This window comes from Eulemur rufifrons, chromosome 23 (genome assembly GCF_041146395.1).
Source record: "Eulemur rufifrons isolate Redbay chromosome 23, OSU_ERuf_1, whole genome shotgun sequence".
Classification (NCBI taxonomy): domain Eukaryota; kingdom Metazoa; phylum Chordata; class Mammalia; order Primates; family Lemuridae; genus Eulemur; species Eulemur rufifrons.
The window spans coordinates 4,025,555-4,164,724 of NC_091005.1; the positions used below are offsets into that span (position 1 = coordinate 4,025,555).

The 139,170-nt window shown below is 54.3% G+C and overlaps 3 protein-coding genes across 4 annotated transcripts; 2 read left to right on the forward strand and 1 right to left on the reverse strand.

Annotated features, from left to right (window-relative positions):
- The first annotated feature begins 3,547 nt into the window (after nucleotides 1–3,547).
- NLRC5 (NLR family CARD domain containing 5) lies at nucleotides 3,548–56,442 on the forward strand. Its single transcript, XM_069497830.1, has 48 exons — nucleotides 3,548–3,578; nucleotides 4,791–5,104; nucleotides 5,966–6,015; nucleotides 7,422–7,490; nucleotides 8,642–10,316; nucleotides 11,333–11,416; nucleotides 11,561–11,644; nucleotides 12,990–13,073; nucleotides 13,211–13,300; nucleotides 13,940–13,999; nucleotides 15,430–15,495; nucleotides 15,942–16,025; nucleotides 17,478–17,561; nucleotides 18,553–18,642; nucleotides 20,325–20,393; nucleotides 21,176–21,244; nucleotides 21,940–22,038; nucleotides 22,426–22,509; nucleotides 23,920–24,009; nucleotides 24,781–24,825; nucleotides 25,796–25,885; nucleotides 26,818–26,901; nucleotides 28,875–28,958; nucleotides 31,338–31,427; nucleotides 31,619–31,681; nucleotides 31,978–32,061; nucleotides 33,861–33,944; nucleotides 34,716–34,805; nucleotides 35,165–35,230; nucleotides 36,316–36,399; nucleotides 36,486–36,569; nucleotides 38,706–38,792; nucleotides 39,725–39,805; nucleotides 40,564–40,647; nucleotides 40,904–40,996; nucleotides 42,799–42,882; nucleotides 43,263–43,346; nucleotides 48,655–48,738; nucleotides 50,207–50,290; nucleotides 50,678–50,761; nucleotides 51,094–51,177; nucleotides 51,298–51,375; nucleotides 52,101–52,184; nucleotides 52,271–52,342; nucleotides 52,624–52,707; nucleotides 53,955–54,038; nucleotides 54,312–54,395; nucleotides 55,244–56,442. The coding sequence occupies exons 2-48, from the start codon at nucleotides 4,800–4,802 to the stop codon at nucleotides 55,344–55,346; spliced, it is 5,622 nt and encodes a 1,873-aa protein (XP_069353931.1). The 5' UTR covers nucleotides 3,548–3,578; nucleotides 4,791–4,799; the 3' UTR covers nucleotides 55,347–56,442.
- A 6,947-nt stretch (nucleotides 56,443–63,389) lies between these two features.
- CPNE2 (copine 2) lies at nucleotides 63,390–107,045 on the forward strand. Of its 2 annotated transcripts, XM_069497789.1 has the most exons (16): nucleotides 63,390–63,506; nucleotides 78,148–78,359; nucleotides 81,084–81,263; nucleotides 82,934–83,008; nucleotides 84,992–85,063; nucleotides 86,159–86,242; nucleotides 86,521–86,610; nucleotides 87,525–87,623; nucleotides 88,053–88,139; nucleotides 89,561–89,620; nucleotides 90,792–90,925; nucleotides 92,827–92,881; nucleotides 96,754–96,805; nucleotides 98,081–98,214; nucleotides 104,730–104,966; nucleotides 106,282–107,045. In XM_069497789.1, exons 2-16 carry the CDS (start codon nucleotides 78,180–78,182, stop codon nucleotides 106,387–106,389), a joined length of 1,647 nt encoding a protein of 548 aa, XP_069353890.1. In that variant the 5' UTR covers nucleotides 63,390–63,506; nucleotides 78,148–78,179; the 3' UTR covers nucleotides 106,390–107,045. The 2 variants fall into 2 exon arrangements, with proteins under 2 accessions (XP_069353890.1, XP_069353891.1); XM_069497790.1 differs by lacking the exons at nucleotides 96,754–96,805; nucleotides 98,081–98,214 and having other exon boundaries at nucleotides 106,282–106,664.
- A 4,689-nt stretch (nucleotides 107,046–111,734) lies between these two features.
- PSME3IP1 (proteasome activator subunit 3 interacting protein 1) lies at nucleotides 111,735–131,292 on the reverse strand. The gene is made up of 7 exons (XM_069456283.1): nucleotides 131,208–131,292; nucleotides 130,811–130,948; nucleotides 129,971–130,069; nucleotides 129,454–129,575; nucleotides 125,042–125,175; nucleotides 121,259–121,323; nucleotides 111,735–112,641 (listed from the first exon to the last, which is right to left on the reverse strand). The coding sequence occupies exons 1-7, from the start codon at nucleotides 131,287–131,289 to the stop codon at nucleotides 112,424–112,426; spliced, it is 858 nt and encodes a 285-aa protein (XP_069312384.1). The 5' UTR covers nucleotides 131,290–131,292; the 3' UTR covers nucleotides 111,735–112,423.
- Between the last annotated feature and the right edge of the window lie 7,878 nt (nucleotides 131,293–139,170).

The following is a 139,170-nucleotide window of genomic DNA, read 5'->3' on the forward strand; positions in this document are numbered from 1 at the left end:
CTGCCTCAGCCTCCCGAGTAGCTGGGACTACAGGCATGCGCCACCATGCCCGGCTGTTCAATATTTTTTCTATTTTTGGTAGAGACGGGGGGCTCTCACTCTTGCTCAGGCTGGTCTCCAACTCCTGACCTCAAGCGATCCTCCAGCCTCGTCCTCCCAGAGTGCTAGGATTATAGGAGTGAGTCACCACGCCCGGCCTCCTGTTAGAATTTGATATTGCTTCTGAAAACAATCGTTAGTATCACAGGACCTCTTCAAAGGACCCCTTTTTTCTTTGCTTATTTCTAACCACAGTACTTACCTCTGCTGTGTTCGAATGTGCCCTATGTATACGGATTTTTCTAAAGCGAAGGAACTTTGTAGTTACGTTCCTCATGTGTGTCCTCAAAGATCAGAGCACACACTGATCTTTAACCTCTCTTCCTTTCTTCCATGTACTTTTTTGCCACTTGTATTCTTGTCTGTTCCATGTTCTTAAGCGAGATCTGTGTGTGTTGCACAGCAATTTGTGCCGGAGCATCTTTGGATCATGCCCTTTGTAACGCAGCGACCCGTGCCTCGGGGTTTTCTCTTGAAGCAGAATGTTTACTCATGACTGTTTAAAAACTACTTTATAATGTAATGGGAAAGAAGATTGCAAATCTCAACCTTTGGGGAGTTTTATACTTGGGGGGAAAAGGTTGTCATCCGCAGTGAGGATCATTCCATTTCCATCTGAGTAGATTATCCGTAATAAGTTTGCTGGATTTGCCGTGTACTAGGTGATGCCACAGGCCGTTGTATAGGAAATGTCCGAATTGGAGGAGGAAAAGGGGCATCCTTGGGGGCGGGGGTGGCAGGAGGTGACACTGGGGAGGGTCAGGCTTTGCAAACTGCAGGTACACAAAGGGTTGTGGTGGCGAAGAAAGATCTGTGCCTGAAGTTGAGGGGACTGTTTCTGGGTCGAGTGTGCTGAGGTGTCTCTGGCAGGCAGGGACAAGGGCTGGTGCTCCCTCTCCAGTGCTCCTCTTGGAGTTTGGAGTACCAGGGAGAACTCCCTGTCTTCTCTCTCCTTAGGGGTCTGCACTGTGGGCACAACCTGTAAATGAAGCTCAGGGCACAGGACGCAGCCCAGACACCGAGGAGAGCCTCTCCATGGGGACCCTAGAGCACCCATGATGAACCAGGAAGCCAAGTAGGTGATTTTCTCTCCCCTTCTCCTCTGCTTTCTCCCTCCCATGCATCCTTCGCTCTCCTGCTACCACTGACACTACTCCCTGCCCCCGTGGGCTGCCCCCGGCACAGCAAACCTTCAGCTTGAGAACGAACCTCACCAGACACAGAAAATCAGGAAGGGCCTCGAGGCAGCATCTAATCTGCCCAATTTATAGATGGCACGACCGAGGCCCCGACAGGGAAGAGACTTGGTTGAGGTCATACTGTGAGTGTGTCAGCTAGGACAGGCTAAGTTTCGCTCCAGTAACAAACAACCTCCAAAATCCCAGGGGCTCCTGATAACAAAAGTCTATTTCCTGCTCTTGCTTCTCGTGTGTTGCGAATTGAATAGCAGCTCTACTCCACGTTGTCCTCTCTCCGGAACCCGGGCTAAAGGAGCAGCCACAGTGTGGAATGCTGCTGGCCCCTGCAGTAGAGCAAAAAAGAGAGCACAGGGGATCACACATTGGCTCTTAAAACATCTGCACAGATGGGACATGTGTCACTTTTTAGTGTGATTCATTGGCGAAAGTAGGTTTCATGGCCATGGTCAATTTCAAGGAGGTGGGGCAGTACGATCCTACCAAGGGCCTAGAAAGAGGAGAAAGTGGCTGTGAGCAGCCTGGTGCCTGCAGCAGAGGGACAGGAACAGAGCTGGGACGGGAACCCTCGCTCTTGACTCTGGGCCCAAGGATCTTGCAACAGTCGTCCTCCCCAAGGCTGTTTCCCACAGAAGTCTCGATGACTAATAATGATATCATGTGCTTTTTTTCTCCCAAGGATGTTTATCTTTAAAAAGCTTCATGTCTTTTTTTTTTTTTAACTTTATAATTTTTATTTTATTTTTTATTTCAGAATGTTATGGGGGTACAAATATTTTGGTTGCATATAATGCCTTTGCCTCGCCCAAGCCAGGGCTGTAAGCGTGCCCTTCCCCCACACATTCTCCGCATCCATTAGTTGTGAGCCTACCCAGCCCCACCCCCACTTCACCTCTTATTCTAAGGGGATAGAACACAAATGGTGGAAACAAAGATATTGTGTTAGGCTGATTGGAGGAGAAATTTGAGGATGAGGAACATCCCCAGAAATCACACCATCCAGGCACCGCTCCCTTCCACCTGGCACCATGCTGCCCTGGGTGATCTCTTTATAGGAAATATGGACTCTGGACACCATGGCCTGGAGGAGAAGTTACGCCCATGGCCACGTCCTTTGACCAAGATCACACGAAGACCAGGAGCTTTGCCTTATCTGCAGCCATCTAGGGCTCCAAGGCCTTGGAAATTTACTGGCTTGGGGAGCAAGAAATCTCAGTTCTGATGCTGGCTCTGCCGTGGACTTGCTGTATGAACTTGAGCACATCCTTTATCAGCCTTGGCTGCAGTGTTCCATCTGCCAGTGCAGATGGCCATGCCTGCTGAGGATCACGGATGTGAGCGTGTTTCATGAATTCTAAATCTCTGTGCCTGAGCAAGGACCCATTGCTGCTGGTCTAGTTGAGGAGGGTGACCTCTGGGGACTGAGGTCACATGCCCAGCAGGCCCCTGCTGGGTGTCTAGGGAGCAGCTGGGGTCTAAACCCAGGACCCATAGTCTTGTGTCCCAGCCTCTGGGTGCTGACGAGGCTGGCTGCTGGGGAGCCTCCCACTCTTTTCAGAGTTAGAGGTGGAATCTCTGGAGTTATAAGGATAATATAAGATATATATAAAGTGCTTACAACAGTGCCTAACACATGGTAAGTGCTTTCCAAGTGTTTGCTACGATTATTAAGGAAAGACGAGATGTGTCTGGAAAGTATACAGCCATGGACTATGAAAAATAGAGACATTTATTAAAGAAGATACAAGAAACATTGTACTTAGGACAATGACACCTCAGTCCCCTTCAAAGTTGGGACTTCACACAGTTCTCCCAATGTCTCTTACCCTAACCCGTACTCGTTCAATGTTCTCAGGTGTTCTGCTTGTTGCAGGCCTTCCAGAACGTGGATCACTTGCAACAGATTCTCAACCATCTTTGAAGCCTCTTGTGCCACACTTTCATCTGCGCTGCGCTCATTGCATTGCTCCTGAAAGCCTTCCGAACCATCCGAATAGTTTCTGCGGAGGAAAGTTCAAGCCTAAAGCAACATTTGAAGCAGACTCGTTGCTCTACTCGCTCAGCTATTTGAATGCGACAGCCACGCAGCACACACGCTCACTCTACGGCGTCTAGTGCCCCACGGGCTAGGACAGTAATAGCGTCATTGTGCACGCATGCGCGTCCCAGTCCATTCTCCTTGGCTGCCGGGTTACATCGATGTTGTGCAAACAATTCTCGTTATATTAGCAATGACTGGATACTTTCCGGACGGACCTCGTGCATCTGTGATTCTTTCCTAAGGTTAGAGTAATAGGAAGGAGTTGCTGGATCGAAGGTGCTATTCATTGTTTAGGCTTTTGCTATGTAAGTGCCCCTGGCCCTCTGTTGGCACTCCCACCAGCAATTCATGTGACAGTTCCAGTTTAGAAAGGGGAGAATTTTCTTAGAGAGAGGAGATGGTTTATATTAGCTAGGATTAGAGTTCACTGTGAGTGGCATGAAATCCTAAACAACAGTGGTTTAAATAGAAGTGTATTTCCCTGTCATATAATGGAAGTCCAAAGTCAGAGAGTCCAGGGCAGGTGGACAGCTTGAGTCTCCACTGGCTTCCACCTCATGATTCAACATGGCTACCCAAGGTCCAGCCATCACACCCACATTCCAGCCAACAGCAAGAAGCAAGAAGGATAGACAATACTTCCGCTTACATCCCACTGGCCAAAACGTAATTACATGGCTACATATAACTGCAAGGAAGACTGGGAAATATAGTGTATTCTAGATGACCAGGGAATGTTCAGGAGTTGTAGTACTAAGGAAGAAAGGAAGAACAGATTTGGGGGGACAACTAGTTGTCTCTGCCAAGAAGTTAGCTCAGACTGAGATTAGCACAAATTGTCCACAGGGGAGCATGCACAGGGGATGAACTAGACCATTCTGGAGAGCCAGGATACAGGTACAGATGGGGTTGGGGGGGGCGAGAAGAAGCAGACTAATGTCTGAAACTGATCCCAGGGCAGAGGCATGACTCCATGGAGGCCGGGCGCAGTGGCTCACGCCTGTAATCCTAGCACTCTGAAAGCCTGAGGTGGGAGGATCGTTTGAGGTCAGGAGCTCAAGACCAGCTTGAGCAAGAGCGAGACCCCGTCTCTACTAAAAATAGAAAAAATTAGCCAGGCATGGTGACATCCACCTGTAGTCCCAGCTACTCGGGAGCTGAGGCAGGAGGATCACTTGAGCCCAGGAGTTTGAGGTTGCTGTGAGCTAGGCTGATGCCACAGCACTCTAGCCCGGGCAACAGAGCAAGACTTAAAAAAAAAAAAAAAAAAAAAGACTCCATGGAGAGGCCAGTTATCTGCCTATTTTCTGTTGCTCAGTGTGGCTTCTTGACTACATGGGTTCTCCCCAGCTCATCTGTTGGCGAATTCACCTGTCCCCCAGCTCATCTGTCCCCCAGCTCACCTGTCCCCCAGCTCACCTTCCCCAGCTCACCTGCCTACCCTGTCCCTCTAGGCAGCTCCCATGGACCCCGTCGGCATCCAGCTGGGCACCGGGAACCTGTGGAGCTGCCTTGTGAGTCTGCTCAGCAAAGACCCAAAATGGCTGAGCGACAAGATGAGCTTCTTCTTCCCCAACATGGACCTGGGTTCCCAGAACGAGATCTCAGACCCCGAACAGAGGGTCATCCTACAACTGAGAGAATTGCACAGCCAAGGTCTGGACACCTGGAAGTCGTTCATCTACTCTGTGTGCATGGAGCTGGACGTGCCCCTGGACCTGGAGGTGCCACTGCTGAGTATTTGGGGCAGTGAAGACGGAAAGGGTAGGTGTGAGAGATGCAAAGCAGCCAGCCCAGCCCCCGCGTCAGGGGCAGTGGGCCCAGAGAGGCACAGGAACCCACCTGAGTCACAGAGAGAGGGCGCAGCTGAGCCAGGAACAAAATTCTGTGTTTCAGGGTCATTCCCAAGCAAATTCCCTAATGCCACAAAATCAGCTGGGGCCTGGAGGACCCCTCCATCCACCTGGCTTCACCCCTGTTGCTCAGGGAGGTAGGATGCAGGGAGAGCAAGGACCAAATGACTCCTTCCAGTCATAAAATTCCAATTAGCCCATAATGCCCAAGAAGTGTCTTTTTGCAATGTGGTCAGAAGCTATCACAGGGAGAGACTTCTGACCTCTACTGATAGGCAGGTTTAACTCTGTTCAGTTCAGTGGGCATTTATTGGGCACCTTCTGTTTATACACTGCGCTGAGGGGAAACAGGACACTGAGGAGCAACAGCATCCTCGGAGAGCAAGTAGGAACTCACTCAAGGACTCTACCACAAGGCAGATGTGGCAAATGCAGAGGGTTGGGGACACATACACACATGTGCACACACACAGGGCACGCATATGGGAAAACATGTATACATACGCACGCAAGCGGGCACACATGCAAACCTGTGCATGCACACACACAAACATGCATGCACAGGCATGTACAGACCTTTCTGCCCACCACTGCCTTCAAGGCTCACCGTCGGCTTTGCCCTGCAACAGATAACTGCTCGTTTTATCTTTCCTTTGTGGGGTGCCCACCCTGCGGGACGAGCCCTGAGCCAGACACCAGGCCACAGCCGGTCCCCGGGCATCCCGCTACATCCTTGTGGTCCATTATGCTCTCTTCTCTCTCGCAGGGTCCCCCAGCCAGCTGGGAGACGGTGAAGAAAGCCAACCTGAATCTCAGCTCCACCATGGTGAGGCCCGGGGCTGGGGAGCAGGAAGGGGACCGTGAGCACTGCGAAGTCCCCACCTCCAAGCTGGAGGAGGCTGGTGGGGGCTGGTCACAGCCGTTTCCCATAGACCATCCTCCTCATCTGTCCCCAGTCCGTGTGCATGTGTGCCACGCCCCTCACTGTGTCTCTCAGCCCCACCTTCTCCCACTCCGTGACTTCCAAGGCTGTCCTCTTGTGGGTTCCCAGGGGTCTAACCTGGAGCCCCTGTTCTCACTTTCCTGTCCCCAGCCCTCAGGGCCTGGTCTCCCAGCCCCAGAGAGTCAGGCTTCACCAGGGAGCCATAACCACCTCCTCCCCATTTTCACACCTCGGGCTTGACACCCACAACTGCTGTCTGCACCCGGGGGTCTCAGGGGGTCCGTGATCAAATGGTGGCCACCTACTGATTCCTGGGTCGCACTCGAGTCTCAGGATCTTTACTTCTATAGAAGTTATCGCCGTGCACGGCAGTAATGTTAACAGAAAACACCCGCCCTGCAATCCCAGCTCCCCAGCGAAGCACAGCTGTTTGTCCAGTCCTTGGTCCGTGCCGGCCCTCACCCCTGAGCTGGCGTGGCTGTCCCATGGCCATGACCAGGTCTGGCTGGTGCTTGGCCAGTGAGTCCCTTGTTGGTATAGGCCGTGGCTAAATACTGACGTACTCTCAGACGGGTTCCAGCCCGTCTCTGCGATTCAGCAACTAACAGGTCAACACCTGGCAGGTCGAGGCCCGCCCCCCCCCCCCCACTGCTCCAGGGGCTGTTCTGATTGGTCACCAGTGCCTGCAGTAGGAGTTTCCTACTTTGCTTCTTAAAATTCTTTCCTGGGTCCTCTTCCCTCCTCCCACCCGCCCCCCCTTTTCTCTCCCTGTTCCTTCTTGTTTTCCTTCTTCCTTTCCCAAACTCTTCCAGAATGGCATCAAAGTGACTCTTGGAAATCCAAGCAATGAGACAAGACTCATGAAATCATTAAGGGAAGTGAGGAAACATGGGTGATAAGAAATTTGGGTGATAAAACACACTAGCGCAGGAGGGAGGTCGCAGGCCTGGCCAAGCCCACTGGAAGCTTTGCCATGGCCAGCGGTGGCCGCCACAGAGCTCGGTCCTGCCCTGCTGGGGAGACAGCCATTTAGTGCTTGGGGCTGAATGTCCAGGGGCTGCTGGCCGGGGGCCCTGCTCCCTGCATGTTGGGCTGGGAGACCCCCCAGGCCCAGAGGCTCCAGCCCTCCTCCTGGGGCCTGGAAGCCCCATCTGCAAACTGAAGCTGGTGTTGGTGCAGCCTCTGTCTGCCACCCGCCTGCGGCATGGAGGTCCCCCAAGGTGCTGGGTAGCCCCTTGGCCCGTGTCCCCAGGCCCCACCCCTCCACCCCTGCCTCTGCTCTTTTTCAGGCCTCAAGCGCCCTCATCAGAGCTATGGGTCCTCCCCTCACCGGAAGCAGAGCAAGAAGCAGCAACTAGGTGGGTACCAGGGTCGGGGGGACCTGAACGTAGGGACGGGGTTGTCTCGGAGCCAGGACGCAGACTCTGGATGCTGCCCCTGCTAACAGGCCTCCAGGGTCCCAGGGACTCTCCCAAGCTTCCAGGAGAGAAGGGTTGGAGGTCTGGCGATCAGAGGGGAGGGCTGGGCTTACGGGGAAGGGCGTCCCCTGTCAGGCTGCAAGGGGCTTCTCCAATGACGGCTCTGCGGGAGGAACGACGGGGACAGCAGGCTCTTCCAGGGACACCCTATGTCCTCAGGGTTGAGGGAGCCCCAGGGAGGGGACTGGCATGACCAGTTTGGGGGGTGAGCAGGGAGAGAGAGTGATGCGGATGCCTGGGCGAACCCCCAAGCAGAGGCCTTGGGGGCCCAGAGGGGGACACGTGGTCGCAAAGGGCTAGCCATGTCAGGGGCTGGGGGGAGAGAGAACTTCTCTCGTTCTTGCCCAGTCATCCGGAATGTTCCTTGTTCTCGGCTGGTTGTCCCACTAACTGGAATCCTCCCCACCCCCACCGCTGCCAACCATGGGCGTAACCAGAGGAGTCACACAAAATAGGCCACTACCTCAGCCACCCTCCTCAGTCTCCCCTAACGGTTGGCCCCAGCCCTTCCCCTGGGCCACCTGAGACCTCCCAGTGACCTGGGAATTAAAAGGTTAACACCGGGCACTGTAGGGCCCAGCTCCTACGGTTCCAACTGGTCAGTGCCAAGGCCCACGGACTGTCAGCCTGGGCATTGCACTGCAGAACTGAAATATTGGGGAGGGACACAGGGGACTCAGATGTCACAGGAAGAGGCTGTTCCAATAAGATGTTGCAAAGTGCCCCATTTCCCTCCCCCCACGTTACTGAAGACCTTACACTACGTATACTGTTGCAGAACACACGGAGCCGTGACCCGCCCTTCTGCATTCCACCTCCCTGCCTAAGTGCCTGCCAGAGCCTGTGCTTCTGGGAATCTGGGTGGCACAAAACCCCCTATTGTGCTCTTCACACCTCCACCCTGCCCCCCCCCCCCCCCCCCCCCCCGCCGCCGTGCATACATTGCTGGGGCTAGAGGCTCAGTCAGGGGCGGGGGATGTGGCAGAGGGCCAGGGGCTCCTGTCCTCATGCCATCTCCCTGCCCCCTGCAGAGTTGGCCAAGAAGTACCTGCAGCTCCTGAGGACCTCTGCCCGGCAGCGCTATGGTGACAGACTCTCGGGGTCAGGGCAGTCTCTTGCCTCCCACCAGCCCTACATCCCCCCAGTCCTGCAGTGGACGCGAGCCACGGTGCCCTTGGACACTCAGCAGGGGGCCGTTATGGGAGACATCAAGGCAGAAGATGGCACTGACGTGAACATCTGGGACCTTTTCAATCCCAGGACCAAAAAGGGCCCAAGGGTGACAGTGCTCTTGGGGACGGCTGGCATGGGCAAGACCATGCTGGCCCACCGGCTCTGCCAGAAGTGGGCCGAGGGCCAGCTGGACCACTTCCAGGCCCTGTTCCTTTTTGAATTCCGCCAGCTCAACCTGCTGACAGGCTTCCTGACGCTGCCCCAGCTCCTTTTTGATCTGTACCTGAGCCCCGAGTCGGGCCCCGACGCTGTCTTCCAGTACCTCACGGACAATGCCGAGCGAGTCCTGCTGGTCTTTGACGGGCTGGACGAGGCCCTCCAGCCCAGCTCTGGCGGGGACGCGGGGGGCCTTGAGGGGCTGGGCCCAGCCCTCTCCCTCTTCTCGGGTCTCTGCGACGGGACCCTCCTGCCCGGCTGCTGGGTGATGGCCACCTCCCGTCCCGGGAAGCTGCCCCCCTGCCTGCCCGCGGAGGCGGCCACGGTCCAGATGTGGGGCTTTGACAGTCCGCGGGTGGAGGAGTACGTGAGCCACTTCTTTAGTGCCCAGCCCTCCCGGGAGGGCGCCCTGGCAGAGCTGCGGCTGAACCGACGTCTCCGGAGCATGTGTGCGGTGCCGGCGCTGTGCCGAATCGCCTGCCTCTGCCTCCGCCATCTGCTCCCTGCCAGTGCCCAGGGCCAGTCTGTGGCCCTCCTGCCCACCGTGACGCAGCTCTACATGCAGATGGTGCTGGCCCTCAGCCCCCACGGGTGCCTGCCCGCCACGACCCTGCTGGGCCTGGGGGAGGTGGCCCTGAGGGGCCTGGAGACCGGGAAGGTCGTCTTCTATGCAACAGACATCCCTCCGTCCGTGATGGCCTTCGGGGCCACCCACAGCCTGCTCTCCTCCTTCTGCGTCTACACTGGCCCCGGGCACCTGCAGACCGGCTACGCTTTCACCCACCTCAGCCTGCAGGAGTTTTTTGCCGCCCTCTTCCTGATGGCCAGCCCTGAGGTGGACAAAGACAACCTCACCCACCATGTCACACTCAATTCCCGCTGGGTGCTGCGGACCAAAGCCCGAGTGGGCCTCTCAGACCACCTCCCCACCTTCTTGGCGGGCCTGGCATCCCGCGCCTGCCTCCCCTTCCTCGGCCAGCTGGCAGAGCGCGGCGAGGCGTGGGTGGGCGCCAGGCAGGCTGCTGTCGTGCAGGTGCTGAGGAGGCTGGCCACCCGCAAGCTCACGGGGCCCAAGGTCATAGAGCTGTGTCGCTGCGTGGACGAGACGCAGGAGCCTGAGCTGGTCCGTCTCGCTGCCCAAAGCCTCCGCTATGAACTCTCCTTCCACAACTTCCCCCTGACCCGCGCCGACCTGAGCAGCCTGACCAATGTCCTGCAGCGCAGGGAGGCCCCCATCCACCTGGACTTCGAGGGCTGCCCCCTGGAGCCCCACTGCCCCGAGGCTCTGGTGGGCTGTGGGCAGGTGGAGCATCTCAGGTGAGTGAGGGTGGGGGAGGACCAGGGAGGGAACTGGGCTTTGGGGAGAGTACCAAGGAGACTGGATAAGAATCTGGAATATCGGAACAGATGGCCCTGGCTGCCCCTGGCCTGGGGTGTCAGTGAGGAAGCTCCTGGCCCCGCAGCACCTCTGCATCCGGTCAAATCCGTCCCGGTCTGGTTTCTGAACGTTCAGCCTCTCCCCATCTGTCCCGGGCTGAGCCTCTGTCCAAGCTGTGCTGCTGGAGGCTGTTTGACTTTAGGCAGATCATGTCCCCTCTCTGGGCCAGAGTTTCCTCGTCCCTAAAATGAATTCGTAGCAATTAAGACCTAATTCCTACGGCAGTTGTGAGAATGTGATGGGAGAATGCATGAAAAATTCTTAGACCAGAGCCTGGCAAAGCCTCCATAGACGTTTTAGCCAGAGAAAAGGCTACGCTGCAGTTACAAAGAGACCTCCCAAATACAGCAGCTTAAATCATGTAGAATTTTATTTCTCTGTCATGGAGGAGCCAGTGGTGAGTGGTCTGGGTCGGTGGAATGGCTCAGCTCCATGTGGTCACGCAGGGACCCAGGTCCCTTCCATTGCTGCTCCGCCATCCCCTTGGCCACCCTGTCTGCACAAAGCCGGGTCCTGGACATGTCTGTGCTCTGGCGTGGGGAAAGGGGAAAGCACAGAGGAAACACGCCAATGTGTTAACGCTCAGTCCTGGAACTAGATCACGTCCCTTCCACTCACACTCCATTGGTGAGAACATAGTCATGTGGCCACACGCAGCTGCAAGGGAGGCTGGGAAATGTCATCTGTGGCTGGGAAACCAGGTTCCCAGGTATAGGTCTACTGCTACAGATGGAGTAGAGAGTGGATTTTGGTGGGCAATGAGCAGTCTCTGCCATAATGTGTTTGTTACTGCTGCTGCTACTATAACAGACCCCATCTGTCAGGAGGGGGTGGCGAGGACCTCTAAGCCAGGCCCAGCGCTGATCCTCTACCGCTTTGCTTCTTCCCGTGGCAGCTTTAAGAGCAGGAAGTGTGGGGACGCCTTTGCAGAAGCCCTCTCCAGGAGCTTGCAAACGATGGGGAGGCTGCAGAAGCTGGGGTGAGCCGGGGCTTGGAAGGGAGAAGGGTCTTCATCCGGTGACGCCTGGCACTCTTCTCCCCTCCCCCATCCTACACGGGGCCGATCCCCAGCCTACCCCCCGCCCCATCCCAATCCTCCCCACCATCTCTGCTCACCCTGTAGGCTGGCAGGAAGTAAGATCACTGCCCAAGGCATCAGACATCTGGTGAAAGCTTTGCCCTTCTGTCCGCAGCTGGAAGAGGTCAGGTGAGTGATCTCCAGGAGGGCTCTCTGCCTGGGGACAGGAGTCACTGCCCGGGGCTCCCTTGGGGCAGGGCTGGGTCCTGCATATCCCATCAGAGTCTGACCAGCAGTTCTTCAGTGAGACCCAGAAAGGGGAGACATCAGTCCAAGAAAGGGGTGGGGCTGAATCCAAACACAAGGTCCCCAAGGACCACAGAGCAGGATTTCTCTTTTCTAATATTTTTGGCCATCTTGGAGGAACATGAGTTTTGGGGCTCAATTCCCTTCTTTCAGCGACCTTGGGAGCAGAGAGAGCAGTGTGGAGGCAGGAGGCAGGCGCTGTGGGTCCACGCCCCTTCATGTCAGTGCACACGTGTATGTGCTTGCACAGAAGTGCGTGCTTATCTACACAGGCATAGGCCCCACACACATGCTCATCATAGGTGTGCACACGTGCACGCTTAGATGCGTGTGCACACCTAGACGCACACACACACACATACTAAGCTCATATGCACGAACACATTCCTGCCCTGCATCTGGGGCTGAGTACCGTGGGGAGGGGGAGGGCCAGGCACCCTCCCCAACAGCTCACGGGCAGGACTACTGCTAGTTTGTATGGCACCTTTATGAGATTTAGAAAAGGCACCCTTCATCCGGGCAAATGCAGCCTGGCACTAGGTTGTGGCACTCGTTGAGTGGAGCATAAGCTGGACCACAGTCCCGTCGTCCCCTTGGCTGAGTGTCTTTGTACAGTCATCACTCTGGTCAGGACAAAGGTTTGAAAATATTGAACTTGTTGACACTTTTCTTTCCTGATTATTGAGAGTGACTTTAATCGTTTCTCCTGTCACCCACCGTTGCTGTCAATCACCCTCACTCATCTGTCCCCATAGCTGGGAACCCAGGCGAGGCTGGGTTGTGTACTCCATTTGACAGATGGGGGAAGTAGAGTCAGAGAGGAACATGCTTGGCCAAGGGCTCTGGGGGAGTCTAGACTTTGCTCGTCACCTGGGGGCCAAGAGGCCCTGATGAACTTGGGCCTTGGGCAGTTCCCAGACATAAGCCCTGGGAGGAGGGTGCTGGGTCTCGTTATTCCACCTCATGAGGACTTCAGACTGTCATCTGGATCCCTTGGGCCACCAGGCAGAAACTGTCCCATAGGGGATGAATAGGGACAGATGCGAGACCAGCAGAGGGTCTTTCCTCCCAGCTGTGCCTGCTGGGTGCCAGGGAGGAGGTCACCAACTCTTTCTGGGCCCCTGTATTATGTCTCCCACACGAGAGTGCCCGTCCTGTCACCTGCCAGCTGGGGCTTCCCAGTACCCCAGCCCCAGGGCTGAGAGACTGGGCCTTGGTCTCCTTGCAGTTTCCAGGACAACCAGCTCAAGGACCAGGAGGTGCTGAACGTCGCGGAGGTACTCCCTTGCTTGCCACGGCTCCGGAGGCTGGAGTAAGTGGTCTTCCCACTCCCCTCGCAGCCCAGCCCCTCTCCCTGCCTGAGTCACCCCCCTCCCTTGCAAGGCAAGGAAGGTCTGGGGCCCCTGGGCTGGGGGATTCGCTCCTGACACCTTTGCCACACTCATGCAGCCTAAGTGGCAACAACATCTCTGTGTCGACCCTACTCTGCTTGGCCAAAGTGGCGGTCTCGTGCCCTACCGTCCGGACGCTGCAGGTCAGGTGAGCAGAAGGAATGGGATCCTGGCCTTGCGGACTTTGCGAAAAGGGGAGGGGTTGTGGGGAATGGGAAAAGGAGAAGGCCCCAAATCTGAACGATAGATCTGCATGTGTGTGCCCGAGTCTGTTTTACTCGTGGCTGTATCTTCAGAGCCTCGCTCAGCCCTGGCACCTGGTGTTCAATAAGTAGCGAGTGGATGGATGGGTGCATGATTGCATGGAGGCCTGGCGGGCGGACGAAGGGATGAATGCAGGAAACACAGGCGTGGCCTTGTCGCTCTCCATGGTGCTGAACCAGCGCTGCCAGTTCAAATCATAGGGTAGGCTGGGCGTCATGCTTCTTAATCCTAAAACACTCGCAACTTCTGTGTTTTAAAAACTCTCAGCTTTCCTAATTTTTCTTATATTTCTTATAAAAAATTGTTTTCTTGACTTTTTGAAACACTCTTTCAGGCTTCATCAAGCAATGACACAGTCAGGATTTTGCATGCCTGATGTGGAGCACTTTTGCCAGTTCTGTTTCTCAGTCAGTCATGAAGTCAGCTTTCTCTGGCTGTTTGGGGCAGGAAGTGGTTTGCAGGTGGCGGGTGATGTGCTGGTTCCCAGCCCGGGGGGTTCATGGCTCGGTATCTGATCCTGCAGTGAGGCGGACCTCATCTTCCTGCTTTCCCCACGCGCAGAGACAGCTGTAGAGCTACAAAGGTAAGAAACCAGGAGGCCACGGGTCTTGGCCCACGCTGAGAAGTGGGCTGGGCCCAGGCGAGTGAGGGGCAGGGTGGCTAAGAGAGCCCAGGAAGAGCTGGAGAGTGGAGGTGCTTCCTGCTACTGCAGCGCTGAGGAATGAATTGCTGCTCAGAGTTGGCAAAGGGCGTTAACTTCCCCTAGCGTGTCTGGACCACATCTGGCTCTGGTGGGAGGCAGCAGCCTCAGAAGTCTCGGAGGGAGCCAGACCCTCAGGGAGCACATAAGATACCGTGAGACTGGCAGCACGTGTGTGGGAAACTCTTCCCACTGAAGAGAAAGGGGGAGCCCCTGTGGCACCTACATCTTAGGGTTGTTCTGAGAATTAAAACGGTGAAGACATTTATAGCACAGTCGGCACGGACACTGGCTGTTCCAGCTGTGCCCAGAGTCCAGCTCCGTCAGTCTTGGATGGGAGAAGACAGGGAAGCTGCTTTCCCCTGGAAGAACTTTCCAGCTGTGCCCCCCACACTCCTCCCAGGCTGAGCCTCAGAGACAGGTGATCTGTGTCCTCGAGCATTCTCTCTCCCTGCTCGGACCCTCAATTTCCTCGCCTGTGTAATGACCTGCTAGGACCAATGTCGCTTTCCTCTCCAACCATCTAGAGCTGTGATGCCCAATATGAGTCACTTAGCGCCATGTGGCTATTTCAATTTAAATTAATTAAAATGGAGGAAAATGAACTTTGCAGTTAATTTGCCACACTTCAAGTGCTCAGAGGCCACGGGTGGCTGGTGGCTCCCCCAGTGGACGGTGCAGACGCAGAACGTTTCCGTCACTGAAGAAAGTGCTTGGCACCAATCTAGAAGTCTGTGGAACTGGGCTCGTAACCCCTGAGCTTCCCTGAATCCCTGCCTGCCCTGGCCCAGTGGGAGAGAGTCTGGAAGCTCTGTGTTTTCCCACAGCCTGGCCCCTCTAACATACGGCTCATGCTCCCCAACCACAGACGGTACATCTGTCACACGAATGGAGACCGTCACATCATAGACGGTAGCAGCTTCTGTTTACTAAGCTTCCGTTCGGTGCCCGTGCTGTGCACTCGAACACACAGTGTCTCATTCCATCCTTCAGGTGCTCTGTGTGTTAGATGTTGTCACCCCATTTTAGAAAACGGAAGAGGGAGGATCAGATAGGTGACGTGACTTGCCCAAGGCCACGCAGCTACACAGGACAGAGCCAGAATTTGAATAAAGCTTCCATTTCATCTCAAACCTTTTGTTCCTGCTGCTCTTCTGAACAGTACCTGAGCGCTTTCAAGCAATCGTCTCTGTTCCTGATTCACTGTGGGTTGTGCTGGGGAGTCTTTAGCCCCTGGAAGCCAAGGAAAGAGGCGTGGTCTACCAGGCCCTGGACTCCTGAGCCCAGGCCAATGCTTGGTTTGTTCTTGCCAGAGCTCCAGACCTGCAGGAAAACGACAGCCAGAGGAAAGGGGCTCAGAGCAGAAGCCTGACACTCAGGTACCTCAGGGGGATCTGTTGCCTTAAGGAGTGGGATGTGGGGAAAGTCCCGGGGGAGGGATGGCTGGGGCAGGGAGGACAAGGGGAAAAGCAGAAGGGGGTAGGGAAAGGCTCAGAATAACCCATCCTGGCTTGAATAAGAAGCATCTGTCCTGAGAACAACACTAGCAACAACTTAAAGGACCGTTGCTACATATATGCTGGGCACTGTGCTAAATGTTTTATGTCCACTGCCTGATTGTAATGCTTTTAAAATCTCCACACATTATTATTCCCATTTGATAGAGGAGCAAACTGAGTCTCAGACAGGTTAAGTGCCTTGCCCAAGATCACCCAGCTACTAAGAGGCGTGGCCAGGACTAGACCCTAAGTCTGTCCCTCGAGGCTGGAGGCGGAATGGTGTAGCTTTTTGCGCTAAGCTCCTGCGTCCCCCACCCCTACCCCAGGCTCCAGAAGTGTCAGCTCCAGGTCCATGATGTGGAAGCCCTCATAGCCCTGCTCCTGGAAGGCCCCCACCTGGAAGAAGTCGAGTGAGTATCACGGGAAGCCTGTGGCCGGAGCCAGGAGGAGAGGGTGGGGCAGAGTGGGCGGGGCCTCGCCTTTGGGTGGGTGATGGGGGGGAGGGGTGTGCTGGCTCACGTGCTGGAGGAATGAAGTCCTCACAACAGCTGCCACTATTAGCCTATTTGGCGCTTGTCCTGCGTTGGGTGCTGGGCTAGGGGCTTTGAGTACCTCCTGTCATTCATCCCATGTGTCTGTGATGTAAGTACTGTTGCTATCTATGTCTTATAGAGGAGGAAATTAAGCCCCAGAAAGGTAAATTTGCTCTGGGTCACACGGGCGGGAAGAGTCTAGGCCAGCGTTCAAGCCCCAGGCAGTCTGGCTCCCAGCCGCATCCTCACCGGACTGCCATCTCTGTCATCCAGGTCCACGGTGACACCACACCTGGGTCTGTTTTCCAGACCACAGCCCCTCAGGGTCCCTGCCTGCCCCGCCACCCTCTGTCTTTCTCCCAGAGTAGAGTGGGATGACCTCCTCTGTTCAGGATAGAGAGATTTCCACGATGTCCAGTTCTTGGGCAGAGCCAGTGAGAGTAGGGTTTGGGGATGGGTGGAGGTCCTGCCGCGTCACTAGGAGGGGTTCCCTCCCAGGATTCTGCAAACGGGCATGGAGGTGGAGCAATGGAATGCGCTGATGGGTTTTGAGCTGAGTGGCCCCACCAGAGGGTGAGGTGGATGGGGCGAGGGCTGCCTTGGTGATCCACTCTTGATCCTTGACCTTGTCCTACTGGGAGAACCAGGACAGGATTAGAAGGTGGCATTTACCAGGCTCCACTACTTCCAGCCACCTCCCCACCACTGAGCCTGCCCCGCCCCCAGCTCTGTCACCTGCAGAAACAGCCCCATGGCCCACATGGTTACACACACCAGACACCGCACAGCTCTCGTGCCTTCCCCTCATAGCCAGTCCACCCTGGGTCCGCTTACCTCCTCAGTGGCTCTCAAACCATCCTTGTCATCCACCTCCCTCACCCACACCACCCTCATCTCTCCCCTGGATGACCCCCTCGGCCTCCTTGCTGGCTTCCCTGCTGCCACCCTGGCACCTGCGCCTGGCAGAGTGATCTGCGTTTCACTGATGCCTGCCCGCTTTACTCCTGCCCACTGCTCAGGGTAAAGCCCAGATCCTAAAGTCCTGGGCAGTGCAGAGCCCCGCCCCCCCAGCCCCATGTGCCCCCACCCTCCCACTCAAGCTCCAGTTCAGACACACGGGCTCCCTTTCGGGGATGAAATATGCCATTAGTTGTAGAAGCACCTGGGGCGTTGCCAGGCATCTAGCGTGCGGTCTGTCCACTTTAGTTATTATTAAGGTTCCTTCATGGGACTGATGCTTTGCCTGAAGTCACAAAGGACCGTGCGCGCGCTGGGGCTGGGGAGAGACTCCAGCCCGGCGGTCCAGGACAGCAGGCCCCTCTGTCTCAGCCTCTCAGGGAACCAGCTGGAAGACGAAGGCTGCCGCCTGATGGCAGAGGCTGCTCTCCAGCTGCGCATCACCGGGAAGCTGGAGTGAGTTGCCCGCCCCACTCCTGGGTAACAAAGGGGACCCAGAGAGCTCCGGATGGTCCCTGCCACCCCGGTCCCGTGCCCACAGTCAGCAGCAACAGTGCTGACCCACTGCCACCCCACTTCCTCCCACCTCCTGCCAAGTTAGGATGCTTCGACCGCACCTTGCCTTTGCCTCTGGCACGGGCTGGTGGCTTAGATCCAGTCATTTGACCCCCCACGTGTGTCAAGCGTGTTCGTTGTACAGTCTAGGTCGTCCTTGCAGCAGCCCCAGCGTGGCCTGGGCCGGGGTGTGGCACTGGGGCAGCACTGGGGTGTGGGTGCCTGGGTGCTCGGGTGTTGGGGTAGGAAGTGGTGTGTCCGGGTGCGGTACAATGTTGGGGGAGGGGCAGGTTGTGAGGGTGGCGGGATGGAAAGCAAGGACATTGGGCTGCCAGCTGCGCTGTGGTGCTACGTGTATGGGGTGGGCGGTGTTGGGGGAGTGGGTAGGGGCCTTAGGGTCGTGTGGGTTGGGCTGGGGGAGTGTTGAGGTTGGGTAGCAGTGGTCTGGGGCTTTGGCTCTGGATTTAAAGCCTGGCTCTGTCACTTAGTAGCTGTGTGACCCTCGGAAAGTAACTGAACTTCTCCAGGCCTCAGTTTCCCCATTTGTAAAATGGGATGACATGAAGCCATATATGTGCAGAGCCCTTGGTATGGAGCCTGGTACAGGCAGTGCTCTAAAGTGGTGGCCATTTTACAGATGAAGAAACTGAGGCTCCCAGAGGTGAAGACACCACGTCAGTTCTTGTCACTCGGGCGGGAGAGCTTTATTCTCTGAGTGGGGCAGCGGGTCATGCATCACCCCCATGGATCCTTTGAAAGCCCCCGGTCAGGGACTCGGGACATCCCATGGGTGACAGCCAGCAAGCTGCTGAGCCACAAGGAGGGGGTTGGAGCTGTCTGGGCTGGGGACCTCAGCCACCTGCTGACGGCTGCCGCCCCCTCCTCTCCACAGCCTCAGCGACAACGGGCTCTCGGTGGCCGGGCTGCGCTGCGTGCTGAGCACAGTGGGCACGTGCAGGACGCTGGCAGAGCTGCACATCAGGTGGGAGCCCCGCTGGAGGTACCTGCGCCCCTGCAGCCCGGGGCATGCGCTCTAAAGCCCCTGGAATTCGGTCCAGACCCAGACCTTTGGGACTGATAGAAGATGCTACGGGTGCCCTGCCCAGACCCCGTGACAGCCGGTGCCCCTGCTCCCGGCTGCTGCAGGCATTGGCTGCCCACAGCTCACACGGCCTCTGGGGGTCTGCCCTTGGCTGATGGGGCCAGAGATGCCTGGGAGGTGGCACCCACCCCACCCCCCAACCAGGAGTGGCCAGTGAGAGGCAGAGGCTAAAAGTCTCCAGCCCCCCTGTCTCTGTGGGGGGGACAAACTGTGGTGCCCTTCATGCTCCAGAGCTCCTTGGGGCGCCAGGCTGAGGACTTGCCTTGTTCGGCTTCCTGGGTCCCGTATCTGTTTCTCCCGAGAGCTGTCCCTCAGCTCATGATGTGCCTGTCCCGCTCACAGGCCAGGCTCTGCCTCCGGGGAACCGACCTCAGACGGGGCTCAGTCTCATTCCTGAGGGTCTCGCTGTGCAGACTGGGGGACTGAGGACAAATGCTGATGAATGTCAACACAGCTCCCACTCAGAGGGAGGCCCCGTTCTTGGCTCTCAGCTGTAAACAGCCATCGAGGGAGGAGAGGGTAGATTAGGGGACCTTGGCTCACTTTACACGTTAACTCAATAAAGTGTCCCCAGTGCATTCCAAATGACACTCTGTCCCATCTAGGAGCCCAGACTAAAGCAATCATGGCTGTGCAAAGACGTGTAGTTGTAGCGATGTTCACTTCGGTATTAGTTATAATAGGAAAATAATGGAAATAACTTGAGTGTTTAACAGTTGGATATTAAACTAAGTTACTTCCAGAGAGAACTCAATGGAACCATGAAAAAAGGATAATATAATTACAGTTTAAATATGGAAGAATGACTATGGTTTAGGAAGTAAACGTAAACATTTTAATTCATCATCTTAAAGCTTTTCAACATGCTGAATGGTAGAAAGAATGGGATAGTCCATGCTGATCGATAATGAGCAATTACTAACAATTATAATTATTTGTCACCCTTGCTTTTTTTTATTTTTATGTTTACTTTTCTCACAGCAGTTAGAAACCATGAAAACCCTTGCTTCTTCTCTGCCTTAAAAAACTAAGCTTTAAAAGAGAATCTATGATTTAATCTTTACTTTTTTAAGCAAAAAAATTATTGCATTATCGAAAGCTTTGAAGGACCCACTGGGAAAGGCTGAGAGTGGCGATCAGTCGGCTGAGCGCGGGAGGACGCCACACCCACCTCGGGGGAGCAGGGACGCTGCTCAGCAGAGGGGGAGGGGTGCAGCCTGGGGCAGAGAGAGAGAGAGAGAGAGAGAGGGCGAGCGCCCAGAAGTGAAGTTTTCTTTCAAGGGCTTGCCCAGGAAAGGAGGGCTGCTTAGGCAACAGATGAGTTTGTGCAATCTCTGTGCAGAAAGAGTTCAGGCCTCGAAAGATCAGAGGAAGTCAGAGGAAGTGGCTGCAAATGGAGGCGGAGGGGTGGGGTGGGGTGCGGTGGGGTGGGGGTGGGGGGGTGATGGGGGGGGTCGGTGGCAACTGGCACCCGAGAGGCCCCTCCAGGCCGAGGGTTAGAAATGACACAGAGCATCGGGGACCCAGTAGCCCCTGACTTCCTCCCTTCTCCGTCTCTGCAGCCTGTTGCACAAGGCTGTGGTCCTCACGTTTGCCCCAAACACGGAGGAGCAGGAGGGACCCCGGAAGAGGTAGGCCCCGGCCCCACCGCGGCCACACTCCAGCTCAGGGCCGTCCCCTCTCCAACCTCCACGCCACGGTGCCAGCCCACTGCCCAGGAGACCGGGCTGAGTCCACAAAGGAGTAGGAAGGGAGCGGGCTTGGCAGAGGATGCGGCCCTGAGGGGGGGAGTCAAAAGGCAGAACGCCTCCATCGTTCATGGTGCCCAGAGACAGCCCTGAGGGGTAGGATGCAGACAACACACTGGGCAGGCACGGGGTGCCTGAGAGTGATGTTCTGGAGACTGAGGCCCTTCAGCCTAAACCCAGAGGATTTTCTGGCCTGTGGCTCTGATCTTGGTCGGAACATCTGGCTCCCTTTAGCACAAGGACACCTGTCGGGGATGTCTGCCTCCTCCAGGGTGCCTTCCTGGATTGCCCCAGCCAAGCACATGGGCAGAGACTCAGTGCTGTGCTCCTCAAGTGCACCCACGATCTTTTCAGTGGGGTCTGAACTGTTGAAGGCTTGATTAGGGCTGGGGCTGACAGCTTTGGAGCACTGATGAGGAGGATGAGCTTAATGATAATGGAGCCGAGGTTAGCTGAGCATTTACTGTCAAAGCACCAAGCACCGGACTCGGGAATTCACAATTCTCCAGCGAGAGGTTAAGTCCAGGGTCACACAACCAGGAGGTGGAGAAGCCAAATTGGAACCAAGGTCTGACCGACTCCGGGCGGAGTGCGGTGACGGAATGGGGAAGGCCAGGCTGAGGATCGGGCCACTGCTCAGCCTGGCTTGGCGTGTGTCCCTCCAGCGCTGCATTTCTTGACAGCCTCGTGTCCCAGATGCCCTCTGAGCTGCCCCCGAGCTCCCACAGGATCAGGTACAGTGATGGCCTCTGCGCCCCGGGTGTCATTCCAGCCCCTTCCCTTCCTCTGCTCAGAGCCTGTCCCCAGGCCCCACATACTCCCACAGCAGGGGACACTGTGACTTGCTGTGTCCGGGGGTTGTGGCCTGGCTTCCCTACCTCCCGCCTCCCCGGCCAGCCCACCCCAGTCACCTTCTGCAGCCCAGGGGGCCCCACTCCTCTTAGCTCCCCTGAACCCCGCAGCTGAGGGGCCGTGGGAACTCTGGCCGGAGAGCGTGGGGAGCACCGACCCCTTCTCTCCCGAGCCTGGGGACGAGGCCAGGGCTCAGCTCAGCCCCCGGAGGGCTCCCACCAGTACCACCCAGGCTTCTCACCTTCTCTCTTGTTCTGTGTCTGTCTGATCCCCCTGTCTGTCTGTCTGTCTCTTCCTCTCGTTCCTTGTCTCGCTCATAGTCTCTCTTTTTCTACCACCCCCAGTCCTGTCCTCCTTTGGGGTGCTCGTGCTTTCTCTCTCTCATCTCTGGGTCCCTCTCCATCTCTGCGCCCCTCTCTCTGCCTCCTCCCTGCCCGTGTGTGATGTCCTGTGGTCCCTCTTTGTCTGCGTGGCCAGGTGCTAAATGTGCCCCGTCCCTCCTCCTGCAAGCCTTGCTCTCTGCCTGCGTCTCGGGGTGGGGCAGGCGCCGCAGGGCTGTGGTTTTGCCCCTCTGCAGGCTGACACGCTGCGGCTTCCAAGCCAGGCACCTACAGCAGCTCTGCAAGGCGCTGGAAGGAAGCTGCCACCTCGGTCATCTCCGTCACCTCCAGCTCGAGTGAGTGGTTTGTTTGTTGCATGGCAAGTGGGAGGGGCCGTTAGAGTTAGCGGGTGCCACCGCGTTGGCGTCTTGTTTTACTTTTTAAGATTTAGATCCGTCATTCTTTCCCTGATGAAGTCAGGAGCCCCTTAGAGAATCTGGTGAAAGTTGTGACTCTTTCTCCCAAAATACAGGTCCCCCACATTTGACTCCAGGGGTCCATGAACCTTGGGATCAGAACCTGGGGGAGACCCCGGCAGTGAGATCCCCCACGTGAGATCTGGCCTGGCAGCCCAGGGCTGTGTCCCCAGTTTCAGGGAGTCACATGGCTGCAGGGGAGGGACAGTGCTGCTGGCCACCCACTCCCACCTCCACTAACGTCTTCTGTCCCTTCCCTGTCCCCAGCTTCTCAGGCAACGCTCTAGGGGACGAAGGTGCAGCGCTGTTGGCTCGGCTGCTCCCAGGGCTGGGCGCTCTGCAGTCCTTGGAGTGAGTATCCACTGAGGCAAAGGCTCTAGGCTTGTCCCCAGCAGCAGGGGGGCGTGGGGCTGTTCTGTGCTCGGTCTGCCTCCTTCCTGGGGTTATTGTAAGGATTAAATCAGGAAATGCGTGTAAGTCACGCGACACGCGTGGTAACGGTAATAAACGGCTAGCTGGTACCGTGATTCTTATTCAAACAGAGATCTGCCTGTGGGACTCTCCAGCGCTGAGTCAAAGTTTCACTTCTCGGTGGCCCTGCACCTGGGGCCGGGCAGCACGGTGGGAAGTAGTAACATTACTAATCAACGGTCGCCAGCCATTCTGGCCCCGGGTGCAGGGAGGGGCTGTTTGATAGGGTTAGGACAGGGAAGGCAGGGAGGGTTTGTACCCCAGAGGACACCCTAGCGGGGTGCCCAGGGCTGCGGGCGGGTGCTGAGTCCCCGGTAGAGAGAGGGTGTCGGGGGAGGCCAGGAAGCCCTAAACTTTGCCTGCAACAGACCAGAGCTCCTGGGCCCTAAACAGCCCTGGTGGCCTTGGCCCACGCAGCCTCTCCTCCTCCCAAGCGCTCCTGGGCCAAAGCTAGAGGAGCCCTGGGAAGTCATACACAGGGCCTGTATTCCAGGCTGGTTCTGCCACCTGCTCTGCTGTGTGACTTTGGGCAAGTTACCTCACCTCTCTGAGCCCCTGGTTCCCAGTCAGTAAACACATAAACTGCAAGTGTGGCCACTGCTTATAGCTACAACCTCTGGAGTGAGTGCTGTGGCCTGAGGGTGCTTCCTGCCCAGGCAGTCTTTCTCCGGGATGCTGGCAGGGAAAGTGTCCTCTGTTCCTGTCCCAGCCTCACAGTCGCAGGCGAATTATGTGCAGAGAGGAGCTTTCAGGCACGTCCCCATGTGACCTCTCAGTAATGCAGACGCCTGGACGACCTGGTCCTTGTCAGAGTCCCCACTCACCCGAGCAGTGTCCCCATGCCAGAGGAACGCGGCATTAAACGGCAAATAAAAAACACTATCACCAGTTGGCAGGGAGACCATGAAAGGAAAACGCAGCTATTTCCCTGCTTTCTGAACAAGAGGTCCCGTGTTTTCATTTTGCACTCGGCACCACCCCCCCTGTAGCAGGCGGGGAAACTGAGGCCCGGCTCTAGCCCGAGAGCACTCCTCAGATCCGTCACAGCCCAGGGGAACCACCGGGTTCTCAGCTCTGTCGCCGACATGTCGCCAACCCTGGGCAAGGCCCTGCCCGTCTGTGGGCCTCGGTTTCCCCACTTGTACGATGAGCAGTTGAAAGGGCGCTCTCTTGACCATCTGGGGTTCGGTGTCCGGACTGGGGGACAGCCCTCGCCTGCCCTGTGCTCTGACCACACGGGGGTGTGTTGAGTCTGGGGGACGCCCATCGTGTCCCTCCTGTGCTCTGCAGCCTCAGTGGGAACGGCTTCTCCCTGGACGCTGTGCTGGCTCTGGCCCGGTGCTTCTCTGCGCTGCAGTGGCTCTTCCGCCTGGACGTCAGGTGAGCGAGGGCCTCTCCCCCTGGCTCCCCCTCCTCCCACGGCTCCCACGTGGGCCCCTCGTCTGTCGTGTCCGTGATGTCTCATCCTCAGGGCCTTGGTGATACCAGGTCCCGTGAGCACGTGGTGAGTGTCTGCTGAATGAATGAATGAGTGTGGCCCTGGGACACTCTAATTCCTTGAAATTCATCATGGGACAGTCCATTCTCCCTTACTCACTCTCTGAGCGTCTGCAGAGACTTTTAAGAAAACTGGGAGCTCCCTGGGGGCCACTGGGTGCACAGGGACCTGCCTTAACTGTGGGCCGCTGGAGCTGAGGAGGGCGTAGAAGGGACAGTCCCAGCCACCCAAGTGGCCCCAGGCCATTCAGGGCATGGCGACCATGGCCTCGGGGGGGTCTGCCTCCCCTCTCCTTCCCCGAGGATCCCAAAGAATGGGAGGTGCCATCGCAGACGGACCAGGCTTGGTTGCTGAGCTGCTGTGCAGCTTGGAGCAGGTCCCTGGGCCTCCCTGCCTCAGTTTCCTCATCTGTAAAATGGAGATAATAATAAGTCCTCCCCTCATGGTTTTATTGCGAGAATCGAATGAGATAACGTGGGTGGTGTGCTTCGTACGAGCCTCGGTGGATGCAGTTGCGGATTAATCTACTTATTATCGTGTTTGCTGAGGGGGCGACCACCCCGGGCCCCCCGGACCTGGCTGGTCTGCTCTCTGGCTGCTGCCTGGGGAGGGGCCCTCTGCCCTGTCTCAGACTGCCGCTCCTCTGCTTCCAGCCTGGAGAGCCAGCGCGTCCTCCTGACAGGTGCCAGGAGAGGCAGGTGAGGAGGGGCGCTCTGGGGAGGGGTGGGCTCCCCATTTGCTCTGGCGCCCCCACCCCCAGACCCGTGCTGACCACCCTCGGCCCTGGGGTAAGCCACCCCGGTCTGGCGCACTAGAACCCATCACTTCTGCAACCCCGCCCGGTGTAACGTGCCCGCAGTCAGCTGCCGGGTTTCTGTCCTGGAAGACGGCAGCCGCGGGGCGGGCAGCGGGGCGGGCAGCGGGGCGTGCCCGGGCGCCTGGAGCCGAGCAGGTGCCAGCAGAGGGCCGCTGCAGGGGAGCCCGCGGGGAGGCAGTCATGTCTCTGTCTCTCGGGGACTTCTGCAGACTTGTGACTCCATGAGTCACTGCCCTTTCATACTCTGAGTATCGAGTTTGAGAAGCCAAGAACTGTTGGTGCTCTGGAAAAAAAAAACAGTCCACATCTTAGCAGTACATAGGCAGTGCTGGTTTTAGCTCTTCATGGGTGCTCCTGGCTGTCCCCTAGCGGGGCTGGGCCTCCTGGCGTCACTCGGGAGCGGTGGCAGCTGGCCCCTGGGCACAGGGAATCCACAGCTAAGGTGTCCGGGGAAAGCGTGGGCTTTTCAGACAGGTGGGCTGTCTGAAGCCAGGGTGTGGCCCAAGTCCGGGTGGTCTTGCGTCCCAGCCTAGGCTCTCTGTTTCTGGGGACCCTCTGGGTTCTTGAAGCTAAAGGAACTGAGGTACAGGGAGGTAGAAGTCACGTGAATGCCAAGTCCTGTATCCCCCTGCCTGGTCAGGGGCTGCCCACCTGGACAGGTGTAAGCTGCTGACTTTTCTCTCTCTGGCTTCCCTTCCCCGGGCCTCAGTTTCCCCATCTGAACAATGAGGGTCTGGACTAGGATCTAGTGGCTTGATTGTCTCCACGGCCCCTTCCAGCCCTGACTTCTGAGCTGGGAGTCCAGTATGGATGACTGGAACTTTCTTTCCAAACGGTTTCCCCGCTCCTAGGGACATACGGGCTGGTGAATTTTTGCCGGCGATGCCAGCTGGAGCCGAGTTCTCGGGGTTCGGTCAGCGCTGCGCCCCCAGGAGCTTCTGGTACCGTCTCACCCACTTCTTGTCTGGGGGTAACCGGAGTGTGGGTGAGGGGTCAGGGAGGGGGCAGGGCTGGGGGCCTAGGGCTGCGGATTGGGACGGAGGGAAGAGAGTTTGAGAAAAGGGGAAATAAAGAGGGCGAGTGTGAGGGCTGGTGGCGGGTGGGGAGCTGCCGGCCCCTTAGGGAGAACATTCTCCTTAGAGAGAAGATTCCACATTTCTCTGAAGCAAAGAGAGCAGCCCAGCCCCCCCACCCCCCGCCTTGGGTTGCCATCGGCTGTGGGGGCCAGCCTGTCCCCAAATGCACACGCATCGCCATGAGGGGCTGCGAGACCCCCGCTGGGGCTCTCCCCTCTCAGGCCCTGATTTCCTCACCTCAGAGAGAGCGAGAAACTTAAGCTGAGGCCCCCACAGTTATCCAGAGAGGAAAGCGGGTAGGCAAAGCCCGGGGGAGCGGAAGCTGGGCTCCCAGGAAGCGTATCGGTGTGGCTGGAGCACAGACGGGGGGAGTGAGGCTGTGGGAAAGGCATTTGCCTTTAGCCTCAGGGTAATAGGGAGCCACAGAATGTTTTAAGCAGTGGAGGGGTCTGGTCAGATTCACAGTGGTAACAAATGAGGCACTTTCGGGGTGGAGAGGGGTTGTGGGGAGGCGAGAGTAGATGCCAGGAGGGTGCCAAATGGTCCAGGGGAGTGAGGATGGTGGCCTGGGCTCAGGCAGGGGTGGCAGGAAGGACTTGGAGAGTCACTGGTGAGGGCAGCTGGGCACTCAGGGTCCTGTACTGTCACTGTCAGTTGTGGGGGGGACAGGGGCTGTTGGGGAGACTTTTTGAGAGAGGAGAGAGTGCCCCGCAGCGTGTAGCTTGGGGTGAGGACTATTGGGAGAAGGAAAGAGCCCCTGGGTCCCCTCTCATCCCCTGCCCGCTGCCCCTTTTCAGCCTCAGGGAGTGTCAGCTGGAGCCGCTGAGCCTCACCCGCCTCTGTGCGACTCTGGAGCAGTGCCCGGGGCCGCTGGAAGTCCAGTAAGTACCCAAGACACTGCCCCAGGGCACAATGTGGCATCTGTCTAGTGACCCAGGAGGGGGCTTCCTGGTTAGAGGCCAGATGGGCCTTTCGAGTCCCTTTCCCGCAGACCCCCTAGCCCAGCCCCACGGGGGTGCCCTGACCTATTGGTGAAAGGTGGGCTGTCTCCCAGCAGCCCCCAGCCTCAGGCACCTCACCCCGCCGGCTGGGAGGGGCTGTACTGGGCCTGGGGATGCTGTCACCTGCCCCGTCCTCTCAGCTCAGGGCACGTCCTGAGCCCCACCCGGCACTCACTCGGGCCTGCCTCATGGCTGGAGCTCATCCCCAGGACACCTCCTCCGCCCCCGGGGTTGCCACCTTGCCCACCCCAGAACACCTGGGTCTGAGACCAGAGACGGGGCTTGGCATCGGCCACCTGCAGTCTGGGTGACTTTGGACAAATGGCTTTAACTCCCTGGACTTTGACATTGTTTGACAGGCAACTAGTGTTTGTCTCATAACTGCACAACTTGGCTTTCCCTGAGTGTCAAGACACAGGGATCCAATCCATTTGTTAGTAAGCAATTTTAGAATGGTTTTAGATTTGCTTTATGGTAAACTGCAAAGAGAGTTTAGAGCGTTCCCTCGCTCAGTTTCCCTTGTTATTAACATCTTACATCACCATGGTACCTTTGTCACCATCTTGTGGCCAGACTTGGTGGCATGCACCTGTGATCGCAGCTACTAAGGACCCCATGCCATCCCTGGGACAGAAAATGTGCGGCTTGGGCCCTGCAGAGGTTCCACAGGAGGCTTCTGGCTGCAGAACCACGGGCTGCTCCCCGACCCACTCCCCCACCCAGGTTTCCCCCACCACCCAGAGATAAAGCGGGGGAGGTGGGCAGGCCCCTGGAGGCCCCAGCGAGGGGAGGGCGAGGCCTGCAGGGGGCAAAGGAACTGGGTGGGAGGGAAGAGCAGGCGGCAGAGGCAGAATACAGTCCACAGGCCTCTGGGGGTCGGAGGGGGCGGCTCCAGGCCCCAAGGGGAGGGGCCGTATGTGATCCCAGGACACACACAGACTCTAGCTGTCCCCGTCCTCCAACCAGAGCAAAGACGGAAGGGGGACTATCTGGAGTTTCTGCTAAGTGTGTTGGGTTCTGATAAATTACTTAGACAAGTGCTGAGCTGGTGGGTCTGGATTTGATGGGCAGGCAGAGACCAGAGCCAGCCCACACCCCTCCTTCGCTGCCCTGTTGACGCTGAATTTCTAGTACCGTATTCACTACTTTGGCTTAAGGCAGCATTCTCTTCTCAACAAATGTGTTCCGCAGAACACTAACCTTCACGGCCCTCAAATAGCAACCCTGCTAGGCCACTTGGTTTGGAAAAAAGTCTACCATAGCCCCTTGGTGGCCGGGCGCAGTGGCTCATGCCTGTAATCCTAGCACTCTGGGAGGCCGAGGTGGGAGGATCGCTCGAGGTCAGGAGTTCGAGACCAGCCTGAGCAAGAGCAATGACCCTATCTCTACTAAAAATAGAAAAAATTAGCCGGGCATGGTGGCGCATGCCTGTAGTCCCAGCTACCTGGGAGGCTGAGGCAGTAGGATCGCTTAAGCCCAGGAGTTTGAGGTTGCTGTGAGCTAGGCTGACGCCACGGCACTCACTCTAGCCCAGGCAACAGAGTGAGACTCTGCCTCAAAAACAAACAAACAAAAAACATAGCCCCTTGGAAAGTCATAATGCGCAGCAGCACATTAAAGGCTCAGATAAGTCCTGCGGTCAAGAAAACTAATTTGGTTTAACCCAGTATTTTACAAACCTGCAAGATTGTCCTCTTCTTCCAGCTCCAGGGGTAACTCAAGGACCCAGTGTTGGGAGGGAATGTCTTGGGCAACACGGGGTAGGTCCCGTGTCCAGAAGGCTGTGGCTGTGAGGCCAGGCTCCCTGCTTTCCTGGCAGTTTCCCCGCCTGACACAGACGCTTTGCTTCACAGACTGTCCTGTGCGGTCCTGAGTGACCAGAGCCTGGAGACCCTGCTGCACTGCCTGCCCCGACTCCGCCACCTGAGCCTGCTGCAGTAAGACCCCCATTCCCTGCGAGGCGGCCCTGAGGCTCGTGCATTGCAAAACCGTCCCTCGCTTCCCCCTTCTTCTTTCCCTGGGGCGCTTTCATCATTTTATCTGGCACAACTGGGGACTCAAATCTGCTTCCAGCTCTACCCCAACACTTTGTCAACCTGGGGAGGGGGGTGACGTTATTTGTCCCCTCTGGGTCTCAGTTTCTTCATCTGACAAATGGGGCTAATATTCCCCAACCCCTCCCCTCCCCTTGGGACTCAAACGAGGTCCCCTAAAAGCACCTTAAAGATTGGAAGGCCCGTGACAAGTGGAATATCCTACTTCTCCCCGTCCACAGAAAGGCCACCCACCCCTAGAAGGAACTGTACAGCTGTCACTCACAGCTTTTCAAAGGTCACCATCTCACTCTGCAAAAGGGAAATTGAAACTGCTTCCCCCAAAGTATTTAAAAACTCTATTTTCTGATTTCAGCTCAGACTGGTTAGAATTTAAAAAGGATTTACTTGCACTATCCTTTTAGCAGTGGGGAAAAGCAGCTGTGGCTGAGATGAAGGAATACGACCGGAAATTAAATGATAATGTAATATTAATAACAGTGACGTAAGGGCTAAGGCTGAGGCTCTCCGGGATGCCTAAGGCGGCTCACATCACCTCCGGAATCTCGGAATCTCTCTTGGCCGGTCCAGGAGGGAGGGAGGGAGGAGACCTGTGACAACAATGCAGGGGTAGCAAGGGCTGTCCTGCTCACAGGCCCCTCTGTGGTCCCGCCTTGCCCGGAGAGAATGGCTCAGGAGGGGCTCCTTTGGACATAACAGGTGGCAGGTTAAAATGAACAGGTGGGAAACTGAAGACCAGAGATGGACTTCTCTATGCCTAAGTCACACAGCATCACCCCCAACTCATCTGACCCTGCAATGGGTGGCTAGCCCGGTCCTTGCCAGGGCTTACACGTTGTACTGCTCAGCCAATACACTGTGCGCCTGCTCTGGGCCAGGCAGTTTGGGGTGCTGGAGGGCACAGCAGAGGAAAAAGTGACCAGGTCCTTGTCTTCTTGGTGCTCACCTTGCAGTGGTGGGCGCTGAGCCATAACCTAAGTAAAATCACTTTTTCCGGGGCTGTAAAAAGTGGCTGGAGAGGTGATTTCAATGACAGCAGACGTGGTCAGGGAATGTTTCTGAGAAGGGTCACTGAGGTGTGACCTGAAGGAGGAGAGGGAGCCAGTCCTATCCAGAGCAGGGAACTGCATTCCAGGCAGCGGGAACAGCATGTGTGAGGCCCTGAGGCAGGATTGAGCTTGGTGGGCTCCAGGAACAGCCTGGAGGAGGCCAATGGGGCCAGAGCACAGTGGCTGGCAGGAGAGGAGGTGGGGAGAGATGGGCCGGGGTTGGGTCGTGTGGGGCCTGTTGGCCATCATGAGGAGTCTGGATTTTTGTGCAAGGCAACTTGAGGGGCAGAGGAGTGATTTGCGTTTTCAAAAGCTCAGTTTGAATGCCGGGTAGAGAAGGGGTTGGGGACAGAAGCAGAAACCAGAGCAGGGAGGAGCTGTGCACAGCCAGGCAGAGAGGTGACGGAGCTGATCGGTGGAAGGGAGGGGACAGGGGGTGGACTCAGGGTGGACCCTGCAAGCAGAGCTGATGAGACAAGCTGAGGCCGGGTTTACTGGGTCGGGAACTGGAGGTGCCGAGGCTGCCTCGGAGGGCAAGGTGGACCCGTCTCGCTTTCGCTAAAGCAGTGGCTCTCAACTGGGAGTGACTTCGCCCCTCAGGGCACATTTGGCAATGGCTGAAGGTATTTTTGGCCGCCCTAACTGCGGGTGAGGGGTGCTCCTGCTGGCACCTAATGAGTGGAGATCTGGGTGCTGCTAAACGTCCTACAGGGCGCAGGACAGCCCCCACAACAAAGAATTATCGGGTCCCAGATCCCAATAGTGCTGAGGTTAGAAAGCTCTGTCGGAAGGGCCTGCAGCTTCCCGCCCTCTGTGGGCGAGGACTCACCGGTTAAATCTGCTTGCAGGGACAGCAGCGTAATGGCCCCCGCAAGCAGGAGTGTCACGCCAGGCAGTGCACCAGCTTGTTGTAACTAATTCCTCGAACACACCAGGAGGACTAGCATGACGGGTCCTGTTTTCCAGATAAGGAAACTGAGGCTCAGAGAAGTTGAGTGACTTGTCCAAGGTCACTTGGCCAGTAAGCAGCACTGGGACTCAAACTTAAACCTGCCTGAGCCCAAGCCCCTGTTTGTCCCCCCTGAGCCCCCCGCCTGCTTTCTTAGCACCCCGCTGAGCAGCCAGCCTTCCCCATCCTCCCTTTCCTCACCCTTCAGCTTGTCCAGGGGCCTCGTGGGCTGATTTTGCTTGGCCCCGCCCCTCCCCTTCCCAGGCTGAGCGACACGGGACTGTCCGCAGGAAGCCCTTTCCTGCTGGCCGACGTCTTCAGCCTGTGCCCGTGGGTTCAAAAGGTGGATGTCAGGTGCGTGGCCCCGGGACGACGAGGACTGGTCTTGGAGGGTTGTGCCCGCGGTCTGGTGGGTACAAGGGGGTCGGATGAAAGCAGTGGGACCCAAGTCAGAGGCTGGGCTTTGGGGGGAAGGACTGCCGGCCCCTGGGGGACATCCTGAGGCTACGGCCAAGGGCGGCTGACCCAGGTGCTGTCTGCCCTAGGTCCCTGCGTCACGCAACCCTGCACTTCACATCTAGCCGGGAGCGGGAAGGCGTGTGCTGCGGGTAAGTCCTCAAAAACCATGCCCAGGCAGCCAGTGGATGTTGGGGACCCATGGACCTGCCTCCTGGGTGGCCAGAGCAGGGTGTAGAGTGCCCACCACAAACATCCCCCGGAAGACCCAACATGGAGAAACGGAGGCGCAGCGTCTGCTGTGGGGCGGGAGCAGTGGGTGTGGACACTTCCAGAGGGTCTGAGCTTGGGTGGGGTCCCACCTGGGGCTCCGCGGCTGCACCCAGACTAGCCAGGGGAGGGGTGGTCTGAGCGGCCAGACACGCCATCCCCTCCCTCCACCCTGCAGGTTCACGGGCTGCAGCCTCAGCCGGGAGCACGTGGCGTCCCTGTGCCGGCTGCTGGGCAAGTGTGAAGACCTCAGCCAGCTGGAGTGAGTGGGGGGGAGGAGGAGGAGGAGGAGGAGACGTGGGACCCACCCTGGGTGGCTCTGGAGCAGGGCATGAGTGACCGTGTGCGCCTGCATTCCCAGGTGCCCACCTACCCCTCTCGGGATCAGCCGTCAGGGGATACCTGGGACTTCGGGTCATGTCCCTAGGGCTTCCGTGTACCCATTTCCTCCCTCCTGACACGCTCCTGCTGAGGTGGAGCTGGTTCCATGTGTCCCCCTAACTTGGACAGAGCCGCCAGTGCGTGCGAGCTCTGCTGGCAGGTGGGGGCTGAAACGAAGGATCCACTGCTGGCCCGGCGGGTGTTAAAGTAGCAAAAGGGCTCAGCCTGAGAAGGGACCCAGAGCTGGCCAGGGTGGGGTCTCTCGGGCTCTTGTGTTGTTGAGATGGGGTGTTCGTGCACCCCAGTGGTGCTGCCCCCATGTGGCTGGGAATATAATAATAGCTAACCCCTACCGAGCCCTGCTCCGCTACGCTAAGTACTTCCACGCTGTCTTTGTCCTTCCCGTAACCCTAGGACTGTTACTGTTCACAGTTTACAGATGAGGAAACTGAGGCACAGGGAGTTTGGGAACTTGCCCAAGGTCGCACGTTAGCGCAATGCCGGGTCATTGCTCACAGTCGGTAGGAGGCCGGCCCTGGACCAGCGGGAAATAAAAAAAGCTCGTCTGCCAAAAATCCCAAACAAATTAAATTTCTGTTGTGATATGACATGGCCAAGAAGATAAATGTGGCTGATGAAAATCAAGTATTTTTTTAATTTTAATTTTAATTTTAATTTTTTAAATAGAGACAGGATCTTACTCTGTCACCCAGGCTGGAGTGCAGTGGTGCAATCGTACCCCACTGTAACCTCGAACTCCTGGCCTCAAGCGATCCTCCCACCTCAGCCTCCTGAGTAGCCGAGACTACAGGTGTATGCCACCATGCCAGGCTAATTTTTTAATTTTTTGTAGAGATGGTGTCTCACTATGTTGCCAAGGCTGGTCTCAAACTCCTGGCCTCAAGCAATCCTCCCATCTCAGCCTCCCAAAGTGCTGGGATTACAGGCATGAGCCCCCGTGCCCAGCCTGAAAAATCACATATTTTAAAGAAAGATGAATAAGCAGTATGTCTTTGAGTTTTTCTGTTTGTCATTGTAGAGGGAGATTTTTCTTAAAAGATGATTTTTCTTTAAAGATGATTTTATTAAGTGGCTTCATGAGACAAACCAATTTTTAAATGAATTTTCTCAGCAAAAAATAAAATAAGCATCAAATGCGTCAAAGACATAGGAGGAAAATCAGATATTCCTGGGCACGCTGGTTATATTGTTTCTGAAACTGTAGCTAAATGAATGCTCTGTGAAGCAAAGCAAGGAGGTATTTAGGGGTTTCCGATAATGCCTTCCCAAACTGAAAGAAGAAATCTATGGGGTCAATGCATCCCTCGTTTTTCTTTTTCCTGAATTTCCTCTTGTTGAAAAATTGTGGCTCCCAACGGATGCAGGCCCAGGGCGTGGTAAAGCTAATTGGTTTTTCTCTGACCCCCGAAAGCCTGCAGGAGGCACACGGGCCCTGGGAGTGGTCGCCAGCTATGGGAGGGGACGCTGAGGACTGGTTACTGTGGTGCTGGTGAGGGGGTGGCAGGGACACAGGAGTCGGTGGTGATTCTAGTGGTGACGGAAACGGTGGTGATGGTGGTGCCGATGGTGGTGCTGGTGGCCGGATGGGGCCGTAGCTGTGGGGCGCAGACACAGGGGAGGGGGCACGTCTGACCACCAGCCACTTCTTACGTCTTGCAGCCTCTCAGCAAACCTGCTGGGTGACGACGGGCTCAGGTGCCTTCTGGAATGTCTGCCGCAGGTGCCCATCTCCGGTTCACTTGAGTGAGTGGGGGCAGGAGGAAGACTCCCTGGGCCAAGAGCATGAAAGTATGAATGGGCTTCTTCCGGGGACATCCCTAGGGACCCCCAGAGGACAAGAGCTGGGGAGGGAAAAGGGGTGATTCTTACCTTGACCCACGGCTTGGGTTCTTTCTTCCATCCCGCGTGCCCACCGTGGGCGGACCCCCCACCAGACACCCAAGAGAGGCTACGACTCATGAACCTGCCCCTCAGCCTGCCCCTTCAGCCAAGCTGACCCCAGGGCAGGGAAGTGACATCCATCCCTAACCAGCTGATGTGGGACTTCAGCCACCCCGGCTCCTGGTCCACCCTGTCCCTCATGTTCCTCTGACCTGACTGACAGGACACAAATCTGGAGGTGTCCCCGCAGCAGGGGAAAGTCCTTAGGAAGACATCCACATGCTTGCCCAATCTCCCCAGGGGCGTGGGAGACTGACAGCCAGAGCCAGGATATGACCTGTTGCTAGGCAACTGACCTTTGGGCCCTGGGAGTCCCGGACCCACATGGGGCTGGACCACACAGGCGGCCCGCGCAGTGAGTGCAGCTCGGAGGACTCGGGCTGGGGCCAGTTCTGCCTGTGTGGTCTCCCTTCCGGGCCTGGTTCTGGGCCTCAGCATCTCCATCTGGAGAATGGACGCTTAGACACTGAGGCCTCTCTTCCGCAGAGACGACAGCCGGAGGGGCTGGGGGGCTGGACAGGGCTCCATGGAGGTCCTGTCCCCACCCCATCCCGAGCCTCATTTCCCTTCCAGTCTGAGTCACAATGGCATCTCTCAGGAAAGTGTCCTGCACCTGCTGGAGACTCTGCCCGCCTGCCCGCGCATCCGGGAGGCCTCGGTGAAGTAAGAAGCCAGTGCCACTGGCTGACGGTGGGGAAGCTGGACTCCCACACTCGCGCCCCTCCGCTGTGTGACCTGGGGCGACCTCCGCCTCTCTCTGAGTCGGAGTTCCCTGAACGTGGGCCCGTGGTGCCCAGGTGCCACGGGGACCAGAGATTGTGGGAGTGGGGCAGGCCAGGTGTCACCGTCCTCACAGGATGAGTTGGGGGTCTCTGCTGGTCAGCCAGGGCTTGCCTTCTGTGGTTTTCACCCTCCCTTGTTCCTGCGGGCACAGCCCCTGTCCCTTTCTGTGTCCCCAGGCGCCCTGGTGCCCAGGGTGCTGGCACGCCTGGGCGTCACGCTTCCTCACCCTCTCTCTGCAGCCTGGGCTCCGAGCAGAGCTTCCGGATTCACTTCTGCAAACAGGACGAGGCTGGGAAGACACTGAGGTAATCCTGGGGACGTGGCAGGGACAGGGGAGAAGGCGGGAGAGGAGGCTGGCCCTGTGGTGGCCTCCATGCCTCCTCCCTCCCTGGGCCCTCTCCTCCTTCAGAGAGCCTGCGTCCAGCTCACCTGCCCCCGCGTCCTTCCCCGCCCACCTGGCCGCACGCCCCACGCACACCCGCACACACGCCACACCCTGTGCACGTATACACATATACGATCCGCATATACGCCACACCCCACGCCACACACCGCACACACACACCACCTGTCATACACACCCTGCATAACACACACCACATACACAGCACACAACACGTCTACACACCCTACACCCCACAGTACACACACACACCACATAACAGCACACACATCCCTTATACACATACCGTGTGCACACAGCACAGTCCCCACACATGCCACACACACGCCATAGACGCACAACACATACATACAACACACGCGCGTGCGCACACACACACACACACACACACGCTTGAGCCACAAGGGGACTTCGCTGTGTGTCACTAAGCGTGCTCTGTCCGAGGGAGCGGCCCGGCCTCTGCTCACACGGGCACTGGTCTGACGTTGCCTTCCTGGCCCTTTCTGAGATAAAATTCTCCAAATCCTCTGAGATTAAGGAGGCCCACGGAGGGCAGGGCTGTCGCCAGGGTCCCAGGCGCACCCCGCTCCCGAGGGAGCTCGGACGGAGCGGGCTGGAGGGTAAGGGAGTGGCCAAGGGCTTGGGGTCCACAGTCAGACCTGGATCGAAACCCGGTTCTGCCCACGCCTCCCGCCAGCTTTGTCTGGGCTCGGGCAGTTTCCCCCACTGCCAGCGCCGCCCTGAGGGTGGCTGAGACTGCGGTCCGGGGCTCCGTGAGTCCCTCGCTCCCAGCACTTTCTTGGCGGGTGGGTTCTGCCCAAAGAGACAGGAAGCTCCCAAGGCAGGGGCCACATCTCGGCCTTTCTCAGACCCTGCCCCAGGCCCTTGTCCCCAGGGGCTCCCCCAGTGGCCCTCGGGGAGGCCGGGAGGAAGCAGATGCGGCCCCCACCGGCCTCACCCCGGCTCCCCCGGCCCCTCTGCCCTCAGGCTGAGCGAGTGCAGCTTCGGCCCAGAGCACGTGCCCAGACTGGCCACCGGCCTGAGCCAGTCCCTGCAGCTGACGGAGCTCACGTGAGTGACCAGCCCAGCCCGTGGGGACAGTTGAGGGGTGGGGGTGCTCTGCCAGAGCCACCCCAGTGACTGGCCTCTGTCCCCAGACTGACCCGGTGCTGCCTGGACCAGAAGCAGCTGATGGTTCTTCTGAGCCTGGTGAGGCGGCCAGCTGGGCAGCTGTGCCTCAGGTACGCTCTTCCTCCCGCCCCTGGGAGCCCCCGTGGCATGAGTGGGGGCAGGGAGTATGGGCCCCCCAGGGATTATGGCCGTGGCCATTTCCTGCACCTAGAACCCTGCCCCCTGGACGCAGAGTAGACCCTGCCCATCCGTCCCTGAGACAACTCCCAAGGCACCCAGAGAAGCTGTCCCTCGCCGGGGTGGGGACTGTGCTTTGGGATTTAAGGGGGAAAAAAAAACTCCAAAGGCTACCCAACAGATGACAAAAATAACATAAAACAAATATCATGTTTGTCTGTTCACCATGGTAATTTTAAAACATTCAGAATAAAAAGATAACCAAAACATAGAGAGAATAATTTTTAAAAACCCCTATTGCTATGACCTGGGTTTGACAATTGTTCGTATTTGTCCATACTTGCTTTCGTATTTTAGTTTTGATGCTGAAGTGTTTTAAAGTAAATTGTCAATCTTATAAAATATCACTCCTAAATATTTTACTACAAATCTCTGGAAAAAGAAGGACATTTCCTACATAATCACAGCTCAGTCAGGACACCTGAGAAACTCAGTGGCCGTCCTTAGCGTCCGGTGTTGCCTGGTCGGATCTAAAATTTCCCCGGTGTCCCCCAGATAGGGCAGCTGGCTTGTTGGGTCCAGGATCCAGATGGGGTCCACATTTGCACGGGGCAGTGACAGTCTTATGATTCTTCTCATCTGAATCACCCCACAGCGTCCTCTCCCATGTCCCTGTCAGTTGACAAAACCAGCCACCATGCAGTTGACTGTGCCCCTTCTGGCTCTGTCTGGTTGCTGCCCCGTGATGTCATGGGGTTTCTTCCTCTAACCTCTGCCTTTGCTATAAACTGGAAGTTAGATCGACAGGCTCAATGACATTCAGTTTACATATTTGTGCCCAAAAAAACTTACTTCACAGACAGTGCTGTGCACTTCTCACTGCAGCCTGTGACGAGGCACATGGGACCCGGTTGTTCCCCAAAATGACTTTTTAAAAAATTGTGATCTTAATACATATAAAATTTACCATCTTAATCATTTTTTTAAGCGTCGAAGTCTCACTCTGTCACCCAGGCCGGAGTACAGTTGCACAATCACAGCTCACTGCAGCCTCCAACTCCTGGACTCAAGCAGTCCTCCTGCCTCAGCCTCCCGGGTAGCTAGGACTACAGGCGCGTGCCTCCGCATCCTGCTATTTTTTTGTTTTATGTAGAGATAGGGTCTTGCTATGTTGCCCAGGCTGGTCTCAAACGTCTGGGCTCAAGCGATCCTCCTGCCTCGGCTTCCCAAAGTGCTGGGGTTACAGGCATGAGCCACTGCACCTGGCCCATCTTAATCATTTTTTAAGTGTACAGTTCAGTAGTGTTGGGTACATTCATGTTTTTACACAACTAATCTCCAGAACTCTTTGCAGCTTCTAAAACGGAATTTCTGTCCCCATGAAAGAACAATACCCTGTTTCCCCTCCCCCCAGGTCGTGCCAACCACCCTTCTGCTCTCTGTCTCTGTGAGTTTGACTACTCTAGATGCCTCATATAAGTGGAATCATACAGTATTTGTCTTTTTGTGACTGGCTTATTTCACTTAGCATAATGTCCTCGATGTTCACCCATGTCGTAGCATGTGTCAGATGTCCTGCCTTTTGAAGGCTGAGTAACATTCCACGGCGTGGCTAGACCACATTGTCATCTACTCGCCAGGATTGCTGCCACCTTGTGGCTATCGTGAATAATGCTTCTATGAACACGGGTGTGCAAATATCTTTTTGAGTCCCCGCTTTTAATTATTTTGGTTATATCTCCAGAATTGCTAGATTACCCAAAATAACATTTTAAAATAAAACTTTCCTTATTCTAAAAATAATATGAACTCATTGTAGAAATTTGTAGAAAATCCAGAACATAACATTTTCTGCTTTGATCGTTGCAATAATGATTGTTGGAATAAGGGTGATGTTAATTTCCTTTCTTATGCTGATGCCTAGCTGTATAATTTTTATAGTTTTGAAATAAGCACAAAACCAAAAAGCCTCTAGGCCCCCTCCGGCACTCCTCCCCTTCCCGCCTCCAAATGTGCCAATAGGCTGTTACTAACCTGCGGGGGCCCCACCTGTTCCCTCTCTGTGACAGGGTGGAAGAGCCGTGGGTGGGCAGAGCCGGGGTGCTGGCCCTGCTAGAAGTCTGCACCCAGGCCTTGGGCAACATCACTGAAATAAGGTGAGTCCAGGGAGGAGGAATTCTTGGGATTCTTCTTCTTTTCATGGCATAGGGACCTTCCCTCCTCTCGTCCTGTGGGGTAATTGCTGTGTCGCCAGTGAGGTCTCTGTGTCCCCAAGATGGCAGGAGCTCCTCGGGCATACTTGTGGTGCTACACATGTTTGTTAGGACCTGTGCAGTAGTCAAGCCGCAGTGTCAGAGCAAAGCTTCCCCAGGGTGGAGATGAAGGGCTGCTGGGTCCAGGCAGCCGTGGCCGGGAGTCCACACTGGTTGCTGGGCAGTGGTCCCTGGATGTAGTAACACACTTCATGGCTCTGCACCCAGAGATGACAGGATGACATGGAGCAGCTAAGAGCAAAGGCTTCGGCATCCCACTCTGCTAGTTCAGATCCCAGCTCAGCCACTCTGGCCTCGACCCCCTGCTGCTCTAAATAAGGGGTATGATGACACCCTCATGGGAGCAGGTAAAGATATGCAGCATGCTGTCACCAGCCACACAGCCGCCCCCTGCTGCTTCCTCCTGTCCTCCAGGAGTGACCAAGGAGACCCTTGGGGGACTTTAACATGCCCCTCAGCCCTCAAGTAAAGGCAGAACTCAGAGTGCAAATCCAGCCTCCAGACACACCCCCACCCCTTCCACCACCCTGTGGCCTTGATCCCCTCCCTCAGGAAACCTTGGTGCTCTCCTTGGACCTCTCTGGTGGCTTTTTGTCGTGGTCTGAAAAGCCTCCTCGACTTACTAACTTACAGTTGTTGAAAAGGCGCCACTTTGAGTGTATGTGACTCAGGGAAGCAACTGCTTTGCCATCCTAAGCTGGTCCCTGGAGGGCAGGAGGGGACCCAGGCAAAGGGTCTGGGAGTCAGAGGCCAGGTGGCCCTGGTGCCAGGGACAGCCACCTGGGGCCTCACGCCGGCTGCCCCTCCCTCCTCAGCATCTCCGAGACCCAGCGGCAGCTCCTTGTCCAGCTGGAATTTCCTCACCAGGAAGAGAACCCGGAGGCTGTGGCCCTCAGGTGGGACCAGCGCCTGGGGCTTCAGGGGGGCAGTCTGCGTTGGGAGGGGCCTGGCTGCTTCTCACCTGTGTTCCTCACGCCCAGGCCTTTGATGTCCAAAGTCTTTGCTCGACCTGTGAGGTCTGGCCCGGCCACTCACTCTGCATTCCAGCCTCGCCCCACCCCTGTTCTCAGCTCCTGTCATCCCCACCAGCTTTTAGTTCCCTGCACACCGCCTTGCTGTCTTTGACCTCAGGACCTTTGCACAGGGTGTTCCCTCTGCCCAGAATGTTCTCTTCTCACCCACCCTCTTCCTCCTCCTTCACCTGGATAACTCATCCTCATCCTTCAGGTCCCAGCTTAAACACCACCACCTCAGGGAGGCCCCCTGAACCCCATGATTTAGTCAGATGCTCCTGTCTCATAGATGCCTGGACAGAGTACCTCTCATCCATACAGCACAGTTTGGGAAACTAAATTGCCACCTCTTTTGAGCAAATGCAGCCCTCCACGTGTACATCCTGGGGAATAGAGCATGATCTCAGCCCCAACTCACCTCCTTGGCTGGGTGCTGTTGTGCAGTGAACAGCCTGCACAGCCATACCGGCTGCCGCATTGGGACCCCTCCTTCCTGGCACATCTCATAGTTGAATAGCAAATGATGGGACTTTGATCAGCATTGATTTTCCCCTATACCATAAGCTGCTTGCAGGCAGGGACTGAATTGCCCATACTGGAGCTGGTATTCAGAAACGGCCCCCCTCCCTGTCTCCCTCCAGGTTGGCTCACTGTGACCTTGGGACCCACCACAGCCTTCTTGTCAGGCAGCTGACGGAGACGTGTGCCCGGCTGCGGCAGCTCAGGTCAGCACCCGGAAACACCTGGCGCCCTGAGTTCTCTGGTTGGCCCCAGCGCCTGCTCTAGGCCACGTGTGACGTTGGCATTGTCATTTTGCTATGCTGGAGAGAATCACATTTGGCCAGTGAGGGGAGAGCCCAGGGTGGCAACGAGGAGCTCTTGGGGGGTCCTTTCCCCGCCCTTGGCTGCCCCATCTGTATGTGACAAGCCCTGAGTTGTGTCCAGTCTGAAATTTTCTGGAATATACTTGGTCCTTTTCAGCTTGTCCCAGGTTAACCTCTGTGATGACGATGATGCCAGCGTCCTGCTGCTGCAAAGCCTCCTGCTGTCCCTCTCTGAGCTGAAGAAATTCCGGTACGCAGATAAGACGCTCACCCAGGCCCCCTTGCCGCCCTGCCCTGCCCCGACCCCGCCCGTTAGCCCCCAGCCCGAGGCTCAGAGGACCCTGTGTCCCACCCTGTGGACAAGAACCACAGGTCGTTCTGAGATGATGTGAGGGGTGCACAGTGACGCCATGACCTTAGCAACACTGAGCCACATGGCAAGAAAGTTATTCCCTTTCCAATGCTCTTTCTTTGTTTTCTCTTGAAATACTTGCAAACTAATAAAAAAGCTGCAAGAAGACTGAGAAGAACTTCCACGTACCATTTGCCCAAATTCACCCTTTGTCAATATTTTTCACGTTTGCTCATTTCCTCCCTCCCTCCTTCTGCCCCCTCCCCTCCGTCCTCCCTGTTTCTGAACCATTTGAAAGTTAAGTGGCATAATCATGCCCCTTTACCCCTTAATATGTTAGTGAATTTCCTAAAAACAAGGACATTCTCTTCCATAACCCAGCAGAATTATAAAACTCAGGACATTTAACAGTGATACACTACTAGGACCTAAACCACAGTTTATACTCCCAGTTGTACCAGTTGTCCCAATAATGTTTATTGCACTTTTTTCCCGGTCTTGGATCTACTCCAGGATCACACACCACATTTAGTGTCACCCCCTTTAGTCTGCTTCAGCCTGGAACACTTTCTCAGCTCTTCCTTGTCCTGCATGCTGTTGTCTCTGACATGTACGGGCCAGTAGTTTTATAAAACTTCCTGCAACCTGGGCTTGTTGATGTGTCCTAGTGCTTAGATGTGGCACCTGCATTTGGGGCAGGAATGTCACACAAGCGACACCGTGTTCTCAGCACCTCGCAGCAGGGGCACATGCTGTCTCTGTGTCCTCTTGCCAGTGACGTTAACTGTGATCACCTGTAAAGGTGGTGTCTGCCGGGTTCCTTCCCCTGCACAGTTACTGCTCCTCCCTTAGTCATGAGCGTGCGTGGTGTGGGGAGCTACGTCGACTACGGAACTATCCTGTTCTTCCTCCAACTTTCCCCCACGAGTTCTAGCATCCATCCATGATTCTAACCTGAATCAATTGTCAGCATGATGCTTGTAGAAGGGAGTTTTCCCAACTTGCAGTTTTCTTTCTTCTTTTTTTCTGAGACAGAATCTCACTCTGTCACCCCAGCTAGAGTGCAGTGGCATCATAGCTCACAGCAACCTCAAACTCCTGGGCTCAAGCGATCCTCCTGCCTCAGCCTCTCGAGTAGCTGGGACTACAGGTGCCCGCCGCCACGCCCGGCTAATTTTTTCTATTTTTGGTAGAGACTGGGTGTCGCTCTTGCTCAGGCTGGTCTCCAACTCCTGAGCTCAAGCGATCCTCCCTCCTCGGCCTCCCAGAGTGCTAGGATTACAGCAGTGAGCCACCGCGCCTGGCCCTTCAGTTTTCTTTGGATCCAACTGATTACATCAAGAAGAAACTCTCTGGGACTGACAGATCTTTGACACCTCTCCAGTACTTCTTTAAAGACGCAGAGCTTGTGGTAAACACAGTAGCGAGCTAGACTTTACAATGATACTAAGATACAGCATAAGTTGTGAGGTTGCTACCTGAATGACTGTGGTTTACGGAATACTCAGCTAGCCCACGCTCCTGCCTGCAAGCTCTGTCTTGGCCTCATGAGTCCTCGGTGGAAGAGATTTATGCAGGGAAGGGCCTCCACCCACTGCCCCCAGGAACCACATCACACCGTTGCCCTCTGCCACCACCATTCACAGCTCTGAAGACCCAGGGCTTCTGCCTGACCTGTTGTCCTTTGACCTCCCCCCCAGGCTGACCTCCAGCTGTGTGAGCACCAAGGGCCTCACCCACCTGGCCTCCGGTCTGAGCCACTGCCACCACCTGGAGGAGCTGGAGTGAGTCGCAGGGTGGAAGGGTCTGGGAAGGGACGGCCCAGCTGAGGGCAAGGGGTGGAGAAGACAGCCGGGCCTTAGGCGAGGTGGACAGTGGGGCCTCAGCGGGTGACCTTTCTCCCAGACGAAGGCCAGCAATTCCGGGTGTTGCCCAGGAATGACTGAGCACCGTGTTCTTGGTCTCAGCCCCACCTGTGGGACTCCAGAGCCTGACCCCTGGGGCGGGGCAGGAACGCCCCTTGGCGTCTGGACCGCAAGGATGGGCTAGGACCTGCAGACCCAGCGGCAGCATCCTGGGGACTGAGGGGTGAGGGACTTTCACAGCTCAGCTCCCGGGCCCGAGCACGCTCCTCTAACCCTCACCCCACGCTTGGTCCCTCCAGCTTGTCTAACAATCAGTTCTTCGAGGAGGGCACCAAGGCGCTGCTGCAGGCCCTGGAGGGGAAATGCAATCTGAGGACGCTCGAGTGAGTGGTGGTGGTTAATGGGGAAGGGGGTGAGTGGTGGTGGTTAATGGGGAAGGGGGTGAGTGAGTGGTGGTGGTTAATGGGGAAGGGGGTGAGTGAGTGGTGGTGGTTAATGGGGAAGGGGGGTGGGTGAGTGGTGGTGGTTAATGGGGAAGGGGGTGAGTGAGTGAGTGGTGGTTAATGGGGAAGGGGGTGAGTGAGTGAGTGGTGGTTAATGGGGAAGGGGGTGAGTGAGTGGTGGTGGTTAATGGGGAAGGGAGTGAGTGGTGGTGGTTAATGGGGAAGGGGGTGGGTGAGTGGTGGTTAATGGGGAAGGGGGTGAGTGGTGGTGGTTAATGGGGAAGGGGGTGAGTGGTGGTGGTTAATGGGGAAGGGGGTGAGTGGTGGTGGTTAATGGGGAAGGGGGTGAGTGGTGGTGGTTAATGGGGAAGGGGGTGAGTGAGTGGTGGTGGTTAATGGGGAAGGGGGTGGGTGAGTGGTGGTGGTTAATGGGGAAGGGGGTGAGTGAGTGAGTGGTGGTTAATGGGGAAGGGGGTGAGTGAGTGGTGGTGGTTAATGGGGAAGGGGGTGAGTGGTGGTGGTTAATGGGGAAGGGGGTGAGTGAGTGGTGGTTAATGGGGAAGGGGGTGAGTGAGTGGTGGTGGTTAATGGGGAAGGGGGTGAGTGAGTGGTGGTGGTTAATGGGGAAGGGGGTGAGTGAGTGGTGGTGGTTAATGGGGAAGGGGGGTGAGTGAGTGGTGGTGGTTAATGGGGAAGGGGGTGAGTGAGTGGTGGTGGTTAATGGGGAAGGGGGTGAGTGAGTGGTGGTGGTTAATGGGGAAGGGGGTGAGTGAGTGGTGGTGGTTAATGGGGAAGTCGGGTGAGTGAGTGGTGGTGGTTAATGGGGAAGGGGGGTGGGTGAGTGGTGGTTAATGGGGAAGGGGGTGAGTGGTGGTGGTTAATGGGGAAGGGGGTGAGTGGTGGTGGTTAATGGGGAAGGGGGTGAGTGGTGGTGGTTGATGGGGAAGGGGGTGAGTGGTGGTGGTTAATGGGGAAGGGGGTGAGTGAGTGGTGGTGGTTAATGGGGAAGGGGGTGAGTGAGTGGTGGTGGTTAATGGGGAAGGGGGGTGGGTGAGTGGTGGTGGTTAATGGGGAAGGGAGTGAGTGGTGGTGGTTAATGGGGAAGGGGGTGAGTGAGTGGTGGTGGTTAATGGGGAAGGGGGTGAGTGAGTGAGTGGTGGTTAATGGGGAAGGGGGTGAGTGAGTGGTGGTGGTTAATGGGGAAGGGAGTGAGTGGTGGTGGTTAATGGGGAAGGGGGGTGGGTGAGTGGTGGTGGTTAATGGGGAAGGGGGTGAGTGAGTGAGTGGTGGTTAATGGGGAAGGGGGTGAGTGAGTGGTGGTGGTTAATGGGGAAGGGAGTGAGTGGTGGTGGTTAATGGGGAAGGGGGTGGGTGAGTGGTGGTTAATGGGGAAGGGGGTGAGTGGTGGTGGTTAATGGGGAAGGGAGTGAGTGGTGGTGGTTAATGGGGAAGGGGGTGGGTGAGTGGTGGTTAATGGGGAAGGGGGTGAGTGGTGGTGGTTAATGGGGAAGGGAGTGAGTGGTGGTGGTTAATGGGGAAGGGGGGTGGGTGAGTGGTGGTGGTTAATGGGGAAGGGGGTGAGTGAGTGAGTGGTGGTTAATGGGGAAGGGGGTGAGTGAGTGGTGGTGGTTAATGGGGAAGGGAGTGAGTGAGTGAGTGGTGGTTAATGGGGAAGGGGGGTGGGTGAGTGGTGGTGGTTAATGGGGAAGGGGGTGAGTGAGTGAGTGGTGGTTAATGGGGAAGGGGGTGGGTGAGTGGTGGTGGTTAATGGGGAAGGGGGTGAGTGAGTGGTGGTTGTTAATGGGGAAGGGGGTGAGTGGTGGTGGTTAATGGGGAAGGGGGTGGGTGAGTGGTGGTGGTTAATGGGGAAGGGGGTGAGTGAGTGGTGGTGGTTAATGGGGAAGGGGGTGGGTGAGTGGTGGTGGTTAATGGGGAAGGGGGTGAGTGGTGGTGGTTAATGGGGAAGGGGGTGAGTGAGTGGTGGTGGTTAATGGGGAAGGGGGTGAGTGAGTGGTGGTGGTTAATGGGGAAGGGGGTGAGTGAGTGGTGGTGGTTAATGGGGAAGGGGGTGAGTGGTGGTGGTTAATGGGGAAGGGGGTGAGTGAGTGGTGGTGGTTAATGGGGAAGGGGGTGAGTGAGTGGTGGTGGTTAATGGGGAAGGGGGTGAGTGAGTGGTGGTGGTTAATGGGGAAGGGGGTGAGTGAGTGGTGGTGGTTAATGGGGAAGGGAGTGAGTGGTGGTGGTTAATGGGGAAGGGGGTGGGTGAGTGGTGGTGGTTAATGGGGAAGGGGGTGGGTGAGTGGTGGTGGTTAATGGGGAAGGGGGTGAGTGAGTGAGTGGTGGTTAATGGGGAAGGGGGTGAGTGAGTGGTGGTGGTTAATGGGGAAGGGGGTGAGTGGTGGTGGTTAATGGGGAAGGGGGTGAGTGAGTGGTGGTGGTTAATGGGGAAGGGGGTGGGTGAGTGGTGGTGGTTAATGGGGAAGGGGGTGGGTGAGTGGTGGTGGTTAATGGGGAAGGGGGTGAGTGAGTGAGTGGTGGTTAATGGGGAAGGGGGTGAGTGAGTGGTGGTGGTTAATGGGGAAGGGGGTGGGTGAGTGGTGGTGGTTAATGGGGAAGGGGGTGAGTGAGTGGTGGTGGTTAATGGGGAAGGGGGTGAGTGAGTGGTGGTGGTTAATGGGGAAGGGGGTGGGTGAGTGGTGGTGGTTAATGGGGAAGGGGGTGGGTGAGTGGTGGTGGTTAATGGGGAAGGGGGGTGGGTGAGTGGTGGTGGTTAATGGGGAAGGGGGGTGGGTGAGTGGTGGTGGTTAATGGGGAAGAGGGTGAGTGAGTGGTGGTTAATGGGGAAGGGGGTGAGTGAGTGGTGGTGGTTAATGGGGAAGGGGGTGAGTGGTGGTGGTTAATGGGGAAGGGGGTGAGTGAGTGGTGGTGGTGGTTAATGTGGTGCGGGGCGTGGGGAGCATGCTTAGGCATCTTTGCACCTCTTGTGAACACAAACTATCAAGTCTCTGAGCTTTATGTTCTCCCAAGAACTGTTACTTCCTCACTGGGCTCTGAGCACCATCAAGATGCTTGGTCACAGGAAACAGAATGCATAACTCAAACCAACCCAAGACAGAAATGTATTGGCTTATGTCTTGGAAGATTACAAGGCAGCTGACTTCAGGCATGGCTGGATCCAGGGGTCATATATTCGTCAGGTTTCTCACTCGCTCGTGCTTTCTCTGTCCACCGTGGCGTCTTTCCCAGGCAGGCTGTCCCTGCAGCTGCAGGCCTGCTGTCCGCCTGCTGATTGGAGGGGAAGCACCATTCTCCCTGTATGTGCCACAGAGGGCCCTAGATCGAGTCCCACCGGACTTGCATGGGTCACGTGCCCACCCCATCATCTGGACTCAGGGGTGGTATTTCAGGGTGCTGTTAACAGAAGAAGGGGAAACAAACTCTGGGCAGAAGGAATCCACAGATGTCCACTGCCATTTGTCGACAGTTGTTTCCTTAGTAACTGGCAACTCTTACTCTCCCCTATAATTTAAAGGTACCAAATTCTTAGAAATGCCTGAAAGAGCCTCAGTCTAAAAGACAGGTTCCCATCCTGCAGAGATTCCTTTTTAAATAGTAGCTAGATAGAAAATTGAACGGGATATTTTCTACTTCTAATCCCTAAGTTTTTCTGATGACCAAAAATACACACTGGCTATAAAAAGTTCTGTCATTATAGAAATATGTGACAAAGAACATGAAATCCCCTGGAGATGACACCCCCTGAGAAAACTTCTGTGAACGAAAAGTTTGTGAATTTTTCTCCAGAGCCTTTTGACTTTTTGCCTCTTAGCAATAAAATTCTTCCACTTTGGCCCGCTTTGCTTGTCCTGGGAGAGGGTCAGGTGGTGGGGGGAGGAGCGGGGTTTGAACTTTGACCATGGGGCTCTGCTGTCCTCCCACCAATCTGGGTTTTTGCCCCCCCCCCCCATGTGCCTGTACCTCTGCTGAGCTTTCTGGAAGCTTTTATTTGGGTGCTTGGGGGCCCAGTGGGGTCACTCATTGGCTCATTCGTACATTCAACAAATACGTATCGACCTGGGCACCTGGTCCAGGGCGAGTAGCCGGTGGTACTTTGGAGGACAGGACAGATAGATCCGTGCCCCCACAAGCACTCACAGTCTGGCGGGGGCCTTGCCTTTTCTTCTGATTCCCCAGGTACTTCTTCCTGCTCCTTAGCTCTTGCTGCCTCAGTTTACCCTACCTACAAAGTGAGCATAATGGTGTCTTTCCTGTCTGAGGGAAGGGGATGGCTCCTTGGTATCCAGAGGCCTCTTCCAGTTTCAGATCCGTCATTTCCAAGTGTCTCCCCCTACAGGAAGTTCCCCTCAAATGCAGCCAGCTGCTTCCGGCTGTCTACCTGTGATGCATTAGGTAGGGCCGTGGACCCTGCGTGGGAACCTCACTGCCTGGGTTCACCTGTTGATAGAATAACCCGCTGTCCTAGCTTGCCTGTGGCTGTCCCAGTTTTAGCACCAAAAGTCCAGCATCCAGATAACCCTTCAGTTCCGGGCCACCCAGGACAGTTAATTGTCTCTTGGTTCCACCTCTCAATGTGTGAGCTTGTGCAAATCCCTTAACCTCTCTGTGCTCTGGTCTCCTCATCTCTGGCATAAGAGCTGTCCCTACCTCCTAGGGTTGTTGTGAGATTAAATGAGATAATACATGTTAAGTTTTTACGACAGAGCCTGGCGCAGAGTTCGTGCTCTGAGGGGGCCATGAGGAGTGTGCTCCCGTGGTTGCAGCCCGGGAACGGGACTCCTCCAGCCCTGGGTCCTGTTGCTGAAGCTGCCACTTTCTGTGTATGACCTTGAGCGAGTTCTCTAACTCTCTGAGCCTCTGTTTCTCATCTGTAAAAGAGGGATGATAAGAGACCCACCTTCCCAGATGGCCCCAAGCCCTGTGTGTTGGCTAAATATTTGATCACCATTGGTACTGGTCAATCATCTGAGTCCAGTGTGATTCAGAACACAGAACTTCTTTCTGCATGACCTCGATAATTCATGCAGAGAAACAGCGTTTGAATCTCCCAGTGCAGTTTGTTTTGTATAATTTTACAAACCATTATACCATGTGGATGTAAGTGGCTGTCTTGAGGTCCCTGGGCATGCTAAGCACAGAGGCCTCAGACCCCCAGACTGGACAGGGACTCAGTCTGCACCTGGGACCCCACTCCCGTGATGCCACCTTCATCGGGCCTCCTCTCCCACAGCCTCAGTCATCTGCCGCTGGGCGGCTCCAGCCTGGCCACGCTCACCCAAGGACTAAGCCACATGACCCTCCTGCAGAGCCTCCGGTGAGTGAGCGAGTGACCCCATGGCAATGAGTGGGCGGACACGCCTGGCCCTGTGGGAACCACCACCCAGGGAGCACCGGGGGACACCTCCCTGGGGACCCCCCGGCCCCCTGCCCCCCACAGCCCCATGCCTTCCCAGGTCGGCGCCCCCTGCTTTTGCCTTCCTTCTTATGCCACCAGCTTCCTCCTGGTTCCAAAAGTGACCTGAAGGGCTTAGGCCCAAATCCTAGAACAATCCTTCATGTGTACACAGCTCACCTTGGGTTCTTGCTAAAATGCTAGTTCTGATCCCACAGGTCTAGAATTCTGCCTAGATTTTGCTTTATTTATTTTTATTTTTTATTTTTTTGAAATGAGGTCTCGCTATGTTGCCCAGGCTGGAGAGCAGTGGCTACTCATAGGCATGATCGTAGCTCACTGTAGCCTCAAACTCCTGGCCTCAAGGGATCCTCCGGCCTCTGCCTCCCAAGTAGCTGGGACCATAGGCCTGAGCCACCAGGCCCGGATTCTGCATTTCTAACAGGTTCCCACGTGATACCAGCTCTGGGGGCCACAGACCACCCTTTCAGTCGTGACGGTCTAGACTCAGATCTAGTGGCTTTCGTATAATCCCTCTGTGATTTCACTCTCTGCCCGCTAGGATAAACACATATCACACTTGCTTTTAATGTGATTCTCAAAATATGAAATACTGTGACTAAGGACAAACCCCAGCAGTGACACAAAGCATGCTTTATTTTTATCCAAGTCCCCACCACCACACACCCCTCCCCGCCTCTGGCAGAGTAGAGTGGGGAGGAAATGAGGTTAGAGAGTTTGGGAGGGCATATCACGTAGCGCCATTGCACCCAAAATTAATTTACGGAAAGGCAGTTCACTAAAATTTAATTTGCAAAACAAAAGAAAGCAAAAGCAACCCTCAGATAAGTTCTTAGCAAGGGGCTAAGACCGACCGTTTGCCTCTGTTTTCCCCACGTGCTGAGGCTGGGCAAGGTTAGGGCGCAGAAAAGACGGTCATCTGGTTTAGGAGAAGCCTACCATTTGCACAAACGAGAACCCGATACGCCCCGGAGAACTGATTTGCCTGAGTCGTGGAACCCGAGTGAACTTGGCATTCAGCGGGGCTGGCCTGCAGTTCCCTGACGTGGAGGCTGAGGCAAGACCTGGCAAAGCCAAAAACTGTAGCGACTGCTCCCAGGCCAGGAGCTCTGGGTGTCACCTGCGCCCAGCCTGCAAGTCACTGCGAGTCACTGTCGTGCACAGCTCAGCCCTGGGCCTCAGTTTTCCCACCTGGACACTGGAACAGTCTTCCCACCCTGCTCACCACTGCCCCAGCCCCAGACGTTTGGTGACTGGCACATGAGTTCCTGGGTGTGTAAAGGCTTTGCAGACTGTAGAGTTCTTAGCACAGCTCCTGCAAAGACCTCTAAGCTCCTAAAGCCTCTTGGTCCGTTCCCTGCTTTTCCAGACTGAGCAGGAACAGCATCGGTGATCTCGGTTGCTGCCACCTTTCTGAGGCTCTCAGAACTGCCACCAGCTTAGAGGAGCTGGGGTGAGTTGCCTGTCCTTCCCCCAGACCCAAGACAACTTTGGCAGGGAAGGACAGCCAGTGCGAGAGGCCACTTGAGCATACTCAGGACTTCTGAGTCTCTTCCCCATCATCCACTTCCCCCCTGTGTAACCAACCCCGGGCCTAGGACCTCGGGAGACCCAAAGATAGGATAGGGGAGTGTCCACTGCAGCAAGCGGGATTTGGGTCAGACAACAGGGAGAACATCTAAACAAAAGCCAAGAGTTGGGAGCCCTCACCCAACATGGGGTGATGGGGTTCTCAGAGTGAGCTGAAGCCCTCCTTGGGACTTCAGCCCCCTCTTCAGTTCTGGGGGGGTGTGGACAAGGGGAGATGGTGGAAGTCTGAGGAAGCTGTTCTCTCCCCAAGATTGAGCCACAACCAGATCGGAGACACAGGTGCCCAGCACTTAGCTGCCATCCTGCCGGGACTGCCTGAGCTCAGGAAGATAGAGTGAGTGGCCAGCCCTGCTGAGGGGCCCGCAGGGGTCACACCATCGTCCTGGGAGACACCGGCCCCTGGCTCAGGCCAGCATTGTAAAATCTCCCCCGCCCCAACCTCAGTGTCCAGGCGGTGGGGCTGGGTGACCTCTGGCTCTGACTCTGGGACCTAAAGCCACCCAGCCCCTGCTCTTCTCTGGGCCTTTCTGCCCCACCCGGCTGGGAAGGAACATGGTGGGGGGTTGTCTCTGAAGCCCCCTGCAGCAAGGGTGGCAGCCCCCACAGATGCGCTGGGCGGGGGCCGAGGGGGCGTCAGGGGATCCGATGGCTGTCTCCGTCCCGCAGCCTCTCAGCGAATGACATTGGCCCTGCTGGGGGACTGCAGTTGGCGGAGTCGCTCACTCTTTGCAGGCACCTGGAGGAGCTGATGTAAGTGCCTGCCCTGGGTCCCCGCAGGCCCACCTGGCCCTCCCCCTCCTCCAGTGGGCACAGGGCAGCGCGGGCCCAGCGGCCGGCCGGTGCTCAGCACTCATTCCTCTCCTCTTCCAGGCTCGGCCGCAACGCCCTGGGGGATCCCACGGCCCTGGGGCTGGCTCAGGAGCTGCCCCAGCACCTGAGGGTCCTGCAGTGAGTGGCCCCTGCCCACAGTGCATGCAAGGCTGGCCGGTGGGGGGGGGTGTCCCCTGGGAGCCGCAGGCGTCAAGGCTGGGCTGCCCCGCCCGAGGGCAAGCTGTGGCAGGTCCTGGGGCTGGCGGCCCCTCTGCTGCCTGCGCCCCTGGCCTCTGACGTCTTGAGCAGGGAAAGCCGGGGCCCAGGCTGGTCCTGGCTCTGCCACCACCCCGCTGCGCCCTTGGCCAAACCCCTTCCCCTTTGGAGCCTCAGTTTCCTCATCTGCAAAAGAAATGACGATCCCAGCTCAGCCTGCCGTGTGAGCCAGTCTCCGAGGGCGAATGAGAAATGCCAGCCAAGGGCTCCGTGGAGAAAGCGCCGAGCCCCACGGCCTCGGCACTCCACAGTTTAAGTCCGCGGCCTCATCTGAGCCCCACGGCGGCCCCGTGGGGCCAGGGGCTTTACGCGCTCCCTTTTCCGGACAAGGGAAGGCGGCCAGGGCAGGTGTGGAGGGCTCGCCTCACTAACACACGCAAGAGCCGGGTGCTGGATTTGGGATCTCAGACCCCAAAGCCAGGCCCGTGCTGCCCACCCGGGCGCTGTGTGCACGGGGAAGGGGCTCGGGGCGGCAGCCACCCGGAGACCGTCCAAGATCTGGTGCTGCAGCCCGAGACAGGGCCGGGGGGTGCTCTGGAAAGGACCCCAGCCCCCCAGGCTCCTCTCACCCCTTCCCTGTTCCCCAGCCTGCCGTCCTGCCATCTGGGCCCGGAGGGGGCACTGAGCCTGGGCCAGGCCCTGGACGGATGCCCACACCTGGAAGAGATCAGGTACGTGGGGCTGCCCGGCCGGGGCAGGGGGACAGGCCAGGCAGGGTGTGAGGGTTCTTCTCACAGCTATCTCCCCTGTCCTGCAGCTTGGCAGAGAACAGCCTGGCCGAGGGGGTCCCACATTTCTGCAAGGGGCTCCCGCTGCTCAGACAGATGGAGTAAGTCACCTCCCCTGGCTGGGTGGGGACCTGCGGTGGGGTGGATGGGAGAGGGGGGGTGGCGGAGCAGCCCTTCTCTGGCTGAGTCTGCACCTGAGGAGGCCTTGGAAGAGGCCTCGGTGGCGGGGGGTGTCGGGGCCGGTCAGAAAGGAGCGCTACTCCCAGCCTGCCCCAGGGCCTGGCCGCTCTGCTCCCCCCTGCTCTGACTGTGGGAGAAGGGGACCTGCTGGAGGTGCCTCCGACTCAGACACCCCCAATCCCATCCGCTTCTCCATCCGCAGCCTGGTTTCCTGTAAGATTGACAACCAGACTGCCAAGCTCCTTGCTGCCAGCTTCCTGCTCTGCCCGGCCCTGGAAGTGATCTTGTAAGTGACTGGAGAGCCCTGAGCTGAGAAAAGCAGGTGTCTGGGGGGGGGGGGGGGGGCCCAGCCTGCCGTGTGGCCTGGAGCTGCTCCCTTCCTCTCCGGCCGGCCGGTCCTCCTGTCTGTAAATGGGGAAGGTTGTTCTTGCTCAGACCTCTTCTCGAAGACGTTTGAACACTCGAGCTGCCAGTTAGCTTCTCCTGCCTGTTTCCCATCTGCGGAGTGCTGGGAGGGGAGGTGGGACAGACGGTCTCTAAAGGTCCTTTGGCCCTGACCGTCCCTTTGGGAGGCAGCCGGACAGACACCTTGCCTGGCTTGTGAAGCCTCCACCCATGAACCTCTGTTGGTGTGGAGGGGAGCTGAAGCCCGCAGGCGCCCCCACCCTGGACTGCCTGCTGGCTGTGCCCGGCTGCCTCTTAGCAACCCACATCCCTCAGACTTGGGGACCCTCGGTGCCACGGCATGGGCAAACCAGACTCCAGGACTAGCCTGGGACCTGAACCATGGTATAGAAGAAAATGCTGTTTCCCAAAGTGCAGGACACAAATGATCACAGGATGATTTCAGTTTGCATCCTAAAGGTTCTAACCAAAGAGAAGGTCTCACGTCGGGGCTCACCCATCGTTAACACCGGACCCTGGTGGTTCTCCCCTTTCTAACCAGCAGGGGCAGGCCACGGACCCAGGCCCTTGGGAAGGACGTGGGTTCCAGATGGAAGTTAATACTGTTGTTTGCACTGTATTTATCCTTGTCACTACCGTCTATTTTGAGTCCTTAGCACAGGTTTTCCATTAGTAATAGTGGTAAATGTTTCCTTTTAAGGTTAATTTCTTATAGTAAGAAAAAGGCGGGGGAGGGCCAATTACAAACCATGACACACCGTAGTATGGGAGGTGCGTGGCTGTGGCACAAGTCACGACGGAGGCGCGGGCGGGGTGGGGGTCTGGATCACGACGGGTGTCTGTGAAGCTCGGGCTCTGACGGGCAGCCCAAGCCTGGAACCCTCGGGACGGCAGCGCCCAGGCTGTTCTGGGTTCTTGAGCGCAGGACTGGGGTGGGGGTGGGGGAGCCGGGAGGAGGGATCCATGTGCGCCCTGACATCTCCAGGGGAGGGTGCACAGCACCCCAGCAGGTGGCCTCTCTTGCAATCCCCCCACCATTGGCCCCCAGCCCGGCCCTCCCACTGCCCTGTCTGCGCCCCTCGACCCCCCTGCTGTCTTGCTGCTGACCTTGGGTCCCCTCCCCTGCAGGCTGTCCTGGAACCTCCTCGGGGACGAGGCGGCTGCCGAGCTGGCCCGGGTTCTGCCGCAGATGAGCCGGCTGAAGAGAGTGGAGTATGAGGAGCACATCCTGGGGGGCAAGGGAGGCAGGGAGGGCCGAAGGGGGACCCGAGTCCTGGGGAAAGCAAGGAGGCCACGGGGTCAGTCCCCTGCCGCCCAGAGAGCCCCTCCTTCAGTTGCGCACTCTGGGTTCTGCTCCAGCCTTCGCGCTGCACCGCCACAAGCCCCCTGTGTCTGTGGGTCCCTGAGAAGGTGGCGTGGGGAGTCCCGTCACCCAGTCTCATGCCCGTCTTTCCCTTTCCCCTTCCCCTGCTGCCCTCCGGAAAGCCTGGAGAAGAATCAGATCACAGCGCGTGGAGCCTGGCTCCTGGCTGAAGGGCTGGCCCAGGGGTCTGGCATCCAAGTCATCCGGTAACAGGCTTGCAGGGGCTGGGATGGTACATGGCAGGCCACACCAGCTCCCAAATCTAAGAGGACTCCCTGTGGGAGGAGGCAGGGCCTGGGTTGGGGATTATCAAAGGAGACTTAGACCACTCCACCAAGAATTTGACAGGAAGCAGACCTGGATCAAATCCCATCTCTGCTATTTGAAAATTATATAACTTTGTATTGCCAACTGTATAACTTAATTTGTGTTATATAACTCAACCTCTCTGAACCTCAATTTTCTCATCTGTAAAATGAGGATATTGATAGTGTCTACCTCAGAGAGTTGCTGTGAGACTAAATGAGCATATAAACACTGAACCCAACACCTGGCACATAGTAAGCACTTAAAATGGTAGCTGTAATTAGAGCGACCATATACAGTTGTTTAGGTTGTGCACTGTACAAGGGCATTGTCTCCAAAGGACACCACTCACATCATACACACATTAGATTTCTAGTGGATGGTAGTAAACTATCTTGTTCTACCAAAATCAGTACATTACGACAATTTCAGACAGATGGAAGTAAAGTAGCTTGAAGAAGGGGAGCCTTTTCCTTATTTACACAAATGTGTCATACGAGCATGGCCCTGGCTGGGATCACTAGCTCTCAGGGAAGAAGACTGCATGGGAGAAGTCAGGAGGTGGGTGGGGGGGACACCGTCTCCCCAGGGCAGCCGTGCTGGCCTAATACCTGCCTCTGCTGGCTACCTCTGGGCACAGCTCTTCCCGTTTCAGGCCCTGGTCACCTGGTGTGTAGACAGGACAAGGGGCGGGGACAAGAGGATGGATGAGCAGCTCCCTGTCTCAGTGCCTGTCTGTGCCCTGCAGCCTGTGGAATAACCCCGTTCCAGCCGACGTGGCCCGGTGTCTGCAGAGCCAGGAGCCCAGGCTGGACTTTGCCTTCTTTGACAAGGCCCCTCACAATACTTGACGGCCCCTTGAGACCTTCGGAATCCAGCCAAGCGATGCCAACTGCACCCACCGGGACAGAGGGATCAGGAGAGCCTCGGCTGGGTGCCCAGGAGGGAGGGGCGTGTTGGTCCTGCTACAGTCCTCAGGGAGGATTTTTGGGGACCAAGAGCCTGGTCTGGCCAAGGGAGTACTCCGCATCCCATGTGACATGTGTGACCAGTTGGGGACATGTGGCACCATGAGGGTGCCATGACATCATACATGACACGTAAGGTTATACGCGGCAGTATGACCTTTTGACATATGGTTTTACATGGAACATGCAGTTTGGCACATGTGGTCAAAAGCCGGGTCTCAGCACTGCAAGTGGCAGGAGGCGTGATTGGTGAGCCATATATGACACATGACAAATGTCCATGTCGCATGACGCGTGGCTGGCTGGCTGACCTCAGTCTGGCTCAAGATCTAATTTATTACTTTTTAAACCAACAAGTATTTATAGACTGCATTTCCGGCCTGGCCGAGCCGGGGAGAGTCTGCTCCGAGCTGGGAGGGGGAGAGCATCCAAGCACTGACCGGCCAGTGGCCCGCGGGCCAGGGCTCGGGAGCAACCCGGGGATCCAGTCTTAAGGTCCCCTCCTGCTTCAAGCCTCCGTCTCCCATCTGTAAACTGGATTATCTGTCTCCCCCTTAAATAATGGCTTCCAAGGACTTTGGGCCCAGGTCCAGGTGGATCCAGCCTGACCTTGGGAGAGACGGGCCCAGTGTATCCTGTGTAAGGGACAGAGCCAGGTCGGACGGGGGGAGTGTGCACTGCTAAAAAAGTCACATCCACTGGATCCAGCCACTACCTCAGCAGGGTGCGCCTGAGCCCCACGGGCTCCACATGCCACTCAGTGTTCCTGTTACTTCCAAGGACGACCAAGGGTGGCCCTGTTATACTCTAAGCCTGCAGTCCCCAACCCCCAGGCCAGGGCCCAGTCCCAGTCCGTGGCCTGTTAGAGAATGGGCCGCGCATCTCTGCCTGAGCTCTACACCACACACCCCCACCCCATCCCCAGGCCGTGGAAACGTTGTCTTCCATGAAACCAGTCCCTGGTGCCAAAAAGTTTGGGGACCGCTGCCTAAGCCAAGTTTGATTAATAAATGTTGGTCTTCCACTTCTAGCCTGAGTCTGATGTTTCCTGCTACCCCACTGAGGTCGGGAGTGGTTCACCCCCTGCCCCGGGGGCTGGAGAACAGAGCAGACAACAGACAGGTATGCTGAGAGGAGCACTGGCCGGGGAGTCAGGAGACATGGGTTCAAGTTCAGACCCTGTCTCTAGATAGTCACATGATCCTGGGCAAGTTACCTCTTCTCTCCAGACCTCACCTGCTATACAGGGGTGTTAGAGAAGCTCAGACAGAGAGTACTGTAGACGCTCAGGATGTTAGAAAACAGTTGATATTTGACTTGCATAAAATTTAAACTCTTTTCTAAATTAATTGTCAATATTTCAAATTGGGAAGTTTTACATAAAAATCCAAGACCCTGGTTTCTTTTAAGTGCTAGTCCAGCATTCCCACTCAAGAGTAATAATCTGCTGGAGCCATGTGACTGTGCCCTGTAGATGGGCCACATGTCCCTCTGTTTGCTGCCGTCCCCACCACTCCCCATCTTCACACCCCGACCCCACTCTCTGTGGTTTAACATGGCTCTGGAAGCCAGATAGGCATGGAGCAGAATGTGACTTAACCCCTCGTGAGCTGTCTTTGGGGGCAGTAACTGCGCGTGGGTTAGTAACACCCCCACACACGCCCCCCAGGACTGTAGAAGAGGTCAGGGAAGCAAGGTGTGCAAAGACATGACATGCGGGTAGAGCAAGTTCCTCTTAGCCGGAGCCTCCTGCTCCATTGTGGAAAAGCGGGCCCGGAGGGTGCAGTTACGGCTGAGCACCACTGGAGGGCAGGCTGGCCCGCTGGCGAGTCCTGGGATAACTTCTGCAGCGCTGGGCCCAGAATGAAGTTGGCAGGTGATGCTCACGGCTGTTCCCACCTGGCCTGGGAGCCTGGGGTATCCCAGCCTACTGGTGGCTCACCCAGAGGACTTGGCCCTGACCTTTGCCGCCCTCCACATTGTTCCCGGCCCCCCGCCAAGCATGAGGAGAAAGTCCTCCGGCGGAGTGCCAGGCACCCACACCTCATGCAGGGATACGCTTATCGGGCCAGGGTCAGGGCACACCTGGCATCTAATGGGGCCATCAGCCTGGTCACGGGGGAGGAAGTAGGCAGGTAGAGAAACCGGGAAGTTTACCCAGAAACCCTGGTCCCCAAATTCTGTCTCCCTTTCCTGGGACATGACGCCAAGTTGACCTCGGGCTTCCAATGGGCCCCTTCACACCGAAAGGTTGGAAGGTGCCGCTTCTCCTTGCCCGAGGCTGGAGGATGAGCCCCTCAAAGCCTGGAAGTGCCTTGAAAAGGAGTCGAAACTGAGGAAGGAACAGAAAGTTCCAGCCAGAAACACCTGGCCAGGCGAAATGTACCCAACGTGGGGGGACCCAGAGCTCTGGGACCCTATTCTCATTTGCTGCCTATACATTTTACTTTTCTCTTTTTTTTCCTCCTTCATCTCTGCCCAAATTCTGCACTCCAAGAAACTTTCAACAGCTTCCCTGAAATAAGCCACAGTATTGTCAGCAGGCAGAGCTGGCTGGGCCCGTATCAAGTTGGTGTGAAATCGCGTTGTTCATTTTATTAAGAAACTTGCTCTCCTGCCACCTGCCTGCTTGGAGGCCTTGACTGCTTTTCTCTCCAGCACTGATGTGATCCAGTCTCCCTGCCCCCTTCCTCCCAAAAGCAGGCTCAGTTTAAACACATACATGAAAACAAAATTCAAAGAAAAGTAAAGCTATGGGCCAGCAAGCAGTGTGATGAAAATGACACGCCTGGTTTCCGCACGTGAGTCTTCTCACGAACACTGTGACCAGGCTGGTAAGTACACACGTCTATCTGCAAGGCTGGGTTAAGCTCCTGTGGCTACTTTGTCACTTGGCGTCCATCCTATGGCTTTACAGATTGCATGTCCACCTTTCTGACGGATGTCACAGAATCTTCCTTCCCATCTGCACACACCTGAAGTCTTCCCAAATTGCCTCCTCTGTCCTCGCCCCAAACACACAGCTGTCCGCAATCCACTGTCCAGCTAGTACTTCCCAAGCTGTAAAACTGCAGTTAGAAAAGCTGTAATGTGCATCAAGTCACCTGGGGATCGTGTCATTATGTAGATTCTGGTCCTGCAGTTCTGGGGCAGGGCCTGGGATTCAGCATTTCTAAGCAGTCCCCAAGTGACGGCCGTGCTGCTGGACCCCACTTAGCTTAGCGAGCCTGTAGACAGTGGATTGCAACCTGCCCGCACATTAGAATCACGTGGGGAGCTTTTTAATACACCTGTTTGCAAAAAGGAGTCTCTGGAAAGCTCCCCGAGTGGTTCTACTGTGCACCACAGTGGCGAGCCACTGGTCTGGGGTGTGCTGTGTCTTGGAGAGGCTGGGCAGGCCTCTGCACCTAGACCCTTATTTTGTCCTGAGGATCCTTGTGACCCTCCTTGCCCAGATGAGGACACTGACCTCAGAGATTTTTCCTAACTTTCCCAAAGGCACAGAGCTGGCAATTGGTAGCACCAGGAATCGAACCTGGGTCTTTGTGATTCTCTGTGCTCACCCACAGGTGATGCCTCGATTTCCTCACCTGTATGGTAAGGGGTGAGCAAAATGAGATAAGGCACAAGGACCTACTTTCTTTGTCTGCAAAGATGACCTTACGACTCATTCCTGTACCCTCCTGGGGAGAGTTCTGGATCCTCTGTGCCCTCTCCTGCCTGGTTATGTCCCCTGCCCTGCCTGGCTGTAGAGCGTCACAGCATGATCTTCTATAGACCCATAACAACCACCACAGGAACAATCTCGTCCATTTCGCAGATGAGAAAACTGAGGTGCAAAGAGGGATCGCGACTGGCCCAAGGCCACACAGCAAGTATTTAGTGGGGATCGGATTCCAAGCCTGGTGCAGAAGGGAAAGGGGAGATCTTGAGGTGGTCCCAGGCTGGAGATTTAACAGCCAGCAGGTGTGTGTGTTCCTCGGCGAGAGAGGGGCCCTCGGGAAGGTGGGCGGGCCGTGTGCTTGGCTTCTGCTCTCGACTCCACCCTGCGTGGCCAACGCCAGGCCTGAGGAATGGTGGCCCCAGCCAGGGCAGGACACACCATCTGGACATATCCGGAGGTTCCAGGAGAGACCATTCAGCGGCCGGTTTGGTAAAGATCCTCCCAGGGCTGGGCTCAGGAAGTTCTAGGGACAGCTGCTCTTCCTCCAGCCTCCCAGCCACCCAAGTGGAAAACTCCACCCCCACCCCGTGTGTCCCCAGCCCCCAGCACCCTCCCCCTGGGCCCTTGGAAGCCACACTTGGTGTCTCATCCCACACACTCCAAACCCATCCTTTGTTTGTCCTAGGAAGGAGGGAACAGAAGGGGAGCTTTCTTCAGAGGCCCACTGGGGTCTCCCGGGCTAGGAGCCTGGGCCCTCAGTCCCCACCATGCATGCACCCACACGCATACTCCAGGGCAGGGTGACAGCTGAGGGAGGTGTCTGGGGCTGACGGGAAGGGCGAGGAAGAGCTGGGGGCTGCCAACCCTGCATCAGAGTGACCACAGCCCTGGAACTTACAAACAGCACTCACACACTGGCCCCAGTGTCCACACATGCCTGGCACTGTGCTGGCCAAATCAGTCTTGCCGAACTCTGTCTTGTTAATCCTCACGACCGTTCCCTCGGGCAGATACTAAGTCTATCCCACTTTACAGAGGAGGAAACTGAGGCCCAGAGGAGTGAGTGTTCCCTCGCAGGCAGTCCCTGGAGTGGCTGGGATTCAAACCCACGACCGTGACTCCATGCCTGAGACTGGGCGCTGGCGTCAGCCACACCTGCCTCTAGCCAGGAGCTCCCTGAGGGCACATCTGCTTCTGTGACACGCTTCCATCTCAACCCCTGCGGCAGATGGCATTTTCCAAAGACTGGCATCGCAGTGTCTCCCATCCCACGTGCTCTTCCTGCTGTGTGACAGTGCCACTCTTCTGTGACTACAACAGAAGTGACATTATGTGACTTCCAAGGTTACATCCTATACAAGATGACAAAGCTTCCACTTGGTTCTCCTGGGATGCTCATTCTTGGGACCCAGCACCGTGCTCCAAGGCAGCCCGGGCCACGCGGAATGGTCACGGGTAGGTGACCCGGCTGACAATGCCAGCTGAGGCCCCAGCTGACAGCCGGCACCAACTGCCAGCCGTAAGCGTGAGAAAGCCTTCTAGAAAACTCCGGCCCCGGGCGTGGTCTGACTGCAGCTGCACGAGGAGCCCCCAAGACCTGCCCTCACGCAGCCCGGGGGCGCCTCAGAGACGGAAGAGAGACGGGGTGATGTGTGATGCAGCGCAGGTAACTGGAACACCCTCCTCCCCTTCGCCTCACACACACCTGGGGCCCAGCCAGGGCCTGGTGAACAGGTGATGCTCCTTCAGCGTGTCTTTGACTCCCAAGTGTGCGGACGACCTTGGCTCTTCTGCTCTGTCCAAACAGCCTGGACTTTGAACACCCGGACGGCAGACACTGGCACACACGCAACCCCCGACATGGGTTTATTTCTGGGAGTTCGGGCCTCCCGCTGTGCACAGAGAGCTCTCCACCAGGGCAAGGAAAGACTTCTTGTGTCGTGTGGATTGAGGACAGAGTGTGTAGGCAGTTTTACTGAGATATAATTCACATCCCATGACATTCGCCCCCTTAAGGTGTCAGTGGTTTTGAGCGTATCCACAGTTGTGCAACCATCACTATCATCTAACCCTAGAACGCTTCTGTCATCCCCCAGAGGAACCGTGTGCTGATGGCAGTTGCTCCCTATCGTCCCCTCCCCGGCCTGGGCAACCACGACCTGCCTTCTCTCTCCATGGATTTGTTTATTCTGGACATTTCCTCTACATGGAATCATATAACATGCAGCCTTTCGTGGCCGGCTTCCTTCGCTGGGAACAGCAATGTTTTCCAAGGCTGCCCACGTTGCAGCTCATATGGGTACTTCCTACCTTTCCAGGGCTGCATAATATCCCGTTGCATGGATAGACCACACTTCGCTTTTCTGTTCATCAGTTGATGGACATTTGGGTTGTTTCTGAGTTTTTGTTTTTGTTTTTTTTTTTGTTTTGTTTTGTTTTTAGACAGAATCTCACTCTGTTGCCCGGGCTAGAGTGCCGTGGCGTCAGCCTAGCTCAAAGCAACCTCAGACTCCTGAGCTCAAGCGATCCTCCTGCCTCGGCCTCCCAGAGTGCTAGGATTACAGGCGTGAGCCACCACACCCGCCCTGTTTCTGTGTTTTGCCTCTTATGAATCATGCTGCTATGTACATTCCTGTACAAGTTCTTGCATGGACATATGTTTTCATTGTTCACGGGTGGATGCCTGGAAGTGGCATTGCTGTGACCCCTGGCCTTTGCACTCTGTCCCCTTGGTTAGGAATCCAGTACCTTCCTCCCTCTCAACAGGCCCAACAAACTGCCTCATCTTTCAGGTCTCCTAGCAGAGCAGTGGTCCCCAACCTTTTTGGCACTAGGAACTGGGGGTTCGGGACAGCAGTCTTAGAGGAAGCCTCCCTGACCCCCATGGCTGAGCTGGGTCTTCAGTGCCACTCCGCCTCCAACCTTTGCACTTTTCATAGAGCAATATGATTGCCTGGGTCCTGGACCTGCCCCCCAGAGGTGAGCCACCTCAGGAGAGGGACTATCTGCTTTGAGTCACCACCATCCACTGAAGTCCTGGCTCTCCTGCTGCTGGAAAGAGAAGAAAAGGATTCTGGGGGCCAGAGCAATCAGGAGAGGCTTCCTGGAGGAAGTGGGGCTGCAGCTGGGTCTAAGAACGCCTACAGGTTGGTTTGCCCCAGAGCTGGGCAGAAGGCTTTGATGGCTTTAGGGGGAAGAAAGGTGAGGAGAGCTTGGAGGAAAGAAGGATGGATGGGGGACAGGCAGGCAGAGAACAAAGCTCTGAGCCCTAGAGCTGCGTAGTGGCGGCCCCCTAAGGCTGCAAAGTGCCCGTGACTCAGACGTGGAGCCAGGTTCGCAGGCTGCAGCCTCAGGCTCCCGCGTTAACCCTCACCTTCCGGGAATGGAAAACCTACAACTGAAGCGCTGGGCGTTAACCTTCAGCTGCTCAGTCCTTGAGCCCGGGGGCCAAGGGCTTTGGACATGGCCTTGAGATCCCGAGGACAGTCCTGACCCCCAGAATCTGGTTAAATGTGGCTCAGCTGCCTGATGCCGGCGGTGAACTTTCTCAGAGGGCATATAAATACCGCTGAGCGGTCAGCAGCTTGAGCACCCACAGACAGATACGTTTGTTGAAGAATTGGTGTCTCTTCCAGGGAAAAGGAAGCCTTCGCACAACGGGAAGGCCCCAGCTGCGGGCCCTTAAAGACTCGCCTAATTGCTCTCACGCCGCCTAGCCCCAAGCCCGGCTCCGATCTGCTTTATCTTATCGTCTGTGTTAGAGAAATATGTCATCTTCCCAGTCTCTGGCAGCAAGAAAATGCCGAGCTCTTTGGCAATTGGGGAAAAAAAAAAAAAAAAAAAAAAAGGAAGAAAACACTGCGGTCCTAGTGCTGCCCAGTACGGCCCAGAACCGAGCCCTGTGGTGTGTCCCCCGAGGGCGCAGAGGTGCGCCCACCGGCGGCGGGGGTCGAGGCCGCACCGAGGCCCCCCCAGACCCGAGCCGAGCCCATCCCTCCGTCCCCGCGTCGGAGGTGACCGAGGCTACGGCGAAGCACGCCGGGGGAGGGCGCGAACCCGCGGAGTCCCAGCCCGGAACGCTCGGCCCCGCGGCGCCCGGCGCCCGGAGAGGCAGGGCGCGGCGGGCGGCGGGCGGCGGGCGGGACAGCGCCCCCGCCCCTCCAGGAAGCGCCCGCCGCGCCGCCCCGCGTCCCTCCCGCCCCCTCGGCCGGAGGGAGGAGCCGCCGCCGCCGCCCGGCCCGCGAGGAGCGCCGGACGCCAGCGGCCGGAGCGCACGCGGGCCCGGCTGAGCGGGGACAGCGCCCGGGGATGCCCGGGCGGCCCGGAGCGCGGGCAGCGGCAGCCGCGCGGCGAGGGTGACGGCGCCCGCGGGACCCGCGGTGAGTGGGGCCCGGGCGGGCGGGGCGGCCGGGGCGGCCGGGCGCGAGTGCTCAAGTTCGGCCTTGGGGCCCGGCTGCTGGCGCCGGTGGGGGAGCCAGGGAAGCTGGGTTCCGCCTCCGGGGGCCGCGGCGTCCCAGGCCCCCGCCGCCCGCGCGAACCCGGACTCCGACGCTTGGGTGACTCAGCTCCGACCCTGCCACGCGGGGGCGCTCCGCCCGCGCCCGGACTGCGGGGTGGGGAGCCCGAGGCGGGTGGCGCCCTCGGGGCTCGGAGACCAGCTGCTTTGGGGACCCTCCTGCCTCCCCGGAGGAGCCTGGAGGGCGTCCGGAAGGTGGTGTCCCGCCGCCACCGCAGCTGCTGAAGGCGTGGGGTCGGGCTGGCTTCTGGCGGCCGGGCCCCTCTCCACGCCCCTCTCCCTACTCGCACCCCCCACTCCCCTGCCCCTGGGAACTGCCCCAGGGCCAGCTCCGAGCCCCAGAAGGAGAGGAAAGAGGGGGAGCGGGACAGGCAGCTTCCCAGAAGTCGGAGTGTGTTTGCAAACTAGTTTTTGCGCAAAAGCGGTCTGGCACCTGTGTGTTTAAAGCGGGTTGGGGGGGCGGCGCATGGAGAGAGAGGGAGCAGCCAGGCCCGCACTTCTTCCCGTTCCCCGCAGCGGTGCTTCTCTGAAAATAGAGGGGTCTTACGCCCCTCCTCCCTTCCTGTCCCCTCCCCCATCCCCCAGCACCCCGTTCTGACCCCAGTTCGGCCAGCTCTCTTTTGGGGCAGGGGCTACCTCAAAGGGGGCTGTGATTTGCCCAAGGCCACAGGTGCAACTCGGGGCTCTGGTAGCCAGCTGGGGGCCTGTCTTACCGTCGGACTCCCCTGCCCCAGACGTATTGAGGGAAGGGACAGGGGTCTGGGAGAATTATCTGAGAGGCCCTTTGTTTTGTCTGCCCTTAGTTTTTGCTCACTTAGGGGTGTGCGCTGTCACCAAGGGGTAGGGAGCTTCTTACGCTCCTTGGGGCGTCTCCCGCAGGAAGACTGGGGGGAGGCCCTTCATCGGCAGAAGATAGGCATGGCCCGCTGGCCTGTAATCTTTGACAGCGCAGCCTGCCCGTGGACAGCCCTGGTGGGGAGGGAGTCCTGGAAGGCCTCCGCCCGAACCCCGGCCTCTACCAGCCGCTGGACCTTGGCCCAGACCCTTAGCCTCTCCCAGCCTCTCGGTTATCATCTGTAAAATGGGCTAATTAGCCAGGGCCTGCCTCGAGGAGAATGAGCACGAACCTAAAGGGGTGGTTTTATTGCACTGCCCCTGGCATGGGGCCCAGGGAGCTCTGACTGCCCCGGGTGGGTGACAAAGCCAGCTGGAGTGGGAGGAGTGAGCCAGGCATCTTTGTCCATGGAAAGCACCAGGGATTAAGAATGGGGCACTTGGGTTCTCCTGCCTCTGCCACTTCTGTCACCCCTTGGGCTGGGGTTTTTTCCATCTGTAGAATGAGGCAAAGTATGACCCGGTCCAGCTTACAGGGCAGCTGGGAGGCTGGGACCAGGGAATGGGGGACAGGTGTTCTCCAAATTGGGGCACACTTGAGCAGCAAGTGTAGTGTCTCGGGGGGTGTTTCAAGGGCCCCCCCCAGAATGCCATGAAAATTAAAAACCCAGGGGCATGAGTGAAGAAGAGGGTCGGAATGGAGCCTCAGTTTCTATACGTGTGCAAGAGTGAGGACAATACTCTGTGTGCCTTTATCATCTTTCAGGGTAGTTGTGTATGTCTTTAGAGGTCGTTGTGAGGATTAAATGAGATTGCAAAGGACTGTGCCGGCACTCACTGGTACATGGGAAGCACCTGGTAACCATTGGCTGCCACTGCCATTATTCATGGGAACGTTAGGAGGCCTGGTGTGGGCAGCTGCACTCAGGATTCCTTCTGGGATTTTCTCAGGCCAGCTTGCACCTCCCCCTCCCGCAGCACTTCTGGGCTGTTCTCGGGGCAGGGCCTGGGTGGAAAGGTTCTATCATCTGGGTGTCTCCATTTCCCTCGCCTTGGGGTGGCTTTACAGGGCTCTAAGGCGTGAACAGGAAACAAAAGAGCATTCTCCAGTAATTTCCTCATTCCTGTTGGAGTAGGAAACATCACTGCCGGGCAGAGTCCCCTCCTGAGAAGCCCCCAGCCCAGGGTCTGTGTCCCCCTTGCCTCATGGAGGTCTCCCTCCTCTCCCCTCCTCTGACCCTTACAGACAGCGCGGGGGCTGCCGAGTCAGGAAGAGAACACTTCAAGAGTGCAGCCCCTTCCCCCTTGGAGCATATGGCCTTAGAAGGGGACACCGCGTGGGCTGTGTGGGGGCCAGGAGGCCGGGTCACCCTGCGATCTTGGCCGGCAGCAGCTGGAGAAGTCCGTGATCAGATATGCCTCCCCTGCCACTGTCCAGAAGGGAGGATGCGGGGGTACATGGAGGTCCCACAGTGCCTGAGGGCTGAGCTGGGATCAGAGGCGCCTCCCGGCTCCGAGCCCAGCGTCCTCGGCCTTCACTGGGCCACCCGGCCCTGGCTCCCTTAGCGGAGTCGAGCAGACTGCCGTTCCGTTTCCTGGAGTGTCTCTGCACTGGCCCTGTCCACACCTTCTTGCTCGGGGTCTGAGGTGAGGCTAGTTGGTGGGGGTTGCATCACCTGGCTGTGTTTTGTTCCGTCACCTGGCTGTATTTTTCTCGGGGCGTTTGCTACTCTTTAAAGTCATTGGTTTGTGCATCAGCTTATTATCTGCACCCCCCTCACCCCCAAAAGTGTCAGTTTGGCAAAAGGAAGTGTGAACAGTGTCCGTCTTGTTCAGGGCTATGTCCCTGCGCTTAGAACAGTGCCCAGCACGTCGTAGGTGCTTCGTAAACCTCTGTGCAAGGAAAGCTGAGCCTGCCCCTCGTTGGAGCCCCCTGTGAAGTGAGCCTGTGATGTTGGGTAATGGAGCCTGGAAGAACCATGAGCTCGCCCTCTGGGGTCTCCGGAGAGATCCCTGTCTCACCACACTGAATGCTGGGGGACTGCCGGAGGTCAGGGGACCCACCCCTGGACAGCGGTGTGTCTGAGAGAAGGTGGGGTTTGCCTGGCGCTGAAAGACCAGGGGCTGGGGGAGGATGAGGAGGTGGCAGCTGCTACCCTGTGTAGGGCATCCCCTGCTGCCATTGCCTGCCCACCCAGGGGACTGGGAGGTATGCTAGGAAGAGTCGCCCGTTCCCCGCGTGACCTGGGCCAGGTCGCTTAACCTTTCGGCATCAGTTTCTTCATCCAGGCAATGGAGCTCCCAGGAGCAGGGGCTCACCTGCTGCTTTCTCTGTGCAGGGCTGACAAACTGAAGAGGGCTGTGCACAGATGTTGCCATTCTTCTTTCACTTGTGGCTTCAGGTCCCCACCTTCCAGGAAGGCTCCCCTTGTCACGCAGCCACCGATTTGGTCACAATTGAGATGTTAGTTGAGCGGCTCCTCTGGGCCAGGGACGGCACTGGGGCACAGCCGTGATCAGGACAGACTCGGTCCCACCTGGGTTCAGGAGCGCGGGATGTGGGGGGTGTGGACAGGGAGGCAAGCGAATGACAGGCAGGAAATCTCAGATAGCGGGAGATGTCATGAAGAGAACATGGCAGGGTGATGTGATTGTCACAGGGCGGCACAGTGGGGGCCCGGCAGGCCCCTAAGGAGGCGGCGTTTGACCTGAGACGTTAACAGACTGCAGCCCCCACGACAGCAGGGCGTCGGTCTCTGTGCCTGGCTGTATCCTGGCCACACTTGGAGCTCAGCAGTTGCTCAGGGAATATTTTTGAATAAAAACATGAGAAGTCAGGAGCTGAGGGTATCTGGGCTGCCCGACGTGCTGTGGCTGTCCCCTCGTCAAGACACAGGGCAGAGTGTGCTCAGCTCCCAGAGGTGACTCCTCTAGTCCCTCCCTCTAGCTGGTCCCCCAAATCCTGGGGTCACACCACTGGGGCCCCGACCTGGGATGGTGTGCCGTGCTGGCTCAGAGCGTGGTGGACGGTGGGAGCGAGCTTCCTTGTTTCAAACTCTGCTTTGCCACGGACTAGCTGAGAGCCACACGTTGGATGGCTTTAAACGACAGAAGTCTGTTCTCACAGTTCCGTAGGCCACGAGTGTGCAATCAAGCTGTCGGCAGGGCCATGCTCCCTCCGAAGCCTCCAAGGGAGGCTCCTTCCCTGCCTGTCCCACCTCCTGGTGGCCTCCCAGGCATTCCGTGGCGTACGGAAGCACCCCTCCAGTCTCTGCCTCCTCCTTGCATGGCCATTTGCCCTTTGTGTCTTGACATTGTCCCCTTAGCAGGACATCAGTCATACTGGGTTAAGGGCCCACCCTACAACAGTTCGACCTCATCTTAACTAATTACATCTTCAAATACTGTATTTCCAGTAAGTTCACAGTCTGAGTTACTGGGGGTATCTTTCTGGAGGGTACAACTCAACCTGGCAGATTACTTAGCCTCTCTGAGCCTCAGTTGTCTGGTCTGTAAAATGGGGTGGTGATAACAGGGCCCGTCTCCTGGGGCAGCAGGGCCAAGCACACAGGAAGCATCAGTCAGTGCTATGATTTCTCTTCGGGGAGGACTTCCTGGGAACCGGGACTAGGAGCCGAAGAGCAGATGGTGGCTCCTTGGCCAGAAGGACTCAGCCAGGGAGGTCCTGGGCCTGAAGCAGGGTTTGCTTCCCTGGGGTGTGGGCCTCTTGCCGGGGGTGCTGGGGTTCAGAGGGTCCCTCACGGCCTGGGTGGGAGGAGGCGGTGGGGCACCTCTTCAGTGTGGCAGGTGTGGCGTGGGCAGCATCAAAGCTGCCAAATGGCAAGGAGCCACTAGCAAAAGGTGGCAATGTGAGCAGAGTACCCAGCACGGTAGGACGCCGCAGAGGGGACACGGGCACTGGGTGAGCCCCGGTGGCTTTGCAGGCTTCTTGAGGCTGGAAGGAGGCTTGGCCATCCTGGTGCCCCAGCTTCTTTCTCTTCACGGGCAGGGAAACTGAGGCACAGAGAGGGGAAGGGACTTGCCTGGGTTCACGTAGAGAATCGGAAGCCTCCTGTAGCCTCGTTGCCCCGTGGTACTCCCCCACCTGGGTGTGGGCACCACATGGGAACACCCAGGGCTGTGCCCCTGAGTCCCCTTTGAGTGAAGCCGCAGTGGAATGATTTGGGCTGGGTGATCTCTGCCACCAAGCCTTCAACCCCCCATTAGCCTGGTCTACTCTCAGCCTGGCCACATCTACTCCTGCGGTCCCCTAAGTACCTCCACGCCCGTCTCCTTATGGGGCTTCCTGGGAGGTGGCCGGACAGGCCCCCCCATCCCCACTTTGCAGATGAAGGAGCTGAGGCCCAGAAGGGAGGGGCGGGAGAAGCAGGCCTGAGCCCAGCCCCTGGACTCCCTGGGGGGTAGGGTGGAGGCTGCCTCTTGGCCTGTTTGGGCCAGCCCCTTAGTGACAGGCTGGGGGAGACCCCCCCCCCGCCCCAGGGCCAAGCCCTCCAGCACAGCCTGAGCTGAACTCGGGGTCTGGAGGGTCCCAAGGGAGGTCCCCTCCCCCAAGAACCAGAGCTTAGTGATTAGGTGGGGGTTGCAGAGAATGTCCTCCCTCCAAGTGTGGTCTGGCGGAAGCTGAGGGTCCCAGGGGGCATCGGGGCCAAGCCCCGCTGCAGCCTGCTTGCCGTGCTGTCTGCGTCTATATTTATCCCTGTAATCGCCTGGCTGCCTGTCGGAGTGTGGTGCCTTCGGAGCACAGCAGCCGGTGCCATCGCTAAGGTGGAGAAGAGATGTGTGTCAAGATGCCACCCCCCCCCCATCGTGTCGAGAGTGCCAGCCTGCTCTCTGGGGGCTGCCTGCCGCCTGGCAGGAGCCGGCGTGGCCCTGGGCATGGAGCGAGGGCCCCAGGGGGCACGGGCAGCTTGGGCCGGCCCCCCCTTCCAGAACCGGGATGCTCGGCTGTGGCCAGGGGTCAGGTGTGGCTGGAAGGTGGGGCCGGATAAACTCTAAAGTCTTTCAGCTCAGAGACTTAAAGAACTCTTGATTCTGAAGTCCTAGGAATTCTGTGAATCTGTAGTTCCAGGCTTCTATTTTTCCAAGATGCCACAGTTCCCGTCTCTTGGGCCTTTTTGCTCTTCCTCACTTGCAGCAAATGCGCGTTGAGCTCCCATTCTGTGCCTTGCAGCGTTGGGGACAATAGATGAAAATAGGATGTGGTCTCATCTTTAAACTCAAGTGAGGGCGACATTTCCTAAGCCAGTGGTTACAATATGGTGATTTTGCAAGTGATTCCCCGTCGGGGACCAGGGAATCGGGAAGGGCTCTGTCGGGGAGTCCCTGGATTGCCGCTGCTGCTGTTCTTAATGTCGTACTTGATGTGTAACACACAAAACAGAGCACACGTCTACAGGTACAGCTCAGTGACTGTCCACCCAGATCAGAAACAGACACGACCAGCCGCGAAGCTCCCGTGCTGTCTGTCCCCTTGTCGTCAGTCACACCCCTCCACCTGTCCTGCCGCCATCCTGACTTCCAACAGCGTAGATTCATTTTGCCCACGTTTAACATCATATAAATAAAATCACACAGGGTGACATACTCCTTTACGTCTGGCGTCCTTGGCTCGGCTTGTTTGTGAGACCCGTCCGTGTTGCTGGTATGCTTGGCGTCCTTCATGTTCGATGCACGTTATCCGCCGTGTGGACATTCACCGTGTGTTTATCCCTTCTCCTGATGATAGGGGCTGGGCTGTGGTTTTCCAGTTTGGCGATATCACAGTTAATACTGGTGTGAATCTCCTTGTGCGTGTATCTTTTGGTGAACATATGCGAATGTTTCTGTTGGGCATTGCTGGGGGATGCGTTTGTTTAGGTTTTGTAGACACTGCCAAGCATGTCTCCTAAGGGGCTGCACCAATTTCCATGCCCACTGGCAACCTGTGAGAGTGCCAGGAGATCCACGGTATTGTCGGCCTTTTAAAATTTTGGCCATCCTGGTGGGGGGGAGTGGGGGCATCGTGGTAGTGTATTTGGTTTCACTGAGCTGAGTTTGAAGACAGAAAGAGCTTAGTGAAGAAGGGAGAAGGGCGTTCCAGGCAGATGGAACAGCATATGCAAAATTAGGAAGGCAGGAGAAAGAATTGCCAGAGCTCTGTGTAGTGAACGGCATAGCTAGAGCTGAAGGTATCTGGACTTTGGGAGACTCATCAGGGCATCTGGAGATCGTTCTGAAAATGGTGGCGAGCCACAGAGAGGGTTTTCTCATTCTGAGCCGGTACCTACAGTGTGTCAGGTATTTTGTAATTTCCATTTGTTGGGTAAGAAAACTGAGGCTGGGCGCGGTGGCTCACACCTGTAATCCTAGCACTCTCGGAGGTCGAGGCAGTCAGATCGTTTGAGCTCAGGAGTTCGAGACCAACCTGAGCAAGAGTGAGACCCCCATCTCTACCAAAAATAGAAAAATTAGCTGGGCATGGTGGCGCATGCCTGTAGTCCCAGCTACTGGGGAGGCTGAGGTAGGAGGATCGCTTGAGCCCAGGAGTTTGAGGTTGCAGTGAGCTATGATAATGCCACGGCACTCTAGCCAGGGCGACAGAGCAAGACTCTGTCTCAAAAAAAAAAAAAAAGAAAGAAAGGAAACTGAGATGCTGAAAGACCAAAGGACTTGTCCAGGGTCACCTTAGCGAAGGCTGTGGAATGCAGATCCCTTCAGAGGTTGAGAGTGGTATTGGCCTTGGAGCCAGAGGGCCAGAAGTATTTGGGCAAGTGATTCAACCTCCAAGCCTCAGTTTGCTCATCTGGAGAATGGGAGTGGCGACGACTCCTCACTTGGGGACGTTGCGAAACTACAGAAGTTAAAGTCCATAACGTACTCAGCACAGGACCTGGGGCAGGCGTGATTATTACTCTCGTTTTATTATTGTTATTTCTTCATCTACACGGCCGTCACCCTTGCAGCTGACTGGGCGGGGCTGTCTTAGCTCCCACAGCGCAGAAGGGCTGGCCCAGAACCCCTGCTGCCCTGACACCCTGTTTCCCTGCCCCGTAACAGGTCTCCTGGGGACTAAAGGTGGCTGTGATGGTTAATTTATGTGTTAATTTGGGTAGGCTTCAATGACGAGTTGTTTGGTCAAATAAAGGTATTTGTTAGATGTGATTAACATTTAAGTCAGTAGACTCGAGCATTGACCTCCATCACACGTGGGCCTCATCTGATGGATTGAAGGCCTTCCGAGCAAAGACTGAGGCTTCTCGAAGAGGAAGGAATTCAGCCGCAGGACTACAACACAGAAACCCTGCCCGGGTCTGCAGCCTCCCGGCTTGCCCTTCAGATTGCAGACCCTCCAGCCCCCACAGTCCTGTGAGCCAATTCCTTAAAATGAATTTCTCTCTCTGCGTATATCGATACCCTGTTGGTTCTGTTTCTCCGGAGAACCTTGACTGATACAGTTGTCATTTGCTGTCTTGGGGCTTCTCATCTGGGAAGTGGGTGAAGGAGGCGATTTAGACCTGGGTGCATTCGAGACACGTTCCATTCCCCGGAAAGTTCAGTGGGCTCCGCAGCCGGCGGGACCCGAGGGGGAGGTGGGGAACGGTGTCCGGGCAGCGAGGCTCTGGCTGACAGCGCCGCCGTCCGGAGCAGTGGTGCACGCTCGCCGGGATGCAGAGCCCTGGCCGGGACCCGGCGTGCAATGCTGGCAGGGCGCGTATGAAGACCGTATGTGACATCTGCCTCGTTCTGCCGGGTACAGGCTTGGCATCCCCAGGTGTGGTCAACCTCTGACGGAGGGCGTCGGGGCTCACAGTGCGGTCCCAGGTGGGCAGCCTCTGGGAGCTCATTGGAAACATTCGGGCCCTTCCCCAGACCTGCTGAATCAGAATCTGCATTTTAACAGGACGCCCCGCCTGCTCTGCTAACCCGTGATTTGTAGTGCTCAGCCCACAGCAAAATCACCAGGAGGGCTTGTTAAGACACAGGTCGATGGGCTCCGCTCTACGCTTCGGTGGAGTGGCGGGGCTGGGTGGGCCGGGGATGCTGCATTTCTGACAGGCTCCCGGGAGATGCCGAGGCATCTGGTGACCACACTTGGAGTGGTGACAGCTCTGAGCCACCCCTGGAGCCTTTCCTGTCGGATATTAGACCCCAGCGAGCAGGATTTGATGGATGGAGGAGAACTCAGAGGACCCGAGGGTCCCAGGAGCCACAGCCCCTGAGAGTGGGCGCCTCCTTGGAGACCGTATATTGTGTTGCCAAGCCCATGCTGTGTCCACCAGCCGAGAAGGAGAGCGGTATTTCTCAACCAGTTTTAACCCCTTCCCCCCTTATGTAAACTGTAAACTTCACACGTCCCGCGAGTTTTTGATCTGGTCCCCTCCCCCGCAGCCATGAAGAATGAAGCTACACAGTATTTTTCAAGTGCTTTACCCACTACCCCTCACCACACCCTGGGAAAGCACTCTCATCGTTCCCATTTTACAGAGGGAGAAACTGAGACCCAGAGAGCTTACGTAACCTGCCTGAGGGCACAGAGCAGGTAGATGGCAGACCCGGCGACTCAAACCCCAACAGTCAAAGTCTAGGATCTGTGCCCCTAACCACTGCCCGGTACCGACCGGGGGACAAAGTCCCTCTTTGTTACTGCCACCAGCAAAACAGAGAATTTGTGTTTTCCTTTTCCAAATGTCAAGTTGAGCGTGCTTTTCCTGCTGGTACCTGATGCCCGCGCTAGAAGTCCAGTCGGCCACCCCACCGTGGCCCCACGCCATTATCGCCACTGGTTGAGAACCGCTGGCGTGGGGACTTCTGCCTCCCTGGCCACCTCAGGCCTGCCCTTCCCCGGCCGGGCGCCCGGGTCCCCGCTCAGCCTCCCTGTGCCTGCCCCTCCCCGTGTCTCCCGCCGGTCACCGCCCAGCTGTGAGCGGGTCCTCCGGTCTGCTCAGCAGCTGCCTACCGCAGGGGGCTCTCGCCCCGCTGGCTCCTGGGGCCAGGCTAGGTGGGAAGCACTGAGTCACCGCGGCCGTGGCTCCGGGCCTGGGCACCGTCCTTCCCTGGCTTCGAGAAACCCCTGCCCCTCCCTGGGCCTTAGTTTCCACCCCTGTGAGGGAGGTGCCAGCCCCTCTCCAGCCGCCGCGCAGAGGGCTTAGGAGGGTCCAGGGTTCGAGAAGTGGCTTTGTGGTCTCTGGGGCGATTGTGCAGGGAAGGCGGCTGTGATTCCTCTGGGGCTGCGGAGCAAGGAGCGTGCCCGGCGGGGGGCGGGGGGTCCCTCCCTGCCTTGTTCGTTGGGTGCGTATTTGTTAGGCCTCACTGTGTGCGGATGCTGCTCTAGCTGCTGGGGGAACAGTGGTGACGCCTCCCTTGGGGAACTTCCTAGGGGGCAGACAGACACGCACAGGCACACAGACAAATACGTAAAATGATCGTATGTTGCAGTGATGTGTGACGGAAACAGCGTGGGGCTGGGACAGATCACAGCAGGTCGGGTGATCAGGGAAGGCCCCTGAGGATGTGACGTTAAGCTGACAACTAAGACCCTTCGTGTGAAGGGAAACGTGTCTGGCAAAGGGGGCAGCAAGTGCAAAGGCCCCGAGGCAGGTGAGAGGTTGGCGTGTTGGCAGAGCAGAGGCAGCCGGCGTAGCCGGGGCCGAGGGAGCGAGGGCAGGGTGGCAGGAGGAGGCCCTGCGGGCCTGGGGAGGATTTGGGGTCGGTGTGACCTGGGAGGGGAAGGCAAGGGACGATTTCCAGGTGGAGTGGTGGTGGCTCGGTGTGGAGAAGAGAGTGTGGCCGAGGTTGCATCAGGGTGGCCTGTCATGGGCTGGGGCGCGGCTGGGCACAGGACAGCGGGAGCCCGGCCGGGCCAAGGAACGGAAGTGGGGAGACAGGACGGGGCTGGACGCAGCTCGGAGGGGGGATGGGCAGCAGCAGTGGGACATGGGGACTGAATGTGAGAGGGGACAGGGATGGTGGCTTCCGGCTAAAACCGTAACGTTCTAGACCTGTGTGTGGCTCCGCACCAGAGTCTGCAAATCCTGTCCTCCTGCCTAAGAACAAGCTGCCTGGTTGCGGGGCCAGCGGACCCTGTGGGGGCGACCCCTGGGCGGCTTCTTCATTGCGTAGCCTCGGTGCTCAGGGAAGGTTTGTTGAATGAATGCATGAATCGATGACTGGGAATTCCCATCCCTGCCTTCTCTTTGCCTCAGTTACCCCATCTGTAAGACAGGGATTGCCAGTTTGGAATCCCTGCCCTCCAGCGCCTTCCCTGGGGGTCTGGTCACCCCAGAAGGCCCGTGCCCATCTGTGCCAGGAGTCAGGACCATCCCTCAAGCAGGCCCTGGCTCCCCGTGCCCCCCCATCCAGCCTGAAACCTCAAATTACCTGTGGGGTGGGTGCCGAGATGCACATGGCAGGCCCAGCTCTCCCTTAATGACACCTTGCCCGCCCGCCCTCCTGCCGGGTAGGAGGGGAGGGGGCCCAGCCCAGCCTAAGCTGTGGTTTCTTTTTCCATTGCGTCAGGCCTCAGGGTCCAGCCTGCCTGCCCGCTGCTGGGCTGGCACGGAGGGGCCCGCTCTGACCCCCACCTTCCCCAACTCCGGACATCATGTGCTCCCCGTTTCGGGGATCCAGAAGCTTCCAGCCAGAGGGTGAGTTGAGGATGGGGGAGCTGCCCCTGGCTGGGGGAGGAGTCCCCGTCCCCGCCCATGAGTGCCCATCGCTCACTGCAGCTGGGGCCTGCGCTGATCCAGGTGGGGTTCAGTGGGCTTGGGGGCTCCCAGTCCAGCCGCACCTGCCCCGTGACCCGGCCCTCCTGGCCACGCCCTCGGCCAGGCGGGAGGGAGTGCGAGTAGGAGGCCAGCGCGGGAACCAAGGCAGGGTGACAGGGGCTCGGACGGGAGAGAGGCAGCAATGGGGACAGGAAGCAGTGGCCCCGGAGTGTTCATACGGACACATGCCTTTGCGTCTGCCAGTCTGGGTGCGTGTGTGTGTTGTGTATGTGTGACCACACACGTGTGTATGGATGAAGAAGTGTGTGAGTCTGGGTGCGTATGCCTGACGCCCTTCAGGATGAGAACAGATGGGTCTGACTTGGTAGCAGGGGACGGTGGCCCAGCATGTCATGGAGGCGGCCTGTGTGGAGGAGAGGAAGTAGGAGAGCTGGAGTCCACCCCATCAGTGACAGTGGAAGGCGCAGGGGTGTGGACAGGGGGGTTCCAGAGGAGCTGGTGACCGCGGGCACTCCGGGCCCATCCTGGGTACTTGTTAACGTGGAGGCGTGTCCTTGGCTTCCCCAGCTTGCAGCCCTGATCACACCCTGCCCCCTCAGCCCCAGGCTCCCTGGCCTGCCTAGTTCCCCGGCTGTCCCTGCTGAGGTCCTAGGTCCTAGAGCTCTACGATGCCCGGCAGTCCTCCCCACCCTGGCAAAAAGGCCAAATATTGGCCTGAGAGTCTGGAGACCCGTTCACGTCCTGCGTCTGCTGTTTTCTGGCCGTGTGACCTTGGGCAGGGGCCTTCCACCCTCTGGGCCTCAGTTTCCCCACCTGTGAAATGGGGGTCATTGCCCTGCCCCACTCCCCCGCCCCCAGGCAGGCGTGAGCATAAGCAGGCACTCTCAGCCACCAGCAGGGTGTCCGTTTTGGACATCGCTCTCTGCCCGCTCGCTGGGCCGAGGATTCGCTCACCCCCCGGGCCCGGCCCGGCTTGGCACCGCTGCCCGGTGGCACACACAGACAGCTCGCAGTTAGCCAGCTCCAATGGAAGCTGATTTTTACACAAGAAAACAATCCTGCGGGCTAATTGTAGTGCTGTCCTGACACTCCGGGCTCATGTGATTATCATGAGCTTCTAGGGACGTAGGTTGGGAGCGAGGGAGCTGAGGACTGGCTTCGTCACTGTCCCCACCCTCTCCCTGCCAGGCGTGCCCCGGGAGCTTTGTATCTGGGGAAGAGGGGATCTCGGCCGCCAGCCCCACACGTGCCCTGGCCTCCCGCAGACCGGGGCCTGCGTCTGCCCGGCACGAGGCTGGTGCTCACGCAGCGGGCTGTGGCTGGGGCCGCAGGGAGGAGGAGTGGAGGCAGCACAGTGACTGTGGCTCGGTCCTTCCTGCCAGGACGCCAGCAGCTGCCTCCTCGCTGGCCTCCTGCTGCTTCTCCTTAGCCTGACAGTCCCTTCTCCCCAGAGGGCCAGCAAGCTTTTAAAACACGGATCAGATCATGTCGCTTCTCTGTCCCCCGAGATGTCCCATCATTCTCAGAATAAAACCCGGACTCCCTATCAGGGCCTACGGCGCCCCGCACGACCTGGCCGTCCTCCGTGCTCTGACTTCTTTCCAGCCGGGCTGGACTGTGAGCTCTGGAGGGCTGAGACGGGACAGTCTTCCTTCTGCAGGGCCCCCAGCGCGGGCGCAGCTCTTGGGACCTAGTAGGTGCTCAGCACACCCTCTAGAGTCAGTGAATGAGCCTTGGTTTCCTCCTCTGGAAAACAGGGGCACTGTCACCTGCCCCGCAAGAGGGAATGGGGGTCAGAGACACCGTGCAGGTGACGTGCCCAGTTGGTGCTCACAAGCACAGCAGAGGGAGCCCCCCCCCCCCCCCCCCCCGGGGAGGCGCGGGGTCAGTAACGCACTCCGCAGCAAGGGGACGGAATAGCAGCCAAGCAGTAGGAGCCTGGCCCTTGTGGGGTAAGCGTTTGGGGCTGGGCTCGTCTGCCTGGACGACGTGGCCTGTGTTACAGCACACGTGCCTGTGGAAGTGAGACCCGGACACGGGAGTTTCACAGGACCATGTCATGATGTCTCGTGGGCAGGTGGGAAAGTGAGGCACAGAGGACTGTGATGCGGGGACCTAGGGCTGTCCTCCACCCCTTGCGCTGGGTTCCTCCACTCTAGCTCTCATCACCTTGTACTCAAAGGAAAACAGAACTTCTTAAAGTGAGCAAATGTCAGTAATTAGCCTTGATAGGAGAAGGGTACATGAGGCCCAGAGCATAGAGTTTGAGGAAATTGTGTACAAATGAAAGGGTAGATTCTGTGCTGAAGGTAAGGACCAACTTGGGCAGGATCTGAGCAATATGGAGGGCCTGTCCATTCATTCATTTATATACTCATCCTTTTTTCATTCAGCAAGTATATACTGAATGCTTCCTCTGCATCAGTCACTGTGCTTGGGCCGGAGATATAGGATGAATATGATAGACAATGAACAAGGTTGAATTTTGAGTAAGTTACCAGAGTGAGTTTCCCGGTGGCCAAAGCAATGAGGGAAACCTCAGCAGTTGTAAGCTCCACGGTGGTCACAAGTTGCCTACAAGTTAGTTGTTCAGGCAAAGCCCAGGTTTTCCTGGCACAATGAATGTCTGGGACACCCATGTCTACTGTGATTTGTTGCTGATCTGACAGGAGCAACCCATAGGGACCTATGTGTATCTCATGGCTAAAGGCTGACCAAAGCAGAGAAAAACTTAAGAGATGATCTAAACACACTACTAGAGACTCCTTTTTCATGCATTTCCTTGCATTATCCCCTCTCCAGGCCTTTGCCCGTGTTAATGCCCTCACTCCTACCTTGCCTTCCATCTCTACCTACATCTTGAAGGCCAGGTGGTGACACCTCCGTCTGGTGGGGGAGCATAGCAGGTGTCTGTCCCCTCTCTGACCCTCCCTCTTGTTCCCCTAGACTGCCAGGAACTGCTGCCGCCACCGGCCCCCATGGCCTACATCCCGGGCGGGGGTGCCGCAGCAGCGGGGACAGCCCCCCTGGGCTCCCAGTACTGTGTGTGCAAGGTGGAGCTGTCGGTGAGCGGCCAGAACCTGCTGGACCGGGACGTCACCTCCAAGTCCGACCCCTTCTGTGTCCTCTTTACAGAGAACAACGGCAGATGGCTGGAGGTGAGGCCTCTCCGGGTGCGTCTGCGGCGGGTGAGGAGAGGTGGCTTTGTTGCTGGTCCCCCTGGATCCAGGGACATCCTGGCCAGGCCCTCGGAAGTAGTCGGAGTCCGGGCGGGCAGCAAGAGATTGTTTGGAAAATTGTTATTCTTAAAAGTAAATTTAATTTTAAATATAGTTACAATATTACTTAAAATAATTATATGGGTGTTTAACTTATTGTAATTATAACCCATAGATTTATATTTATGGTGACATAATTTTATATTTACTGTTTTATAGCACAATATTTTAAATGATTGTAATATGTACTTAAAATTTTATAGTTTTAGAAAATGCTCATTTCCACTTTTAAATAACCTCTCCCCTTCATTTCCAAACGAACACAGGATCAGGGAGAAGCAGAGAAACAGGGCTCAGGCTTTGGTCCTAGAGCTGGTCCAAGCCCAGCAATACCACCATACCCCCTGCTGTGCGGCCTTAGGCAAGGGGCCGTTCCTTTTTGAACCTGTCTGCTCATCTGTGAAATGGGGATTTTCTTCTCCTGCATACATTGGAGGGCCCCAGAGCTGCGGACATTGATGATGGCCCAGCCAAGGACTTCTGGGCTGGAAGACTTTGGCTTGAGGGTTGGAAAAAGATGTAGCTTGAGGAAGTCTATTGAGAAACCTAAATTCTGTACACTTGCAGGTTTTAAAAACTTGCTTTAAGGCTGGGCACAGTGGCTCGCACCTGTAATCCTAGCACTCTGGGAGACCGAGGAGGGAGGATCCCTTGAGCTCAGGAGTTCAAGACCAGCCTAAGCAAGAGCGAGACCCCATCTCTACCAAAAATAGAAAAAATTAGCCAGGCCTGTTGGTGGTACGCGCCTGTGGTCCCAGCTACTTGAGGAGAATTGCTGTAGCCCAGGATTGGAGGTTGCAGTGAGCTATATACCACTGCAGTCTACCCAGGGTGACAGAGGGAGACTCTGTCTCAAAAAAAAAAAAAAAAAACCACCCAAAACTTGCTTTGCTTCCTGTTCCAAAAGAAACTATATTTACTGTAGTGAATTTAGAAAACCCAGATAAGCTTAAAGAAGAAAATCAAAACGGTTAGGAACCCACCAATCAGGGAGAACCACTGTTGACAGTTTGGCATCCAGCCTTCCAGATAGTTTTATACGCGTGTATATTTTCCAAAATATGTGTCTGTTTTCTAACAGACATTGAGCTGGGCCACAGTGGTCGTCCAGCGGAACACACTGTGGCTTACAACGAGTCTCCACAGATCTGGGCTCCTTGCGTGATGCCGAGGAAATGGTGGGGTTGTTGGCCCATTTTACAGAAGGGAAACTGGGGCCCGGAGTGGGTAGGGACTTTTCTGTGTCACCCAGTGTGCTGGCAGTGCAGCTGGAAGTGGGAGGTGGGACACAGGGCCAGCTGAGGACGCCAGGTGGAGTCCCAGGCCTGTGATGGGTGTGCCTGGGGCCCTGGGGCCCTCTGCCAGGTCTCTGGAACGCCTGCCTGCCCCTCAGGGAGGGGCACCCCCTTCCCTCATGGCACTGCCCCCACCCTCCCTGACAGTCTCTGCTCCCACCCAGGCCGGCCACCCTGGCTAAAAATAGCCCAGGGCCAAGACCTCTTCCGTTCCTGCTGCTGGAGCCCTTGGACATGGCCTGGGTGGGAGGAAAAATCAACACAGCCTGGGCCCCAAAATAGACTGTCCCCCAGACTCCGCGGTTTGGGGCCTCAGCGTCAAGAGGCCAGGAGGCAGGTTCCTGTCCCAGTGCCACCACTGACACCCAGCACAAGGCCCCGTCCTCTCCCGGGCTTCCGAGTCCACAGTGGGTGGAGGTGTCGGGCTGCACAGTTCCAGGATTCTGTACCAAATACAAACATCTCCCCCCGCCCCAGGTGGGGAGCCCTTGACTCCACCTCCCCCTGGGAACCCCTCCTTTCTGTTTCCTCTCGCAGCTTCCGTGTAAAATGGGATTTGAAAAAAGGGTGTTCCCAAAATAAAAAGTACGAAAACTGGCTGGGTGCAGTGGCTCACACCTGTAATTTCAGCACTTTGGGAGGTCAAGGTGGGAGGATTGCTTGAGGTCAGGAGTTTGAGACCAGCCTGGACAACATAGTGAGACCCTATCACTACAAAATTTTTTTTTTAATTCGCCGGGTATAATGGCACACACCTGTAGTCCCACCTACTTGAGAGGCTGAGGCAGGAGGATCGCTTGAGCCCCAGGGGTTTGAGATTGCAGTGAGCTCTGATTGGGCCACTCCATTCCACCCTCCCGACAGAGGGAGATCCCCTTAAAGAAAAAAAAAAAAGTAGGAAAACCACAGAGAGTTAAATCTCTTCATTTTACAAAAGTGGAAACTGAGGCCCAGATAGGGACTTGTCCTCCATCCCTTACCCAGGCAGGGACAGGGCCAGAGCTCTTACCTGGGCACCTGGGGATGAAGCCAGAGTTGAAAAGCTAAGAGTGTGGGTACTAGAGTCAGACCAGGCTTTCGAATCTTGGCCCTGTCCCACAAGCTGTTCAACCTTGGGTAAGTCACTTGACCTCTCTGTGCTTCATTGTCCTCATCTACGAGCTGTGGGTGATGATTGCTTCAGCCACACTGACCGCGAGTGCCCGACACACAGTAGGTGTTGAGCGAGTTAGCGGGATGATTTCCGGTGGCCTGAGAGTGGTTGAACCTGCTGCCTGACTCTGACTGCCATCTCCCTGCCCCCCGCCAGTACGATAGGACAGAAACCGCGATCAACAACCTCAACCCCGCGTTCTCCAAGAAGTTCGTCCTCGACTACCACTTCGAGGAGGTGCAGAAGCTCAAGTTCGCCCTGTTCGACCAGGACAAGTCCAGCGCACAGCTGGACGAGCATGACTTCCTGGGCCAGTTCTCCTGCAGCCTGGGCACGGTGAGCTGGGCGGGAGCGGGCGGCCCCTTGGAGCGTCTCTGCCTCTCCCCGATTCCCGGGCCCCACTTTCCCGGGGGCTCCTGACGTGCCAGTGCGGAGGGAGGAAGTAGCCTGCTGGGTTTGGGACCAGGCTGAAGTGCTCCCAGCTCAAGGGGCGGCGAAGCACAGCGCCAGCCAGTTGCTGCCACACGGGAACGGGGCCCCATGTGGCCAGAGCTTCTGATTGTTGGAAGTAATCAGGTGTGGTCTTGACTTCCGGGGGTGGGATCATCTGATTGCGACACCTGCGGTGGTCGCTGACGCGCTGTGTGACCGCGGGCGACTTTCTTTCCCTCTCTGGGTCTCACTTCCCCATCCAGCTCGGTCCCTGGGAAGCTTCTGGGGGCTGGGAGGGGCAGGGCTGGGAGCCCCTGACACAAGTCCCAATCATTCCTCTATGGCTGTGTTCCTGTGGGCAACCCCCCACCCCCTCTGGGCCTCAGTTTCCCCAGATTTTACTTGGGGATCGTGATGACGGCTCTGCCCAGCCTGTGGGGAGGGTGAGGGAATAAAATGGAAGGTGATCTGAGAGGTCCCAGTGGACCCTGGAATGCCCTGGGCCTTTGAGGAGCGGCTGATCACGAAAAAAGCAAGGGCTGGCGGTGGACGTGGCGTCCTCCTTTGAGTGAGAAGCGGGTGCAGCAGTCAGGGTCCCCCCGTGTGTCTACACCAGCAAAGCGTAGCTGTGGAGAGAGCTTGAAGACTCGGGGACAGCGGCAGGGAACTGACCGGGGATGGGGAAGCAGCCTCCCGGCCTGGCGGGAAGGCGGGGTGAGGAAGTGGCGTTGCAGGACCTGGTGAGACCCATGGCCGCGGGAGGGAGGCAGGGAGGCAGGGAGGCCTCCGGCCTGGAGCCGAGGCCGAGTGCAGAGCAGCAGGGAGGCTTCCGCCCGCCCATGGCCCGGCCTCTCTCCCTCTTGTTCTCCCATCTCCTGCTGGTGCCCCACGGGCTGAGCCCCCAAAAGCCAGAGGACAGAGGAGCAGCTGGTGCCGTCCCAGGGTGCAGAGCAGGTGAAGGGCAGGGAGTGGGCCGGGGAGAGTGACCAGGCCAGGGGGACAGGGACAGATCATCCTGGCGTGTGCTCAGAGCTGCAAAGGGAAACACTGGCGTTTTACACAAGAAGCCACTAACCGAGGTGGCCCATGAGGGGGTGGGCGCACGGGGTGTAGGCGGGCGGGAGGGTGACTGTTCAGTGTGCTCCGCTTTTCCTGTCTACGTTGTTTTGATTACTGAACACCGTGAACGTACTGCCCATTGAGCACAGTGAAAATACACAGAAAGGTCAGTTTGACCCTCTCGTCGGGGTCTGTGGGACGGCTTTGGGGGAGGGCTTAGGCCTTTCCCGCCCCCCGGCTTCCCGCAGTTGTCTGCAGAAGCCTTTTCCTGGGGCCAGACCGGGGCAGTGGGAGGCAGACTGGGATTCCCTCCTCGCTGTGAGACCCCAGGCAAGTTCCTTAACCTCTCTGGGCTTCGGTGTCCTCCGCTGCGCACACTGGCTAATGACGGGCTGCCATCTGCTCCCCTGCGAGGCTCTGGCAGGAGGCTGCTCGCCGTGCGGATTTTTGCTCTCCGGGCCTCCCCGGCCGCCCCCACAGCCCCGCTGAGCGCCCTTCTCTCCTCTGTCCCCCAGATCGTCTCCAGCAAGAAGATCACTCGGCCTCTGCTGCTGATGAATGACAAGCCTGCGGGGAAGGGCTTGATTACGGTACCCGCCCGGCCTGCTCCCCGCACCCCGCTGCCTCCCGCGCCCTCCCCCATCAATGAGCCGCTTCCCTGGCGGATAATCACCGGCTTTGTCTGGAGTAAAAAGGCCCAACTTACAACTTAGCAACAGGTCTCTTAGCAACGGGCTCCTGGCTCCGCACATGATGCGCTGGGGGCCGCCAAGCTGGGGCGACTGGCAGAAGGCCCCCGACGGTGGCCAGCTCCGGGGCAGGGATGCTGCTGCTCTTCCCTGCGGCCCCCCCCACCCCACCTGGCCTCCTCTGGGGTCGTGCCCATCGCCTTGCGACCGTGCGCGGCGGTGGCTGCTGTGCGCCAGGCTTCCTCCTGCCATAGCTCCTCTGCGGGGATGGGCTGCTCGGCCTCGCGGGCTCCCAGCAGCCTGGGCAGCCCCGTCTGGCGGCTGGAGCTGTGGCCCAGAGGAGGCTCCCTGGCACAGTTCCAGTGTGTCCCCTGGGGTGTCCCTGTGTGCCTGTGTGATGCCGGGGGAACTGGCCTTACTGGAGGGTGAATGCCACCCTCCGTGTGTCCCTGTGGCCGTCACTCGCCTGCTCCGGACCCTCACGTGCCTCCTCACTGCGCGTGCATCCTTACGGCTGCGTCGGTCCTTGCGTGGCTTCCTGCCTCGGGGGGGTTTGCCGCCTCCATTCACTTCAGTGCCCTGGGCTCAAGGCAGATGGAACTCTCAGCACACCCTGAGCACAGGCCGGCCCTCGTCCGCTCCGTTCCCGCCCCTGGACTCCCCCTACCCCTGGCAGTTCCACTCCAGGCCTCAGTCCCCTCCTCTGGGAAATGGAGCAGTAATAGAACCTGCCCTACAGGGTGGTTGAGCAAGTCCAGCTGGAGGACGGGAGGGGACAACGGGCCGTTGGCTGGCCGGCCTGTGGCTGCAGGGGGCCGACTGGCTCGGGTAGGCAAGGCCGTCCTAACGGCACGAGAGGAGAGGAAGCCCCAGCGCACAGTGTTGCCTCGGGCCGGGGGAGCTCCTGCGCCTCCGTGGGGAAGGGCGGGGGAGAGGCCCAGAGAGGGCTCTTCGCCATCCCGAGGTCACCCAGCTGGCCCACCTCTGGCTGGGGTCAGAGGACCGTGGCTGATGGGGAGCTTGTGGAGGACAGAGGACCGGTGTGAGCTGATGAGGCAGCAGAGGGCACCCAGTGGTTTCTGCCCCTCCGCTGGGCCTCAGTTTCCCTAGCTGCACAGTGAAGCTGCTGTAGTTCTGACGCCGTGGTGTTTTGAGGTGGCTGTGCCCTCTGGGTCTGCAGGGGGACACGAGGAGGCCTGTCCTGTCCTGTCCTACTGATCCTTGGCCCAGAGCCTCTCCCAGGGCTCAAGACCATCCCCTTCTCCGTCCCCTGTCCCCCGTCCCCCGTCCCCATCCCCTGGGCCCTCTGCTGAGCCGCATGGAGTCACTTCCTGATTCCTCACATGGATAGTTACCCTGTTTTCTTTTTTCTTTTCCTTTTTTTTTTTTTTTTTTTTTTTTGAGACAGAGTCTCTCTCTTTCGCCCAGGCTAGAGTGCCGTGGCATCATCATGGCTCACAGCAACCTCAAACTCCTGGGCTCAAACGATCCTCCTGCCTCAGCCTCCCGAGTAGCTGGGACTACAGGCACGCACCAATGCCCAGCTAATTTTTCTATTTTTAGTAGAGACGGGGTCTCGTTCTTGCTCAGGCTGGTCTCGAACTCCTGACCTCGAGCGATCCTCCCTCCCTGGCTTCCCAGAGTGCTGGGATTATAGGCGTGAGCCTCCGCGCCCGATGATTCTTAGCCCCATGTTCCGGAAGGTGGACATGGAGGTGTAAGGAAGACGACAGACTCGTCCAGGCTCACCTGGCTCTACCCCTCCCCTCCTTTCACCCTCCTAGCCGGGAGGACTGACTCCTGGGGCACCCTGTGCCCACCCTGCCTGGCGGGGGGGGTGGTAGCAGCCAAGGAGCAGCCCATCACGGCCCTCTGGCCTTACAGATCGCCGCGCAGGAGCTGTCGGACAACCGGGTCATCACGCTGAGCCTGGCGGGCCGGAAGCTGGACAAGAAGGTGAGGCGGCGTCCCTCCCCCGGCCCAGGCTTATGTGGTCCAGCCCTGGGGCCTCTGGCCACCACCTTCATCGCACCCCAGGGATGGGGCTAGCACAGGGCCCTACTGGCCACTGCAAGTTAGGACTCCTTCGCCAGCGAGGTAGTGAGCTTCCCATCACTTAGAGATACTCAGAACACAGCTGGAAACCTACTCACTGGGGCGCCTGCCTCAGTTGTGTAAATCCCAGGATCCTTACAGTACCCTGCAGGGCCCTCCTGCTGTGTCCCCAGTACACTGACTCCCTGACCTCGCTCTTCTGCTGCAGCCAAATCAGCCTCCGTGTTGTGCTTGAATTAAACGAGGCACCTTCCTGCCTCAGGACCTTTGCACTTGCAGCTCCGTGTGCCTGGGATGCTCTTTGCCTTGAACACCCCCTAGCTCCCGTCACCTCCATCAAGCCTTTGCTCCTCCGTCACCTCCTCAGCGTCACCGCCTCAGCGGGCCCTCCCCGAAACCGGTCTTGGGTCCGTGCCCCTTCCCACTTTGCTTGTCTCCTTGACACTTGCCACCATCTAAGACTAATTCTTACTTATTTTATCTTCTGTCTCCCTCACTTGAATATAATCTCTCTAGAGTGACACTTTTTTTTTTTTTTTTTAGCTTAAATGAATGAATTTTTAAAGGACATCATGTCCCCTCTGTAATATGCAGGACAGTTGCAGTTTTCCAGATTCCACTAAAATAAATTAAAATCCCGTCCTACTGGGGGCTCTGCCTCGCGTCGGGGACAATCACGCTGTTGGAGTTCTGCCCCGGCTAAGATGCTGGAGTTCTAACTCCCGAGGGCTCGGGGGCTCAGGGTCTCCGAGCACAAGCACTGGCCACCTCAGGGTGGGGGGTCTCTGTGGGGACAGCCGGTGGGTTCCAGGGAGTTGCAGCTGCCCTGGGCCTCTTGCTGAGCCTTGCGGAGGCTGAGCGGGCAGGGGCCAGGCTGGCCGTGCCCACAGCACCCGCCCTGACATCCAGCCGGGGGAGGCAGTGGGGTCACACCCCCGTCCTGCTGGGATCTGGTGGGGTCCCGCCTCCCTCACCCGTGTCCTCCGCTCCTCCCAGGACCTCTTTGGGAAGTCGGACCCATTTCTCGAGTTCTATAAGCCGGGAGACGACGGCAAGTGGATGCTGGTCCACAGGACTGAGGTGGGTACGTGGGGGCCCAGGGGCCCCTAAGCAGGGAGTCTGGGGTCCAGCCGCCCCAGCAGCCCAGCACGGGGCCGCGCGGTCACCGCCACACAGCATGCATGAACGCCCACGATGGCACCTGAAGGCTTGTTCCTGCCCTGCCACGGGGACGTTCGCTTCCGTTTCCAGAAGTGTGGCAGTTTTTGTCTTGTCACCCCCGCCCCCACTGGGCCGGACCAGCCCCGGAGCACCGCTGCCCCGGGCCTGAGCTCGCCCCACCCCTCTCTGTCCTGCAGGTGATCAAGTACACGCTGGACCCTGTGTGGAAACCCTTCACAGTGCCGTTGGTGTCCTTGTGTGATGGGGACATGGAGAAGCCCATCCAGGTGAGGGGGGCTCTGGGGACCCTGCCCCCCTCCCTGCCACCTCGGGCCTCCCAGTCTCCCTGTGGCTCCTGGGGGTGGCTTGTCAAAGCTCTTTCTCACTAAGATGGAAAGAAGCCCATCGGCGGGGGGGGGGGTGGGGAGGACAGGAGACTGGTCCCCGTCCCGGGTCTGCCTGACCCTCTGAGCTGCCTGGGCGGGACCCTCAGCTCTGCGAGCCCGTCTATAAAACTATCCTCCCCTTCCCGGAGGGCTGTGCGCTCGCGGCTGGGGTAGTGAATGCGGAGGCACCTTGGAAACAATCAGATGACGAGGACAGTGATGACTTGTCTCTCAAAAGGCCCTCAGGGGCCGGGTCTGAGAGCAGATGAGGTGCAGGGGACAGCTGGGTCAGGGCAGGCAGCCCCAGAGAGGGTACCAGGAGTCTCGTGTTCTAGTCCCGGGCCTGCTGCTGCTGCTGTGAGACTTTGGACAAGTGCTTCCCTGTCGGGGCCTCAGTTTACCCATCAATAGAGTGGGCACAATGATCCCTGCCTTCCTCATAGGAGTGTCGTGGCAGCTAAGTTAGAAAGCATGGAAAGCTGGGGTTTCTGTGCCCATCTCAGGAAAAAATACAGTCTAGAGAGAGAGCCCTGGGCCAGGACAGAGGAGGAGCCAGTTGTCGCGTGTGTGAGGAGTCGAGCTTCCCGCACTGGAGGGCGCAGCCCCATCGCTGGGCCAGGCACACTTGCTCCTGTTCCCAGCAATCCCGGAAGGCTTCCTGCAGGAGGCAGCTCAGGAGCTACCGAGGCCAGCTGGGCAGATGCCGGGGGGAGGCAGCACCCAAACAGGAGACATGGGGTTTGCTCGGGGAAGCCGAGGGGCCAGAGAGCACCTCGGGGGACAGCTCTCAGGTGACCGTGCTGGACCCACCCCAGGTCATGTGCTACGACTATGACAACGACGGAGGCCACGACTTCATCGGCGAGTTCCAGACCTCAGTGTCACAGATGTGTGGGGCTCGCGACGGTGTCCCGGTGAGATGTGCACTTGTGCTGTGACCCCCAGACCTCAGCCGGGGCGGGGGAAGGGGCACGGGGCTCGAGTGCAGCAGACCGGGGCTCAGGTCCCCCCTTCTGGCCGTATGGCCTTGAGTAAGACCTTCAGTCTCTCTGAGACTCAGTTTCTCCATCCGTCCACGGGGCCAGAGGATTAGGGTGGGAGCCAGGTGAGGTGTCGCGCACGTAGTGAGCCGTCAGGAGCCGGACATGATACGGGTGACTCGTCTGGAGCGGGCGATGGCTGATCCTCCCACCATTTCTGGGTGTGACCATCCGGGGGGCTCCCTGGAGGAGGCATGCTGTGCCCCTTGTCAAGGCAGTGGAGAGGGTTCTGGGGCCTGGGGGAGGCTGTGTCCCCAGAGAAGCCCCGAGCCGAGCTTCTCTCTCCTCTGCTGTGTCGCTCAGCTGGAATTTGAGTGCATCAACCCCAAGAAGCAGAGGAAGAAGAAGAACTACAAAAACTCGGGCATCATCGTCCTGCGCTCCTGCAAGGTGAGTCGGCTGATGTGAGCACCAGCTGGCCGGGCTGGGGCCACACAGCCAGGTACCACTGCAGAAGGGACAGACAGAGCGTTGGGTCTGGAGCCCGCGAGGCCTGGGTTCAGATCCTGGCTCTGCCGTATCCTGGCTGTGTGACCTGAGTTAACCTTGCCGGGCCCTGTCTCCTCGTCTGCAGAATGGGGATGTTGAGGCAGAGCAGGAGAGGGCTTAGTGTCACATCACATCCCTGTGCAGCGGCTGAGGGGGCTCGAGGTGACCTTGCAGGGCCTGTCCTAGTTGGAGGGGAACCGGAGGGAGCTGCTGCGGCCCTTGCTGGGGACCCGCCCGTTGCATGTTGGGCGTCCAAGGGGCAGAGGATGCCGGGTGGGGACGCCCTGGCCTCTCTTGCGTCAGTGAGAGCCCAGGTGACTGTGACTCCCGTGGTATAGCTGGGGCCACTGAGGCCCAGAGAGCAGCAAAGCTCATGTCAGCGGTGGCCGGGCTGTGCGCGGGGCTGAGACACCTGGTGGCCGATACCTGCCGGGTCGGGCAGGGTGTTTGGGAAGCCAGCTGGGCCGGCAGAGCAGCAGCCCTGCACGCTGGGCCTGAGGTTCCGAGCTGGGTCCTGGCACTGCCGTCTGCCAGCTGGTGGCTCCCGCACCCCAGGTCCCACGTCCTCCTCTGGAGTCCGGGCCGTCTGGCTCGTGTTTACGAGAGCATTCAGTGACATGGTGACGGAAAAGTGTTCTGTAAAACGGCATCTTGGTTGATGGTCCCTACGTCTGAAATCTCCATCGCTCACATCTCTTTTCACAACTTTTGGCACCTGCTTCGCTTAATAGTTTTTATACTCGGCCTTTGTCCCTCCCCCCGGCCCAATTTTGTTTCTTTTTTTTTTTTTTAAACTTAAATATGTTTGTTTGGAAAGGGACCCTTATAATGCCACCACAAGGGAAAGGCCAGGATTCTTTCCCAAAAGGAGAAAGAGACCATCAGAACAAATCCAGTATTTTGACAGGGTCGTTCATTTGTAGCCGAAGACCTGGGGACAGGCCTGTGTTTTCTGTTGTCATAATGGTAGATCAGTAAGAGCTGGGAGGAGCTAAGGACCCGGCAGCGACCAATGGAGCCCTTCTCTGCCGGGTCCGTGGTAGGTGAAGTTGACTCTGGGCCCTGGACCCTGCCTGGAACCATCCTGTGTGTGTGTGTGTGTTGGGGGCTGTCCCTGGGTCCCCCCCCATTGGGAGCCATTGCTCCGAAGGCTTCGTTGTGCCGAGATTTGTGTTTTGTTTTAACCAGATCAGGCCCATCTGTTCGTCTGGGCCTCCTTGTCCCTACCGAGGCTGCAGGACACGGAGCAGCAACTCCGCACAGGCATTTGCGATAAATGTGACCAAGGCAGGGGACCCGCTAACTCACCTGCTTCCTTCCAGATCAGCCGGGACTACTCTTTCCTGGACTACATCCTGGGAGGCTGCCAGCTCATGTTCACCGTAAGGCGCTCCCCTCTGCCCCCACGCCACCCCCGCCCCGGTGAGGTCCTCCCTGCGGGCTTGGGCCTCTGCTGCAGCAGGAGGACCTGAGGATAAACTTCAGGAAGGACTTCCCTGGGGCAGGGGTGTGCCCGGCCCAGCCGAGAGGCGGTTTGGTCCTGCTGGGTGGGCCTAGCTGGGACTCCCCGCAGAGAGGTCGGGCCCTCCTGCTCCCCCTGCGCGGCCTCAGCAAGTGCGCACCGGGCACCGCCTTTGTGCCGTGCTCCAGGCTGTGCCCTGCAGAGTCCCTCGAGGACTAAGACATTCCACTTCTGACCTTGGGGAGCTGACCCTCCAGCAGCATGAGGATTTGGGTGGCTGGTCCCTTCTCTCCCAGCCCACAGTGACTAAGTTCCACGGGATCCCTCTCTTTCCCTGGATTCTACTCCTAGTCCTCCCCTGCTGGGGCCATTCTTGGCCACCCCTCTGGGCTACCCCTCCCGGGGCTGGGCTGGGATTCCCTCGGGGTGAGAGCAGGCAGAGCCCCAATGCCTGCCCACCCACCGGCCCCCAAGTCCCTCCTGAGCACCTGCCCTTTGTGCTGTCCCCAGTGCTGGGCCAGGCTCTTTGAGGCATGTGCCCCAGCCCCCATAGTGAGCTCCCAGCTGACCGGGGAGACGAGCACCACCCTGCCAGGCAGCTCCAGGTCCCAGGGCCCCCTCGTGGCCTTATGATGGGGAGGTAGCTCGGGTAGGGGGTGAGGTCTCTGGGAAGGCTTCAGTGGGGCTGTAGCATCTGAGTCGGGTCTGAGAGATGGAGGAGAAGGAGACAGGGAGAAAAGATGGTCTGGCTCTTCAGGTGGAGGGAACCTCCTGAATACGTGCCTGGAAATGGGAACAGATGAATGTGTGGGTAGGGATAGTGAGGAGAGAAAGGAAGCTGGGGCTATCAGTTAGCCTCGTATCACATCTGGGCAATGGACTTTATGCTTGGGCAATAGGGAGCCACAGATGGTGTTAGAGCAGAAGAGTGACATAATCAGATGGTTTCTAGGTTTCAGACTATCTTATTGGGGGCAGGGCTGGGAGATGAGTGGGCTTCCCGTATCCATTAGCCTCCCCTATTCCTGGCCTGGGATAGGGAGCTGGGGCCCTCTGGGCACACTGGGTAGCCTTTATCCCCCGCTCTACAGGTTGGAATAGACTTCACAGCCTCCAATGGGAATCCCCTCGACCCTTCCTCTTTGCACTACATCAATCCCATGGGCACCAACGAGTATCTGTCGGCCATCTGGGCTGTCGGGCAGATCATTCAGGACTACGACAGGTAAGCTTGGAGGGGGCTCTGAAGGTCAGCTAGGTTTCCATCCAGCCTGGGAAGCTTAGTGTGTCACAGCTAGAAGGGACCCAGAGAGCATCAAATCTAGGAATGGCCAGCACATGGCACACACGCACTTGCCCCTTCCTACACCTGTGGCAGACATTGCCAATCGATTGCTGTGCTCTTACCTGCTGAGCCCAGCATCGTTGTCACAGATGGTGCTGGTTGGGAGCTCCAGGTCAGAGGGCGGAATGACCAGGAGGCTGACACGTGGCAGCAGGGAGGAAGGAGCCAGTGCCGGAGTCTCGGCAGGCACAAGAGCAGGCGCAACAGTCCTGTGTGGCCTCGGCCTCCTAGAGAGAGGCAGCCTTAGGACCAGCGTCTGACTTCCAGGAGACTCGGGGCCTGAGGGTGGCTGTGACTCCTGGCCACATTAAGAGAGGTGCAGCAGGCAGGGTAAGGGAGGTGGAAGTCGCCACCTGCATGGCTGGGTGGAGGCCCCTGGTGTAGCTGCTCCAGAGACCCTGTTATCCGGCTGCCCATTCAGCCTGTCACTGAGCCACCTAGTGAGCATTCGACCTAGCAAGGCCCCAGGGAGCTCTGGATGCCTGGTTTGAGCCACCATCACCCCCTGCCCAGGTCATTTCATTAGCCTCCTCACTGGTCTCCCTGCTGCTTAGGGACAAACGTTTGTCCCTAAACGTCCGTACAGCAGCCAGAGGGATGCTCCGTAAATATATGTTGAATGAATGAACAAATGACATGGTCCCTGCCCTCAGGAAGTTCTCACTTAAAGAGGAAGAAATCATTGGAGTTTACCTGTGAGGCAGGAGCTACAGGAGCACAAAAGAGAGAGGTATTATAGGGAAATCTACAGAGAGAAGGGGCCATTTTGATTGGGCATTAGAGGATGAGTAGGAGTTTTCCAGGGGCAACAGATTAGGGAGAGGTATTTCAGGAGGGGGCACAACGGAATTGAATTTGGGATGTGAAGGTAGCCTGTGTGTTTAGGGAATAGGAGTGGCCAGAGCTCAGGGAGTGGGGTGTTGGGGAGTGAGAACAGGTGTAAGGAGATGAGACTAGGCTCTGGGGCTGGATGATGAAGGGCCTTGAATGCCAAATCAGGGTTCTCATTTTAGGAGAGTGTTCCCCAGCTATAAATGGGGGGTTGTGAGGCAGCCAGTACATTCCACTTCCATCACAACCTTGGTTTAGTGGCTGCCTGGGGTCTCTGTTTGAGAAGGATCTAGAAGCTGCACCCAGGCCCATTGGTTAGAAGTGCTGTTGTTGATTAGCAATGTCTGCTACAGGCGTAGCGGTGGTCAGGCCACATGTTCGCCAGATACCCAGAGGTGGGTTTGGACTTACTGTATAGATAATTCTTTTTTTTTTTTTTTTTTGAGACAGAGTCTCACTCTGTTGCCCAGGCTAGAGTGAGTGCCGTGGCGTCAGCCTAGCTCACAGCAACCTCAAACTCCTGAGCTCAAGCGATCCTCCTGCCTCAGCCTCCCGAGTAGCTGGGACTACAGGCATGCACCACCATGCCCGGCTAATTTTTTTTTCTATATATATATTTTTTAGCTGTCCATATCATTTCTTTCTATTTTTTAGTAGAGACGGGGTCTCGCTCTTGCTCAGGCTGGTCTCGAACTCCTGAGCTCAAACGATCCGCCCACCTCGGCCTCCCAGAGTGCTAGGATTACAGGCGTGAGCCACCGCGCCCGGCCATGTATAGATAATTCTAACGGAGCTTTTTCTAGAGCTGGCAAGCTTTTTCTTTCTGTCCTTGGAGATGTGCAAGGCAGGATGGGCCCGCCCCTGGGTAGGGGGCTGGAGGGGTGAGCGTGGGTGGGCAGAGGTTCCTGTCCAGCCCCTTCATAGTGTTTTTCTGTCCTCTCTCTGATTAGTGACAAGATGTTTCCGGCTCTGGGATTCGGGGCCCAGTTACCCCCAGACTGGAAGGTGAGTGAAGGCGACTTAGTTTCCTTTTGGTTGCGAGGGGACTCGTGTGTGTGGCCTCTCTGGGGTCTGCTTTCTTGGCCTGCGAGTCCGGCTGCGCTGCCTTCCCCGCGCTCACCCCGGATCACGCTCGCTGCTGCTGAAGCCTGCGCCTCTCACAGGCACTGAGGCTGTGACAAGGGACAGCACAGCGATGGCCTCTCCTTGCTGATACTTGTGTCCAGTGGGGGAGACAGAGGGGGCTGTCAGATTTAGCAAATAAAAATACAGGACACCCAGTTAAGTAGGAATTTAAGACGACAATTTTAAAAGTATGAGTCTGTCCTGAGTATTGCATGGGACATACTTATACTAAAAAAATCACCCATTGTTCATCTGAAATTCAAATGTAGCTGGGCGGCCTGTATTCTGTTTGGCAACTCGAAGGACAGGCAGGGTCATTGGTGCTGAGATGGGGTCAGCATGGTCCTGGGGTGAGCCCAGAGGAGGGGGGACCACCCCAGCCTGGGGGCTTCAGGGAAGGAACCGGGAGAGGGATGGTTTGATGGCCCAGAGAGGGAAAGTCCATAGGGTAGAGGCTGTAAAGCTGGGGAACACTGTCCCATTTTACAGATGAAAAAACTGAGGCTCAGAGCTTTAGAGTGATTTGCCCAAGGCCACTGGGTTCCAGCAGGGCAGATGGACTCTAGAGTTAATTCTCAGAATCTGTTGCCTCCCGGAGGAGAAGCGTGTGTGGGGTGGGCACAGAGGACGCCCACATCTGCACATCTGTCTCAGCCAGTGCCCCCCTCGTCTGCCCTGCCGTGCCGCATGCTGTTTGCAGAATGGGCTTTTGCCTCCTGTCATCTCTGGTCCTCTCTGGGGAGGAGATTTTCACCTAGAATTTCGGAGAGTGGCTCTAGGGCCAGAGCAGGAGAGGTGGGCGTCCTGGCCCCGGATGGTGTGAGGCACGGCCCTGTGGGACCAAAGCTGGGCCTCCGGACAGACGCAGCGATGCCACTCGGGGGGCAGGGCCAGCTGGCGCGGCCAGGCCCAGCACGAGCCCGTTGCTAGGACACCGGCCAGCTTTCAAAGAACACGGCTGAATGAGTTGTTTTCTTGAGCAAGAGCGTCCTTGGAAATGTCACAGGACAATTCTGGGGAGGCTGGGGTTCGGCCAGGCTGCGGTGCCCGGTGGTGCCAGGAGGGATGCGGGCCAGGCTAGGAAGGGCAGATGCTCTGCCCCGCCTCCCCCTCCGCCCTGCCCTCTCTCCTCTGCATTCCCACTTGCCCACCTCCTGCCACCCCAGGGCCTTTGCACGAGGCTTCTTGTGTGGGGGCCCCTCCCCCTGTCCCTGGCGCTGTGCTCACGGGCCTTTGCGATTTGCTAGTGAACTCTTGGGGGAGGCACTTGGTTTCCCTCTGCCTTGTCCCAGCTCCTGGCCTGCTGTTGACAGAGTGAATTTGGGACCCAGCCCCGCGGCCCGAGCAGACAGGGTTTGGTTCAGTGCGGGCGGGGAGCTGGGAGGCCTGCCTGCCTCCGGGACCTCGGTTTCTCCCTGGGCTGGCCCAGGGGAGCCCAGAGAGGGACCCCCGCCCCAGGTAGTCGCTGAGGGGGTCAGAACACGTCTCCCTGAGGACGGGGCATGAAGTCTTCTTGCACCCTCGAGATGAGCCAGAGTCCCTCAGATGAAGAGTAGGGTCTGGGCAGAAGGAACGGCCTGTGCAAAGGTCTGGAGTGGGGAAACTGAGGCTCAGAGGGGACAGTCACTCTGAGATCCCTTCGCTGCCTCCCCCCCCTCGCTGCTTCCCCTGCCAGGGCGACACGGAGCTGAGTCTTCAGTAACTCCCTGACCGCAGGGCTGGGCCAGGTGGGGCGAAGGGGCCACTGATTGTCACAAGGCAGCAGGGAGTCCCGGGACAAAGACCTGTGGCCACCAGCCAGTCCCCAGAGGCCCCTAATCGGCTTGGTGTGGCCTCCAGGAAACTTCCTGTGTACCGACATTTCTCAGGCAAACCAGGACAGCAAGTGTGGGAGGGGGCTGGGCTGCCTGCTACAGCCAGCAGGGACACTTGTCCCCCGGGTCTGGCCCTGGCTCTGCTGTGGCCCTCTCGTGTGACCTGGGCACTCCCTGGCCCTCTGGGAACCTCAGCGTTTCCACCTGTGCCGTTGCGGGGTTAGGCAGCCCCCGCTGAGGCTCTGGGGGGCCCGGCAACCGCCACAGCCCCGCCCAGCTGGCACGGCCGGAGAGGCTGGGGGCCGAGAGAGCAGAATCGTCATCCGTCCCTGTCGGGAGGGGCTTCTCCACCCTGGTCTCTAAAATCTGATTTTGTAGGAAGTGCTTGGCCCAAGGGAGGCCCGTTTCCCTGGCAACCGTTCTCTCTCTCAGCCCCTCCGCACAAGCCCCTCTTTTCATGTCTGTCGAGGCTCCTGAAGTCTCCATGGCAACGAGGACCTCCAGCCCCCACACCTGGGGCCCAGACTGGGGACAGGGCGAAGAGGCACATCTGGGGACTGTCCCTTGGGGGGCACCTAAGGCTGACTGCAGAGAGAGAAAACCCCATTCCCTGAACGGGGGACGGGGGGGTCTTTTCAGGCCGCACTCCCCCTCCCAGGCTGCCGGGCCCAGGGCAGTGTGGGGTGAACGCTCGCTGCCAAGTCCCCCGCCTTGGCCTAGGAGTCAGGCCCGTGTCCCACCCCCTGGTGAGTTTACTTGTCAAATGGGGACACTGGCTTTACCAGCACCCCTGTCGTTGTCTCTCGGAGCTAAAGGGTGTGTCTGGGCTTGTTTGTGTCGGGACTGAAGCTCTGCCCCGGCAGCTGGGGACTGGGGGGTCCCTTTGCCCTGGGCCTCTGTTCACCGGCCCAACTGAAGCTGTCTGGGGGAGGAACACCTTCCGAGGTCGGTGGGTTTGTGGAACATGAGCTCTGGAGGGTTCTAGCCCCAGCTCTGCCCTTCAGTAACTGCGGGAAAATTCTAGTCTGTTCTGTGTCTCAGTTTTGTCATCTGTAAAATGGGATAACGGCCCCCCATTGGGGTGTTGCGGGGGAGGAGCGAGGGGATCCCTGCACGTGGCAGGAAGGGGGGTGTGCGGAGGCAGGGAGGACGGGAGAGGGACGTCCTCCGTCTGAGCTCTCCGGCCTTGCCCGGGGCCCTGGGTCCTGCAGCCACTGCGGTCTTGCCCACAGCCCTGAACGGGGGCAGTTATTGGTCCCTCTGTGTTCCCGGAGCCAGGAGGACAGCGACAACCGGGCTGTTGTTGGTCCGGCGGCGTCCTGGCGTGTGCAAGTCTGCCACTGACGGCCCACCTGGGCGCGGGCTGGGCCTGGAGGCAGAGAAACAGGACCCGTCCTCGGGAGGACCGGGACAGCCCCGCCCGACCCCCTGCCCGCCCCGTTCCACTCCCTGACCCCCCAGTGCGGCTCCCAGCGGGGTCAGCTAGTCCCAGTCTGGCTGGCACAAGGCGGGCTCCCTTCCGAGGCCCTTGCTTACTGTGAAGGTGGGGAAACGCCTTCGAGGCCCCCAGAATTTCCAGTGGTGGACCCCGCAAATAGTGGCAGCAATGATGAAAGGGTTTTCCAAGTGCTGCTTGAACCCACTCCCCTCAGAGGCATCCCTGTCCCCCGCAGGGACTCTCTTAGAGGGGCGAGGGGGCCTAGGCAGCCCTGGTCCCCCCAGAAGAGATAGGGGTGATGTGCAAGGGCCTCAGTTTCCCCCCCTATGAAGTGCGGGTGGTCGGGCCTCTCTGTGGGTGAGATGCAGCAATGAAGGTGCAGGCAGATGTGGGGGTGTCAGTAGCCTGGTCGTGGGGGGAGGGGGTTGGGCTGGCGGTGGGAGGGGCTCGGCCCAGGATTGGGGGCAGGAGGCTGCGGCTCAGCCTCTCCTCTGTTTCAGGTCTCCCACGAGTTTGCCATCAACTTCAACCCCACCAACCCCTTCTGCTCCGGTGAGTGTCACACCCACCTGCACCGGCCCGGCCGCCTCCCCGGGCAGAGGGAGGGCAGAGGACAGCTTTCCGTCCCTTTCTTCTGTCCCCTCCCCGTCACACTTGCTCCTAATTAGAAATGGGGAAGAGCTGGAGTCAGACAGTCCTGGATTCAAGGCCAGCGGCTGCCCTTCCCTGGCTGTGGGACCTTGGAGAGGCCACTGCACCTCTCTGGGCCTTTGCCTCCTTACCTGCCCCGGGGAGGCGTCCCACTCCCACCTGCTTCGCTCCCTTCGTGCGTGGTTAGGTGAGGGTGACGCGAAGCGGTGGCCGGGGAGCCCCGTGTAAGCAGGAGGAGGCGAGGGCACCGTTACACGTCTGCTCTCACCTCCTTCCTGCCCGCCCTGCTCTGCAGGGGAGGGTCGGGAGGGCCGCCGTGTCTGTGCTCACCCCCTCCCAGGCCTGGAGGGGTTTCTGAGCCTCCTGAGGGCAGGTGGGAAGCTGGAGGCTGGAGGAGATGCAGGTGGGTGTGGAAGAGGGTGGCTCCTCCCATCATGACACCTTTCAGCCTTGGCTTCGGCTTGGGCGTAGCATCCACCTGCCCCCCCCCCCCCCCCCCCCCGCAAAGCTGGGCCAGGTGTGTACTCAGAAAGGAAACCATCAAGCCACCAACTTAGGGACTTGGAAACTGTCGGCATCTGTTGCTGGACACGTGGCCCTCTGCCTGCTGTTAGTGTCTGACCTGAGGTCGGTATCCAGGGGCTTTTTCCAAGCTCAGCTTGGTCGACTCACTCTTGGCCAGAGGTCTTCCGGGCAGGACCACAGGGCAGTGGGATACTCGCAGCCTCATTACGGCAGCTGTTTGCAGAGCACCTGCCGTGTACGGGGGCCGTGCAAGCACCTCGATCCCCCAACCTGAGCAAAAAGCCAGTGTGTCCAGAGTGCACCTCCAGATGGCTTCCCGTGGCCTCAGAGCGTCACTTTTCTGGAAAAGTCTGCTCAGCACCCTCCTGCGAGCTGCCTGGGAGTGTAGGTTCAGTCCCCTCGACAGCCAAGGGAACAGGCTCGGACAGATTGGACAGCGTGCGCCAGGTCCCACAGCTACGAATGGCAGGATTCTAAACCCGGGGCTGTCTGACTCCACATCGAGGGCTCTTGGCTGACTCCACCCCGGCCCTGCCGGCTGGGAGCTTCCGGCCTCACGGCCCGGCAGGGACGATCTGAGTGAGCATGAAGCGGGCTGAGGGCGGTGCGGGCCGGGGTGCTGGGCTGATCCGAACTCTCCCCCCGAGGCAGGCGTGGACGGCATCGCCCAGGCGTACTCCGCTTGCCTGCCCCACATCCGCTTCTACGGGCCCACCAATTTCTCCCCCATCGTCAACCACGTGGCCCGGTTCGCGGCCCAGGCCACGCAGCAGCAGACGGCCACGGTGAGTAGGCGGCCACCATCTGGATGGCACAGGCGGAGGTCTCCTTTCCTATGCCAGGCACCCACCCCTGCGGGGCTGGCGAGCAGGACATTGCGCCTTCCCTGTGCTTTACACCCCAGTAGCGACCCCGCTTCTCTCTGAGCCTCGATTTACCTGCCCGTACTTTAAGGGGGTTGGACCAAGCTGAACTCGATTGGCCCTGGCTTCCCGGGCACAGAGCCGAGGGAGCAGTTCCGTTCGTGCTGAGCAGGAGCAGGGATGTGGTCAGTGGGACGTGTCTCCCCAGGGCGCGCACTTGTCACTCCTGGGATGGAGGGAAACCAGGTGACCGCTGATCCCCAGGGCCCTCAAGCTGGCACTTCCGAGCCACCCACTTCCAACTGGAGCAGCCCTGCCTCACGCTGAAGGCCGCAGCGCTGTCTGGCCCCGGCCCTGAGCTCAGTAGCAAGGCCAGAGCCTCACTGGCCTGGCCTGCGGTTGCCAAGGCTGCCACGTGGCACCTGGAACACCTGGCACACGGCCGTCCTGGGCATCTGCAACCCTGCTCCCCCTCCCCGTCTCCTCCCGCCCCAGCTCCAGGTTGACTGCCAGGCAGGGCCTGATGCCAGTGTTGGGGTCACCAAGGGTCACCTTGCCTGCCTCCCCACTGTCACCATGACCTGCCCTGGCCTCACTCTGCAATGTGAGTTGAGGGGTCTCCCTCTACCCGCCAGGGGCAGTTCTCTGACATCCCCTCTGCCTCCTCCTGTCCCTGGGGACGGGCTGGGCCTGACTGACTGGCACGTCCCACTCGTTGGACTTCCCGGCCCGACCCCAGTCCCAACCCCTCAGGCCCCAGCCGTGACTGGGAATCTGGCACCCAACCCCAGGGGGTGGATCCTGGTCTGGAGCCGAGGAGACTTGGGTCTAATTCCTTCCTGGCCACCACCCCCTGGGAGGCCTCCACCCCTGTCTAGGTTTCCACCTCATGGAAAGGAAAGCATTGCTAAAGTCTCTTCTAGAATGTTCTGTTCACTCTATTCCAAAATATCCCAGATTCACCCACTTCCCTGTTGCCACGGGTCCCTCACTAGACGCTGCAGCTGCCCCGCACTGCTCTTGTCCCCCACCGTTCGTCCTCCCGCCGGGGGGTCGGGTCCTGCCACTGCCGTGTGGAAAACCCTCTGCGGTCAGACGAAATCCTCCGAGGCCTCCTCTCCCCTCCTCGCCTACTGCGCGGCCCCTTCCCTCACGGGGCGATTCTGCCCCCCGACCCCTCCGTGTGCCTCAAACACCCCGAGCTGTTCCCCTGCGGAGCCTCCGCCCGGAGGTCCTTGCCCAGACTTTGCGTGGCTGGTTCCGTCTCGTCCCTCAGTGTCCCCTCCATGGCCGCCTCCCCCGAGCAGTTTCCTTGACCACCCGTGTGCAGACCTCCCGCCTTCCCTGCCTGTTCCCGTCTGACCCTGGTGACCGTCGGCAGCGTCTAGCTCCCATACTCCGCATCCGCCCGTCTGTCGTGCGTCTCCCCGTGCACTTGGCCCCACGGGGCCCGGGGCTCCGCTCCCTGTTGTCTCTCTGCGCCTGGCACAGTGCCTGGCAGGTGCGCGTCCTGCCCCGTGAATGGACAGATTCACGTCGGTCCCTCCCACGAGCCATGGGCCGCTCGGGAGGCTCAGTCAAGAAAAGGGAACCGGTCCCATGAGGCAGGGGACCCCACAGAGGAGGGAGGGACCTGGTCACTAGCGAGGTGGAGGTTGGCTTCCGGGGTGGGTTACAGAGAAGAGGATACAAGGGCCACCCTCGGGGAAGGGCAAGGCCTGCTCTGATTGTTACAGAAGCAGTGGAGGGTCGTGGGGAACGGGCGCCCTGGAGCCAGGTGCCAGGGCTCGAATCCTGCCCCTTCCCCACCCTGACTCGGGCGGATCGTGTAACCTCTGTTTGGACAATGGGATCCCTAATAGGCTGTACTGGAGGCGGCGGCATTAGGGTTAAATGAACTAATGCAGTGCCTGGCACCCCAAGAGACCTGAAGGACGCGAAAGGACAGGCCAGCAAAGAGCTCAGGGAAGGGGGGCGGCAGGGACAGGCGGGAGGGAGGTCAGTGTGCGCGGAAGAGGGGTGAGGGGAAGAGGGGTGAGGTCGTTAGTGCTGCGCGAGTGTGGGATGGGCTCTGGTGCCCCTGGTCATGGCAGCTGAGAGCCTGAGACGTGTCCCTTCCCTGCTCTGTGCCCGTTTCCTCTAATGAAATGGGGGTTGCACCCCCGGTGCTGTGAGGATCTGGGGCAACGTGAAGGAGCAATAACTGGGAAAGGCCCGGGAAGGACGTATTTTAAAAATTCCGGGGGGTCCTGGGGCAGAATTGGTTGGAGAGGGCAGAGCCGGAGGCAGCCTTCAGCTTGCACTCCCTCCTGTTTGCACGCCAGGCTCCCGTCCGCCCGGTCTGTCATCCGCCGGAGCTGGCTTCCAAAGGAATGGGGAAAAGGCCTGCGGTTCTGTTTAAGGGAGCGGGAAGGAGCCCAGTGTTAGCGCCAAGGGCTCTTGCGCCTGCTGCCCTGCCGAGCCGGGGTGGGGCTGGGCAGGAGAAGTGGGCCCGTGCCTGCCTGCTGGACTCCAGGTCTGGAGGGGGTGTGGGCCCCAGGAAAGGCCAGGAAGGGTGTTTTGTTTCTGAGGAACAACTGCTGAGGCCCCCCAGAGAGAACGTGGCCCTTGCTCTAAGCACAGGGACCTTGACGTCCAAGCAAGGAGCACCTAGTCCATACCTTCTGGACATCCCAGACACTTTTGTCCTGACTTAGTCCTCCCAGCCTGTGGGTGGGGGGAGGGACAGCCTCCTCCTGGCTCCTGTACCCTCACAAGGCTCTGTCACCCACTAGGCCGGGTGATCTTGGTGATGTCCAAGCATCTCTGGCCTGCAGGAGTGGGGCTGGGAGGTCTCTGTGAGCCCCTCCTCTCTGATGGCCAGGAGCAGGTGCAGCCAGTCCCCCCGCCCCCCACCGCCTGACATTGTCCCTGGACTCGAGGTGGGTGGGGCTGCCTGATGGTTCAGCCTCATGCTCTAGGAGGTTCCAATCCCAGCTCCCCTGCTCCCTGGCTGTGTGACCCAGGGCGGGTATCTTAAACTCTCACCTGTACAACGGGGATGATGGCAACAGTACCTGCCTTCTAGAAGCATTATGAGGATTCAACTGCATAGGCGTACCAGTTGCTAGCATAGTGCCTGGCACAAATCTCTTGGAGACACCTCTTGGACTTGGGTTTGGTGGTGCTGAGCACATTTAGGCCCAAAGAAAAAGGAAGTAATTTGTGGATTATCTGGCGCTTTTGTTGAGCTGTTTTTTGGTTTTGGGGAGAATACTTGGTATGGCTTCACCCTTCCTGTCCCCAGACATGTGCGCACTGATGCACACCCACGTACAGGAAGTGGAGAGCAGGTGGGGGAAGCATCTCTCTAGGCAGGGCTGCGCTCCCGTTCATTCATTCGGTGCATCTGTGCCGAGCGTACTTCTGCACAGCGCTGGGGAGACCACGAGGAACGAGACACAGCCCTGTCCACCCAGGGTCAGGCCAGGAGGCAGCAGCTGTGACGCAGCCTGATCAAGCCAAAGGTAGCGCTTCACCCAGACAGGGCTCAGGGAAGGCTTCTTGGAAAAGTGACATCGGAGCTGCAACTCGGAGGGTGCTTGAGAGTTAGCCTCATGAAGTGTGTGTGAGCATGGGGTGTCCCTGCAGGGGGGCAGTACATGCAAAGGCCCGGGGGCCTGGTGTGGGGGCACTTTAGAAGGAAGGAGTGTGGTGGAAAAGGAGTCAGTGGGGGGACGTGAGGCTGAGAAGGCAGGCGGCACCCACGGAGCCTCGGGAGCCATCGCAGAACCTGTATTTTCTCTTGAGGGCAGTGGGGAGCCACTGGGGGGTAGTGAGCAGTTTTGGGGGAGCCGGTGGGGCCTCCCATCGTGGGCCTTCATCCTTACCTCCGCCCTGGCCCATAAGACCTGAGCTTTGCTGTCCGTGGCCCATTTCTGGTTGGTCACCTAGGTGTCTGGTGCCTGAGGGGAGGGGGAGCCGGGAGGCAGCCAGCAGCCTGGGAGTTTGTCCCCACTGCCACCTCCAGGGCCCCTGGCAGCCAACTTCTCAGAAGTAAGGTGGGGAGTGAGTGCAGCGTCCTCAGACTCTGCCTGGAACTGTTGTGGTCAAGTCAGTTTCTTATAAATCAAATCACACACTAAATGCATTAGGGGAAGCAGCTACTCACAGCCCTAGAAACCTGAAGAACCTCTGGGTACAGGCAGGAGATACTCCAGCCTTGCAATGTGTTGGGAGTTTGGGTCTTTGGATTCGACCTGACCGTGATTGGCTGTTTCTGGAGGTGGGAATGCCGCTAGGGTGGACCAGTACCGACCGCGGGGACAGCAGGGCCTGCAGAGCCCCTTCCCACACCTCCCGCCCGGTTCCGCCTCTCATTCTCCCCATCCGGAGCCCCCCGCCGCCCTTTGATCCCTCGTGGAGGTGGGGCTGTGCACCCCCGGGATCGTAATGGACCTCTGAGGCTCCTGCGCAACCCGGGCTCGGTCCAGGCGGGGCACGAAGCCCAGGACCCGTCGGCTGCACTTCCACTGCCCAGGCCCGGCCCGGGCCACGGACCCTCAGGCACAGCCGGGCAGAAGCCGAGGCCAGGCGCGTGGGTCTGGGCAAGCCTGGCGGGTGGGCACACGAGTCAGGGTGGGCTCTGGACCCTAAGCTGGGCGGCTGTCTTGCACATTCGGGCCCTCCGACACCAGCGTGCTGGGTGGGAGGAAAGCTGGTCTCGGCCAGGCTCCGCTGCTGGAGACAGTGACAGGCCACTGGTGCCAGGGGGCGGTAGAGGACATGGTGGAAACAGCCCCAACTTTGGAGTCAGCCAGACTTGAGTTCGAATCCCCACTATGGGGCCTTAACAATTCACTTAGCCTCTCTGAGCCGTCTCGTCGTCTCTAAAACGGGAGTGACAATGTGAGGATTCCAGGGAATATCCATGTGGACGCTGTCATTGTGTGTTGCGGCTGCACCCTGTCCACTGGTGGCCACAGTCCTGCAGGAACCCAGGCCCTGTCTGCCCCACGTCCCTGGGGCGGGGCGGAAGGCTGCAAGGCCTGAGCCCTGCGAGTCTCCTAGATACGGGGCTGATTGGATGGGAGAGCCAAGGGGGCCACCTGGGGAGGAGCGGGGACTGCCCGAGTTGGACGGGGCTTGGAGACGAGTGCCACCCCCTGCATGGTGGGGCCTGTCAGACCGAGGTTAAGCAGTCTCTGTTTTCCTCATTGCCGGGCCTCTTAGTGTCTTCCCTCCTGCCAGCTTCGGCGTCCCAGAAACACTGCCCTGGCCTATTTCTGGTGGGACTGAGGTGTGGGGTTAGAGGCCACCGTAGGGAAAGGGCCCTGGGACAAGGGTGGGCTGTGGGAGGGCAGGATCTGGATGGGCTTAGGAGGCCCCTCCAAAGCCAGGGATTGGAGGCTGGCAGCAGCAGCCCTCTACTGTGGGATTCAGGCTGCCATCTCCATGGCAACAGGTTTCCCAGCCAAGGGATTGGTCTCTTAAAGGCACAGTGCTAGAGCTCAGCTACCACTGCGTGGAGCTGGCAGTGAGCATGGTGAGGTCCATGTCCCCACCTGGCTCTTCCACTCCTTCCCTCCACGGTCTGTACTAGGAGGACAGACTGGGGAGCAAGGCACCCTGGGAGGCTGAGCTTGTACCTCTGCAGGGAGCGAGCAGCTTTGCTGGATGAGAAGGTGGCACGTGCTATCCCGGGTCTGGCTTGGTTCTACCCACCTCAGCTCCATGCCCCTGAGCGGTCTGGGTTCCAGGTTCTTGTCTGGAAATCCAAAGGACCAAACTAGAGGGCAGAAACCCCAGACAGAGAATACTAGGCCCACTAGGCCGGTGTGTTTAGTTCCTGGATGGGAAATCTGAGTTTCCCCCCCAGGGGCTCGAGGGTGCCTGTGTAGGAGCAGAGGCCCACACTCCCAGAGGCACCGGCCCGGGTGACCTGCTCTTAGCTCCTGCAAGGTGTCTCAGATGCCCTGTTGAGTAGGGAGTGGGGTGGGGGTGGGGGCATAAGTGTATCCATGCCCAGGTTGGGTGGCTGGTCCCAGCGTCTGTCAGCCACGGGTGTGGCAGGAATGCGGGTGACTGAGCTAGTGCCATCCGTTGGGCATGTTTTCTCTTTGAAATAAGTGCAACTCCCAGAGTGTACTGACTGGCACAGCCAGGCCTGGAGTCCAGGGCTCTGAGGCCACTAGAGGGAAGTCTAAGATGACACACAGGGCAGCAGAGAGCAGTTTGTGCTTCCTGCTGTGACCGGCCGGAGTTGAAAGGCAGGAGAGGCCTGTGGGGCACTGAGATTGAGAGCAGGATGCTTAGGGCGGTGGCTGGGACTGGGCACAGCAGGGTAAGGAGCACGGCTTTCCTCCAAGAGTTGGAGGGTTTGGGGGTGCTGAGGGAGGGAGAAGGGGTGCCAGGGGCCTCAGGGCCTTGCTGAGTACCCTGCTGCCCCCTCCCTGCAGCAGTACTTCATCCTCCTCATCATCACTGACGGTGTCATCAGCGACATGGAGGAGACGCGGCACGCCGTGGTGCAGGCTTCCAAGCTGCCCATGTCCATCATCATCGTGGGCGTGGGCAACGCCGACTTCACTGCCATGGAGTTCCTGGACGGGGACAGCCGCATGCTGCGCTCCCACACGGGAGAGGAGGCAGCCCGAGATATCGTGCAGTTCGTGCCCTTCCGAGAGTTCCGCAACGTGAGTGTGGGCCCCGGCTGGGGGCTGGTGGCGGTTACGGGGCCCCAACACACACAGCTCGTCATCAAGGATGTGTCTTGGGACTGTCTGGCCTCCAAGAAGTACACAGTCGAGGGAGCTGAGGGTGGAGGAGTCTAGGAGTGGGCCCAAGTGCCAGGCACTGCGCTAGGCCTTGGCCCGGAGGCCATTACGACAGTGTGAGCACTTGCCCCCACAGGCTCAGGCCAGACTGGTGTTGTGGGACAGGGTCTCCTGGGAGACCCACCCTCTACCTGGGGTCCTGAGAGAGAAGTTTCCCATGTGGCACAAAGCATGCTGGGCAGATAGAGGGGCCAGGGCACAGGCCCGGAGAGGAGACGAGCCCTCCTGGTAGTCACCCCTCATCCAGCGCCCTCATTTTGCAGATGCAAAACAGGGCCCCCCTCCTCCTCTCAGGGGGCCTCGTCTTCCCAAAGGCCTCTGCCTGGGGACTGGTGTCCCCAGCTTTATCCCTGGAGGTGGCTCTGGCCTTATTTGCAGGTGATCCCAGGTCTGCCCACAAGGAGGCTGGGGTTGGCGTCCTGGTCACTGCCCTGGCAGCAGGGTACCTGAGGCATCCCAGAGAGGAGCAGAGTCTCAGATGCCCCCCGACACTGCCGGCCTCACCCTGCTTTGACCAGAGGCTCACTGTGTGCAAGCCCTGGCCTCTCTGGGCCTCGGTCCCCTCGGCTGTCAGGGCCTCCCCGGGGGTGCTGTGGCTCGGCTCCTGCGAGCCAGCCTCCGCGAGAACTGACCACGGTGCTTTACACCCCGTGGTCCTCCCATCCCTGCCCAGTGGCCTCTGGCTTTGCCCGAGATGCTTTTACTCCTTCCTCTGGAGCATTAGCTTCCTAAGGACAGTGACTGAGCACCTCCACGTGCCTGGCCGGTGGGGGGCCGTTCAGCAAAGCGACAGTCCCGGCCCATTTATCCCGGCCGAGGTGCTCAGCAAACGCCTGCCAGGTGAGTAGGCTGTGCAGCGCGCCTCCACTGTCTCTTCCCCCAAAAAGCCTCCCACAAACAAATTCTTCCTAAGACGTTGCTCTGAGGCATCTCAAAGTGCTCAAGCTAGGAGTTACACTTACCATAAAGGCAGGCACTGCTAATGGTGGCATTTTAGGCATGGGCCGGGGGGAGGGGGGGAGGGACGCTAGTTTTAGGCTGCCCCGGCCCTGCAGCCCTCACTCTGTCCGCCATGGCCACCTGCTGTGGCAGCCCTGTGGGCACAGCGCCCCTCCAAACTTCCATTCACTAATCCCTATTCTCTCTCCTCCCCACCCCACCCTCCACCCCGCAGGCGGCGAAAGAGACCCTGGCCAAAGCTGTGCTGGCGGAGCTGCCCCAACAAGTCGTGCAGTATTTCAAGCATAAAAACCTACCCCCGACCCACTCGGAGCCCGCCTGAACCCCACCCAGCAGCAGCATGCCAGCTGGGCCTCCCCCCCAACCCCCAGGACATGCACGCTCACCCTGCGTCCTTGTGGGTGGCATTTTTTACTGATCCACATTTTTATTTTTTACAAATGGACCTACCCCCCCCCCCACCTTCTCCCAGCCCAGCTGGGCTTCCTTTGTTGGAGTCAATGGATGATGCTTCCAGGCCAAACTGTCTTCCTCTCCTCCCCTCCCCACCCTTGCGCATTGAATGTACTTTGTATAATTTTAGTGGAATTATTGTTATTAAAGGAGAATAAAATTTTTACAATCATAACGGGCTTGTTCCAAGTAACTAGCTGCAGACTGAGAGGAACATGTCCTTGGTGCATACCTTGTGCTGGAGCCTGCACCTACTTCCTGCTGTGTTTTTATACCGTGACTGTGTTCCATTTGTCATACTCAGGGTAATAAAGGAGTTTCAGACGTCCCCGTGTCCACTCCTTCCTCAGCTGCGCCCTCATGGGCTCACTGATCTGGGGAGGGAAATACAACATGAAAATCCCTTTCCCCACCTGGCAAGCCTGCGAAGTTGGTATACTCCCTTCTGTGTGGGGACATGCATTCCTTATCAACAGCGCTAACGTCTGTTCAACTAGCACAGAACGTGGCACACTGTCCACACTAGTTATGTGTAGATGAACAGAAGGTGCAAACCCACCCAGTTCCTGGGACTCCCCATTCAGGCCTAGCTAACACCACACCTCTATCCCCCAACTGGACAGCAGCCCAGCCACCCATCTGCTCCTGCTTCCGGCAGGCACTGTGGTCCACCACAAGAGGAAAGCCTCTCTGGCCTCAGGACCCCAAGTAGGGCTGCTTCTGTCCCTGCTGTTTCTACCACGTCCCCCTCTTTGGGCTCAGGTCCAACTTCATGAAACCAGCCAGAGGACCACTCTCTGAAACCCCAGCTCTCCTCCCAGATCCTCCTTTCTCCCACGTAACACCTCTCTTTCCCCTTCACCTTTCCACCCCGGCTGGGCGTTCCAGGCAGCCCCGTGGACACAGTGACGCGCAACCAGGAACAACTAACCTTTCTATCAAGCCCTGAGTTTCCAGCTCCGTGTTAAGTGCTTCATAGGCACTGTCGTGATGATCTCTTCCAGTAGCCCTGACTAGGACCATTTCTGAGATGAGGAAACAAGCAGAGACGTTAGGCAAGTCTCCCAGAGGCAGAGCCAGTTCTATCCGAGTCCACACCCATCCTTGTCCCACTGTGTGAACGCCTTCCCTTGGCTCTGCAAGGGCTGCTTCTGCTCAAGCTGCTAACGCGCCTGTCACTCCACGCCACTGAAACTTCATCCCCGCCTACTCTCCGGGTCGGTAATTCAGTAATTCTCACTGGGGCCTGCTAGGATTAGGCAGCATCCAGGCAGGTCCCCACCTCCCAGTGCCTGGTGAGCTCGAGCCAGTTTATCTGGTGGCAGCGAGTGAGGGGCACCTTCACCCTCAGCTTCCGATGCCTCTGCTGATTCTGCGGCCGCCAAGAGTCAGCTGAAGTGTGCTTTCAGGACACCTTCACTTAGGACTACACGGAGCCCTGATTTTGCACACTGTCCTTCAGGAAAGCACAGTTCACCGGTCCCCAGGCTGGCAACACAGATGGAACCCCACTAGCACATCCAGTTCATTCTGGTTCATCTGTTCAGCACAGCTGCAAGACTGGGTGGTACTGGAAACATCAGCACAGCTTGAGTCTAGTGGATGGCACACCCAGGGGAGTCTGTCCCCACCCCAGCTTGGGAGAATCTGTTACGTCCGATCACCAGAGGCATAAATACGGGAGCAGCCTTCTCCCAGCCCCACGTTCCCCAGAAGCAGACCTCTCCACCTCCCTCACAATTCCCCACGGGAGTGACTTACCAGGTAGCAACGCTGGGGAGACTGCCACCACGGGGCCATTTAAGGCAGAGCTCCTGCCTTGCACTGGAGGGTCTGTCCCAGAAGCTCACTTGCCTCAGGTGGGGTGGCTTCACGTCCTAAAACTGGGTGGGTAAGTCAGGCAGGCCCTCTACCTGGCCGGCTTCAGTTCACAACAGAAAGGGGCGTGCCTAAATTCTTGACAAGGCCAAGACACTTTTTAAAAAACATCCTTGGTGCTGCCATTTGGTTCCTGCACACAGACGGCAGCCTGACTGGAAATCTGACCAGAAAGCCTCCTTCAGCCTTGGGCCCCCTTCACTGGGGCTCGGGCACTGACATTTGTTTAAAACTTTCACTGGTTAAAAGTTCTGCTGAAACCACAGAAAGCCAGACTGAAGAGTTAAAATCGCAAATGAAAATTCTGCTTCTGTCACTTAGCTATACAACCTCAGGCAAGTCACTGAACCACTATGAATTTTGATTTTCTCTATATAATACAGAGAAGGGCCGCTTCACCGGACTGACTTTCTTTTTTTTGTGGATGAGAGACATTCCAGTCCACAAATAGAGTGCAGAAATGCCCCAAACTGCCTGGCACATTCATATCGAGCTCTCAGTATATATTGAATGAACAAAGTCAACACAGGGGACGATGATGTGCATGACTCGTACTGAAATAGTAAGGGAGACCAGCCTACAGTATAGAGCTTGGATGAAGGGCTGTCTCTCTAGGTTTTCCTGCCTATCTCTTCTGCAAAGCTCTGATGCTGGGGCTACATTCTGCCTGTTATTGCTGTGGGACTCCCTCTCTCCCTAAACCCTCGCTCCAGCAGGTAAGGCAGCAAAGTGCCGGCCCTTGCCAGCATCGCTAAAGCATTAATGTGGACTGCCTTCTTGTGTTCAACCTCTGACCCCAGAAGCGGTGCCAAGATCTTAGCCTCCCACTGAGCAGAACTTGCATTCCATCCTGTTACACCAAGACATCAGAAAAATACCCCAGGCCAAGTAACTGTGCATTGCCACAGAGCTCTCCTTTTTGTTTTTCTGGAAGGGCCTAAGCCGACAGCTGAGCCATATACCCACGGCTAGGACATCCAAGCCAAGGAACCGGGTGTGCTTAAGCAATTAACATTTAGCTAAGAGGGAAGCATACAGCAGGAGCTCGTGGTTGGAGCTTTGACGACCAGATCTGACCCTTCATCATGCCAGTGCTCTAGCTGCAACAGAGGAATGCCAGTGGAATGCATAAACCTGTATAAATCACCACTAATGGAAGCTCTGGACACGTCACCCAGAAACAAGGAAAGGCCAGTGGCAACAGCACTGAGGATGGCTACCACTTACTGGGCACTGTGTGCCAGACACACCTCATCTAGATGAGCTGCCTAGGGATTTGGTGGCATTACTCCTGTTTACCAAGGAGAAAAGTGAGGCACATAGAGGTTACCCTAACCTTGCCCAAGTGACACAGCTAGCCAGCGGGGAGAAGCAGAGCGGTGGGCAAAGTCCGAGGCAAATGAAGCTTCTCTCTTGGGTGGGAAGGAGAAGAACTCAGGGGCTAAAGAGTGAAAGAAATGAGGACACAAAGGACTAGCTCACGTCACCCCTAGTTAGGGGCTCCGGACTCCCATGACAATGCTCCTGAAAAAAGCTGAAGCCCCCACAGTGGATTTGGGAAGCCAGCTCTCTCCTGGGTCCTGGGACCCTAGGAGGGTACACATAAACCGGTAGCCAGCCACCTTTTTGGGTCTAGTCACATCAGCCTCCCTGCTTTTTACAGATGGAAGACCGGATGCTTTGAACTTCATGCCCCTCTCTCCCCACCCAGGCAGTGACACAAGCTAGATCCTCCTCCCCAAGAGACCTGGCAATGGGATTCCTATTAGCTTTCTCCCTTATATAATTGGAGAGTTGCAGGAATACTACTACCACTCGGGACAATGTAAGCAAGCTTAAAGAAACCCACCCCAAACTTTGTTCTTATCTTTTACTACTAGTTACGAAATCCCAGCTATTAGGGCAGGAGCACTACACTTTCTGGTTTAAAGCAGTTTCCTTCCATTCCTGTTTATTCTGTTCTACACTAGATGTTTTCCAAGGCTGCTTCCTCTGCTGGGCAGACCACACCCTGCCTGCTTGCAACGGTTTCTACAGAAGCCGTTTCAGTTCCAGGGCTCTACGCTAATGGGCACAATGGAATATGATGAAATGATCACCAGTGATTCTCAGTCTCTCCCGAGACAGCAAGAGCAGCCATCTCAGACTGAAGTCGCAGCCTTCTCAACACAAGCTAGCTGTGACAGATGGGGAGGGCTGGAAGCACAGGATTCAGTGGAGGAAAAACAAGATCCTGTTCTGACGGGTTTACTAACTTTCGTGTTAACGTTATGTTTTTAAACCCTTCATCAACTTCTTCCAATTCCAACAGAGGCCACGAGTTATAGCAATGGCCTCTTAAAAAGTCAAGCCACATAAAGAAGGTGACTTTGGTTCCCTGGTCTGCTGCCTGAAATGATGTGAGGCTGCTTTGGGGACTTGCTATCATAATGACAACACGACTGTAGGAACAACGAAGCAGAAGGTGCCGACAGAGTTTTACCTAAGTGTCTTGTTAGGATGGAGCTGACGTGCCCATACCGACAGTCAGGAACAGTCAGCAGAGAGTAGTTCTGAAAGGAGGAAGAATTACCAAGGCATCAGTTATGGGTGAAGGGAAGTCACCATCTGCCAACGGACACCAGAGTGTCACTGCATTGGAAGGGGAAAAGGAGTGTAGTTGGATGAGATCCAGGGACCTCTCTGCCCACGTTAAAACTGAGTAGCTTCTCCGCCCGCCGAGTGGCAGTGCCAACACATTCTACGTGTGTCTCACTCAGTCTCACACCCAAGTAAGTAGAAACAATCGACATAGGAACCAAGGGGGGGAAGCTGTACCGGCTCATCCTCCTGAAGCCGGGGAGCCTGCAGGTTTTTATTAAAGCTCATGCCTACCTTTGTCCTTGAGGTCTCCGTACCTTCTCTCCCTGCCTCCTTCACAATCCAAGGGATGAGCCTGTGTCCCTGTCAGAGACACCAAGGTGGAGCAGTACCTCTAGTTGTGGGCTGCATGGCCTTGCAGCTGCTCTGTTTGGGAAGGGAAAAGAGTAGTAGTGGCAGCAGACAAAAAAGGAGAAAAACACGAGGGCAGTACCTTTAGGCTGGAAATAGCCTCCACAGTTAAAAGCCACAACCATACTACGCACCAACAGAGAAGGGCTCCGCAGAGCGCAGTCAGAACACGCAGGTATGTGCCACTGGTTGGCAATGTTATTCCAGGAGCTGCCAGAAGTCAGTCATCTCATTAACATACCTACCGGCAGTTCTGATTTCTGGTCATGATTAAATAAACCCCCTGAGGTGTAGAATCTTAAACTAAATCCTTTATTTCAAAACAAAAACAAAATAATTTGCCAGTCTGAGAAAAGGTCCAAGGAGAAAATGGAAGCCTTCTTGTTGCCAGTCCTCTCCTACACAAACGGGACTGGATGGCGGGGAGAAAGAATGGCCAAGGGTGAGGAAAAGCTTCACAATGAACGCTGAGTGTTAAGTGACACCCCCTGCAGACAGAATTCATAATCTTTACTTAGTCACACAACATCAAGGACTAGTTAGTTCCAGGGAAGGGCGCCATTTCATCACCCGGGTGAGTCCCCTTCCCCCACATGCTCCACAACGCAGTGGGACCCAACAACGTGTCTATCTACAAGGCATGTTTAAATAATACCTGTCCAAGAACTGCCCTTGCCTCTCTGTACTGCTGGGAGAGGAAAACAGTACCAGAAAGCAATAAAACCCAAAGCCCTCTGGCACGCCAGCTGGGGCCTGTCCCCCCCAGGGCATCGTTAGTGGCATTTCTGCAGGGCCCTGCCCCACAGTCCCTCAGGGCAGTGAGGAAGGGGGCAGGACAGGTATGGCCATCTGCACCGGAGTGGGAAGAGAAACCAAACACAACGCGGGCCACGCGTAGATTCTGGCACGTTTTTAGATTAGGTTAGAAGTGTCACGGTGTACACAGGAAGCAGGCAAAGGAGTTTTCTGTTGAGGGATGTGATGCCTGGAGGCAGACTGAACGGTCCGATCTACCCTCGGGGAGGACGGAGGAGCTAGGGGGCCTCGAGGAAGGTGTTGGTTCTGAAGATGGAGGACACGATCTTCCCAGTGGCGTTGATGGTGCCTTCGCTGTCTGAGCTGGATTCAGAGTCGCTGCTCCCAGAGTAGGCGCCCAAGCCTGGGAGGATGCCAATGCAGACTGCGGCCGAGGGGCAGTGGATGGAGGGGCCGCTCAGGGAAGTGTTCCCGAGGGACTTGCAGGACGAGGCCTCTGCAAAAAAGGGAGGAAGGATTGTTACTTCATCACCCTTTTCCAAAGTTGAGGGTGTACTTACCGTGTTCCAGGGATGGTACCACGGGTTTTACCCACAGACGCCTCAAAACCACCCATGCAGCCAATACTATTGTTACCCTCGTTTTATAGATGGGGACAAGAAGGAAGTGAGGCTCCAGGAGGGGAAATGACTTTTCAAGAATAAAGGGCAAAGCTGGGACTTGAACTTTTTATTTATTTATTTTTGGCTTCTGTCATCTATTTTAAAATGACTAAATTTCAACGTATCCCTCAAAACATATATTTTAACATAGACCTCAAAACCATTTGTATCATACTTCAAAAATAACACAAAAGAAATGTCTTGGATATTAAGACATGGATATAAAATCATAGAATTTAAGAGCTAGAAGGGAACTTAATAATTCAAATAATCTTTGAGCTAAAAGTTTCTTTAAAAACCTAAACTAAACCCTTCATTTTAAATACAGCCAATCTTGAGTCTCTGAGAGGGAGGGAAAGTACCCAAGTTCTTTTCAACCCTAGAGCCTGACTACACTCGCTTATTCCCCATCAGATCCCCACATGCTCTCGGAGTTCAGCTAATCATGGTTTGATTTCCCTGGACTCAACACAGTCACGGTACTACAGCAAGTCGGAGTCACATCTAGGGCAGGAAATGGACATGGGGAGATTGATGACTTCCACACGTTCTCAACAGTAGGGATGAAGACAGAGAGACACTGTGAGCAATACTATTAGTAACAATTCTAGCCAATTCTCAGCACGTTACACCACCGCATATTATTGACCAACATGTCAGCTAGCACAGATACGTTTTCAAGGCCAAACACCAGCTGCAGAATAACAGCTTTATCAAGCTGTTTATCTTCTTTATGGAGAAGGGCTGCTTTTCCCTGATGGGGGAGATAAGCAATTTAGAAACTGATTTAACATGACCTTTGCTTTCCAGTTGTGCTCCTCTTTTACAACTGAGAAAACTGAAGCCTGTCAGGGAACACTTTAAGACCATGCAGAATGTCATCTAGGAGCTGGGACTCCTTTCTTTCCAGGAAATGCTACCACACCAATGATGGAAGGTCTCAATCTAAAAAATGCCGAACCTGAAGGTTAAAGGAAAAGTTAAGAACTCTCTTCTTTCCTCTAAATGTTTCTGGCCTCATTTAAACTCTACAGTGACTTGATTTGTAGGTATTACCCCCATTTTACTGATGAGGAAAGTCAAATGACTTGGCAAGGTTATAGGTCACTTACGAGTAGAAAATGTTAAACTAAACCTGAATCAAAAGCCAATGTACTAAAATGATACCTGAGCTCACGGTGGAGTAAGGGTTGGGGTTCATACTTCACTACCTCAGACTAATAAAGCATACTGCCTAGGGTTTTGTCTTAGATACACTAACATCTCACTTAAACAGACAACTCAACTACATGTGAAAACACATGGTTCCAAGTATGTGAAACCAGGAGTAACCAAAAAGCACCAGTGAGAAGCTAAAAGAGATACCAAATGGCCAGTACAAAGTTCAGGGGATCTGTGTAACTGGTCCTCTTAACAAGCAGCTGTGATAGGGGAAAAGGAAGTTGCTAAAGATAAGCAATGTTAAACCACGGAGACGCAGAAAAGTAGGAGGAGGCTGACCATGATTGCAGACATAGTAATAACAGGGCCACAAGAAGGCAGAGGCAAATATTTGCAACAAATACTACAAAAGCTAATTTCTTTAAGACATAAAGCATTCTTACGAATCTGTTAAAAAACAACCAACTCAACAAAAAAGTGGACAGAAGATGTGAACAGTTCACAGAAAAAAGAACAGATGAATTGTAAACATAGGAAGATAAATAACGTATTAGGAGGGAACGTGTGGGAAACAGCCAACTTTATATGCTGCTGAGGGGATACAGAGAAATTTGGCAATGCTCTTCCAATTTGAATGATATTCGTAAGAGAACATTCACTGCAGCATTATTTACAGTAGCAAAAGACTGGAGACAACCAGAATGTCCATTAATAGGAGACTGGCTAAGTACTGGACTACTATTCAGTCACTAAGAAGAAAAAGCATCTCCGTGTATACTGATACCGAATGAGCTCTAAGATACTGTGCAGGGCCGGGCGCGGTGGCTCACGCCTGTAATCCTAGCACTCTGGGAGGCCGAGGTGGGCGGATTGTTTGAGCTCAGGAGTTCGAGACCAGCCTGAGCAAGAGCGAGACCCCACCTCTACTAAAAATAGAAAAAAATTATATGGACAGCTAAAAATATATATAGAAAAAATTAGCCGGGCATGGTGGCACATGCCTGTAGTCCCAGCTACTCGGGAGGCTGAGACAGGAGGATTGCTTGAGCTCAGGAGTTTGAGGTTGCTGTGAGCTAGGCTGACGCCACGGCACTCACTCTAGCCTGGGCAACAGAGTGAGACTCTGTCTCAAAAAAAAAAAAAAAAAAAAAAAAAGATACTGTGCTAAATGAAAAAGGCAAGCAGCAGAACAGTATGTGAAAGTTATGATTTGGGGGTGGAGGGACATGCCCATGTATATATACGTGACAGTATGTGAAAAAATCCATAAAAACTGGTAGCAATGGCTGATGTGAGAAAAGAAATTGGGTGGTTGGGGAACAGGGAAAGACTTTTCACTCACACTCTTTTGTCCCTTTTGAGATTTTTGTTATATGCACATGTTACTGATTAAGACAACTTTTTTAAAAAGGTGAATGCAAAAATTCAAAGAGCATCCTAGGCCATTTAAATTAGGGAATACTCCTACATATCTCTGTAACTCCAAACGCATCCCTGTATTTAAGCTAAGAAGGCTTTAGAAGACTAGGCAGGGGTTGCCAGTCTGTACTCTCCAGCAACTGCAAGCCCCTTGAAGGCATGGGCTCTTTCTTCACCATGCCACCTCCAGGACATACAGCAGAGGGCCTGGCACGGAGCAGGCCAGCGTTGACAATGTGTAAGAATGCAGGACTATGTGTTACAGAGTCACTGTACTGAATACTGTAGTCAACTATAACACAATGGTTAAGTATTTGTGTATCTAAACATAGAAAAGGTACAATAAAAATACAGTTTCATAATCTTACGGGACCACCGTCTGTCTACACGCTGCCTTCACTGACTGAAATGTCATTATGTGGCACATGACTGTATTTCAAGGGTGAATTGAATTTAAGGGTCTATTTTAGATAGAAAAGAAGGATTGACTTCAGAGTATCTATGGAGGTCGAGAACTGGCCTAATGGCAGGATGAAAGCCAGCTACAGAAATCCAATAAGGAATCCGGACCACTGTGGCATCACAAGAGTTTAAGTGAAAAGACCAAATCTCCCCATTATCTAGGCGGTTTCAAGGAAAAAAAAGAGACTGCAACTCTGACAAATTTCATTCCAAAAGCAGTTAACTGTTCAAAAAGAACAAAATGGTGCCCTCTGATCTCACCCATTTGGTGAAGTTTCCTGCCAACTTCTGCATTTGCAGGGCCACATTGTCATACCAAATTAACAAAGAAAATTACTATTAGAGAATGTTCTTGGGATCCAGACAGATGCGTGACTCGGGAGTAGATGTGGCCAACTTGTGCATTCGCTGGCTCTGTTTACAGCTTAAGTTCAGAGTCTTCAGTGGGGAAAGCAGGGATCTCCACCAGGGTCACAGTGTCATCTTCTGCAGACCCAGGAGCAAATTCTCCTACTGCCTGAGGACAAGACTCTGAAGCAAGCTTCAAGAAACATTCTTCTTATGAGGCCTTAACTCCTAGTAAAGAAAGATATTTCTTGCCTAGCTTCTGCTGCAAGAATGCAGGGGTAGGAGAAGAGATTTAGCATGCCAAAAAAAGATGGCTCTAAAACACGAGTATATCTGCCTGAGATAGATAGTTCAAAGAAACCACACAAATTTTCCTTTCTATTGGTTCATTCAAATAGTTTCTAACAGAGAATAAGTACCAGATATAGGGCAACTAGTTTACAATTAAGATTCCTACGCCAGGCACGGTGGCACACACCCATAGTCCCAGTGAGGCAATAGGATTGATTGAGCCCAGGAGTTTGAGGCTATAGTGCATCATGATTATGCCTATGAATAGCCTGTACTCCAGCCTGGGCAACACAGCGAGACCCCATCTTTGAGAAAAAAAAGATACTTATGAAATTATTTTTGTGTATGTACACCCATATACAGTATATATTTATCCTATCTAAGCAGCAATACTTTAGCAAGTTTCTTATATGTTAAAAAGATGTCAGTAAACAGAACTCCTACATTACTGATAAGAGCATAAAGTGGAATATCTTACCTTGAGGGCAATTTGGCAATATTTACCTAGATTACAAATGTATATCCTCTTTGACCCATCAATTCTAAGGATTTAAGCAGATATGCTTGTGCATGTGAAAAATTATGCACATGCAGGGTTATTATTAAAGTACCACAATAGGAAAGAATGAAAACAATCTAAATGGTCATCAGGAAAAAAATGGGATAAATATACTACAGTACGACCACACAATGGAACACTACACAGCCTTAACAAGGAATGAGGACACTCTTGATGTCCAGTTATTCAATGATTTCCAAGGTAAAAAAACAAATGAATTAGGCAATGAACAAAAAGTAGGTTAGGTTAAAATACTGCTAATAATGATAGAAAGTATAAAAATAATGTATGAAGTATTCTTGCCAAAAAAATTAACTTGAACTGATCAAGCTTCTAGATCTAATTACCATTTCACAGGAAATACAGGGTTTAAGCAACATCATGGGAATACAACCCACAAAATTTAGAGTGTAGGAAACTCCACAGTATAAAGACCAGTTTCTCCACAAACAAAATGCAAAGGAAACAAAAAATAAATTCAGACAGGAGGAAGAACCTATAGGTTAAATGCAACTTAAAAGACAAATTAGCCTATTGTTAAGAAGGTATAAAATGGCAATATTTCCAAATTAATCTACAGATTCCAACAATCCCTCTATCAAAATCTTAGCTGTCTTTTTTGCAGAAACTGACAAGCTGGTCCCAAAATTCATATGGAAATGCAAGGGACTCCAAATAGCCAAAAGCATCTTGAAAAAGAACACAGTTGGAAGACTCGCACTTCCCAATTTCAAAATTTACACAAAGCTATAGTGATCGAGACTATACGGTAATGGCATAAGGAGATATATATATATCTCAATAGAAGAGAAAAGAGTTATTTGTGGTCAATTTTCAACAAGGACGCCATGAGGATTCAGTGGAGGAAAGAAGAGTCCTTTCAACAAATAGTGCTGGGACAATTGTATATCCACATAGAATTAAACTGGATCCCTACTTCATGCCATATATAAAAATTAACTCAAAATGGATCAGACTGAAATGTAAGAGCTAAAACTACACAACACTTTGAAGAAAACATAGGTATAAATCTTCGTGCCCATGTATTAGGCAAAAGTTTCTCAGATATGACACCTAAAGCACAAGCAACCAAAGAAAAACTAAACTGGATTTCATCAAAATTAAAACCTTTTGTACTCCAAAAGACACTATCAAGAAAAGGAAAAATAACCTACAGAAGGGCAGGAAATATGTGCAAATCATCCATTTGATAAGTGTCTAGTATACAGAATACAAAAAGAACTCTTACAACTCAACAATACAAAGATAAATAACTCAATTTAAAAATAGGCTAAGGATTTGAATAAATGTTTCTCCAAAGAAGATATACAAATGGCCAATAAGTACATGATGTTCAGTATCATTAGTCATCAGGGAAATGTGAATCAAAACCACAATAAGATACCATTTCACACCCACAAGGATGGATATAATAAAAAAGACAATAACAAGTATTGGCAAGGATGTGAAAAAATTGGAACCCTCATACACTGGAATGTAAAAATGGTACAGCTTCTTTGGAAAATAGTGTAGCAGTTCCTCAAAAAGTTAAACAGATGACCCAGCAATCCCACTCCTAGGTATATACCCAAGTTGTTTACCCAAAAACTTGCACATGATTTCTATTAGCCAAACAGTAGCAACAACCCAAATGTCTGAGAACTGATGAGCAGACAACCAAAATGTGGTATACTTTACAATGGGTATTATTTCACCATTAACAGAAAGTACCATTACATGCTACAACATGTATGAACTTTGAAAGCATTACAGTAAGTAAAAATAAAACAGACAAAAAAGGCTACAAATTGCATGATTCCATTTACACAAAACGGTCCAAGGCGGCAAATCCACAGAGACAGAAAGTAGATTAGGCTGGGTGCGGTGGCACACGCCTGTAATCCTAGCACTCTGGGAAGCCGAGGCAGGAGGATAGCTAGAGGTCAGGAGTTCGAGACCAGCCCGAGCAAGAGTGAGACCCAGTCTCTACTAAAAATAGAAAGAAATTATCTGGCCAACTAAAATATATATAGAAAAAATTAGCCGGGCATGGTGGCGCATGCCTGTAGTCCTAGCTACTCGGGAGGCTGAGGCAGAAGGATCGCTTAAGCCCAGGAGTTTGAGGTTGCTGTGAGCTAGGCTGACGCCATGGCACCTCTAGCCTGGGCAACAGAGCGAGACTGTCTCAAAAGAAACAAAAAAAGAACCTTTATATTTTTAGAGACATATACTGAAGATTTATGAATGAAATGACATGATTATTTGGAATTGTCTCAAAGTTGGGGAGGTATAAATGAAATAAGATTGACTGTGTTAAATATTGTTGAAGCTAGGTGATAGGGCTTCATTATACTATTATCCCTACTTCTGAATATGTTTTAAATTATCTGTAATAAAGCACTTAAAAATATATAGATTTGTAATGTATGTATGGATACATAAGCAGAATAGCTCTGGAAGGATACATAAGAAATGTATAATGCGCTTTCCCTCTAAAGAGCATTGGGGCCGGGCGCGGTGGCTCACGCCTGTAATCCTAGTACTCTGGGAGGCCGAGGCGGGTGGATCGCTGGAGGTCAGGAGTTCGAGACCAGCCTGAGCAAGAGCGAGACCCCATCTCTATTAAAAATAGAAAGAAATTATATGGACAACTAAAAATATATGTAGAAAAAATGAGCCGGGCATGGTGGCACATGCCTGTAGTCCCAGCTACTTCGGAGGCTGAGGCAGGAGGATCCCTTGAGCTCAGGGGTTTGAGGTTGCTGTGAGCTAGGCTGACGCCACAGCACTCACTCTAGCCCGGGCAAGAGAGTGAGATTCTGTCTCAAAAAAAAAATAAAATAAAATAAAGAGCATTGGATGGAAGTAGATATGGGTAGAAGGAGTCTCTTCATTGAATGTCCCTTTTAAAAGTAAGTTCTAGAGCAAAAGGGTAATAGCAGCAGCTCACCATCACTGGTGCTCAGTAGGTATATATTAAAAAGCATCCATTATTTTTTTGAGAGAGAAATAAATGTAAGCCCTGTTGACCCATGGAGTTTAGTTCAGAGTATTAATCCCACAGCGAGTTGGGGGTGGAACTAAAAACAGACTCTTGAATTTTTCATCCCTAATCCAGCCCCCAGGAACACTCACCTTCACTCATAACTTCCTGCCCCTTAATACAGAGGCAGATCTCATCACACAAAGGTAAAAACCAAAGCAAGCGTACTCCTGGAGACTATGTTAAGCTTCTAGGCTCAATGCAATCCAGCAATCAGCAGGAGCAAGCATTTCACCTCCCACCAGTAGCAAGCCAAGTGAAATCAAGAACCTTGACATTTGAGGGAGATAGGGAAAAAAAACTTTGTGAGAAGTGATGTGACCAAGGCATTCCTGGGAGAGCACAATTGTCATTCATCAGCTGCACTGGTTTTGAAACTGCCCTTCACTAATGGGGTACAAGGTGAGAACTATGGTAAAGGCCTACTGAAAAATAATGATAATAATTAGTTGCTTTCCCCCGTTGCTTCTCTATAATTGCCACTTCGGAGCCATGTAGCTGGTAGTCATATAGATTCTTAACTTCTCCCCATAGCTGGTGTCCATAAAGATTCTTAACTTTCTCCATAGATAACACCACCTTCTTGAAACCTAAAGGTAGTTTTTAAGGTACCTTCCAGGTCCTGCATTCCAGTGAATTGACTGACCCACGCAGACCAGGGGCCCATACCAAGAAACCGACTCAACTGGAATTGTGACCCCAGGGACTGAAACAACACAAGAAGGTGATTCCCACACCCCTATAATTTTGCCCCAGTTAACAAACCTAATTGCCTGATCCCTTGCCTGCCAAACTACCCAGAAAAACTCTGCCTCCCAAATTCTCGGGGAGGCGGATTTGAGAAATTTCTCCTATCTCCCTGCTTAGTGCTTTGCAGAATAAAGACTCTTTGTCTGCGGTAAAACCTGTTGACTAAGCATATTGGTGGCTTCTTGGGCAGCGGGCATTGAACCTGGTTGGGCAGCAACAGTTTCTAACATATTACTTTTGCAAGGCAACTGACAAAATCTTGGATATAAATCCTGCCGAGTATAAAATGGTCTATAAATTAAGTCTAGGCAGGCTTGCTTGAAGAGAGACGAATGCATGCGTCTGCAGATGCAATGCATTCCAGCCCTTTACTGTGGTTCATGTGTATGGTGAGAAAGAAATGAAGGCTGCCACCAACCTTGATTCTTGTCATCTGGGTCAGGATCTGGTTTCAGTCTTTTCACACCGCTGCCACTCTCTGAGCTGAAACAAAAAACATGGCGATCTGAGCTACAGCCAATCTCGGGGATCAAAGCTTAAAGAATCAGGATCTCCAGTAACTATTTACGTGAGTCTTAGGCAGCCTCAAGGAGCTGACACAAAGTGAAAAGTCTTCATTTCAGGTTCTTAATCTCCTTCAAATTATAACATTAGTTATAAAGACAAACTCCTAACAAATCCAAGGAGTGAACATTGTGTCCTCAAGCATCACTTAAACTTGTTTGTCCGTATCATTCAACTTGGTTAGAACCACAGATGGATTTCAAGAATATCTGGACATGTTTACAAATGACAAAATTTTAGTTATTGAAGATTGAATAAAACATCTTCATTGACATGCTAGAGATTCTGAGTCACCCAAAAGACTTTCACTAAAAGAAGATCTAAAGAACGTATTTCAATAAAAAAGGAAATTATCCCAGATGCAAGGGATGGTGAACAAAGAAACTGATAGTAATATGAAATATAAACAAATATTGTCTGTATAAAAAATAATATCTATTTTGCAGTGTTAAACATGACCATACTAAAGTCCTGGACAATAGTAGCACATAAAGAAGGAAGAGGGCAATTGTAGCTAAAGGTTCTAAGGTCCATGTATAATTGTGTAGGATGGCAAGACAGGTATTTATACTTTGGGTTTTGCTGAGTATGCCTGGTAAATTTCAAGGTTAGCTACTACAAGACTAGAAATAGAGTATATAAATCCACAGTAGTAGAAAGAAAAAAAAAATGAGGCTGGGCACAGTGGCTCACGCCTGTAATCCTAGCACTCTGGGAGGCTAAGGTGGGCGGACTGTTTGAGCTCAGGAGTTCGAGACCAGCCTGAGCAAGAGCGAGACCCCTGTCTCTACTAAAAATAGAAAGAAATTATGTGGACAGCTAAAAATATATATAGAAAAATTAGCCAGGCATGGTAGCGCATGCCTGTAGTCCCAGCTCCTCGGGAGGCTGAGGCAGGAGGATTGCTTGAGCCTAGGAAGTTTGAGGTTGCTATGAGCTAGGCTGATGCCACAGCACTCTAGCCCGGGCAACAGAGTAAGACTGTCTCAAAAAAAAAAAAAAAAAAAAAAAAAAAGGGAAAGAAAGAAAACAAAAGAAAAAAAAGAATAAAAAATATTTGAATCTCAATTATTTTTTTAAAAAGAACATAAGGAAAAATATTTTTACAGATAAAAAGACAAATAACATTAAGATTGCAGAAGTATCAAAAATCTTAATAATTATTATAAATAGACCAAACCTACTAGTAGAAAGAGATTAACAAACTAAATTTAAAAGCAGCTATTTCTAAGAGACACATCTAAAAACTTAACAAAAGAAATAAAAAAACAATAACCAGAAAGATTCAGAGTAAAAGAATGGAAAAAGAGGTACTAAGACAAATAATCTAAACAAGGCTGTGGTACCTATATTAATATTTGGAAAACAAGCTGGGTGCAGGGGCTCATGCCTGTAATTCCAGCACTTTGGGAGGCAGAGGCCAGAGGATCTCCTGAAACCAGGAGTTGGAGACCAGCCTGGGCAGCGAGACCTTGTCTCCACAAAAAACTTTTTAAAAAATTAGCTGGGCGCACTTGCGTGCACCTACAGCCCCAGCTACTGGGAAGGCTGAGGCAGGAGGATCACTTGCGCCCAAGAGTTTGAGGCTGCACAGCGAGCTATGATCATGCCACTGCACTCCAACTTGGGCAACCGAGCAAGACACTGTCTCCAAAAAAAAAAAAAAAGGGAAAATAACAAAAGATAAATATATCTCGTATACCCTAAAACACCATTGATTATGAGGTGCTAAAACATAGCAAAGGTAAAAAGGTTTATCTTAGAACCAACAAAACATAGTTACCTCAATATGGAGATTTTAAAAATATACTTCTAAATAATTTGAGGCAAAGAAGAAATCATAATGGATATTTAAGAATACTTAGAAGGAAATAGGAGGGAGAAAACAAAAGAGAAGGAAATACAAAACTTATATACACTGAAAGCTGAGGAAAATTTATAGCTTTAGATATCTATAACTGAAAAGGCTGAAAGTTAATGAGCTAGGTATCTGTCAGTTGTTTATAATAATAAACCAAAGAAAAAACTAGAAGAAAGCAAAGAGTATTCCTTTAAAGAAGGTAAGAAATAGGTGCTTGTTTTGTTTTTATGCTCTATAACACAACACACACCAATGGCGTCTACTTTCACCAGGTTTCGGAATCATCTACGGACCTTTAAAAATTGTAACACCCAGAACTCACTCCAAATTTCCTGAACCAGAATTAGTGTAAGGCCTGGAAATACATTTTATTAACAAACTCCCAGGTAATTCTAATAAACCCAGGGCCAGAGAGATTGGGAACTCCTGCCCTAAGAGAGTAATTCGTCACCTTGCTACACAAAGCAACATTAAATGATGTAGTTTCAAAACCCAAAAGGGCTTATAAGCAAGTCACCAAATGAGCTAATACAAAGCCCATTCTAAAGGTGATCTAAGGATCAAAGGTCACAGCTCCAACGCCCATTCTGCTAGCAGCAAGACCACTCCTACGAGGTAACTAACTGCCCACCTGGAGAGCCCTTCCTCCACACAGTCCAGTAAAACCGACCCAGGTTCAAATCCTGACAGACACCGGGCCTCGCAGGAAAGCTCATGTGAGAACTTGAAAGGAGTAATTCACAGCTCGGATAACAGGCCCTTTCCAGGTCACTGCTACGCCTCCCCTCTGCTGCTGCACCACGATGACATTTTCACACGAAGGCAATGTTCCTAGGAACATCCGCCACACATGGACGGTGTGCCAAACCACAAGACTGCATCCAAGCACTCCCTTCAAAACATATGGCCGGCTGCCAGTATACCCCATTGATTTTCCTAATAGACTGCACTTAAACGCAACATCATTTCGCCCATTGATTGGTTGGTCAAATCGAAATGACCAGATTCAATCACTCTGGTGCCATTTCAGGAGTGGAAAGGGAGAAGAAAACATAAAGGACTCATCAAAATCGCTAGGTAGTGCTACCACTCCTACATCCATCAAACACAGCCACAGCCAGGTCTGTAACCCTGTCACAGCTGCCATGGTCCTTCAGGCCACAACGCCTTTGCAGCAGCTGCTCCCTCTGCCTGGGCTGTTGTCACCCATGTCTCTTCTGTCAAAACCCTAGTTGTCCTACCTGATCAACATCGTCCTAGTGTCATCCCTGACTTCTCCAACATGAGCACACACACCTTCCCCCCAGGCAGAGGTAGGTCCCTCCTTGCTCTCACTGCACCCACACCAATCCTTTCACAGGACCTGCTACCTCACTTGCCTAGAAACACAGATGCCCAAACATTGAACTCTAGCTCTCATATACATGACCCTGGACATGCTGTAAAACAGGGATTACAATAATCTGTCCTTCACAGCCACCTTCACAAGCACCCGGGGAATAAATAAGATCACGCACAGGAAGCACTTAACACAACGCTGGCACAAAGCAGGTGCCCAAAGGAGAGTAGCTGTTATGTTTGTGGAATGAATGGTCAGAGAGACAACGCCAAAGGCTACAGAAAACATCAACTCTGGAAGGGGAGAGAGAGGTGAGCACACCAGAGGAACTTCACCCAGGCTTGTGCTAGGTAACCTTTTGCTCTGGCTACCATTACAAGTGGCATTTCAGAGTGTACGGCCAGACAGAAATCTAAGTTGTATGAGTGCTGGCTGACCTCTTATGCTTCACAGCTCCTGCCAACAGCTTTGCCTGGGAGAACTTGTTCTTGGTTTCTATAGGTTTCATAGCCACTTTCTTCTCCACTTCCTTCTTGTTTTCTGAAGAAATTCCAACCTTCTTGAGATTATTGTGAGTTATAGGTTAAGGATCACATCAAGTAAAAGGAAGAGCTATCACAGGACAATGGTAAATCGAGAGGAGGACAACAAAATACAACCCGCTAGCCCTTGAGCTGTGCCATGTAATGTCCGGCCTACTTACAAAAAAAAAAAATAAATAAATAAATAAAAATGCCCCTCTTCTCTATTCCACCAGTCAAATCCACCTGATTTAAAAAGAAAGGAAGGTGACCACAGAGAAAGACAGCACATCAAGCCCAAAATAATACAGAGAAGCCAACTTTTCTTCGGATTCTCAGTGAAAATCTGAGCACCGCCAGAAAACTAGCTATTACCAAAGACATCGCCAATATCATGCCTGATGGGGAAACAAAGATCTTAAGGAATATAAAGGAATCAGAAAAAAATATGGCTTCTCTGAAAATATGTACTTTCCCTCCACTCTAAGGGTAAAATCAAATTTTGCAGAATGTCCTTATAATTATCAGTGGCATTTAATCTTAGACATCATGAAGACTAAATCCTGCTCTACAGGGACAAGGGAACATCAGAATCACCCAATCCTCATTAAAAAGGTCAAGTCCCTCCCCTGACCCAAACCTACTAAATATGGCTCTCTAGAGGCCCAAGAGTCTGTTTTAAACACTCTCTCGACCAGGCATGGTGGCTCACTCCAGTAATCTCAGCACTTTGGGAGGCTAACACCAGCCTGGGCAACATAGCAAGACTCCGTCTCTACAAAAAAAGAAAATTAGCCATGCATAGTGGCACATGCCTGTAGTCCCAGGTACTTGGGAGGCTGAGGCAGGAGGATCACTTGAGCCCAGGAGTTTGAGGCTGCAGTAAGCTATAATCACACCACTGCACTCCAGCCTGGACAACACAGTAAGATCCTGTCTCTAAAAAAAATAAATTAATTAAACACTCTCTAAGGTGATTTTAGTGAGAAACCCTGTGCAAATATAACACAAGAACTAAAATGCTATTTTTAAAAGCATAACCAGTTCCCTTGTAACATCACTTTTACATGGCCCGGCGCGGTGGCTCACGCCTGTAATCCTAAGCACTCTGGGAGGCCGAGGTGGGCGGATCGTTTGAGCTCAGGAGCTCGAGACCAGCCTGAGCAAGAGCGAGACCCCATCTCTACTAAAAATAGAAAGAAATTATATGGACAGCTAAATATATATATAGAAAAAATTAGCTGGGCATGGTGGTGCATGCCTGTAGTCCCAACTACTCGGGAGGCTGAGACAGCAGGATCCCTTGAGCTCAGGAGTTTGAGGTTGCTGTGAGCTAGGCTGACGCCACGGCACTCACTCTAGCCTGGGCAACAAAGTGAGACTCTGTCTCAAAAAAAACAAAACAAAACAAAAAAAAAAACCATCACTTTTACATGTTAGATGTCAACCTCTGGCTCTCAAGGTCTGTCACTTTCGCTTGTTCTTTCCACTAGATCCCACCCATCCCTCCGTTTTATGCTCTAACAACTTATGAAACAGGTAAGTATTCCACCACAGTGCAAGTGCTAAATTAAGATGCAGTAGTGCCTTACTGGAACAACAGTGACATCTAGTGCCCAAGAAATCTAAGAAGCATGAATTACCAGCCTAGGAGGTAGAGGATGTATTGTCTAGGCTGTTTGTCTGTGTCTTTGAACAATGGAGAAAACTGGGTACCAGAAATAAGAACATTCTAATGCTAATCACTCTGCAGGTATTAACTCTGTTCTTATGGGCACCAGCTACCTTAAAAATTTGCAATATTCAATGGGGATTATGTATAATGTTCAGTACCACTCTGAGTTTCATCAATTTAATGTTTTGAAGGAAATCATGGAAGCAGAAAACATTTTAATAATTATTCATCTTTATAGAAAAAAATAAAAGAGATTTCATCTACCTAGTAGAGGATGCCAAAAACCATTAGCATGTTGTGATTTTTTACCTGTAACTCTATCATCAATTCTCAAAATTAAATTTTGAAAAATGAAACAAAAATGGAAAAAAAAAAAACCACGAAAGCACACATGTATTTATAATACCAGGTCACGGACAAAGCCCAACATTTAACTTTTTATTCTTTCAAAGTGAAGAAAACCCCCAACCTTTTGGGGGGGTAAGAAGGGGAGTGGTGGTAATCATCTTATTTTTCATCTACATCCAAAGCCTACGTGATCTTTTTCCCACTTAAGCCCCTCCCTGCAAATGCTTTGAAAATACAAACACACCTTAAAAATCTCAAGGAATTCATTAGCTGAGGCATTTAAAAAAAAAAATCTCATAGTTTTAAACATACAAAATATTGCTAAATACTGGTTTAAGGCGAGAAGAAAGAACACGAGTTCTGTTGTTCACATGACACAAACCACAGCTTATTTGTATTGAGAAGTATCACATTATAAAATGTATCATATAATAATCAAGCAAAGCCAAGAGCCAGCTTCTGATTTACAGCTTCAATAAACAAATGTCTAATCTTTCAATTCCTATCTCAACATGTTGCTGACTACTTGCGCATTTGGGATTAGTGCACTGTAAGTCAGTAAGCTGGAAGACCTGCTTCTCTTCAGTATTTCTAAACAGAATTTTCCAAGTTTCCAATTAAAGTCAATATCCCTGGAGCCTCTTCAATGTTGTATGGCAATGTTATCAGGCCAGAAAGATTTCTTTTCCTCACTGCTGTCCTGTTCATTCTTTCCTTTTAATTGAAAACCAAAAGGCATCTCACACTTGCAGTACCACTCTGGAGAATGCTGCTTTCTGATACATTCTATGTCTTACTTGCTTGTCTGCCAATACAAAACAAGACATAATTCAAGCAAGTGTAACGAATGTATTTCCTTAGAGGAAAAAGCTATTGCATCTGAAAATAACGCAATACATGTATGTGCCCATTTCTATAAATATAAACACATGATATTATTCTGGGGTCTTCAGGGTTGGGGGAAGGGGGAATTCAGAAGAATCAGTCTCAATCCTACAGTTGAGATTGAGATGTAACTTCCCATCAACTCCTATCTTCATGTTACACCTGAATGCCACTAACAGAATTGGGACTGGAAGCTACCAGTTCAGATCTAAACCAAACCCCAGGGAATCTGTCTTCATTATCTCCTACGTAACTAACTCTTTAATGGAACCTACTGCACACTCGCTACAAGAAAATACCAATTAACATATACACAGTGATACTACCGACCTTAGAGGTGAAGCCTATTCAATCACACTAGTGAGGTTACTCAACGTCTAAGTTTGAAATATCCAAATAAGCTTCCTCACAGGAGGAAATAGATGGACTCACAAAGCTTGCTGAGAGGGGACATAGAAGGCCAGCAGGCTGGAGTGCAGTCAGCATGAGGAAGAGTGGTTTCAAGATGCAACAGGGAGGCAGGCTGACCTAAATCACACAGAGCCTTGCAGGGCCTGATAAAGAATCTAGATTTTAGTTTAATGCCAAGGGGAAGGCACTAAAGTGTTTCCAACAGAAAACTGACAGGATGCCACGTATGTTTTTAAAAGTTCCTTTTCTTGTCTGAAGAATAGCTTATCGAGGGAGAGCAGAAACAGAAACCAATTAGATGGTCAGAGAAGTCCAGAGGAACATCTATGATTACTACAGTGGCAGTAGCGACAGCAAGAACTGGAGAGATCTGGAGTACATTTTGGAAGCAGTTTTTGGGCCAGCAGCCTGGAGGCATAGCACCATCAGTTACTGGATTGCAAGACCAGAAAAAGAAGAAACTTTGGGGGAGGGCAGTGTGATGGGAGTGGGGGTGATGTCACATGGAATTGAGAATTTTGATCCAGCCAAGTTGTATCTGGGATGTCACTATTAAGACATTCACGTAGATGCCCAAAAGGCAACACTGAGTCAAAGCAAAGTCATCTTCACTGCTTTCTCAGCCCCGCTACAGGGCCAGACCATGCCATACCAGCGGGGAAGATCTTCCTAAGGACATAGGAAAGTTGCAAATACGTCCTTTTAAAACTCAAGCCAATTTCTCCCCTGGATAAGGTTGATTGCATTATCCATCTGTCTCAGAGCCTAATCCTATAAGGCGAGTACTGACTACTAGGATTTATGCCTTTAGTTAATCCTAATGGATGTGGACTTTTGACTGCAACAGGCTCTTGCACACAACATAAACTCCATAAATCGCTGCCAGCTATTCAAAAATCATAGGAATACCAGTGTTGAAAGAGACTTTAGAGATCACCAGGTAGAAAACCCTCTTCTACCGAGGAGGAAACAGACACCCGACAGACTTCTCCCAAAGTACAAAGGATATTCTGTATTCTGTCAGTTCTTTCAGTTCTTCTTCTCTTCGTTGCTTTTCTATTAGTTCCTGCTGCCGAGAAACCTCATCAAGGAAGTTGGTCTCATCTTCATCTAGGCCTCTTACCATGTTTTCTGAGGAAATAATTAAACAAGGAACACTTAGCAGGCTAAAGGGATAGATAAGATTTTTTCCTTTTCCTTTTTTTTAATAAACAGCAGATTCTTCAGGGAATTAGAAGAAAGAACTGGTAAACACCACGGCTTCTGGATAGATAGCACGATACAAAAATCAAGGCATTTCTCCCATTACTAGATATGAGCATAGAATTAAAATGGGTATCTTGAGCGTTAAACAAAAATGTTCAATGTGGTCTAGAAGGCAGAGGCTTCTGTTTTCTACCACATGAGCGTCTGGAGACTAGGTAATCAAGACAATTCCATAGCTAGTTAGAAAAAGTGTTGCATGAGGCAAAAGTGTATCAGAAAGATCCTGCAGAGTCCCTTGAACTGTATTTTCCGAAGCTTACTGAATTTGAACTGCTCCTCATACTCCTGCTGCTTCCTGTCTTTCTGTTCCTGCAGCCTTTCATATAGAGACCGAGGGTCATACACCTCCTCTGGGCATTCTGAAAGGAAAAGGAGGGGTGAGAGGTAAGAGGAGGAGGGGGAGAGATACCTACTTTAGAATTTTTTAAATATTATTTTGGAATCAAAAAGGGTTTTGAAGATAAAGTCAAGTCTCTGCATGATCTGAGGGTGAGGCTAACACAAAAATAGTACAAAGTCCACAGTTACCCTTTGGACCTCAGAGAGGGGCCAGCAGTTCTCACAACCAACTCTCAATGTCAAAGGGCCAATGGCCCGAGACAGTTAACTGATTGAGGGGTCAGCCCAAATCCTCCATAACAGCAGCGTTCTTGGTTGTTGAGACCATGGATCCACCTGTATAGATGGACTAGATTAGCAGAATGTCCCAGAAGGCAGTGTCGTAGACAGGAAAGGGCAAGGATACGAGCATTCTGGTTCTGCTCCCAGTTATGGAGGGCCTTACATAGGTTACTTCACCCTTCTGAGTCTCAGGTCCTCAACCCTAAAGTGCAGACAATTGCTGGGCGTGTAATCCTAGCACTTTGGGAGGCCAAGGCAGCAGGATCACTTAAGCCCAGGAGTTTGAGGTTGCTGTAAGCTAGGCAGATGCCATGGCACACTCTACCTGGGCAACAGAGCGAGACTCTGTCTCAAAAAATAAAAAAATAAAAAATAATAATAATAAAAGAATAAAATGCAGACAATTAATAGCTACCTCGCAGGGTTGTTTTAAGGATTAAAGATAGTTATGTCAAATGTCAAACTATAAGCCTATCTACCTTGTGGATCTTCAGGTTTTCGAACTTTCTCCCATTCTTCTTGCCTCCTTTTGCGCCGTTCATCTAGTTCTGCCTCAGACACAAACCTCTTTTTGATAACAAGGTTACCATCATCCCCTCCATCCATAATGGAACAATCTACAAAATAAAAAACAAAAAATCAATTCAAGTGAGAACTTCAGTTAAAATTCTAAACAGAAACAAGGGGAATTGCTCTGTCTCACCCAGCAACAGGGTAAAAATTCTCTTCTTTCAACCGAAAAAAAACCTCAAATAGTTAAATTTATAGGTCATTGATAAAACATACGATTACATTTTCCCTAACATATCAGGCGGTTTTTATTAACATCAATGTTATCTACAAAGTTAGCGAGAAGACCTGGAATAATCTCATTACCTGGAATTCCACAGTCAATCTCACATTGCAGATATTTCTCTGTCCCTCTAATCCAGACAAACTGGCCGCCTGGGCACCCCATCCTTTCCCCAGTTCTCATTCTCCTTTATTTCTGTAACATCTGACATTGCTCCTTCTTCAAATTCCTGTTTCTAGGACATTATGCTATCTTAATTCACCTGCTCTTGCTTCCAAGTAGATTCAGATGGAGAATCTCGGGTACTAAAGGAGCCTTAGTGATCAAGTCCAGTCCGTACAGCAGAGAAGGTGCACAAACCATGAATGCAGAACGTGAGACTGGAAGAACCTGGATCTCCCAACTTCAAGTTCAATGTACTTGCCAGGATACTAAGCTGACTCCTACTTTATATCCTCCCAGACCTTTCTCCCTATAAACTCCTTGTATGAGCCACTTAAGATTCTATCTTTAACCCTTCTCTTTTCTCACTTCCACAATAACTTCAACCACTTTATGCGTATTTGGATGCAGAAGAGTCCCAAATCTATTATTTCTACCTGCACCTTTCCTCAGAGGAGAGAGGAGAAGGAAATAAAGATAGAATGTATCATTTCTTTTAAACTACACCTCTTTCTGCTTTTCTTTATGGATTTCTTTTCTTTTGAAGAACTGTGGAATTAACCCACTACTCAGACATGTTAAGTGTTATTCACAGCATTACGCCCCAAGGGGGCACATATTCAACCCAATGTCTATTCCAAAATGATCTCTATAAATAGAAATAAATTTCTGCTGCTACCACAAAAATAAAGCAGCTAACATTTATGAGCTCTTACTATGTACTAAATACTTTTTGTGTATATTATCTCATTTATATGCACACTGACCCTATGAGAAATAGTCTCTCTTTACAGATGAAGTTGAGGTCCAGAGAAGTCACTTGTCCCAGGTGATACAGGTGGTAAATGGTAGAGTTGAGACTCAAACCCAGGCCTGACATCAAAAATTCATACTTTTACCAACTTCACCATACTCCTTCCCAGAACCTACTAAATCTTGGTAGAAAACAAGGACATGTCAATTTGAGCTTTCTTCCTAATTCAACTCCCAGTGCTAAGAGAATGTTCATGCAATATTTTTATTTAGTAAAGATGGAAATGGAAGCTGAAATAACAAACCGAAACATTCAGAACAAGAGAACAGACTCAGCCCGAATACTACTGTTGCTGAGGTTTAGTTCAATGTAATGAGAGAATTTTGAAAATTACTAGAAAGAAAACTAAATCAACCGACAGAAGCTGTTGCTCCCACCTAAAGCCCACAACCTGGACACTTCTGATTTAGCATCTCTCATGTCTCCAGCCAGAGGCTCATTACAGAACCAGAATTATTCAGTTTCTGTGATCATGCCAAAAATTCCTCAAGTTCTGCAGAACAACTTCTCATGAAATAAGAGCCAACAATTTCTTAAATATCTCTGGCATTTAAGAGAAAATGTGAACTTTGCAGGACTCTAATGGATGGGAGAAACATACCAAAGGCTCAACTTCCCCCTTTCTTGTCCTCTAACAGCTATCACTCTCCATTCTCACCCTACATTAGCTGTTTGGTTTCTTCCCCTCACCCCTACTTCCTGGTAAATAATTCAGAGTGGGACAGGTCCTTTCAGACCACCTAATATGATACCCTACTGACACCTGAATCTACCATACACACCCAGGAAACTGTCGACTGAAATATTAAAAGTTCAAGATGGACCACTGCACTCCTTTCAACGGCAGGCAACGCCCTCTCTGAGCAGATCTGTTAGGATAGGTCTTTAAACTGAACCAAAATCTGGCTTCCTATAAATTCCACACATAAATTTAATCCACTGGGACTACACAAAAGGAATCAAATCTTTTCTAACAAGACAATGCTTCAGTTGTTCGAAGAAAACTCCCTTGTTCCTAATTTGTTGCTTTTCTAAGACAAATATTCCTAGTTGCTTTAATCTTACAAGACAGAGAAAAATAATAGAGTCTCAAAGCAGTGAATTTATCAGATTGTATGATTTAAAAACCTGGGAAACAAATACTAGGATATAGCAATGCTACTGGCATTCCATTAAATGCATCTCTTCATTCTTGTTATACATTTTTGAAAATAAAATAATAGGACCAGGCGCAGTGGCTCACACCTGTAATCCTAACACTTTGAGAGGCCAAAGCAGGAGAAATGAGGGCAGGAAGACTTCGAGACCAGCCTGAGCAAGAGTGAGACCCCCATCTCTATAAAAAACAGAAAAATTAGCTGGGCGTGATGGCACATGCCTGTTATTCCCAGCTACTCAAGAGACTGAGGCAGGAGGCAGGAGGTTCGTTTGAGCCCAGGACTTTGAGCATGCAGTGAGCTATGATCATGCCACCACTGCACTCTAGCCCAGGGCAACAGAGTGAGACCCTGTATCAAAAAAAAAAAAAAGGAAAAAAGAAAAAATAGATATCATAATAATACTAACAAAAAAACCCTTTCTAATATGCCAAAATAAAACCTTTTACATTTCCACCTAAATAAGAATTCAGGGACTCTAATATTTATTCTTATACATGAAAATTAAGAAAGTAAAACCATTTATTTAATTTTCATGGCTTATTAAGTTTTTGGGAAAAAACAACCTACCTTCATTTAACAAAGATACCTGAAATTCAAGGGACTCCCTTTTACAAACTTTCTAGGTACGTGCAAATAAGAGATTGAATTTGAAACAGAAATTCTAGAGAACTAAGAATCTTCCCAGCATTTATAAATCACTTTTGGGAAAAGACAAATTTATGGGATTCCAAGAAATTCTTACTCTCTTTTTCATCAATCTTTTCTATTAAGCTTAGAATTCACCTTGTACATAAATGGGTTTAGTGTGTGCTATTATTATCATCTTTCACACACAGGGACAAAACCAGGAATCACAGTTGGTTAACGAAAATAAGAAATAAAGCAAAAGTACATTAAAAACATTTAAAGACAAGGGTTTTAGAATTTGACAGAGAAACTATTTCTCATCAGCTCTCAGTGGGTTGGTTTCCTGAAAACACAGTTATATGGTCAAAACTAATGAACTTAGTAAACACTAATATCATTATGTTCTTTAACACTAATACCATAATTCTGATATTCCCTTGATCCCAAAATAAACAAAATAAACCAAGTTAGATGACCACACATCTAACTTTTTTGAGTTTAAAAGGGACTAGCTAACACAAAGACTGCCTTATCCATCTCTTTTTTCAATTTGCATTTTCTTCTGTAGATCCTCATTCCCTGTCACTTTAACTGCTATTGTTCCTTCCTTGCCTCCAATGCTGCCAGGGCACCATGGCTAATTAATTTGGTCATCTTTCTACATTAGGAAAGGTCAAATATAGGGACAGAAAATGTTGATGAACATATCCCTGAGTATTCTGGAAATATGTAGATTATTTCTTTTCCAGAAACATTCAGGTCTTTTCAGTAGTACAGGTAATGATAAACACTATAGACTCTGAAATCAAGAGACCTTGGTTCAAAACCTGGTTTCACCGCTTACCAGTCGTATGACATTGGGCAAGTCACTTAACTTCTCTGGGCCTTGGTTTCCTCATCCACAGATTACACTTACCAGTGGGATTCAAAATAGTATTGCAAGTACTGCACAACATAAAGCTTTTGTGAGGATAAACAAGATAACTCAGGCAAAGCACTTAGCACAGTGTTTGGCACATGATTAAAAATGCTTTGAAAGGTTTGCTGTTAACTACAAACAACTATGCTGAGTTCTGGACAGGCTATAGGAGAGAAATACTATCTATACTCAAGGAATGGGGATGTGGGGGGAGTAAATCAGTGACATAAATAACCAACCAAAATATTTTACGTACAAACAGTGAGGAATTAGGAAACACACATTCCACTTCATAATTTCCAAAACTGTATTGATACATACACATTTTCCCTTTTGTGCGGTTCCCTATTTTACTGTTTTACTTTATAAGTTGTTCTGTTAGGGTGGGAACCCGTGGCATCTAGTTCAATTTCAACAAATTCAGAACTGTGCTGAACTCCACGTGTCCAACACTGTGCTTGAGTCTATGAGGTGTATAAAAGAATCAAACTTTAAGACGTAGTACTCTTGCACTAGTTATACCAGATAATAGTGTATATGATAAATTACCAAAGTGAATAAAATAGGTAGGAGGCAGTACTGAAGGGCACAAATATGGATCAACCCAGTTTCCCAGGCTGGACACCTGGACATGTACCTAGACTCCTTCTTCCTCTTCATTTCCTTGCACCCCACCATTTCCTTACTGTTGTTTCTACCTCACAGTATCACAGTAACCTCTTTTTAATCTATCTTCTTCTTTTTTTTTTTTTTTTTTGAGGAAAGTATCCCATCATTTCTAATCCCTTCTTTTCAGGGCTTCATCTTGCAGAGACTACCCGCAATAGCATTCCATTAGCCTCCCTGTTTCTATTCTAGCCCCTTTCAATCCATCCTCCCCAGCGTCAGCTGAATGATTTTTCTAAAAGGCAACTCTAATATCTACTGTCCCACTTAAAATGTTCCAAAGACTCCCCAGTATCTCTAGGACAGGTTTCTCAGTACTACTGACATTTTGTGCCAGATAATCCTATGGTGTAGTCTGTTCTGTGCATTGCAGGCTGCTGAGCAGCATCCCTGGCCTCTATCCACTAGATGCGATGCCAGTAGCATCCATTCAGCCACACCAGCTGTAAATAAATAAATAAATAAAAAGTCTTGAGACTTTGCCAAAAGTTCCCTGAGGAACAAAACCTGCCTAGAGGAATGTCCATTTTCATTAGCATGATTCTCCACGACCCTGTCTTACTTCTCCCATACCTTTCTCAATCTGTCCAGGCACACTGCTTGCAAGCCATAATGAACCACTCACAGTATACTGTCTCACCTCTGTGTCGCTTTGCCCAGGCTGTTTCCTCTGCCAGGAATGTCCTGCTTCCTCTTCACTCCAAGCAAACTCCTGCTCCACCTTCCCAGAATCAGATCGAAGACCACCTCCTTTACAAAGCTTTCCAAGACCTCCTAGGGTAGTTGATACACACTTCCCTTCCTTGGGTTCCTGCTACAGCCATTCGTAAGTCTACCATAGCCCATATCCATTGTGTTTTATCATTTGTGACTATTCCAACAGCTCTTTTTATTCACAGTGCTTATTAGCACAGCGTCTGACATACATTAGGTATACAATAAATACTTACTGAATAAACCAACCATGAGAATTTAAAGAATCTGAGCAGGAAAGAATGCCCTCACATGATTATTCCTAGGTACTGTTCAATGTATGGCACAGAGAATGTTAGCCATCAAACATGAAGATTCAATGTCCCACAGGGAATTCTATTCAAACACCATGTAATTTGTGCAGTAGGAAACAAAGGATCAAAAATTAAATCTTTCACTATATTATATAATTGATATGCTCTTTCAAGAGTAACTTTTGCTACTTTAATTTCAACTGACTATTATACTGAGAAACTAGTATGTGCCGCACAAAGCATTTTTCTCTGAAGTGTCAAATATTCACTGGCTGTTGATCCTGCAACAGGAAGATGAAGTACCTGCAACTTAACTACCTGGAAGTGGTAAATTTTCACAAGTCTCTTATTTTTCCCTTTTGTTTGCTAGAATAATTAAAAACAAAACACAAGACAAACAACGCAGGGTCATGGAGATGTGTCAAGATCCATGCAGGAATGCAGAGGATTTACACTGGGAATGCTTATTTTGTCCTCACTGTGTTCAATTTTAGAAACAGTAAATGCTGTCAACTTTCCTTTACTCACACAGCTTTTTTTAAAAGTGACTCAACTTTAATTATCAAACTAAACATTACATTATTTTTAAAAGGATTATTTAAGTTCTTCAAATAGGGCATTCATGGAAAACCAAAACCATACCAAAATCACTTTGTCCAAACTTAAAAGTTTCAAACTGGCACAAATAAAGAACACGGTTTTCAAATTTGCTTCACAGCCAAGAAAACAAAGTTCTTATATTTCAAGGCAAAGTTACCTGTTAAACACTGCACTACTGTGTTTACACTGAGGACCATAGTATTTAATTTCCAAGGTGACGAGACAAAATGGGCTCAGTGCATAGCACACTGTACAATTTTCAAATACAAAACTTACATTGCTGCCCCCTGAATAATTGCTATCCCTGGCTTGAAAAAATGACTACAGTTAGCTAGTGCCATGATACCAGTTAATGAGCTCTGGATTCCTGTGGAACTGAATTTTGTGATGGCAGACTACTTAAGCGTTTACATCACCGGCCACCATACCCTCCTAATTCTAAAATTAGATAGATTGTACATGTAAAAATACACCAGGGAGAATCAGATTTCTGTGTTATAGTGTTCTAAGGCTTCACTTTGAGTACCAAAAACAATAGCCCAAGCCATTTTATTTTGTCTATAAATACAGATTACTGCTTTCCAACGTTTTTTACCCTGATATTCAAGTCATATCATATTTCAAAATGCAGGACAGCAACTAAGAGGAATTTGCCATATGGTTAACTCAACTATATTCCAAATAAAGACTGCTTTCTGGCCAGAAGGCACTTCTACAAAGATATAGTAATTTGGACCAAGCCAACTTTTCCTCTATTATAAAACTTCTTCAGAGAATGACAACCACTAACAGACAGCACTGTGTTAGTACTTATTACTAGACAAAGTAGTCAATCTTCTAATACTGAGGCTTATTTAACATACTCCAGTAGCAAAGGAGACTAAAAGAATCTAAAAGTAAGACTACAGAATAAGCAATTTAATCTACTTTTTAAAATATAAACAGGGTCTTGCTGTGTCGCCTAGGTGCAGTGGCATGATCATAGCTCACTGTAACCTTGAACTCCTGGGCTCAAGTGATCCTCCTGCCTCAGCCTCCTGAGTAGCTGGGACTACGGGCATGCACTGCCACACCTGGCTAATATTTTTTATTTTTTGTAGGGATGAGGTCTCATTATGTTGCCCAAGCTGCTCTCCTGGCCTCAAGTAATCCTCCCACCTCCCTATCTCCGCACCTTGGCCTTCCGAAGTGCTGGGATTACAGAAGTGAGCCGCCACCACACTGGGCCTTAATCCGTATTTAAAATGTTTATCATAAGGAGCAATTTGTAGTAACCTATGCATCTAAGAAACACATGCAATAAGTTAAAATATAGGCCGGGCGAGATGGTTCACACCTGTAATCCTAGCACTCCGGGAGGTGGAGGTGGGAGGATCGCTTGAGCTCAGGAGTTTGAGACCAGCTTGACAAAGAGTGAGACCACGTCTATACTAAAAATAGAAACAATCAGCCAGGCATGGTGGAGCACACCTGTAGTTACAGCAACTCCGGAGGCCGAGGCAGGAGGATCGCTTGAGCCCAGGAGTTTGAGGTTGCTGTGAACTAGACTAATGCCATGGCACTTTAGCTCAGGCAACACAGCAAGGCTCTGTCTCAAAAAAAAAAAAAAAAAAAGTTAATATAGTACAAGAGCAATGTGTCATCATATGTGTGTTTATCTTGAATTCATTTATTCACACTGGAAGAAAAAAAATGGAGAACTAATTTAAATATCGGTTCCCTTAGCTGACCCTCAGTTCCCCAGTTCACATGTACCTCTCGGAATATAAACACCTCTCTCAATATGGATGATTCTAACATTAGTTGTACTTTTTACATATTAATGACTTCTAAATGCAAACCAATTACTTCATTTGGGGCTCCTAGGAAGAAAAACAGCAGTTTTTTTCCCCAAAGCTGGAAGAAAACCTGACTGAGGATATAAGGAAAAAAAACCAAACCAAAATACTTTACCTATCCTCTCACTCAACAAGGAACACAGAAGACTCTGGGGGAGCAGGGGCGGGGGAGTTGTTCCAAGCAATCAACCAATTTGCAGCTGATTCAATTCAATTCTGACACTGTGGACCAGGTGATGGCATCAGATCCCAC

What these genes read in the sequence shown, in the direction of transcription:
- CPNE2 (XM_069497789.1), top strand. Translation starts at nt 78,180, where the DNA reads ATGGCCTACATCCCGGGCGGGGGTGCCGCAGCAGCGGGGACAGCCCCC. An exon ending in ACAACGGCAGATGGCTGGAG is followed by an intron (nt 78,360 to 81,083) that starts GTGAGGCCTCTC and finishes GCCCCCCGCCAG; the next exon opens with TACGATAGGACAGAAACCGC. An exon ending in CGCAGCAGCAGACGGCCACG is followed by an intron (nt 98,215 to 104,729) that starts GTGAGTAGGCGG and finishes CCCTCCCTGCAG; the next exon opens with CAGTACTTCATCCTCCTCAT.
- NLRC5 (XM_069497830.1), top strand. Translation starts at nt 4,800, where the DNA reads ATGGACCCCGTCGGCATCCAGCTGGGCACCGGGAACCTGTGGAGCTGC. An exon ending in CTGGCAGAGCTGCACATCAG is followed by an intron (nt 18,643 to 20,324) that starts GTGGGAGCCCCG and finishes CCGTCTCTGCAG; the next exon opens with CCTGTTGCACAAGGCTGTGG. An exon ending in AGCCGGCTGAAGAGAGTGGA is followed by an intron (nt 54,039 to 54,311) that starts GTATGAGGAGCA and finishes CCCTCCGGAAAG; the next exon opens with CCTGGAGAAGAATCAGATCA.
- PSME3IP1 (XM_069456283.1), bottom strand. Translation starts at nt 131,289, where the DNA reads ATGGGGTGCCCAGGCGGCCAGTTTGTCTGGATTAGAGGGACAGAGAAA. An exon ending in TGAGGAGCAGTTCAAATTCA is followed by an intron (nt 129,576 to 129,970) that starts GTAAGCTTCGGA and finishes TTATTTCCTCAG; the next exon opens with AAAACATGGTAAGAGGCCTA. An exon ending in CCCAGATGACAAGAATCAAG is followed by an intron (nt 112,642 to 121,258) that starts GTTGGTGGCAGC and finishes CCTTTTTTGCAG; the next exon opens with AGGCCTCGTCCTGCAAGTCC.